Raw genomic sequence first — 124,712 nt, 5'->3', positions numbered from 1 at the left:
GTGTTTAGAAGAGCTATTTTCAGCCCTTCAAGTTCCCCCTTTGACCTTAGTTCACGCTGACCTCGAGGCCTACACTTGCTCAATATAGTTCCCTGCACTTTTTCTATAGGGGAGGACCCAAGGGGAAGATAATGAAGTCCTATATTCAGAGCTTTTGCTAGACATTATCAAAGCTATCTTTAATCTTGGTGTGGTGGTCTTTGACACCCCACCCCCATTTTTCGGTTCAAGGTGGATCATTCTTTGAGTGGTCCAAGACTTACATGAGGGGTCTGTAGTGTAATTTTTGCACAAGAATTGAAATGAAAAAATATGAAATAGAAGCTACTGTTTTTTCTTAACTTGACAGTTGAAAATTTTACATTCAGATCAACATAATCATTTCTTCTGAGCTCTGTCTTTTCTTACTCATTCAATTCACAATTAGCATAATGGTGCTTGTGCCTTAATTTAATGAAAGTTGGCTTCAGATCACACAGGCACCAGCAATTCAAGCTACATTTACCACGTGGGCTTCAACTTTTGGCTAGTCCAGCAAACGTGAAACATTTACATTCTGAAATTCTATGGCACGTTTTTTCTCCTTGTGACAATTGTAAATAGTAATTTGATGAGCTTGCAAACAAATTTTCAAAGAAGACGTCCCCATGGAATTTCCCTTTGAAAATGTGGGAGCTAGGTGGCTGCACAAATTTACAGGTATAGATAAAGGACTTTTATGGTATACATGGATAACATTAAGAAGAACCTAGTGAAACTTGAAGAACATATCCAAAATTTGGCAGCTAGGACTTAATGCAAAGAAATGCAAGGTTATGCATTTGGGCTGCAAGAATCTGAGGGAACGGTACAGTTTAGGGGTGAAAATCTTTTGTAAATGAAAGAGGAGTAAGACTTGGGTGTGATAGTATGTGATGATCTTAAGGTGGCCAACCAGGTTGAAAAGGTGACGACGAAAGCTAGAAGGATGCTAGGTTGCACAGGGAGAGGTATGGCCAATAGGAAAAAGGAGGTATTGATGCCCCTATATAAGACTCTGGTGAGACCTCAATTAGAATATTGTGTACAATTCTGGAGGCCACACCTTCAAAAAGATATAAAAAGGATGGAGTTGGTTTGGAGGAAGGCTACTGAAATGGTCTTCATGATAAGGCGTATGGGGACAGAGTTAAAGACCTCAATTTATATACTTTGGAGGAAAGGCGGGAGAGGGGAGATATGATAGATGTTTAAATACCTACATGATGTAAATGCGCATGGGTCGAGTCTCAGTTGAAAGGAAACTCTGGAGTAAAGGGGCATAGGATGAAGGTGAAAGTGGATAGATTCAGAAGTAACCTTGGAAAGGGTAGTGAATGTTTGGAACAGCCTTCCAGTGGAGACAAAAAGTGTATCTGAATTCAAGAAAGCTTGGGACAAGTACTTAGGATATACCATGCAAAAAAATTCAACCATGTCACTCCCCTTCTAAATGATGCTCATTGGTTTCCAATCCCATTCCGCATCACATTCAAGATTCTACTTCTCACCTATAAAATCAAACAACACCATATCCCAGCCTTTATAGACAAACATTTAATCCCCTACACCGCAACTTGTAATTTACACTTGAATTATCAAGATTTACTTGTCCCCTCCATTTGAGAAATTTTTTATAACACCACTAGAAAGTCCATCTTCTCCATTATGGCGCCCTTGCTCTGGAACACTCTTCCCCTGCACTTAAAACAAGAGTCTTCTCTAACATTATTCAGGTTGAAAATCAAAGGGGCAACCTCTTCTTCCTCATTTAACACAGCTGAAGAGAGTTCGGTAACAGCAGTATCTGATCAGCTCATGGGCTGCTTCTTTCAGAGGTGACAGATCCATGCCAGGGCCCTGGATTCACAGCCAAGTTCTGCATACAAACCCATCTGGAGCTGAGTAAGGCAGAGGCAGGAAAGTCTCTCACATTCACAGCCAGCTAGCCTCAAAGACAGCTGTGGCATGAATTCAGTCTGCATTCCTTGGTATCCTGTTGTATTTGCCAGTGGTGCATAACCCAGGCACAAGGAGGTAGAGATGCTTTGTCAAAGGGCACTGCTTGCCTGGAACCTTTGAACCAAATTGACTAATATTAATCCCGATTAGACTTTTGTGCTGTGCACTGAATTTAGCATAAGTATTTCTGATTTTGCTGTTGTGTTCAGCATTAGTGAAATTGGTTGTCTTCTTAGGTACAGACTTTTATAAATTAAGCAGGTTTTGAGATTTTCCTGATTTAAGAATGGCAAGGCAAATCCAGCACCACTTGGGTGAGGTCTCTAAAAGCTCATCATCCCTCATTTGCAAAGTCATTACCATATTTACATAGGTAACTGTGATAATACTAATTACAGTGACAATAACATGGTAAATGTTTAGTAGAATCCTTTTATCTCATGGTAAATACCACCTTACCAGAGCTTACTACATCAGGGCCTGAGAGGCTGACCTTCAAAAGTCCCACACCTAGATCTGCCAAAAACAGGGGTCATCAAATCCAGGCCTAGAGGTCCACAACACAGCCTAGTTTTCAGGATTTCCACAATGAATACATATGGGATCTGTTTGCATTAACTGCTACTATATTCATTGTGGAAATCCCGAAAACCAGGCTGGGTTATGGACCTTGAGGACCCTGGTCTAAAGTAAACTTTTCTGTAGCTGAGCCCCAAAAGTTAAGTATCTTGTCGTACCAGTTCTAAGTGTATATCCTAAAATGGGATCAGGCTCTGGCTGGAAATACCTGAACTAGTGAGCACTGGTTTCCAATGCTAAGTGCCTAACTTAGGAGCAGCCAAGCCTAGTTTTGAACAGGTAACATAGTAATTGACAGCCGGTAAAGACCCAAATGGTCCATCCAGTCTGCCCAACCTTATTCTCTCTTTAAATTACTGATTTAATTTAAATTTTCCTTTTACTTAGCTATTTATGGGTCTTCTAGATTGGAAAAAGGACAGAATTGGGATAGTTACAATGTATTTTATACAAGCATTGCTGAACATACAGCCTTTTGTGAAATAAATGGCTCTTCAGCTTGGAGAAGAGACAGCTCAGGGGGGATATGATAGAGGTCTATGAGTGGAAAGGGTAGGTGTGAATCACTTGTTTACTGTTTCCAAAAATATTAGGATTAGAGGGCATGAGATGAAGCTACTAAGTAGTGGATTTAAAACAAACTGGAGAAAATATTTCTTCATACTATGTGTAATTAAACCCTGGAATTCATTGCCGGAGAATATGGTAAAATCTGTTAGCTTAGCAGGGTTTAAAAAAGGTTTGGTTCATTTCTTAAAAGAGAAGTTCATAGGCCATTATTGAGATGGCTTGGGGTAATCCACTGCTTATTCCTAGGATAAGCAGCATAGAATCTGTTTTACTTCTTGGGATCTAGCTGGGTACTTGGGACCTGGGTTGGCCACTTTTGGAAACAGGAAGCTGGGCTTGATGGACCTTCAGTCCGTCCCATTATGGCAATTCTTATGTATATTTGCTGACATCTAAACATGTAAGGAGCCAATAAGTCGAGCTACCATAGCTCCATTTTTTTTCCTGTTTGAGGGAGGGGGGGTTGTGCTTAATTCTTTGCAAAACTACCTCGATCACTTCTTCAATCCTGAAATCCAAACAAGCAGGTAGCTGACCATTAAGTGTGCCTTGGAGTAGGTGTAAATATTCGACGGGGACATTTTTGGTGTATTTCAATTGCAAAAGAGGAAACAAACATGTAATTTCAAAGTCCGCCAAGACCACACACAACATATTCCCCTATAATCTGTGCATAAGTTGTCACTTCTAAAATTGCTGCATATATACTTATGATTTTTCCAGGTGGAAATGGTGTTGTATATGAATATCCTGTCTCAAATCACTGCCTAAATTTGCAAACAAGGATTTTAAATAGCAGCTCTAAATTTAAGTGTTTCCTTTCTAGATATCGATGTTCAACCCAAAATGTTGGAAGCTTAACTTTAGGTGCTTAAGGCCCTTTGAATATATATTTTTCAGGTGACAATTGCTTTTATTTCACACTGATCCAAGTTAATTTGAACAAGTGACCTACATATCAAAGTTCCACAATCTTGTACCAATGTCTTTAAGGCATTATCCAATTCTTCTGTTATGACAACACTGAAAAGTAATCCTATGTCTACTCTAGATGAAAAATGACTCAAGATTCGCATATGTCATAGACTTTTTCTGTGTGGTCAACAGTAATAAAAATTAAAAGACAAGTGATGATTAAATGGCTAAGCATCTGGAAATTGTGACAGTTCTTTAACCTAAATACCATTACTCTGTGTGAAAATGATCTATTAGGAGTTACCTAAAATATTCTAGTTAATATTCAAAAGTGTAATTTTTCTTTTAAATGAATGGCCCGTGACTGTGTGAATGGATACAGAGTTAGGTAGATGACCTGAGGCAGAGTTAAAGGTGTGTCCAGGCTTGGGCTAAAAGTTATCCAAATCGCACTAGTTGATATCTTAAAGACTGAACCAGGTTGATATTCAAAGGGAAATAGTTACATAGAAACATGATGGCAGATAAAGGCCATTATCTCTTCCTCTCTCTAAGAGATCCCATGTGACTATCCCAGGCTTTCTTGAAATCAGACACAGTCTCTGTCTCCACCACCTACCAGGAGACTGTTCCACACATCTACCACCCTTTCAGTAAAAATGTATTTCCTTAGATTACACCTCTCAACTTCATAACCCAAGAACAAAACCCAGGCACACCACTTGGTAACATCCCTTTCCTCAGAGCAATCTCTGTTGACCACTACAATCTGTCATCTTCCATTCAACCAGTTCCTAACCCAGCCCGTCACTTTGGGACCCATCCCGAGGGAACTCAGTTTATTAGGCGCCTGTGTGGAACACTGTCAAAGACTTTGCTAAAATCTAAATTCACCACATCTAGTGCACTCCCTCTATCCAATTCTCTGGTCACCCAGTCAAAGAAATTGATTAAATTTGTCTGACAAGACCTACCTCTAGTGAATCCATGTTGCCTTCGGTCATGTAATCCACTAGATTCCAGAAACTTAATTCTCTGTTTTAAAAGCATTTCCATTAATTTGCTTACCACAGAAGTCAGACTTACTGGCCTGTAATTCCCTACTTCTTCCTTCCACTTTTGTGTAGAGGGACCAAATCCGCCCTTCTCCAGTCCTCCGGTACCACTCCCGATTCTAGAGAAGCATTGAAAAGGTCAGTCAGCGGAGCTACCAGAACTTCCCTAAATTCATTCAGCACCCTAGGATGTACACCATCCAGCCCCATTGCTTTGTCCACCTTTATTTTAGCTAGCTCCTCACGAACACAATCCTCTGAAAATCGATCAGGGTCTATTACTCTTCCATCCCTATTCATCACATTTGTCTTCTGCGGTCCTGCTCCCGGTGCTTCAGCCGTGAACATATAATAGAAATATTTGTTAAGCAATTCAGCTTTTTCTTTATCAGCTTCTACATATTTCTCCCCTTCACCTTTGAGTCTCACAGTACCACTTTTGTACTTCTTCCTATCACTGATATAACTAAAAAATGGCTTGTCTCCCCGTTTTACCATGTCAGCTATTTTTTTCTTCCATTTACATCTTTGCTTTCCTGCCTAATCGATCAGCCTCTTAACTTTTCCAGATATTTTTGCCTGTCTTCTTTTTTCTGCGATCTTTTGTAGTTTATGAAAGCTAACCTCTTATTCCTTACCTTCCCCGCTACTACTTTTGAGAACCAAAGCGGCCTTCTTTTCCTCTTTCTTTTACTTACTTGCCCTTACTCCTTTCAGGTACATGGTATCTGCGTAGTAACAGTGGGGAGAGTAAGATCAGCTTCATATTGTAATCTTTTGCTAATGATTTCCTTGCATGTATGTATGTTTGGTTGTTATCCACCTTGGATAAAGGCAGAATATAAGTTAATAAACTATGTTGCATTTGTAATATCAAACCTCGTGTCTTACAATGGTGGTCAGAAGAAAAGCTAGAACCTCTGCTCATCCCGTGATTCGTGACATAGGCATTCCGTTAATCAATGTCAACGCACTGTTGCCTTGGCTTATGGTGTCTCCCTCCCATTATCTTGTTTACAACATTTTAACATCATGTCTATTACTAATGAATTCAAAGTCTTTGCTGAAGCTCAGAGACTCTGCTGGGAGCTACAAGCTTCTCACGTTTTCCAAACACATTTTTTTCTACCATTTCCACCCTAGGTGTGGTTCAGAGAATTATGTACAGATGCCAATTTTTATAGTTCAAATGAGCAAGGTGGAAATGCACAAAACAGAACATTATATATTGTCCTGGGGCACTGAAGCACTTCAGCGTTAATGAGTTGTACTTCCTGATTACTTCTTACCTTTGAAAAAAAAGTGGAGAAGCAGAAAGCTGTAGCTCCAACTTGTTCCTCAGTAAATATTCTGGTTAATTAGAGCTTTTTAATAAGTTCTTTGCATCTGTGCACATGGATAGAAGTGTGACCCTAAACTCCTAACTATCCTTGTTGTCAAGTTGAGAAATTGATTGTCCTTGCATGAATATGTACCGCATACGGGTTGTCCATGATAGACAGAAAAATGGAGGAGGCTAATTTCAAAGTTATCCTAGCTACAGAAGCTGTCAGAAAAGTGTCTGCAGTCAATGTGACTAAAAGTGTTAGAAACAGAGAAAAATGAAGGCGGATAAAGACCATCTGGCCTATCTTGTTTGCCTAACCTTGCCATCTACTATCCCCTCCTCTCCCTTCGAGATCCAACAATCGAAAAAGAGAAAAACGAAGGGGGATAAATACCATATTGCCTATCGAGTCTGCCTAACCATACACCACATGTATTGTCTTATTTTCCTTAGAAACATTCCCCACAGAACAAGCAGGTGCAAAAGTCTACAACTTAGGTATTGCCACACATACCCATTAAGAGATAGATTCAAGAAAGAAAGCCAAAATTTGCTAAGTGCAAATTCTAAAACATAAAAATCGATTTCCAGTTCTATGCAGTTTACAAAAGACTAGAATAAGATGCAACAATTAGGGAATGAAGATGAAAACTAATTGCCTAAGAACCTAGAAAACAAATAGGTTTTCAAGTGTCTCCTAAATTCTAAATAAGAAAATGAAACCGTGAACAACTGCTTAAAATCCGTATCCCAAAAAGCAGCCTGATATGAAATCCTGATATCTTTCAAACTGTTATGGAATATTAGCCTAAGTCTGCAGTTTTGCGTCAAACTTTAGGCGCTGGCACTTACACTGTGCCAATACCTGGTGGAAGTGTTCATGCTAGTCAGGTGCACAACTCCCTGTATTCTAACTCCTAAGCACACCTTTGATCCACTACGGCCTCTCCCACATCCATGCTCCCCCCCCCCCCCTCAATGCCAATTAACAGCCATTCATTAACTTAAGTCATGCACGCAACTGACCTTTTTTTCATAAGATTGTTTTATTGGTGGTATGAAGGAAAACGCATGAAACAGTAATCAAAAGTTACATCAAATCAATATAACAATGAAGCTATGAATGGCCAAAACTTGCAGAACTTAGAATACCTTTGTTAGCCAGAAATGTAAGCATTAAATGTAAGCAAAAACTCAACACAAGAAAACACACTAGTTCAGCCCTTATACAACACAATACACCAATGAGAGAGGTTATGCAACTGACCTTATTCTGTAACCCATCTGCAAAAAATTTGCTTGCTAAGCCTTAAATTTAGGCATGCAAGTTTATGGAATTAGGGAGTAGACGTGTGAATATTTATGCTTAAAAGTCATAAGTATGTATAATTCCATCTAGGCTCTTGTGCAAATATCAACAGAACTTCCACAGCATGTAATTACAAAAGGTAGACAGATGGGCGGAGCTCTAACTCGGACACACTACCATAAACTATGCAGATATGTACAGCACTCACACCAGCTCTGTGGCTGCATAAGTGTTTGTACCTGTTAAGAATGTGTATAGCCAAGTAGGCTGGAAGTTTATAAAGGAAAGTGTGCATCTTATTCCTCCCAGTTAACCTGTTACAGAATTGCCCTGTCTGTACCTACAGCAATTTTCATGGAGAAACAACATTTTTTTCTATTTAGATCATGCCCTTCCAGTTCAGGGTAAGTTATACTCCGATACTACAGGTGTGTGTGTATGTATATATATATATATATATATAAATCAGGTACAAGGTTTGTACTCTTAAATTTTTCATCTAGGTGGAAAGTTTGAAAACCTCCCCCAGAAAAATATCTAGCCATTTGCAATCATAGAAACATAGAAAGGTGACGGCAGAAAAGGGCCACAGCCCATCAAGTCTGCCCACTCTACTGACCCATTGTGAACAGAAATCAACACCTCGAAGGACCCCCCCCCCCCTCACACACATTTTATTTCATCCAGACTTGTTCTGAACTTTACAATGAAATATTCTTCTGTTGATGTTCGAGACTGTGGCCCACTGAACACTAAAACAGCATTTCTCAACTTGGTCCTGGAGTCCCCCCCCCTTGCCAGTCAGGTTTTCAGAATATCCACAATGAATATCTAGCCACACAAGAAGCAAAACTAAACTACTTGCAAATTGTTTAGAAAATAAATAAAAACCATCCTATTCAAGACATCCTTGAAGACAAACTAACACCACAAGACTCATCCCAATTCTCTGAAGCAACTCGCTCTACTCTTCAATTCCTCTGGAAATGGCCAGATAATTTCTTTTGTAATCCGCCTTGAACCACAAGGTATTGGCAGAATAGAAATCACTAATGTAATGTAATATGCATGAAAGAAATTTGCACATAAGAGAGGCAGTGTATTCAAATCAAGTTTATACTTATTCATTGTGGATATCCTGAAAACCTGACTGGCAAGGGGGGAACTCCAGGACCGAGTTGAGAAACTGCACTAAAACACACACCGCGAAGCAAAAAGAAACTTACATTTATCCTTGTTAAAAATGATGCAAGGGAAATATGAAATATTCTTAAGGAGAATTCGCTTTGTTTTATAAATTATTTTCTCAAATAAGTTTTAATCTTCACTTTATCAGTGAGTAAACGTACTAATATGTTGCTTTTTTTTTTTAATAAGAAATTGATGGTAAGAAAATTTACACTAAATTTACTGTCAACATCAAGAAACTAAGTCTTTACAGACAGAAAACAAATATACAGTACAGTCTGACATAAACAGGACTGGTTAGGCATAGGAGCCAACTCTGGATGCTTGAGCACCTCCAATATTGAATAAACTCCTTGACTTAGCATCCACAATAATTTTGAAAAGTTGGCTCCTAATCATTAACAAACTTGGGTTTAAAAAGGGTTTGGACAAGTTCCTAGAGGAAAAGCTCATAGACTGTCATTGAGACAGACATGGGGAAAGCCACTGCTTGCCCTGGATCAGTACCATGGAATGTTGCTCCTCTTTGGGTTTCTGTCAGGTACTTGGGACCTGGATTGGCCACTGTAAAAACAGGATACTGGACTAGATGGACTATTGGTCTGACCTAGGATGGCTGTTCTTATGACCCATTGTCGGATAAGTGAAAAGTCTGTAGTATGGAAAACAATAGTAACCCTCAAACAATACATAAACCAAGGCAGAAAAAGCAGGGTCCCAGGTCAAAACCAATTTGGCTCAGGTTTGAAACTTCCCTCTGTTCTATGCCACAAAAAAGAAGGATGATGTCACCAGGGGGTCTGTTGGATATGCTGGATGGTTTGGATTTCCCCAGATTTCTCCTTTGGAGAACATGTCTGGGGGTCCGGATGGCTTTTCAAAATCCAGCACTTTGTCCGGGTGTTGAAGAGCTTCTGTCGGGACGGCATCTGCAAACGTGTGGATTCAACACGGTGACATCACGCAAAGGCTGCTCTTTTAAATGCATCACCTTCCACCCCTCTTTCTTGTATCCATGGATAAGCAATAATGTCTCGTATAATTGAACCCAATGTCAAAATGAAAAGCAGAGGGGATAATGGGCAGCCCTGCTGGGTTCCTCTATGTATATTAAAGTCCTTTGATATGTCACCATTAACCCCCACTCTGGCTCTTGGAAAAGAGTAAAACGTGTAAACAGTGTCTACAAAATGTCCTTTAAACCCATCATCCGTCATATGTGAAATTCCATTTGACTATCATCAAATGGCATCAAAGCTGATCAATAGAGACGAGAGATGAGTTCGTTCTCTGAGTTCCATGGAGGTCAATATCTCCCTAATGTTTTTGACTCTCTAACTCCACTTGTACAAACCCCACATGAATTGATGAAAGAATACTCGGGTAGCCTACTATGATCACTTTTGCCAACAAATTGTTTTTAAAATTCAACAGTGATATAAGATATAACAGAGCTGTAAGATTCTGGGAGCTCTGTGGAAGGTGGGAACAACACATCTTGAAGTTGGGCAACTTATGGGACAAATGGTCTGGTCTTTAGGTAACTTTGGCATGTTTCTCATGCAGTGGTCAAGGGAATATTTAATTGTTCTTTGTTTTGGTTTTGTATTTGTCTTTTACTGATGTAATATTTTTTTCTCGTAACTTGTTTATATTGTAAACCACTTAATACCTGGTTGTCAATAGTGGTATATCAAATAAATAAATCCAAGCCAAGCCAACATATTTTTATGCAGAGAACAAAAACAGGAGAGAATGCAATCTGGACAAGAGATCAGTGTATTAAACAATAACAATTAAAGTGGATAAGTTAGGATTACCATATGGCTCCAAAAAAGAGGACAGATTGAGACATCCAGGTTTTACTTCCATTGCTTTCAGTGAATTGTTTTGTCAGTGAATTGAGGTTTTTAAAATATTATTGTGGAGATGGGGAGGAAGTTTTTAACGGTGTCCTTTTCTCTTCTCAGGTCTCCCTTCGCTTTCTCACCTAGGATGGATATCCAATGCCTTGAACCTTATTTAAAATAGCATGGTGGGGGAGGGGAACATAGCCCTAATGATTCTCTAGGATCAAAGGACTATTGGACAGGACTTTGAATGAAGAAGCAAATAAATTCCTTATTGTGATATTAAATAGGGAAAACTCTTGGCTAGTCAGGTCTCCTCCCATGAAGGCAACCTTTAAGAATCTAAGCAGGCCATAGAAATGGCATGCATAGAAGGGAAAGATTTATAAAATTCTGCCTGAAAGCCATTTGATCCCAGAGCCTTTAAGACAGAACGCTGTAATATTGCCCATAGGTAAATTTTAAAAATCTTTCCTTGAGTTAATTTGGGTGTTTCCTAAATTCATTTCACCCTGAAGTCCTTCTATGGGTTTATTGTATAGACTGGCATAATATTCTTTCAAGGTTTGACATACGTCCTTGGCAGAATGTTTAACCCTCCCCTCTAAACCCCATTATTTTCCTAGGACTTTCATGGGAGGAGATCAGTCTTTCCCTCCCTTATTATCATATTTGGAGAGCTAATACTTGTAATAAATAAGGGATTTCTTAGATCGTGGAAGCACTAGTTCATTCAAAGCTGTCTGTAAAGTTAACAGATCTTGTCCATATTTTCTAACAGTGTGTAGTATTTGTCCAAAATGCTGTTTAAAAGAAGACAAGACTAGCTTTACTGGGTCAGACCAGTGGTCCATTCAGCCCAGTATCCTGTTTCCACAGTAGCCAATCCAGGTCACTAGTACCTGACAAAAACCCAGAGTAGCAACAGTCCATGCTACTGATCCAGGGCAAGCAGTGGCTTCCCCCATGTCTTTCTATGGTGCCTAATGCCATAAAGTGCCAATGTAGGCATGATTCACGTGAAAGGCAGGCGCCAGAAACGTAGATCTTGAAAACCCTGGCCTAAATTTTCAGCACGTACTGTTGTCAGAGGTGCGATTCTCTAAATGATGCCCTTGCATGACTGACATGTGATTGGTGGCCGCTTTTAAGGTGGTTACCGACAATGGCACCGTTAGAGAATCTGGGCCTTTGTTTATTAGTCTCATTAACGTTGTCCTTCGAACTTGTCTTTCTAGACATATTATTTCCCTGACTCTAGATGTCTTCTTTACTACCTTTTTTCTAAGCATTTTACATCTATGCAGGTCCTCATTTTGTACCTGGGGCAATGAAGGATTAAGTGACTTGCCCAGGGTCACAAGGAACAATGCTAGGATTTGATCCCACAACCTCAGGGTCCTGAGGCAGCAGCTCTACCACTCCTAAGGGTTATTTGTGTAGTTTGAGTTAGCATTGTAATTCTGCCAACATTTTAATATATACATTAAACTTTAAATTTTTGTAGGAAATTTCCTCTTTCCTTTTTTAAATTTTTATTATTTTCCAATATGAGCAGTACAATACAAATGTATACATTTGAAAGATATCAACCATATAAACACACTTTTGAACAACAAATTCTAAAAGATCATCATTATCCCCCCAACCCTTTACAAACCTAAAATATAGACATATTCCAATACATTGCTATGAAATACCCCCCCCTCCCTCCCCGGATGTGTATAGAACCAAACCTAATTTAACTTGAAAAGAGATATAACTTAAATAGATGCAACAAAAGCTGCTAACGAGCCTCACACATTAATATAAATACCTTATTCTTCCCTAATAATTCTGCATTCATCTTTTCACACTTATACATAGAGCATAAACTTGCCCACCAGAAAGGGAAGCTGAGACTGTCCGAACTCTTCCAATTTCTCGTTATCATTTGGATGGCTATCCCTGTCATATCAATAAAAGCCGGCTTTTATAACGATCTTATGGGGGCTTAACGTGCAATAAGGTATCGCATATGATCATTTCATATGTCAGCGGAAATGAAATTTCCTCTTTCCTAACAACCCAATCCATTGCATGATGAGAAATCTCACTGGGCCCATCTGAACTGAAGACGTTCCCTCTGTGAAAGTGAATTAATGACTGCCTTTTCAATAGCCCCTGCCCCCAACAGAACACCACTTCTACTGCCCTCTATGAAAGTAAGAGTAATGACTGCCTTTTCAGCAGCTCACCACCAATGAAAACCTACTGTCACTGCCCTCTATGAAGGTAGAAGAATGTTCAAGGTTTATCTATTAAATAATTGGGAAACCCAATTTCCCCACTGGAAATGTTTTACTGGGAGTATCAGATGCACTAATTATAAATCTATATTAAATTATACATTTATATAAGCCTGAAATAAACTTGGAACTCCACCTAAATATTATCTTTTCAACAGTATAACCACATCAAAACATCTGTCCTCTAACTGAGTAGAAAGAAATCAATGTTACATCATGTACTGAAAGGAGGACGTTCCCTTTCTGCATCTCTCGGTTTACAGAAGGTTTTACTCTGCGTCAACTGCAGGAGTTTGGAAATTGCCCTGAACATATTTCTGTCTTGAAAATTCCTTAGGGTCAAACCACCCACAGGGCTTTCCACTTGCTGTTTCTCTTGTTACTGCCGAGCTGTTCAGTTTGAAACTGCAAAATCATGTGTAGTGTGGCCTCTCCTGAACCTATCTTTAAGCCCAATTATTTTTCCTACAGGGTGGCCTTTTTGCCCAAGTTCACAACTTTTGAAAATTGGGGCTTTGCATAGGTATCGGTGGGGAAAAATTTGAATTATTATTTTTATATAACTGGGAATTTATATAGAAATCAGTGGGGCTTTATAGACATATCAGTAGAAAGATAGAAGTGTGTAGTGCAGTGGTTAGAGCTACAGCCTCAGGTAGAGGGTTCAAATATCACAAGTCATTTAATCCCCCATTGCCCCCGGTCCATTAGATAAGAATGTGAACCTATCAGGACAGATAGGGAAAAACACTTGAGTATCTGAATGTAAACCACTTAGGCTATAAGTGGTATAGAAATGCTAAAAATAAATAAATAATTATTCTTTCTAGGAACCTGAACCTTTCCTATATCTTGTTCAGTGGTAGGAGCCCCTATAAAAGACTTTGCTTCTTTAAAGACCAAGAGGAAATAGGCTAGCAAGAGTCTAATTCCTTTTGATGGCTCTGTGTTATGTAACATTGCTCTGCACATGTTGTAACATGATGGGAAAAGCTGTCCGTGAAACCTGAGCATGGGCCTCAGCCACTGGCACATACTGGGTGTTGCTTCCTACAACAAACTCCACCCAGGGAATGTGTACCTGTTGAAACTAGACAGAGAAGAGACCACAGGGATTAGCTCAGTTTGAATGATGTCAAGAATGTCTTCCTCCTTGTGTCCAAACAGGCCTAAGAGCCTAGGGAAAGCCAGGTTGAGTCCAATCAATGCCCCACATCCCATCTCCTTCAGCGGCCATTCTACTGGGTCACGTGTACCTGACAGCAGTAGAATGTCAAATGCCTACAGATAAAATGGATGAGCACGAAGGACTCGATAAATGGTGCTGTCGAGTACTGTGGCACTTAAAGTGTGATTCTATAAAAGTTAGGTGCACTTTATAGAATCAACGTAGTGGTCACCTATAGGCATTTTCTTGGCCTAAATGAGTGTGTCTTAGTCCACAACAGGGGCCTACTTGATCCACTCCTTAGCCACGCCTACTTTGAGGTAGGTGCCTTGGATTAGGCGCCTAACTCAAAGTGGTAGGCACCCACCATCCAATTAACGTTGGTTGTCAATCATCGGCACCAATTAAGCCTTGTAATTTGAATTAGGTGCCTAGATCAGCTGGGCGTGTCAACTTTAGGTGTCATTTATAGACTCGGAGCCCCATCAGTTGACAAGAACTCAGTTGGTGGCAGTTCAATGGGCTGCTGAGGCCAGAACTTGCATGTACTACTTCAATATTTAGCTTTCTCTAGGCTAGTTCAGCCCTTGATGTAAGTTCACCAACATTTCGGATCCCTGAGGAAGGCGTCTTTTGCCGAAACATGGCCTTCCATCACAAATGTGGATTTTGTATTTTAATAGGATTTGTTAAATAAAATCAGCGTCAAGAACATTGTATTTCCACAGCTTTGTTTGTCATGTGCTAAGTTTTCCATAAGCCCCCCATCATCACCTATGTTGTGGGTGGAAAGGCCTCACATGTTAAACATGCGCTAATTGGTTAGCATGTGGCATTCGTGGATAACACATCCACTCTCTGTCCCCAGTGCTATAAAATAAATGGTATTTTTTAGTGTGTGCATAAATAGAAATGAGCACTCCCCTGTCGGAAAGCATTTTTTGCTGTGATAAACATAAGAACATAAGAATAGCCTTACAGGGTCAGACCAATGATTCATCTAACTCAGTAGCCAGTTCTTACATTGGCCAATCCAGGTCACTAGTACCTGGAAAAAAAACCCAAAAGTAGCAACATTCCATGCAAACGTGGGTTAGTGTTTACCAGAGCGTAGTAAAAGGACCCCGTGTTGTTTTGGAAAGTTGGCTTTCACTTGGAGGTACTGGAGCTTCAGGAGAAGAAGACAGAGAAGGGGAAAGAGATGTGGATAATTCATGGAGAGAGCAGGGAAGGGAGAGAGATGATAAGGGGGAAAAAAGGCAGTAAGTGGAGGAGAAGGGGTGAACTTGGAGATAGGACAAAATGTTGGAGGGGCAGGTAGAAAGAGAAGATATGGAGACAGAACAGAGCTCAGCACACAGAGTCCTTCCTACCCGGAAGAACAATTAAGGGAGCCTGGCACAGTCTACACAGCAGAGAGGCCAGAGGGTAAGGAGGGCCAGCGTGACAACCCATCATCTTAGCATCCTCCTGTGCTGGCCCAGCTGCAGACGGGCTCCCTAATGACAGAGCAAATGTTCCCTCTTCCCTGGATGAGAACACGTGCAGGCAGCAAAGGTGCCAGAGGTACAACCGAGGTCACATTAAGAACGAGGTACCTTCTTGAAATTTTACATTCACATTTAAAGAAACACAGGCTGGATTTTTTTTTTAAGTTGGCCTCCAGAAGCAATATCCAGGAAAATGTATCAAAACACAGAAGAGTTTCACTGAACAAACAGCTTTGGTGTTTAAATCTTAGTACAAAAATCTCCTAAAGTGAGTTCAAGAACAGAAACTGCTTTATCCTGTCAGACAGGTTCCAAATATTAGGGGTTTCAAATCAGTCTTTACTGCTGATACATGATGAAATTCACTGAAGGGGCCTCTCATTCTCTCCAAACTACTCTCATAAGAACATAAGAACTGCCATCTCCGGATCAGACCTACGGTCCATCAAGTCTGGTGATCTGCACACGCGGAGGCCCAGTCAGGTGTACACCTAATGTAGTTTTAGTCACCCATATCCCTCTATGCCTCTCGTAAGGAGATGTGCATCTAATTTGCTTTTGAATCCTAGAACGGTGGATTCCACAATAACTTCCTCTGGGAGCGCATTCCAGGTGTCCATCACTCGCTGCGTGAAGCAGAACTTCCTGACATTTGTTCTGGACTTGTCCCCCCTTAGCTTCAGTCCATGTCCTCTTGTCCGTGTCATGTTGGACATTATAAATAATTTTTTTCCCTGCTCTATTTTGTCGATGCCTTTTAGTATTTTGAAAATCTCAATTGTATCCCCTCGAAATCTCCTCTTCTCAAGGGAGAACAGTCCCAGTTTCTTAAGTCATTCATCATATTCTAAGTTCTCCATACCATTTATTAGCCTTGTTGCTCGTCTCCGCACCCTCTCCAGCAGTTTTATATCCTTCTTTAGGTTGGAAGACCAATGTTGGACACAGTATTCCAAGTGTGGTCTGACCATTGCCCTATAAAGCGGCATTATAACTTTCTCCGATCTACTTGTGATTCCTTTCTTTATCATGCCTAACATTCTATTTGCTTTCTTTGCCGCCGCCACCGCACATTGTGCCGACGGCTTCAGGGTCCTATCTATCAGTACACCCAGGTCCTTTTCTTGTTCACTCTTACCCAGAGTTGCACCTGACATTCTATACTCATATTCCTTGTTCTTACTGCCTAAATGCATCACTTTGCACTTTTCCACATTAAATTTCATTTGCCATTTCTCCGCCCATTTCTCTAACTGACACAAGTCACTCTGGAGTACCTCGCTATCCTTCTGCGATCTGATTGCCCGGCATAGCTTTGTGTCGTCAGCAAACTTGATCTCACTGGATGTTCCTTCTTCTAGGTCATTTATGAAAATATTAAATAAGATGGGCCCAAGTACCGAGCCCTGGGGCACACCGCTAGTCACTTTCTCCCATTTATGCCCACTCTCTGCTTTCTGTTCTCCAGCCATTTGTCTATCCATCTTAGTATATATCCCTTTATTCCATGGCTTTGTAGTTTCCTGAGAAGTCTTTCATGTGGGACTTTGTCGAACGCTTTTTGGAAGTCCAAATATATTATGTCCACTGGTTCTCCATTATCAATTTGATAATCAAATTTGATATCAAAAAATTAAAGTAAATTCATCAAACATATTAAAGTGTTGACTGGCTCCCATCAGGTCGTGTGTGTCCAAGTGCCGGACTAGGTTATCTTTAATCAGTGCTTCAAGCCATCTTTCCAGGTCCACCAGTCACTCCCTAGCGCCACCTGACACTCTCTCTTCAATCCCACCATTCACTCACTCACTCCACACTAGGGTTACCATATTTTTTCTCCAAAAAAAGAGGACGCGTGGCCCTGCCCTGTTCCACCCTGACCCCAGCCTGTTCCGCCCCCCAACCCCACACAAACCTCATCTGTTTGGGGCCGCACATGTGTGTGACATCATCGCATGGCATCCACGTATGCACAGATGACCTCCAGACATGACCCCTGGTTTTGAAAATCTGTCTGGACGCCTGGCCAGTCCTCTAAAAAAAGAGCACATGTCCGGTTAAATCTGGACATCTAGTAACCCCTACTCCACACACAGCACCCCCAGACCCACCACTCTCACCCTCACCTTAATTTATTCTCTCTCTATCCAAAACCCCTGCTCAGCTAGGGTTTTACTGGGAGTATCAGATGCACTAATTATAAATATGGCTCCAGAAAAAGGAGGACGGATGGAGCCTTCTGGATTTTACTTCTATTGAAAGCAATGGAAGTTAGGAGGACAGATAGAGATGGGCTTTATTGCACTGAAAGCAATGGAAGTAAAACCTGGAGCCATATAGTAACCCTATGCTCAGTCACATCACACTCTCTCTCCAAAGCCCCACCACCATTCATTCTCTCTCTCCAACACTCCCCAGCCCCACCTGACACTCGATTGCCAATCCATCAGCCACTCTCTCGCCAACTCACCGCTACCACCATTCATTCTTTCTCCAGCATGCCCTAGCCAGTAGCCACATTAGTCACTCTCACTCTCTCCAATTCCACCACTCACTCTCAATTTCTCCATATCCATCCCCCACCAGTCACTCCAACTCTTTCCATATCCACCATCTCCAGTCACACCACTTTCACTCTCTCTCTGCACCCCCTACCTGAACCTCCATCTCTCATTCTTTCCAAACCCATTAATCACTCTCTCCATATCCAACACCAGCAGACCCACCACTATCACTCCAGGTTTCAGATTTATTTAAAAATTGATAGTATCGCCTATTAACATTTCTAGGCAATGTACATAATAAAAACATCTGTCACCCCAATTCCCTAGCCACACTCCTGTTCTCCAATCCACCACTATCACCCATCACTCTCTTTCCATCTCCATCCCTCGCCAGTCACTCTTTCTTTATACCCCCAATCACTTTTACTCTCTCCAACTCAACAACTTCACCAGTCATCCTCACTCTTTCCAATCCCACCACCATTCCCAAAAGTCACTCCCACTCTCTCCAGTGCACTACTCTTATTCTTTCCAGCCCCCAGTCCCACCAGTCCCTCTCCCTCTCCATACATCTATCCACACCAGAATCTTTCTCCATTCCTACAACCTTCAGCCACGAGTCACTCACACTCTCTAAACCCAGGACCATTAATCCCAGCCGTCCTTTCACTCTCTCCAACCCACCACCAGCTCCCACTCTCTTCAACTCACCACCCCACCTGTCACTCACTCTTTCTAATCCCACCAGTCATTCTCATTCTCTCTAACCTGCTCCTCCCAGTCCCACCAGTCATTCTTTCTTTCTCTAAACACATTCCTCCGGAAGTCATAATTCTATCCCAACCCCATCAGCCCCACCAGTCATATTCACTGTCTCCATACTCATCCTCCACCATTGATGGAATAATGCCTCATTCTGTCAATGCCTGAAAGCCAATTTAATCAGTGATCAATTGTCCCGTACTTTGCTCACTTCTGTTATAGAGATTTCAGTTTCTAGAGATATTTCTTTATCCTTTAGAAAAGGGAGAGTTATCAATGTAGGCTACCATTAAGATGTGTTATTTTGCTGTTAACTCCAGTTCATAGTAATTAGGTCTCATTGCATAAAATGGGACTGGTGGTTAAAAAAAAACAAAAACCCATCTTAACAGTAATCCATGTTGATAACTTCACCTTTAAAAATACAGTGCAAGCAAAATTGATTTAATATGAGTTAATATATAAATTGAGCTGTATAAAGTTAATTAGTGTAGCTTGAAAGTTCTGTGTTAAAAAATTCTGTGTTAACACAAATGTGTAAAACAAACTGAAAATGTTTAGAAATCAGGGAAAAGGAAATTGTTTTTCCTGTGCACTTTCTAGCTTTGGTTTCTAATTTCCCTATCAGTCTAACATATCAACTCTCCCCATTCCTGTTTTCCTCTTCATACTATCACTGGAAATTTATTAACATCTTCTGGAAATAATCTCAACTTTTCCTAATTCTGTATTTCAGGAATCGGGAAGGGAGTGCCAATTCCCCAAACTAGTAAAAAAATTTAAATTAGGTTAGTTCAATATCTTATATACATTTCTACATATATTAGGGTTGCAGGAAGATTAAAAATGTTAATCGCGATTAATAAGATATATTGAAAGAAAATACAAAAAACACAAATAATCTCCACGAATATGCTCACATATAGTACCACGTGTTTCCACAAGTGCAAACACCTCACACTTCCCCATAAACATGAGAATAGCCTTACTGGGTCAGACCAATGGTCCATCAACCCAGTAGCCCATTCTCATGGTGGCCAATCCAGGTCACTAGTACCTGGCCAAAATCCAAGGTGTATCAATATTCCTTGCTACCGATGCAGGGCAAGCAATGGCTTCCCCCATGTCACTCTTTCTCAATAACAGACTATGGACTTTTTCTCCAGGAACTTGTCCAAACCTTTCTTAAAACCAGCTATGCTATTTGCTCTTACCACATCCTCTGGCAACGCGTTCCAGAGCTTAACTATTCTCTGAGTGAAAATTTTTTTCCTCCAATTGGTTTTAAAAGTATTTCCCTCCCTCACACAAAGACACCACCCACTCCAAGACAATGGGACTTATCTTGAAGATAATTACTGCAATTTTCAGCTCATAAAGATCAGCTTCTATGTTGGTTGGACTTTGAAAGTTTAATCTGATACCCTTCCTGTAATCCTGTTAACAGCTGGCAGTTAACTACATTTCACTAGGATTAGAAGCCACCCATAAATGGAGGATCATTTGATTCTTTTCACCTTATAAGAACCTAAGACTAGCCTTACTGGGTCAGACCAATGGTTCATCAAGCCCAGTAGCCCGTTCTCATGGTGGCCAATCCAGGTCACTAGTACCTGGCCAAAAACATTCCATGTTACTGATCCAGGGCAAGTAGTGGCTTTCCCCATGGTCAGGTACTAGTGACCTGGATTGGCCACCGTGAGAACGGGCTTCTGGGCATGATGGACCATTGGTCTGACACAGTAAGGCTAGTCTTAGGTTCTTATAAGGTGAAAAGAATAAAATTATCCTCCATTTATCTAATATTTTAACAGTGTATTTGGTTTTTAAAATGTATATAAACATACACAATAAAACAAATCAAACATAAAAAGTGCATCTAACATAGCTTTCTTTTCCAAACTGTTCTCCAATGTAAACATCATCCTACCATTTTACAAGAAAGCAGCTACAAATCATTGAGTCTTTCACAGTTGTTCGGTTTTTTAAAAATTAGTCTTATCCGCAGACATCTTTATCTGTCATAAAAGGACATTCCACAATTTCATCCCTGCATAAGAAAATGCAACTGTTCTATCTTGGTAACAGTTACAACATTCACACACATTGCATTTTCTGATCTTGTTGATCTCACTGGACAATAAATCATCACTATTTTATTTGGCTTTATATCCCTTTTTCTCCAAAGAGCTCGGAATAGGTTAGTTTTCATTCAAACTAATACAATGGACCATTACATAAGCATGGAGGTACAGCTTATCAGCAAGGGTTACGACTTCACAAAATTACGAGATTACAAAATGACCTAAGGGGTTGTCCTGCATAGGGTATGACTTTAGAATCAAGGGGAAGATACAGTTGAGTGGTAAAAGGACTGTCTAATAATACAGTTTACAAATTTACAAACCTGGCATGCGAGACATATGCTTTGGCCATCTTGTTTCCTGGTGTACTGGCATCGTTTATACATAAATGATCAACATTTTCTAGTATCAGAAACCCTAGTCGTGGTCTGTGGAATATTCTGCAGAGGTAACTGTGGCGAGAAAGGGTTGGGGTGGTTTGAAGTTGAGGAATAAGGCTAGGTAAAGAGGTAGGTTTTTATAGCTTTCCTGAAGTTTGAAGTCCCTCAAGGGATCTGATGTGTGGAGGTAGGTTATTCTGAAGGTTTGGTAGGAAATGGGAGTAGGATCATTTTTGAGCCATTTGGATCTAGAGGGCATGTCCAGAGGTGAGGGTTATGTAGGCATATTTCACCCGGGGAGCATAGTGCTCTCTTTGGAGTGTAGAGATGAAGTTTGTGTTAGAAGTATCCGGGACCAGGTTGTAAAGGGATTTGCATGCTAGCACTAGGCCCTTGAAGATACAGCATTTGGTTACGGGCAACCAGTGGGCTGAGGTCAGTGCAGCGGAGACAGGCTCATAGACTTGTAGGTTTTTCAGAAGAATGAATGCTGCATTTTTAGCTCACTGAAGTCAGATGTTTTTTTGCTGTTAGTCCATTAAATAATGCATTGCAGTAGTCCAAGCATGTGAGGACAAAGGCATAGAATAGTTGGGTGAAGTCTTGTACATAATCAAGAAATCTATTGTAATACATAATCAATAAAATTATTAATACATAATACAAAAATAAATAAAACTGTATTTAATACATAATCAAACTTAAAAATAGACACAGCCAATGTCATGATTTTCCTGAGTGTTCCAAGATTTTCATCCTGTCTCATTTGAGGTGCACTTAAGATGCATTTCTTGAGCTTTAATTTTCCTATTACTCTGTTCTTCTCCAGGTCTCTGAGCTCCTGAGATTTCTTTGCAACTCTTCAGCTGTTGTACCACGCTCCTAAGATTCTCCAGCTGTTGTACCACACTCTTGTGAAACGTATCCAGTTTTTGCAATCTGCCCCGTTTAATCTGGGTTAACGTGGATACTTGCTGTTCATATACTATTACATAATTTTCTGATTCCATCTCATTGTATCTGGACCAGAATTGTCTCGATCTTCCTAAAATACAGTACTCTGCTTGATGTACAATAGTTATCACCTTGTATTGTACTCAAAATATTATTGGCATCCAATGCAACTGCCTCAATGCAGGAGTTATGAGCAGTTTTTAATGCCCGAGTCACTAAATTTGCGGCAGAATTTTGTATTACTTGTAATGCCTGATACCTAGTTTTCGAAATTACAAGGGATTGCAGTAGTCCAATCTAGACAAATCCAAAACTAATATAGGAAGATGTGATTTTAAGGACTAAGGAAAGAGGAATCCTACAGGCACCCCTTCCTCCACCAAGTTAATGGAAAAGTCCCTGTGGCTCTGGAGTAAGAACATAAGAATTGCCATATTGGGACAAACCAAAAGTCCATTAAGCCCAGTATTTTGTTTCCAACAGTGGCCAACCCAGATCCTAAGTGGCAGAGAAACCCAAAGAGTAGCAACATTCCAGAGCTGAGATTGTGATGCCTAAGAGTCAACCTCATCAGTGATGTCACAATGGCTTGATTGTTCTATATGTGGCTCACATGAGAACATAAGAGCTGCCATACTGGGACGGACCAAACGTTCATCAAGCCCAATATCCTGTTTTCAACAGTGGCCAACCCAGGTCCCAAATATCTAGCTAGATCCCAAGTAGTAAAACAGATTTTATCCTAGGAATAAGAAATGGATTTTCCCCAAGAGGCTTCGGAATTCCGCTTACTTTCATGTCATTGATGATGGTCTGGAGGAGTGCCCCCCCTCCCCCAGCACACTGCACTCTTTCCCCAGACCCACCTCAATGCACTAAATATGCAACCCATGCTGATCCTCTCTAGCCAGAGTCTTCCTTCTCTAGTGTCCTGCCTGTAGGAAAGAGATAGTTTTATTAGAGGGGGTAGGGCAAAAGAGGGAGGACTTCAGCTAGAGAGCAGCAGCATGTGTACAGGCAAGTTCAGAGCAACACCTAGGGGAGGAGGAATAACTATATTCCCTCATTCATAGATTGCTGATCACCTATGAATCTCAGCGGTCATTACGTTCTTCTCATCAATATCTTCTTGCAGTTCCTTCTGTCCATCAGTTTTTTACGATACAACACGCAAAACAATTTTTTCAGTAGCCGCACCCACATTGTGCAATGTCCTACCTTTGACCCTGAGACAAGAAAATAACCTCAACAACTTTAAATCTAGCTTTAAAACATTTCTCTTCAAAGATGCCTATAAGATCTATTCCTAGGACCTACCACTCATGATACTCAGACAATTGGCCTAACATTAAGACTCCCTTCCCTCTTTTCTTATTTCATGCAATGTATCCTTCCCATTTACCCGTCTGTACTGTTCATGTAAGTCTGTTTCCTGCTATTTTTATATTGTTTTAAATATTATTTTTAAACCGCTTTTTCTTTAAAAGACCAGATACACTTGAGATAAAGGAGAAAACGGAGCAGGAGAGGAAAGTCTTCCAGAGTGGGTGGGCAACAGGAGAAAAATTTAAAGAAGAGACTGGAGCAGTGGTAGGATAGGAAAATATGCTGGGGGGGGGGGGGGGGGGTGGCACAGAGAAAAATATTGTAATATACTCTTACTTAGTATTTTTCTAGTAGGTAAATTATTGCTGTTTTGTCCTATAAAGCCTATAATGATTATAATTTATACAAATGAGCCTGAAAATCTTCAATACAGCGTCAACAACAATTGTTGATTTTAGAAGCCACCTTTATTATCATTGACTTTATTCAAGCTTGGGAAAAACTCAGAAGAAGAATCCTGGGAAAAACCTGTTCATGAAAATCTCAGACTTCAAAATACAAACAAAGGCTTAGATGTGCACAAAACCAGCTTCTCAGAGGCCTTGTTTCATGGGTAGAGCCAAAGTGTTTGCTGCTGGTTTTCTCCTGACGCAGCGGCTCTGCTCACAAACTAGGCCCTTGTCGAGATCTGAGAAGCTTTCCAGTCACAGTGGATAGAAGCGAGAGATGTGACTGAAATTGCTGCGAAGGTTGAGATATTTTTTTATCACAGGACAATTTCAAAACAGTCATTGCATCGATGATCATTCCATTATTTGATTACTGAAAAACTCTCTATAGAGAGGACGAGAAGGGAAGAGATTGAGGAGATGGTGCCCATGAAGAAGAGTGGAAAGGAAGAGAGAAGATGGTGCTTATAGAGGGGAGGGGAGAGGAAGGGATGAGAGGAAAGAAGAGATGGTGCCAATGAAGGGGAGTCTAGAGAAGATGGTGCCCATGGATAAAGAGGAAGAGAAGGAAACCAGACAGATATGAGGAGGAAGAAAAAAATGGAAGGAAAGTTGAAAGTGAAAGATGTATATAGGGCAAGAAGTGAAGCAGAGAGGAGGAAAGAAAAAAGTGAGTTGAGAGGATGCCCTGAAACAAAGGAGCAGAACTAGAGAGGAGGAACAACATGATTAGAAAAATAAAATCACCAGACAAGAAAGGTAAGAGAAATGATTTTATTTTCAGTTTAGTAACTGAAATATGTGAGTTTTGAGAATTTACATATGTTGTCTATATATGGCACTATACATGTGGAAATGTGAGGGGACACTTTATGCAATGAATTGCGTGATTAAAAATTTTAATTGATCTTCAGCCATGTATGTATAGTAGAAACACCACTAATAAGTACAAGAATTTTTAACAAAGTCTATAATTGCAGTATCTGGGCTGTTGTCCTTGATCTTTGGTCATTGTGAAACCTTCTATCAACTCTTGGATACATACAATTTGGACTCCTGAAGAAGGTACCATAATGGTCCCGAAACACTGGCCATGTTGTCAGTTGTACTTGCCCACTATACAAGGGAACTTCAATTAAATAAGGTGCTATATATATCAGCTTTCATTAATCACCTTGAAATACCACAGTATATACATAATCACTTCAAGACTTTAAATGTGCTTATTAGTGAACGCTCAGACCCACAACTATAACCCTAGTGAAAAATTATGGAGTCAGTTGTGTATGGAGATCATCATCACGTGTTCACTGTCTCTTCCACCAATAACCATAGAACATATGTTCTAACACATTCCAATAAACACTCAATTGGAAACAATGACAAACTTATCTGGTATGTTTGGTGGTAATATTGCCAACACAGCTGCTCCAGGCACTCACTTCCTTAATCACCATAACTGGTACATTTTCACCAACCCCCCCCCCCCAACCTAGGTTTCACCGGTTGGCTTCTTCAGGAGGGGTACTACAAAGACAAAATGATCCTAATCACACCACCACCTATAACCCAAAACGATCACAAAATGCACAATCTCATTAATCTTTACTAACTACTTTCATACTATTTGTTCGACTAACTCCAATTGTTGCCTACGGCTTACCGGGAAGCAAGACTCCTCCATCCAACATACAGGTTGCTACTGGCGTCGCATTACAAACCAGCAGACCTCGCCCCCTTAAAATACTCTCCCTGATGATAGCGTCACGAAGGACGTCACTCCAAACAGGAAACGTAACTGCATCAACTAAGAATTAGATCTAAAACCAGTCGATCTCATTGTTCAGCCCTACCGAGGCCAGGGTATGCCACTGAAATATGAACCTATGTTCTTGATATAATAAATATTGGGACACGTTCCCCATGTCCTTATTTGCATGAAGCAACACCGTATACATAACATCTTCAACCATGTGATTATTTTCCAACCAGTGGCTAACCAGGGGAGCAGTGTCATGCTTGCACCGAATATTACTCAAATGTTTAGCAATTCAAACTTTCACCACCAGCCTAGTGTGCCCTATGCAGTATACCACTACCCGAGACATGCAGTTGGTACCGGTTCTCAGATAAAATCTTTTGCCCCCTGATCTTGGAATACGCACATGGTCAGTATCAAGTACATGCTGGCAATAAACACACTGTCTGCATCCCTTATGGGGTCCCAAGGCATGTTCTCGTACAATTTCTTTATGTTTAAGAATCTCAGCCAGATTACGCCCACGCGTGAAAGCAAACTGTGGGACTTCCCTCATGCCTTCATGTACCTGTAACACTGACTTAATCTGTTTAATATTATAACTCTGGCTAGAAAAAGGCAATACACATACCATGGCCCCTTCACCACTGCGCTCCCGGGGGTAGAACAACCATTCATGCTGCCAATTACGAGCTCTTTTCCACGCTCAATAAACTTCCCATACATTTTTGTGGCCTGCTGGTGAAAATCCACGTCGCCAGAGCAAACCTTCCTCAGCCTCAAAAATTGCTCCACCGGGATACTATCCTGCAGGGGTTTTGGATGGAAGCTACTGTAATGGAGGAGTGTGTTGCGATCGGAGGGTTTCTTGAATAAAGTGGTCTCATACTTCACCACGGACCCCTTATTCTGTTTCATAACCTGAATATCCAGAAAAGATATGCTGACACTATTAATAGCATAAGTTAATTTAATATCGGGGTCCATTTGGTTAAGTTCCTCAAGAAACACTTCCAATTCATCACGCTCCCCATCCCAGACGAAAAAGATATCGTCAATGAACCTCCTCCAGAGGCCAACTTTCTTAAACCACTGTGACTTATATACATGTTGCTCCTCATATTCTGACATATAGAAGCACGCGATCGATGAGGCCACAGTTGCTCCCATCGCCACCCCTTTTGTCTGAATAAAATACTTAATTTCAAACCGAAAATAATTATGATGAATAACAAATTCTGCAAACTCCTTTTCCTGCACTGAAATATCAAGCTTGATCACTGTTCGTCTCGTCTAATAATTGCCAGAGCTGCATTTTGAGGGACATTGGTGTACAGTGCTGAAGCATCAGCTGTTACCAAGAACCTCCATTCTTTACCCTCACATGTTTGTAAAGATTGAAGAACATGAGACGAATCTCGAACATATGATTTAGCTGTAAACACATGCTTCTGTATGAAACTATCTATATACCTAGATAGAGGTTCAAGCACTGACCCAATGCCTGCCACTATGTGGCATCCCAGAGGGCAAGTGAGGGACTTGTGGATTTTAAGGATAAAGTAAATATGGGGTACCTCTGGAAATTCTATACACAAACATTTGTACTCCCTACCAGAGATAACCCCCCACCCCCTTTGGCTTTGTTTAATAGTTTATCAATCAAACTCTTAATGTCCCTTGTTGGATCCTGGGGAATTTCCCTATAAAATTCTAGATCTTGGAATTGTCCCATAGCCTCATCCTGATAATTACAGTAATCCAGTACCACTATCCAACCGCCCTTATCGGCACGGTGGATAATGATAGAAGAATCCTGCTGTAAGGAACGAAGAATGCTGAACTGCTGCATAGACAGATTTGATCTGCTTTTCAAATGTGAGGACTCTAGTTATACTTGCCCAGAACGTTACAAGTAAAAGATCCCAGTGGAAACATCTCTCCATCTCTACTTTCTTTCTTTGGTTTTTAATCACTTGCCATAATTCTCTTAAGTTATGGGAATATCTACTAACACCACAGAAATGATAAATAGTAGCATGGGTAATAATACGCTACTTCTGCTTCCTTGCATTCATCTGGTCTATCGTGGCTTCTAAGTTATTTCAAGCTTTGCTTTTATTGGTATTGCGCATTTATATAATTCTACCCAGGTTTTATATAATCTGTGTCATCAGTTATGTTTGCATATTACGTTTATATGTTATTGCAACCCGCCCTGAGAAGATTTTTTACTTGGGAAGATGCGTAATAAACAAATAAATGAGGATCAGAAGTGAAAACACCCTTCGCTCTCTCCATTTATTTATTTATTCAATTTTCTATACGTTTCTCCCAGGGGAGCTCAGAACGGTTTACATGAATTTGATCAGGCACTCAAACATTTTTCCGGCAGGCTCACAATCTATCTAATGTACCTGGGGTAATGGCGGAATGAAGGTTTCCTTTTACTAAGGTGTGGTAGCTGTTTTAGCATGCACTATACGCTAACGCATCCATAGGATATAATGGATGCGTTAGCGTTTAGCGTGCACTAAAACAGGTACCACACTTTAGTAAAAGGACCCCTAAGAGACTTGCCCAGAGTTACAAGGAGCAGTGTGGGATTGAACTCACAACCTCACGGTGCTGAGGCTGTAGCTTTAACCACAGTGCAGAGGAGAGAAAACAGACATGGTTGGGTTAATATGACACATCAGGTTTTGTTTCATATTTTTCACATTGATTCCTTATGTAGCACATTCCCCAATAAAGATGACTGCCCAAGATACGATCAAATAATAAAACACCAAAACCAATTACTCCCATCCATTCTCATAACACCCCCACCAGAGACATTCTCAAGATTCAGATCCATTTTCCAACTCTCTACAAGCTGGCATAGGCCCTAGACCCAGTTGTCTTTAGCAATCAGTCCTGCAGATAAAACCAATTGGGTCGATATTCAAAGTGATTTAACTGGCCAGAAGTGGCTCCTGGCTGGGTCAATCAGTCATTGTCAGTGGCACTTCACCGGTTAATGATGCTGAAAATGTCCGCTTAGCACCTATGTCAAAACCAGCTATTCTGAAGGTGTTCACCACTTACCTGCTAAGATAACCACATAAATAGGATTGTGTAAAAGTAGGTCCTGTCTTTGTGATAACACATAGACAGATAAATGCTGAATCACACTCAACCAGCGATGCACTAGCCGATTCCACACACCTGGAAATTTTATGCCAAAGCTCAGGCATGATCTGGCATTCAATTTCCAGCCATAACACCAGCAGCAATCAGCAAAATGCTGGGTGCAGTCAGATGAAAATTGACCTTAAGATTTTACCATTTTTCTAAAAGGTCAAATAATCAGCCTTCTTTTGAATCTCGTTCTACCATGGCATAAGCTCTTAACCCAAACTTCACCGTCTGCATTTTTTTGCTCCTGTTAGAACTACTAACAACCAACCCTGGCTTCATCTTAAAGCCCTCTTCACCTAATACTGTACCAGCACACACTTTTTCACAAATATTGTAAAGTTTTTGCTCTCACTGCCCTAAAAATAAAGGTTCTCACTAAGTTTCACCTACTTTTCTACTGACCAGCAGTGAATCCTGTTTAATAATGGAGGTGTGCTCCATCTCCTGGAACACCCACTGATCATAAGAGCTGCTATTTGAATCTATGTAGAATGTTTCTGCATTGCCTTCCTGAACTAAACACGATGTTCAAGGCAGTTTACAAAATAACAAAACATATAACACATCAAAAATTCAAGTCATAAGGCAATACAAAAACCAGAACTCTCGTACAATTCTAGCAATGGGAAGCAACCATCTTAAACCAACAGCTATGAACCAACAGATCAACTAGCAGGTCTCCAACCTGGAGCTTACTTCAAGCTATGGACATCATTACTGAGGATATTGAAGATCTCAAAGTCGCTCTCTCATCTTCTTCACTGTGGGAACCACTCAGATTGCTTGACTGCTTTTCACACTAAGGAGATTTACAAAATTATTAACAGAATGTATGGGGTTCCTGGGAATTAAACATATGGCTGAGGACTGAAGACTTGTTACTGAGCCATTAGGGTTGTCCAGAAAAATCTAAAGTTATGCGAAGTGAAGCTTTTCCCATGAATTTCATTGTGCTTGATCAGAATTTATTTTTCAATTTTTTAAAGTCCATCTTGAGGTCCCTCAAAGCCACTGAGGCCTTGTTGCAAGGATTTGAACAGCATCGCAGGCATTTTCCAACCTTGAGAAGACATTGAATGCTTGAGTGTTTGGAACGCCATTGGTGGATGACTACATCAAAGTGTACATGTTTGGCTATTAGCAAAGTATGTTAAATTTCTGTATTTTCCACAATAAAGTGCAAATATTGAAGGTTCATGTAATAAAATACTGGGGGTTTTTTTTTGCATAAAATGTATTTTTATCATTATTTGTGGACCTGATTCTATAAATGGAGCTTAAAGAATCGCTAGGTGCCCTAATCACAGACAACTAGCAATGCCTAACTACCCCCCACCCTTTTTTTGCGCCAGCTGCAATGGTAACAGCTCTGACGCTCATAGGAATTCTATGATCATTGGAGCTGTTACCGCTGTGACCAGCAATAAAAAAACATTAGCACGGTTTTGTAAAAGGGGTAAATTTTGCGTGCATTTTTTAAAAAAATTGGATTAATTGGCATGGTAATAGACTATTCCATTAAAAACTTAATTAGGCTTGTGTGCAGAATACTGCACTACTCTTAGCAACACCTAAGCTGAGGTATCTATCAGCACCTAATGATGCCTACCTGAAAAATAAGTGTGGTTAGGCTCAGAGAACAAGTGTGGTTGACTTAGGTCTCATTAGGCATCTGTGTTAGGTGCCAGGAAAACCCTGGCCTAATATACCGGTGCCTACCACAAAGATGCTTAAGAAAACCTAGGGACTGCTAAGGGTGATTCTATAAGAGGCGCCTAGAGTTGACTGACAACTACGCCAACCAGTGCCTACAAGCTAGGAGCAATTAGGTGCTGTTTATAGAATCAGGCCCTGTGAGGCTAAGTACCTTGAAAATGAGCCGCTAAGTCTCTCAAAATATTGTCCCCCATTTCCCACTGTAACTTCCTCCAGTACATCCTGTGTCCAGGCAGCTGTTAGGGGCGCTAAATAGGACATTTTCCTTTCCTTTCTTCCAAGCCTATACCAGAGAGATATTATATTCAACGTACAGGATATTTTCACTAAAAACATCCACTGTTTTTAAGATCTAATAATAATGTCTTGCCTGTAGGTACCAGGACATCTGAGAGTTTGCTAGTCCCCCTTCTGGTCTCCTTGGGCCATTCTCACAAACTGACCTAGATAAATATTCCTGCTATGTCCCCACACACAAAAGAGGAACCTTACACCTGCTGGAGATTCCTAGCTCGCCACCAATTGTATGAATGGGGAAGGTGTTTGTGCCCTCCCCAAATTAACTCTCCACCAGCTTCATGCTTTCCTAAAGGAAAATAAGAAGTTTACATAAGAAGAAGAAAAGTTATTTTTGTTGCAGTTCAGGATGAACTTGAGGTAGGTTATAGAAGTGGTCAGAAACCACTTCATAGGTCGCAGACCTGATGGGCCGCCGCGGGAGCGGACCGCTGGGCGAGATGGACCTCGGTCTGACCCAGTGGAGGCAACTTCTTATGTTCTTATATCTAAACTGAGTCAGACCAATGGTCCATCTAGCCCAGTCTCCTGTTTCCAACAATGGCCAATCTAGGTCACAGTACCTGGCAGAAACCCAAATAGCAGCAACGTTCCATGCTACTGATCCCAGGGCAAGCAGTGGCTTCCTCCATGTCTGTCTCAATAGCAGGAACTTGTCCAAACTTATTTTTAAATTCAGATACCCTAACCACTGTTAGCCCATCTTCTGGCAATGAGTTCCAGAGCTTAACTATTTGTTACATAGTAGCATAGTAAATGACGGCAGATAAAGACCTGAACGGTCCATCCAGTCTACTCACAAGTTATACCCATTAAAAAATACATGATTAAATTTAAAAATACATGTCGAATGAAAAAATATTTCTTCCTATTTGTTGTAAAAGTATTTCTATGTAATTTCATTCATTGTTTCCTAGTCTTTGCAGGGTTTAAAAAAGTAATAGATAATTTCCTAAAAGAGAAGTCCATAGGCCATTATTGAAATGACTTGGGGAAAATCCACTTAATCCTAGGATAAGCAGCTTAAAATGTGTTTTACTTCTTGGGATCTAGCTAGGTACTTGGGACTTGAGTTGGCCACTGTTGGAAACAGGATTCTGGGCTTGATGGACCTTCAGTCTGTCCCAGTATGGCAACTCTTATGTTCTTATGTGAGCCAAGTATAGGACAATGAAGCCATTGTGACATCACTGCTGAGGTTGGCTCTTAGGCATTGGTGGAATGAGGCATTATGACATCACAATCTCAGCTCTGGAATGTTGCTACTATTTGGGTTTCTACCTGGTACTTGGGACCTGGGTTGGCCACTGTTGGAAACAGGATTCTGAGCTTGATGGAACTTCTGTTTGTCCCAGTATGGTAATTCTTATGTTGTAATTTTTGAAAGAGTAACACATCGATTCACTTTTACCAGTTTTACACCACTCAGGATTTTGTACATCTCAATCATGTCCACCCACATCCAAAGAGCCTTATTTTGACTAGCCTTTCCTCATACGAGAGGAGATCATCTCCTTTATCATTTCAGTTGCTCTTCTTTGGTGAGGTTGCACCATGGAGCAATACAGAGGCATTATAATATTCTTAGAGGAAGATTCTCAAAACTTACCATGCATTTAACGATGCGCTAAACCATTGTTAAATGCATGTATTTTACTGCCCTATTATCAAAACATCTCACTGTGGTCTTTTCCGTGCTTTCTGGTAGCCTCCGATTGTACTATGCAAATGTAGTACAACAAGGCCATTAATATTAAAACAGTATTATGAGGTCAAGATTATTAAAATGAGCTCCCTGGGTAATTCCCCAAAGGAATCAGGATTGATATTTAACGACATGGTCTGAGCTCTTGTAGTCTTACTTTCCTGTTAGTGCTCAAGCACCGATTGGCTCAGGCATTGATAGGAAAATAAAGCTCAGGCCCACCACCACAAATGGCCCCGATTCCCTCTCTCTCTGCGGTGCCCAAAAACAAGCCTGGTGGTCTAGTTGTCCCCCTGCCATTCCCACTCCTTTCTGATGTCTCCCTCCAATGCCCCAACTCCCCAAACCCCTCCCTCCTGCCATAAGGTTGGGGACCCCTGATTCCCTCACAGCCCCCCACCACGCAAGCCTGGTGGTCTAGTGGGCTATCCCCCTCTGACTCCCCTGTACCTTTTTTCTGAAGACCACCAGGAAGGATGCCTACTCCCTCCTGCCGCAGGATCAGAGACCCCCGATCCCCCTCCCCAAGCCTGGTGGTCTAGTGAGCTGTCCACCCCTCCAACCCCCATACCATTTTTACAAAGACCAGTAGGAGGGATGCTTACTCCTTCCCTCTGGCACGCCCACCTCTTCAAAATAGCAGGCGTTCCCCTTAATGGTGAATCCTGGGGAGGGATTGAAGTCTCTGAATGGCCAGGCACCCCTATGGGAGGGTCCAAGGGGCGCCTAGGCTAATTGGGTACCCTTAGGCTTACCCTTAGTAACTATGTATGTTACTATGTTTAGGCCCCCTTCCTGGTGTACATACAAATTTATTCTTGCTGTTTAATATGCACAAATTTCCTGGTGTATTTTATAAGCATATCTAGGGGCCCTTTTATGAAAGCTTAGCATGTGCTAAATTCTAAGGAGCTGACAGGTATGTAATGGGCTTTTTACCACACAGTGCATGCTAATGTCTGTTAACACACACTAAACTTTATGAAAAGTATGGCCGTAAATGTTAACCCCCTGCCCTGGAATGCCATTGTCTTCCAGAACCTCTATATTAGGTACATAAACACATTTTAAAATTACCTTCTAAGTAACCAGTGACCAAACAGAGCTTCAGACTTTGTTCTTAATTTTTCTCTAATTGAACTGTAAGTCATAACAACTTTTTTTTAAACAGAAACAACTGATCGGTATGAAATATCACAACACTTAAAACAGCAAACCATATAAAGGAATGAGAGCTCATCCTTAGAATTATTCCATCACAGCTTTCTAATCGCCTAAGAACATCTTGCCTCCTACACCACATTGTGTAAAGCACAGGTGGAGTCAATATTTTGAGCATACGGTACAAATCCACTCATATTTCTGAGTCTGAATCACCATGTAGGTCATTTTGTCTCTCAAAACATGACTGTTCCTGTCCTCCCATCCCAGTTTCTGTACTCTGGATATTTATACACTGGTTATATGTGGCATGAACTAAAATATCGCTAGGTCAACACAGCATATAAGTACAGAGCAATACAAATGTTTTAGCCATTTTTGAAACACGTTTATTTTTCCCCAAACTGTCCCAGCGCATTCTCGCTTTTCACTGTGGTTAGGTTCCTGGAAAACTCAGTGAACATGTAAGGCGCAAATATAGAACCATTGACCCTATGGGAAAAAGGGGATAAGGTTCTTGTATGACCCTGTTCACTGTTGCTTCCTAACACTATAAACTCATCATTTTGTGTACTGTTCTTATAATATTGTGCATTTAGTATAGGGTACAATATAATATAGCAAGTATAATCTTTTGATGTAACAACACTCATATCTTCATTCTCATGGGAACACACTGTGCATGGCCATGAATACGCAAAAATGCCCGCGAATAGCGAAAATGGGTTATTCTTTATTTTGCATGAATACGGAACATGCAAAGAGGAAGAACACATGTATCTATCCCTTGCCAGGTTTGCTTTAGGGAGAAGATCAGGGTAGAAAACGGGGCAATTGCAAGAGGGCTTTGGGGCTTCCTCCCCAGGTTCTGCATTGGGCTCCTGCACATCTAACAGGAGCCCTGACAGGTAGGGGGCATCAACTACTGGGGAATGAAGATGGCACTGTCCCCTAATAGCTCCTGTGAAGGCTGCTCAACAGGAGCACGTTTCTGAAATCTAGATGTCCTAGGCAGCAATCTATTAGGATACAAGATGGAATGGGGAATAAATGTTCATTTTTAGGCCTACTCTAGTCCTGCCCGAAACATGCCCATCTTGCCATTTGCATGTTCTTCAGTTTTAGATGTGTAAATCCCAGTTTAAACATCTACAGACTTTGCACAATACTGCTGAATGGTTTTGTTGTAATGCATGTCACTTTGGTCATTGCACTCCCTTCTTGAAGCCACTTCACTGGATCCCTGTTGACTATGGAATTCAATTTAAGATATTATGCCTTTCTCATAAAGGTCTCCACTTACGAGTTTCCTCTTCACTCTCAGCTTCTACCCCAGCTAGATTCCTCTGCTTATTAGATGCTAATTGGTTGTCCTTCCCCCCAGCATTTACTATGAATCTACCCAAAATGCAGTGATTTTTTGTGGCATGGTCTTCCTCAATCGATCAGAGGTTTTACAATGTTCCAAGTTTTTAAAGAAGGCATAAAAAAAAAAAATCATCCTCCCCTTTTACAAAACCATCCAAGAGGTTCTTAGCGCTGGCTGGCTGGCGTGCTGAATGCTATAGGAAATCTGACTGTTGGAGCAACACAAAGCATTCAACACGCCGGCCAGTGCTAAAAACCTCTTGCGCGGTTTTGTAAAAGGGAGGGGTTGGGGCTTTTTTTTTAAATTGGCTTATGTATGACACTTTTTGGGAGTGTTTGTTGGTGGTTATGTCTTTCCTTCCTTATATTAAAGTTCCTGTAAACCAGCGGTCTCAAACACGCGGCCCCCCCAGGGATTATTTTGCAGCCCACGATCTGTCCTCTCCAGTTCACAAGTTTTCTGATTGTGGAGAGGACAATCACATACAGACTACGACTGCTGTAATTGGACTTGCAGAAGTCTCTCTGGAGCGAATGTCGGCAAATGGCTCGCGGCTCACTTAAAGCAGGGGTCCCCAATCTGCTTCCCTTCCCATCTCACTGCCCTCCCAAAAGCCACCGCAATCGGAGAACAAGCCAGCGCCGAGGTCTTAGCTCTCCCTGCTTATCTTCCCCAGCTCGGAGCTGACCAATTCTCACCACCCAACGCCAATTCTAACGTCGGGGAGGAAGTTCCGGGCCAGCCAATGAAGCCGACGGCACAGTGTGCAGCGGCCGCTAAGAGAGCGAATAGAATGCTAAGTATAATCAAGAAGGGTATTACCAACCAGAACAAAAGAAGTTATCCTGCTGTTGTATTGGGCGATGGCACATCTGCATCTGGAGTACTGCGTCCAATATTGGTCGCCGTACCTTAAGAAGGATATGGCGTTACTCGAGAGGGTTCAGAGGAGAGCGACGCGTCTGATAAAAGGGATGGAAAACCTTTCATATGCTGAGAGATTGGAGAAACTGGGTCTCTTTTCCCTGGAGAAGAGGAGACTTAGAGGGGATATGATAGAGACTTATAAGATCATGAAGGGCATAGAGAGAATAGAGAGGGACAGATTCTTCAAACTTTTGAAAAATAAGAGAACAAAAGGGCATTCGGAAAAGTTGAAAGGGGACAGATTCAGAACGAATGCTAGGAAGTTCTTCTTTACCCAACACCTGGAATGCGCTTCCAGAGAGCGTAATAGGGCAGAGTACGGTACTGGGGTTCAAGAAAGGATTGGACAATTTCCTGCTGGAAAGGGGGCTAGAGGAGTATAGATAGAGGATTATTGCACAGGTCCTGGACCTGTTGAACTGCTGGGCACGATGGACCTCAGGTCTGACCCAGTGGAGGCATTGCTTATGTTCTTATGTTCAAAATAAATTTTTCAAATGACCTAATCCATCTCTCAATATATTCCCTCATTTCCAACCCCTCACTGTTTTAATATTATTGCAACATGATAATAAACGAGCTCTATCTTTATGGAGAGGAGGCTTCGTTTAGTTTGCATCTATCCGCCGTGTGTGATAGCTGGTGGAAGAGACACCAAAGAGACCCCAAACGGCCACCTTAAGTGGTGGAGACAGAGCCCGAGCAGCGCGCGCCATCGCATTGCGCCGCCCGAGCCCGCAAGGCAAACAAAGCGCCGCGCGGAACACGTGCTGCGTGGCGGCCGCGTGCCTACGGACACGCCCCCTCCGCTCGCTGAGAAGGAGACGGCGATTGGCGGAGGGCAGGCCCCGCCTCCGAGGGGGGCGCGGCCGTCGCAAAGGCGCTAGTGTGGCGGGCGGCGGCGGCGGCTCTTCAGTCAGTCAGTTGGCGACCGTTGCTGGCGCGCGCGCGCTCTCTCTCTCTCTCTCTTCGGGACAATGACGTCGATGCTGTTCGCGGAGCTGGCCGCCGCCGCCGTCCCCCCTCCCCCTTCCCCCAGCACGGCGCTGCGCCACGACCTGGGCTCCAACATCTACCTGCTGAAGACGCTCAACGTGCGCTTCCGCTGCTTCCTGGCCAAGGTGCACGAGCTGGAGCGCCGCAACCGCCTCCTGGAGAAGCAGCTGCTGAGCCTGCGCCAGTCCTCGCGCCCCAACCGCTTCCGCTCCTACTTCCGCGATCAGGGCGCGCAGACAGAGCCCGAGCCCGGCCCCGCCCCCGCCGGCCTGCCCGGCACCATCTGGAGCTACACGCACGTGCGGCGCACCGGCGACGGCCTCGAGACCGTGCAGGGCCCCGGCGTCTCCTGGACGCACCCGGACGGCGTCGGCGTGCAGATCGACACCATCACGCCCGAGATCCGCGCGCTCTACAACGTGCTGGCCAAGGTGAAGAGGGAGCGCGACGACTACAAGAGGAAGTGAGTGGCTGAGCTAGCCCCAAAGAGGGCGAGGGCGAGGGCTTGGTTTGCATGATTCTCGAATGCAGATGCTTTTCTACATATCCACAATGAATATGCATGAAAGACATTTGCATAGAATGGAGGCATTTATGCAGATTCAGTGTGGCTATCCTGAAAACCTGACTGGCAAAGTGGAGGGGGGAATTGCACTGACAGCCCTAATGAATATGCAGGAGGTGGCTTTAAGCGAGCCCAAAAGAGGGATTGATCTACGTGTGATTTGCATGATTCTCGAATGCAGATGCTTTTCTACATATCCACAATGAATATGCATGAAAGACATTTGCATAGAATTGAGGCATTTATGCAAATTCAGTGTGGCTATCCTGAAAACCTGACTGGCAAAGTGGAGGGGGAAATGTGGCTGGGAATTACACTGACAGCCCTAATGAATATGCAGGAGGTAGCTTTAAGCTATCCCAGAAGACAGACAAATGGGAGGGAGGGGTTGATAGAGTGTTTTGATCTAATGTGATTTGCATTATTCTGTAAGATGTTAAAATTGAATAAAGATTGAACTAAAAAAACATGCAGATCTAAAAATCAGTGTTTCTCAACTTGGTCCTGCAGTAAGTACCCCCTGGCCAATCAGGTTTTCGTATGTGTGAAAGACATTTGCATATAATGGAGGCAGTGTATGTCAATCATCTTTATGCAAATTACATGTGGATACTCCAGGATGACTTGAGAAACACTGACTAAATTACAAAGCTTAGTGAATTCAGGCGGTTTAAGATTGATGGATCGTTCTAATTATTAAAAAGTCCTTGAGGTTCACTCAGAGCAGGCTAACCTCTTTCCCAGCTGACCCACTTTTAACTAGTTAGGTGATGCTGTAGTCAATGTTTCGGAGAGAATAAGTGTTGGAATAGATCAGTGGGAAGACGCCTGTAAAGATTCACAGTCCTAGATCAATTGTAAACTGCCTGGTTCAATTTTGGAAAAGTGATGTATTAAGCATAAAATCCTCATAAACCTTGTAGAAAGAAAAATGTGTATGATGTGGCAATTGCTCTATCAAATACACTAATGCTAAAGAATTTGTGAGGGAGGTGCAGGTCTGGGTCTCTTACTCATGTGTGCAAGAATGCATTGTAGTTGGAATATCTGCATAGGTTCCCAGGCATACTTGTTTAAAATATGTGAGTGCATCATATCTAACAAGGCTGTCCTGAGGGTCTGATTATAAGGGTTGGTCATAACAACATAAGAGTAGTGGATGTTAAAGTCCATCTTAATGCTTATGGACATAGAAATGATCCAAAACTTTTTAAAATTCTGCTAAGCTAACTACTTTCAACATGCTCTCTAGCAACAAATTTTAATTACACACTGAGTCAAGAAATATTTTCAACAGTCTGTTTTAAAATTTATTAGGTAGTAGCTTCTTTGTATGCCCCATAGTTCTGATATTTTTGGAAAGAGTAAGCAAGCAATTCATATCTACCCTTTCCACCAGTCAGTATTTTGGATCTCTGTCATATTTCCTCTAAGCCCCCTCCTCTTTAAACTGAAGTGGCCTAGCCTTTTTAGCCTTTCTTCATAGGGAAGTTGACCCATCATTCTGTACCTTTTCTAATTCCACTATATCTCTTTTGAGATGCAGTGACCAGACTTGCAAACAGTATTCGAGGTATGATCACACCATGGAGTGATACTAAGGCATTATAACATTCTCATTTTGTTTTTGATTCCTTTGCTTTCTTAGCAGTGTATCTATGATGATGCTTAGATCCTTTTCCTGGTGGTGACTCTTAAGTTGGAACCTTGCATTACATAACTATAGTTCTGGTTTACAGAAATAAGAGAAAAATGAAGACAGATAAAGACCATATAGCCCAGTGGTTCCCAACCCTTTCCTGGAGGACCACCAGGCCAGTCGGGTGTTCAGGCTAGCCCTAATGAATATGCATGAGAGGGATTTGCCTATAATGGAAGTGATAGGCATGCAAATCTGCTCCATGCATATTCATTAGGGCTAGCCTGAAAACCCGATTGGCCTGGTGGTCCTCCAGGACAGGGTTGGGAACCACTGATATAGCCTGTCTAGTCTGCCTAACTATTCCATCTACTATCCACTCCTCTTCTTTGGAAATCCAACATACTTGTCCCAAGCTTTCTTGAATTCATTTACACTTTGTCTCCTCCACTGGGGAGGCTGTCCCAAGTATTCACCATTTTTTATGTGAAAAAGTATCTTTTTGAAGGCGTGTTCTCCAGAAATGTACACTATTCTAAGTAAGGTCTCACCCGAGTCTTATACAGAGGCCCCGGTATCTCCTTTTTCCTACTGGCCATACCTCTTCCTATACACCCAAGCATCCTAGCTTTTGCTGTCACCTTTTCTACCTGTTTGGCTACCTTAAGATCATCACATACTATCGCACCCAAGTTGCGCACTTCTTTTGTAAACAAGTTATTCACCCTCTAAACCAGTGGTCTCAAACTCGTGGCCCGGGGGCCACATGTGGCCCGCCAGGTTCTATTTTGAGGCCCTCGGTATGTTTATCTTAATCACAAAAGTAAAATAAAACAGTTTATTGATCATATGTCTCTTTAGCTATAAATTACAATATAATTATTAAGACAGCCAAAAGGAAAGATTTATAAACTATAAAGAGTTTTACCTCATGCAAAATTGTCATTTCTTTAATAAGACATTGACTATTTTTTCTGAGGCCCTCCAAGTACCTACAAACCCAAAATGTGGCCCTGCAAAGGGTTTGAGTTTGAGACCACTGCTCTAAACTGTACCATTCCTTCAGGTTTTTGCAGCCTAAATGCATGACCTTCATTTCTTTGCATTGTTATCCATACCATTAGAGGAATCTACTCTATTGGTATCATCCACAGTGACAAATCTTAACAGACAGCTCTTCAGCAAAAATGTTGATCGGCACAAGAACCGAACCTTGCAGCACACCACTGCTAGCATCCCTTTCCTCAGAGTGATCTCCATTGACTACTACTCTCGGTCACCTTCATTCATTCAGTTCCTGACCCAGGGTACTTACTCAGTTTGGCATCTTTGCTAAAATCTAAATGCACCACATATAGTGCTCCTCCTCTAGCCAACTCTCTGGTTATCCAGTCAAAGAAATTGATCAGATTTGTAGACAAGATCTGCCTCTAGTGAATCTGTTGCCTCGGATCCTGTAATCGATTGGATTCCAGAAAGTTTCTATTCCTCCACTTTTGTAGATAGGGACCCACCTGCCCTTCTCCAGTCCTCTGGTACCAGGAAGCATTGAAAAGGTCAGCCAGCAAAGCTGTCACAACGTAAGTTTGAAATATTTGTTAAGCAATTCAGCCTCATCTTTATCAGCTTCTACATATTCCTCCCCTTCAGCTTTGAGTCTCAGGATGCCAGTTTTGCACTTCAGCTATTGCTAACCTATCTAAAAACCGTTTCTTGGCTGTTTTTCTGGCTACTTGACTAGTCTGTCAACTCTTCCAGATATTTTTGCCCGTCTTCCTCTATGCGATCTTTTGTAGTTTATGAAAGCTAACCTTTTTCCTTACCATCTCATCTGCTACTTTTGAGAGCCAAAGTGACCTTTTCTTACTTTGCTTACAAAACAGTTTGTTGTCCTTCCAATAGCTCCTTTCAGTTTTGCCCTAAATGTTCCATCCAGACAACAATTCCTTGAAGTAATCTGAACAAAGTTAGGTTTTTTTAAAGTCTTAATTTATAACATTTTATTGAAGAAATGCAATAATAATATAATACAGTAAAATAGTCATTACATTTAAATTTACTATATTAACTTCTAATAAATGTTTATCATTCCTTCAAAATAAATTTTTCTAATTACCTATGACAATATATTCCCTCAATTTCCAACCCCCCTTATCCTCTACCCCCTCATTGTTTTAATATTATTATAACATAATAAATGAATTAAACAGAAATACAGTTCAAGTAATTTAACACATATTAAAATCATCCTTCCTATTTCCCCTCTACCTTAGAATGAAAGGTGACATGAAATACCAAGTATATAAAAAATGCAAAGAACAGTTAGTTTTTTATTTTTTAAAGTCTAGATCTAGAACCTTTATTTTTGGATCAGTCATCTCTCCACCTGTCTTAACACTAAACCACACCATGTGGTGATCACCCACTATAACATCAAACACTTTCCCCGTTTGTAAGCATTAAGTCCAGTATGGCTCCATCCCATATGGATTCCATTACTAACTGTAGAGAATCCACGATCTCCCTACTTCCAGAAGACCCCACTGAAACATCTGGCGGATTAAGATCACTTATTAGTAGTGCTTCCCCTTTTATGGCTATATTTTGAATGCTTTTTACTAAATGTCTACTTCCGTCTGTGAAGGAAGCCTGTATATCAATCACACCAGTGTAAACACATTTTCTATTCCCTCTTTCTACATTGACTCTCAGAACCTCTTCTTTACCCTGTTAGTCCTGCAATTGTGTGACTTCCCATATGGAGAAATATCTAAGTGGGTGAGGAATTTTCTAAATAAATAAATGGGTTTCACCTTATATTTGGTATGTTCTGCCTTAAATTTAAGGAAGAATACTCCACAACAAAACTGAAGATTGAAAAGTAAATCAAATGGCTCGCATAAAACTCACATAATGAATGCAACAGTGCAGTATGCTAGTGTTCTCGTTCAAGTTTTATATGAAAATAAAATTTGTGATGTGAGCAAAGGGAGCCTTCAGCGTTACATTACACGTGACTAGTGGACTGTGATTTTGTAAGAGCTTAATATATGCAAATAAATGCAAGTTTTTTAATCATAAGTGCACAGTCTCTTGTGCATTCAATCTGCTCAAAGCATGTTTTTAACAAGGCAGAAGCTTAAATAAATTCTGCTGGAATTTATCTATAGAATGCCAAATGCTGCCTTGATAGCCCTTTTTCAGGGATAGTTACCAGCTCTAATAAAGCAGGAGAAATTTTCTCCAGCCCTGTAGCATTGAATGACCTTATAAAGGGAGTCTATGCTGTGTAGGCCATGTCTTCCTTAGGCTTTTATTTGGTGTCAATTCTTAGTGCTGCTAAGTTTGTGGCCCTGTTTTGCTATCCCCTCCCTGTCTTCCACTTTCTAAGGTTTGTGGCTACCTTATTTAATATTGTAAATGTAGTATTTCTGCCTTAAGAAAGTGTTATATCAGGAAGCTGTTGGATACCATTGGTAACTTCAAAACCCATACTTAAAGCTCTGCAAGATATCACAAGGTGGTAAGAGTAAAATAAAATTGAAGACTTGCACTGAAACACAGATAGTTCTCGCCAGTTCATTCTCCTATAGTGCATCCATTAAAAATGCTTGCAATGACCAATCAGATTTCCAGTACTAATGGTTGCATCCTTCAACATAACCTGCATGCAGTGAAATGGTTGAGAAGAAACCTAGCTAGCAATGTATTCCTTAGTTTAATGCTAAGGGTGTTGAAACAATCTTTTCATTCCAGCTTGTCAGTCTAAAATTAGCAGCGTTGGGTCAGAAATGGCTAATTTAATGGTGCAGTGATTGGCTTATTGTTTGCCGGACAGAGACTGATTGAATGCAGACACTTCCCTCAGAGCTGAAGTATTTCCTCTCGCTCTAACCACAAACCCCTTCCATTTACTTCTCTGAACCTAGTTGCTTTTTGCTTGTTTGCATAAGAATCTTAAAGTGCTACAGCACTTAGAAAATCCAAATGAAGATTCCATGTCAAACATTAACTGATTTGTGTGAATCTCTTCCTAGAAACTAAGCATCTCATAGCTGTATTTTGAGCTATTAAACTTGTTAAATCTGCCACCAGTAGTATTTACAGTAAGAAAATAAGAACAGCCTTACTGGGTCAGACCAATGGTCCATTTAGGGGGGGGGAGGGGGGAGAAGGAGGAGGAATTTTGAGACCAGGAAAACAGTTATCCAGCATCCACCAGTCCCCATGGGTGCCGGATAACTGAGATTCTACTGTATATTCATGTTAACTGTCTGCAAATGTCAATATTTTTATTTAAGGTTACAAAATCTTTGTTTCCAGATAATCTCGTGAGTGTCAATATAACTCTTTGAAATACTTGACTAAACATCTTAGTTATCGAAATTTTTCATCTATTGTCTTAAAAACATTCAAACTACAGCTATAAAATTAATTCAGCCGTAAAAATGGACACTAGTATTTCTGCTCATTTTTGGGTAATACCAACTCTTGCTCTGACATGTCTGATTTATCACTTCTGGTGGAATCCTGCACAAACAAAAATCCAAATTCTGCAAGTTTGACATTTAAACAATATTTTTGCTAATTATCCAGAATTTCTGTATAATTCAATCTTTTCATTAAATTATACTAGAGAAAGTGGAGCCTTCAAGTTTTTCTCTTGGTGACTTTCCTCTAGCAGCCCATCTTAGTTGATTTTGGTTTCATTTTGTTGGAAAACATTTTGAATGCTGATATTTCAATAGAAATTTTTTTAAATCTTTTGTTGTCTTGAGCAGTTTATTTGTCCATTCACTTAGGTCCCAGAGTCCCTTTTTTCTGCTTTTCTTTGTTTTTTCGTAACTCTTCCCAGGAATGTCTGTCCACTTTACATTTTGTCCCTATCTATGCTGTCCAGCATCAGTCCCCCTGTCTCTATCCTGAGATTCTCCCCGTGCTCTTCTCCATTCCCCTGCATCCATCATTGTCCCTATGTCCAGCAGCCCTTCTGTCCCCTGTCTCAATGATCTCTCTATGCCCAGCATGACTTCAGTATCCCTGTCTCTGTGCTCAGGATCTTTTCTCTGTTTCTGTGCCTCTCCGTGTGCAGGCTCTTCCACTCCTGAGGCAGCCTTTCTTCTCTACCCCTTCTAGTCTGCATAGCGCTCTCCTATGGTCCCTTCTGAAGAAAGGATGTGGAAACATGGTAGAGGGAAGCCTGCAAAGCCTGTGATTTGTGATTCTGGCCCAGAGAGGGAGTAATTCAGCACAGAACACATTTTTGCGTGCCTAGGGAATTCTGTGCCAAAAATTTCTAATGTAAACATTAACATCCCTCTTCACTGCATTATAAACTGATGTCAAAGAAGTTGTTACCCTCTATACACCTGCAGCTAAAAATCTCCCAAAACATGCAGCTTCAGGCACAGTGTTGCACATCAGCTTTTAAGACGCTTGAGAACTTGACCTTGAGATATGTTCTGTCTTCTGGTGAGACCAAACTTTTCCTTTCAATGAAAGAATGTTGAATAAGGAAAGTAGGGGGGCTGACTTCTATGGTCTGTTGGAGGCAGATTATCTAAAATGGTCTATAGAGAATAGGGATTATACTTGAAAAATAGCTTAATGGCTTGGGTGCCTACCTTGCATTTTTATGTGCTTGCTTTGCTGGATTACTGCTCTTGCAAAATATGCTGGCAAGCTTCCTTTACCATGCACCAGGAGCAGGTTTTTTTTTTCCATTTCCATGAATTGTAAGACTCTGTAGTTTACACATGTTCAATTTATGCCCTTTCCCATTCATAAGTGAGAGCACAGTACCGGGAACAAGTCTGTGGCTTTTGTGTGACTAAACTTGGATTGAAAAGGCCTGACTCAGTCCCTGATCTTGCTGGAACTACGTACAGGCTCTTGAAGAAAAGAGGATGAGGTCGTTCTCGGCAAAGATCACAGGGCCTGTGGTTGTCTGTGCCTCTGCAGTCAACATTTGTTTTTAAATACAGTATATGGAGATTGGCATTAGTCCATCTCCCTTCGACTTTACCACTCAGCACAGGAATGACTCACTGGTTATATAGCCTATTACAACTTTCTTTTACGTGAAAGTACCTACCTCTTTCGGTTTACTAACTTTATTGGGATAAAATATCTGAACTTCTGCAAGTTTTGATAAGATAATGGGCAAGTGATATCTAGGATGTTATTGTCTTGTGCCAATAGGGTCACGCTATCCTCGTCAGTCTGGCATTTTGAAAGCAGCATCACCTTAACTGCTGCTCCCATACAAATAAGTATTACTTTATTTATTCAGAACTTCTTATGCAATCATCTGGACGGACTTCTAACCAGGGGTTTTTTCCCCCCCTGTGTTAGATTTCGTCCCATTTTTATGAAACCCATTCCCTCATGGTGGATTGTGGCTGTGAGTACATATAAGTCTCTAATCTCTAGAGCTTTGTGGAATGGGAGCATCCACGGGTAGTCTGGAAACTTTGAAAACATGAACTAGGGGAGTCCAAATAAGAATCCTCAAGCCTCTGTTTATTGCTTTTCCCCTGGGGGTGGGGGTGGTATACATGCTAACTTTCAGTCTGGTGCTTTTTGTTGTATTAACCTAAACATAGATTTATAAAAAACAACTTTCAGTCCTAGATGGATGGACTCCTTAATGCTGTAGAAAGATTAGCCTTAAGAATAGCCATCCTTGGTCAGACCAATGGTCCATCTAGCCTATGCTTACGTATGTTCTATCATTTTGTCATTATAATAGTCTTTACCATTTTGCTCAGCACAGACGTCAGACTCGCTGGTCTATAATTTCCTGGATCACCTTTGGAACCCTTTTTAAAAATGGTGTGACATTTTCGACCCTTCAGTTTTCCGATACTATGTTGGTTTTTAAAGAAAAATTACAGATTTCTAACTTTAGTTCTGCAAGTTCATTTTTCAATTCTAACAGCACTCTGGGGTGTATACCATCTGGTCCAGGTGATTTGCTACTGTTCAATTTGTCAAATAGACGCATTACATCTAGGGTTAGAGATTTGTATGCGTTTCTCTGATTCATCAGAATTGAATACAATTTCTGCCACTGTTATAGATATTATAGAAGGGAAGACACACCATCCAGATAATGAGATTGCAATACAGGCTGCAGTAGACCAGGTTTCCATAAATTCAAAGTAGTCTGATTTTAAAGGTTGCAAATTGTAAATAGATAAGACACACTGTTTGAAATGTCTATGCAAATGCCAGAAGCCTAAGAAACAAAATGGGAGTTAGAATATTGCACCAAATGAAAATATAGATATAATAGGCATCTCTGAAACCTGGTGGAAGGAAGATAACCAATGGGACATAGTCATACCAGGGTACGAGTTATATCGTAGTGATAGTGGATTGAATCGGTGGAGATGTAGCGTTATGCTAAGGAGGGCCTTGAATCAAAAACTCAAAATTCTACAGGAGCAGGAACACACCTTGGAATCCCTTTGGGTAGAAATTCCATGTGTACAGGTGATCGAAGCCAGCAGCGTGCCAGATTTTAAGAATAAATGGGGTGCACATGTTGCCAGCTTTTCTAATCTCTGTAAACATTTATTCATTTGTCTTGAAGACTAGCAAAGCTGTGGAACTTGTTGCCTGAGGATGTGGTTGCAGCAATTTGTGTAGCTGGGTTTGAGAGGTGTGGACAAGTTCCTGGAAGAAAAATCCATAGTTTGCTTGGGGGAAGTCAGTGCTTGCCCTGGGATCAGAAGCATGAAATGTTGCTACTTTTTGGGGTTTCTGCCAGGTATAGTGTCCTGACTTGGCCACTGTTGGAAGCTGCTCTGGGTGGACATTAGTCTGACATCAGTTTGGTGTTCATGCGATTTGGTGAACTGTGGACCAGCCATTAAATGGGCTACAATTAGATTTAATGCTTTTTCAAATAAAATTCGAGCATACTCTTCTTTCCCCCCCCCCCCACCCCCCCACTGCATTTCTGATGAAAAACATATAAGACACTGAAGTAAAAAGTCACACTAAAACAAGGTAAAAGGCCTGTAAGGTGAATGAGGGGTCTCGGGACAGAGGGAAAGGGCCAAATCTGAATCACATAGAAACCTGATGGGTCCCAACCCAAGGATTGTCATTTTTGGCATTAGAAGTAAGATTCAACAGCACTATTGGAAGTTAAGGAAAAAACCCAGCTTAGTAGTTTATTGCACCAATAGCGTAATCTTAGCCTACAACCAGAAATTACCACTGCACAAAGTGTAGAACTGTTGTGAAATGAGTGTTAAAAGCCTCAAGTTCTGAAAAGTGTAATTCACAGCTAAAAAGGGTAGTTTTTAAGATCCTGTGCTCATCCAGCTGAATGAGTGAAATCCTATTGCTGGGAGAAGATCTCTAAGAGGGTAGAGTTAAGGGGAGGGGTCATCAGGGTGGGATTTCCAAGAGGACAGTAAGGGGGAGGGTCAATTGAGTGGGCAGACTTGATGGGCTGTGGTCCTTTTCTGTCGTCATTTTCTATGTTTCTATGAGGAAATGTCTAGATTCTGATCAAAGAACCTAAACTGGAGAGTTGTGGTAGTATAAATGACTTTCAATCCTTAGATATGTACCTATGTGCAAACATGAGCCAATAGCGGAGATAAACTGATCTCAAATGGGGGACCTTTGTCTATTCCTAACAAAGGACAACCACATCTCTTCAAGAGATCCTAAAGTAAAGTTGCTTATCTGTAACAGATGTTCAAGAATATCTACACGTATGGCATGCTGTCTTGCCATTCACAGATGAACAATTGGAGAAACTCATGGAAAGCTGATGAAAATCTTAGACTGGTTTGATTTGCATAAATCTCAACTGTTCCATGAAGCCTCTTCAATCTTACAGTAATAGTAAATAGCAGAAAAAGGCCATCTGGCCTATCTAGTGAGCCACGGTGACCCCTGTCCTGGTCAAGGAGATCTTGTACAAAAGAGCATAACATTCCCCCCTTACTTCCTTAAACCCTACTTCATCTCACCAAAAATTTATGAAATTTTAGGGAAGGAAGGCCGATGTGTGGATTAACCCCTGCTAGTCTCAAGATACTTGTTAGTGATAGGATATTTGAATATTATGATGATGATATCGATGCAGTGTCCTGGTCTTGAAAAATGCTCCCATAAAGAGCTGCCCGTCACTCGACCTTCCTCTTCCCCCTACCTTTCAAGCCATTATTAGAATGCTTTAGGACACGTCAACAGTATTGCACCCATTCTGAAGTACAGTAAAGTTCTAGCACACCACATATCAAGTTCAGGGCCAAGTGCAACACCTGCATTAAAGGCCTTAAGCCCTTTGAGAATTTAGCCATCCTGGGTCAGCCTAGCCTAGTGGTCACAAGTACCAGACAGAAACCCAAATAGTAGCAACATTCCAAAGCAAGCAGTGGCTGCCCCCATGTCTATCTCAATAGCAGACTAAGAATTTTTTTTTTTATCAAGGAACTTGTCAAAACCTTTTTTGAACCCACCTTTATTAACAGCTCTTTCCACATCCTCTGGCAATGTGTTCCAGAGCTTAACTATTCTGAGTGAAAAAAATTTCCTCCTATTGATTTTAAAAGTATTTCCCTGTAATTTTATAGACTTCAATCATGTACCCCCTCCTCCCTCAGCTGTCTTTTCCAAGCTGAGCAGCCCTAATCTCTTTAGTCTTTCCTTATACGAGAAGAGTTAATCCCCTTTATCATTCTGATCACTTTTCTTTGAACCTTTTTCTAATTTCACTATCTTTTGCTACTACCATGTTTGTGATTTTGAAACCAGCTACTTGTTAGCTTTTTCTTTTAAATGAATAGTCATACTCTGAAGGACTGAGGTCAAGATGATGGCATCCTTTAATAGATCTTGCAACAAAACATGCTGGGTCTCAAATGTGAAACACTGCAACATAGTCCAGAAAGAAATTTTAGTTTAATTTAATTCTCTGCTTTGTAACCATCAGCAAGACAAGGTGGAAACCAAAATAATATTGTCCAAGATCAATAATCTAGTTATCAACTGTAAAGCCCTTCTGTGGGTATCAAAATAGAGGCAGATGCGGGGTTTACATCAAACTTGGCACTTGTGGTCATACCATTAGATAGCCCAAATGCAACTAGTTGTAGTGTTTGTAAGTAGAAGTTTACACATCAACTAGTGCACTGATCTGCAGCCCAGGACTATATCCACCTACCCCTCTTATAGGTGGTAACCCTACAACTGTAACAGACATAAATGTCCATGTTGAAATAGATGAACGTTAGGTCATTTTATCTGAAAGGGAGATTAAGCTGCTGAGTGGGGCTTAATTACTATATTACATCATTCTAGTTCAGAATTCTAATGCATAAAAGCTATATTGCAGTTGTTTAAAAAGAATAGCCCAAAACCAAGAGAAACAATGTTTAGTCATTTGCTGTGTCTGTCAATATTGAATAGAAATGGCAAGCAACGCTCATTGTTACAAGTTGCTGAAATCAGTTGGGAATAAGTTGGGAAGAGCAATTCTAAAAAAGAAATTGAAGGTAATTACAAAGACCCCTGAGGCAGGCCAAGAGCCGAAACACTGACGTGTTGGGTCTTTAATCTGAACTAAAGAAATTGCCCCAGCTCTGCAGGCGTTTATACTCTTCTTTTGGGTGTCACTATATTGCATGAAGACATGCCCTGTGTTGGTTTCAATTCTCCGGCTAGTCTTGGGTGTGCAGAAGTATGCCAATCGGAACTTGCCAACAAATTAGCACTTAAGAGAAGGCAGTGAACAGTATCAAAATATCCAGGTGGTCTCCAGCAAGCCCTAGCTATCCAGGTGGTCTCCAGCAAGCCCTAGCACTGAGGGTATTTGAATGTACGACATATAACTCACAGCTGATGAGACAGCACGACTGCACAGGCGTAAAGCCAGCGGTTAATCTTTTCTGTTCTATTGATCTCTTCATACTGTTTCTAGAACTTCATAACGCTATAGAAACACACAAGTGCATGGGCAGTCAGTTACGAACCCACTTAAATAAGTGATCTGTAAGAATTAGGACTCTACCATAATAATTATTTAAGGAAAAGCAAGTAGGGGTGCTTGGCACCCAGTATAGTTCATTAAAATTTAATGAATCACCCAGCCTTTGCAGAACACAGATGTTTACGGTATAAAAGAACAGACCTAAATTTCTCATTCCAAAAGAAAAAAATACATGTGGGGGGGATTATATGTGATCTTAAGGTAGCCAAACAGGTGATGGCAAAAACTAGAAGGATGCTTGGGTACATAGGAAGAGGTATGGCCAGTAGGGAAAAGGGGGTATTGATTCCCCTGTATAAGACTCTGGTGAGACCTCATTTAGAATAGTGTACAATTCTGGAGACCACACTTTCAAAAAGATATGAAACGAATGGAGTCTATCCAGAGGAAGGCTACTAAAATGGTGCGTATGGGGACAGACTTAAAGATCTCAATCAGTATACTTTGGAGGAAAGGTGGGAAAGGAGATATGATGGAGACATTTAAATACCTACGTAGTGTAAATGCGCGCGAGTCAAGTCTTTCATTTGAAAGGAAGCTCTGGAATGAGAGGGCATAGGATGAAGTTAAGAGGTGAAAGGCTCAGGGGTAATCTAAGGGAATACTTTTTTACAGAAAGGGGGATAGATGCATTGAACAGTCTCTCGGAAGAGGTGGTGGAGACACTGATTTCAAGAAAGCATGAGACAAAGAGATAATGGTTATTGCGGATGATCAGACTGGATAGGCCAATTAGCTGCCATCATGTTTCTGTGTCGGGACCCATCTCAACATCTTATGAGTTTGAATTTTGCTATGTGCCTACTGATTTATGTCAAGGGTTTGAAGGGAAAGATTGCTTAGGAATAGAGCCAGTCCTCTTGAGAGGTTCCCAGTCTAGAACTTCTAGCTTGAAGAAACAGAGTTAGTTATGGTGTAAATTTTAAGCTATGAATTATGGGCTGTGGAATGAGACTGCTAGATGCTAGTTTTAAAACGAGACATACCAGATGCTCCTTCCTCAAGGACATGGTTACACACTTCTGTCATGGGCCATTTATCATAACTATCATGGATGTCACCCTTATTCAGTGCATGTCTAAAAGCATGACTACACTAGAAAGGTATAATGGACGATCGATGCTAAAGTTCCATTAGAAATAAATCCAGAAGCAAAAGTACCAGCTAGTCTTTTGGAATTTTGCATTTATGTACTTCTCAATGCTCATCCTCTGGTCTTTTTTCTAGGCTACTTTTTATCTTGATTTTATATTTAAAAGTAATTTAAGAAGTGGTATGCATCTTTTACTGTGACCATACCACCTGGTTTAAACCACGAAAAGATGACAGCATATCTCCTCTTAAAGTGAAATTTCATTAGGAATTTTGCGTTTTGATTTGATAGTATTGGAGGAAAAATGGCACAGTATCTTTGCTTTCCTTGTAACATTCTGTATTGGTTTGCAGAATGAAACTGATCTCATTCTGTGCACTACATCACTTACATCCAAAAAGGAACAGGTTGCAGTCTAAACATTTGGCCTAAAGTAGTCCGTGGCTTCATATAACTTGCTGCGGCAAATCCCTCACCTGTATAGCTATCCTTCCATATCTAGCACCAGAATTTTGCTTCAAGGGTAGTAGATTTTAGAAAACATGGATATATTATCTACAAAATTAGCAGTAATGTAACCAAGCAAAAACAAGAGGGGAAAGCTAAGTATGAATTTTTGGGTGTCTGTGGCTCTCATTCTGGGGTTTCTCCAGGAAAGCCTGGATAAAGGTTTAGCCCTAGGTTCACTTAAGAACATAAGAATTTGCCTCCGCTGGGTCAAACCAGAGGTCCATCCCGCCCAGCGGTCCACTCCTGCGGCGGCCCTCCAGGCCCATCACCTGTACAATGGTCCCTGACTATTCCTATAACCTACCTCAACTCCTATCTGTACTCCTCAATCCCCCTATCCAAACCTTCTTTGAAGCCCCGTAATGTGCTCTGGCCTATCACAGCCTCCGGAAGATGCGTCCGAGGTCAGGTGCAACATTCCTCTCTTACTGTACAGCCGGATGTGGTCAGGTTTTTGAAAGGAGTGGGTCGACTCTCTGGCCGGTCTACCCGAACTGGAACCTCAGTTTGGTGCTGCAAGCATTGCAGCAGCCTTCCTTTGAGCTGTTAGTCATCTCTTAAGGATTTAACTTTGAAAACTGTTTTCTTGGTGGCAGTTGCTTTAGCGAGACTAATTTAAGAGTTGCAGGCCTTGTCGTGCCGTGATCCGTTCTTGCGCTTTACAAAAGCATGGTTGTCCCTGCCTTCTTTGCCTTCCCGAGGTGGTTTCAGCCTTTACCTTAATCAGTGGAGCTCCCCTCCTTCTGCAGAGCAGGTTGTGGGAGGCAGTTTGAGAGTCTTTGCCTCCTTGTGAGATATTGGTCCGAAACTCATTGGTGACCTCCAGTATCTCACAAGGAGGCACAGACTCTGTAGACCTCCTTGTCTCTTCCTCTTTCCTTTCTTCCTTCCTCTGTTGTGTTTATTTCATTCCTTCATCTTAGGCTCAGGAATGATCTAAGGAAATACATTTTACAGAAAGGGTGGTAGATGTGTGGAACAGTCTCCTGGTAGAGGTGGTGAAGACATAGATTGTGTCTGAATTCAAAAGGGCCTGGGATAGGCACGTGGGATCTCTTGGAAAGAGAGAGAGATAATGGTTACTGCGGATGGGCAGACTGGCTGGGCCATTTGGCCTTTATCTGCCATCATGTTTCTATCTATGAATGTAGTATAGTACGTATTCCTGATCTCTGCCATTTCGGAGGACAGGCCATTGTCCTTAACATTGCAACTGCTGGATTTGCTGTCAAAGCCCTTTCCAGCTCTGCCTTGCCCTACCGGCCAGTTGCTGTCTAATCAAAACATTAACCTACATGCAGAAATTTTCATTTTTATACCATCCTCGGTATTCATTTAACACATTTTTAAATTCAGTCACTGTTTTTCTCCACCTCACTCGGGGATTGACCACCCTCTGTGTAACAGTATTTCCTGACATTACTCCTAAGTCTAGCACCCCACAACCGCAATTTGTGTTTAGTTTTACAATTTCCCCATCTCTGGGAAAGATCTGTTTAGGGTTCCTACTTGCCTACTGGAAAGCTACATCACTATCTGTACAGCTATTTTTAGCAGCATTCAGAAGTGAATAAGGAAATAGTTTGTCAGTTTCTTAGGTGTTGCCTATACACCCATCTGCTCAGCCCATTGAGCCAAGGGTGGGGCGGGGAGAAAATGCAAGTCCATTGCCAAACTTAGCTTATTCCTTGGGTGTGAACCCCCAAAGTGATTTTGTTTTGTAGCTATTGGTTACCAGCACTTTTGCTTCTCTACTCGCTTGTGACACTCTTAACCTAACGTCTTGCACTGTTAATGCTACTCTGCTGAGATCATCAAGTTTGCAGACAACACAAAGCTATGTCGGGCAATCAGATCGCAGAAGGGTAACAGAGGAACTCCAGAGCGACTTGTGTCAGTTAGAGAAATGGGCAGAGAAATGGCAGATGAAGTTTAATGTGGAAAAGTGCAAAGTAATGCATTTAGGCAGAAAGAACAAGGAACATGAGTATAGAATGTCAGGAGCAACTCTGAGTAAGAGCGAATAAGAAAAGGACCTGGGCGTACTTATAGATAGGACCCTGAAACCTAGTTCAAGTGGCATCAGACTTTCAGTATGTCGAGGTTGAAGAGGAGCACTTTGAACGCATGGATAGCTCTAGAGAAAACCATTATGCTAATGTATTTTCAAAGGTTAAGGGGTCCTGTAGAATGATCTTGAGGGTTGAGGTAGAGCTAGGTGGGACAGAAGATGTGCTAAAAAGCTTTTTAAAAAAGCTTTCCCTTGGTGCTCTATATCAGTTGCCACAGCTGGATTCTGCCCTCCCCCCGTGACATCTGGAACACATCTTGCTCTGGCTTGTACTTCCTTTTGGGGGATGAGGGGTATTCTCACAGTCTAAGTACTGCTGTGTTAAAGACCAATGATATTGATTGAGTGTAATAGAATTGGAATTTAACTAGTAGTCAATTCCTTTTCTAGTAACACTACAGCAATCGGAACCAAATCGCTCGAAATCTTGGTGTTTGGGGTAAGCAGTGGAGATCTTTGGGATTCAACCATCTGTCATCTAGAAGATGTAAACTGAAGTTTTAAGTAAGCAAGTTGTCGAGAGGATATGTGCCACAGTTTAATTTGGAACCCTCTAGCTAAATTTAAGGTGGGCTAAAAACCTTCAGGTACCCTATGGATGGAGGCCTTACTATTCTCCCTTTTCTTTCTTTGTATTGTTGTAAGCTGCCTTGATTCCCAGTAGGGTTAAGCAAATATGAAGAGATGAAACATTATTGTAGTACTTGGCAGGTTGAGTTTTCTTAATCTGCTCTGCAGAAAGCATCCCAGTGAATTTTATAGTAACGTGCCCTTGCTGTAAACAGTCCAAGGCACTAGTTTCACTACTCTTTTTGAGTACATCATGGGAGCTAATTTTGAGCCAAGAAGTAACTATATCGGCAGGGTAGCAGCTGACTGCTGAACATCCTAAATTAGAAATCAGAAATGGTTCTGCTCCAGAACAAACATGGCCGCCGTTTCCTGTGAATGCCTTCTGGTGCAAGTCATTCCTGGATTCAGTTCTTTTCCCTTTGAATGTGTTTAAGGACATATGATTAACTCAGAAATCCTCTAGAAGTGAAAACCAACATAATGTAACCAAAAAGACTAATTGGTCCACCTAGTCTAGATAATCAGTGTGTAGTATGCTTCTTGCCATGTAGAAATACTTATATACTTTTTTCATGAATTGTCTGACGATCAGACTCGAGTACTGCAGGAACTCAATGTTTTTTATTTCTCACACAAAAAATATGGAACTAATTGCTCCCTTTCAATTTACTCTGAACCACTATTGAAGAAATGTAAAAAATTGCTTCTTAGAACATTGTAGTATTAGAAATATTTTAGATGTTCTCATTTTGGAAGTAGTAGTGGTGACACTGTTTTGAGAGTGGAGATCTGTTCTATTAGTTTAATTTTGGAATTGTACACCACATTAGTTTAAGCGGTATATCAAAACATAAACACAGAGCTTATGGTGATTTGAATACCTCCTTTAAAAAGAGATGCAAATGTGTTTCTTCTAGTGAGCAAGTTGGAAGAAGTGCAAGTTAAAAAGTGAGCTGTTGCACTTTTTAAAATGTGGTTTTCTGATTTTAATAATGTCTGTGATTCCTAATGGAGAAGCAGGTGGGAGTGAATTTCTTGCAGGCTTATGCAGATATTTCCATACAAAGCCAAAAGGAATGAGTTTCAGAATGAGCCAGTTTGACAATTGACTGGGACCTGAACTGCAAGAGATTTGTGCTTGTCAGGGTTGTTGGCTCTCCCCATCACTTGCTAGAAAAGTTATTTTCCTTGCCTCTCGAAAGTGCTACAGGAGGATTTTCATGGCTGCTCAAATGTGATGTTGGTTCTGAATTTGCTACTGGATTGGCTTAATGGACCTTTTTTTTTTTTTCTGATCCAGTATGGCATTTCTGTGTGATTAATATCTGCTCTCACTGCATGATTGCAACCAGCCTTATGGGCCCTCTCTCCAAGTGATATGTCGGGAGGGGCAGGTTTCATCAACTTAATGCAGTCTCTGGCTTCGATTCAGGAGTTGGTACTAATCAAACTTCAGCTTCTGACTTTGCAGTAGCAAGACTGCATATTAATCTTCTAGACTCAATACATTAAAACTATTAAGTTCCCAACCTCTTATTAACCTTCAAATCCCCAGTTAACCATTTCTGTTGGTCTCTTCCCCCATGTTGCAATTAGCCCTTTGCCCTCTACCTCCTTTCTCCTCCGTCTCCCACCAATTGGTCTCTCTCCCTCCAGCTAGTTCCCATCAGAGGCTTTTTTCAGATCCTGTACTGCTGGTTTCCGTCTTTGGTGGCTGCCTCTGATCACGCCCCCTGCTCTGAGCATTCTCGCTTTGGCTATTTCTTCCCCTCCTTTCCCCATAAACAAAACACAAGAGCTGCTGCAAATGTCTGTGCATTAGCCTGCATTATAGCAGCATAAAGACTCCCCCCCCCCCCCTACTGCGAGTCTGAAGAACACTTTTATTTTCTGTATAAGTCTTGGAAAAGAGATGCCTGTTTTATTAGGTTCTTCCACTCGGAGGAATAAATCCACGTTGCCTGGGTAGTGTTTGGGATTGAAAATGCATGTTTTGAAATTCAGCAGAATAGTATTAACTCTGGCAGTACTGGATGTCTCTTAGCATTTGGGAAAAAATGCCATCCAGTGGACCAGTGCCAGAGTGAAAGGACTCGTGCTGCAGTAGGAAGAGACCCAAGAGTACGTGTTTCAGCATAGCACTTCCTGTATACTGTATGTGGTAAACAGAATAGCTTTGCAGGAAGCATCAACTAATAGGCATTAGCATCTAGCACAAAAGTATGACCTTTTAAAGTACTCGTTTGATTTTATAGTCAAATTTAAAAAAAGACACAAATGTCAAAGTAAACTAGGCCTAGCAAAAATAGGATGGGTAAGAATTGAGCAAACTAGGAAAAGTTTTAGTGCTTTCATACCCACTCAATCCAGTTGCGCCTTTGGGCATGGGTTATCAGTGGCTTCTTGCATGCTTTACAGGCACCAGGCAAAATCCTGAGTGGTGTAGAATGGGTTACAAGTGGATCAATTTTTTCACTTTGGACAACTTTGTGCATTCGTCTATTACCAACTTGTAGAGAATCCAGGATCTCTCTACTTCTAAAAGACCTTCCTATAGGGATACCCCGATCAACAAAATCACCTATTAGTAATATATTCTGACTGTCTAGTATTAAATGTCTGTGAAGGAGGCTGCAGCAATCATTTCTCTATTCAATCTTGAGATTGAAGCTTTAGATATTATTTTCACCTCTGCAGGCAAAGCCTGTATGACATCCGAAACAGGTTGATTGCAGGATGCTTTTGCAGTATTTGCATGTAAGCATCCAGACAATGCAACTCATCTAGTGATCTTTGGAAACCTTGCAAAACGTAGGCAGCATCTCCTTGCTCTTTCCGTGCACAGAGCAAATTGATACCAAGAAAAGTCTTGCAGACCTGTCAGATTCTTACTTGGCACACAGCAGTAATTTGAAAATGGCTGAAGCCAAAACACACAGGAACAGTTTCAGATTCCTTAACATTATCCAACGGGGTGATAGTGTCTGATCCATTCAAGATTGTCTGATCCATTCAAGATTGTCTTGCTACATCTGCATGAGCCACAACCAGAATGCTGCATGTTCCCTGAATTGAGCAATTCATTCATGAAAATCTACAAATGTCTGAATTAAAGGACTTGGCTAAGATTCCTCTGGAGTGATGTGGGTGGCATTTATATATCACCTGTCAATAGAGGAGGTACTCGAGCATTTTTTTCTCTATCTGTCCCAATAGGCTCTCAATCTACCTAATGTACCTGGACCAATGGAGGAATAAATGACTTGCCCAGGGTTACAAGGAGCAGCACTGGGCTTGAACCCACAACCTTAGGGTACTGAGGCTATAGCTCTAACAACTAGGCCTCAACTGCCTAGACTTGTAATGCAAATTAAGTGGCACAGTGGTGTGTGAAAGTCTGGAACCACTTGTGAATTTTGCATTCTTTTAATTTTTTTGTTGACCCCTCAAAGTAGACCCTAGCAACTAATAACTATGATTTGGATTATTCTTCCCAATATGCATCACTTTGCATTTGTCCACATTAAATCTCATCTGCCATTTGGATGCTAAATGTATTATCCTTTATAATGAGGTACACAGACAAATCTGTTGGGTCAACAGAAATTAAAGGGTCAACAGAAAGTTGAAAGAATGGAAAATTCACAAGTGATTCCAGAGTTTTGCACACCAATGTAGATAAAATCTCGTATTCTATTTCTTCCTAAACTATTTTAGGGTGGATCCCTCAGTCAGAGCTGATGGGGATTCTTCTCCTGTTTTGTATGAGGGCTCAGTTTTTTTAAATTACTCCTTCGGTCAGAGGACACTTAAAGGGTATACTCCCTCCTGAGTGGGGGGGATCACCCCAAGGTATTGCATCTTTTTCTCAACAAGGAGTTGAGCTCTATAATCTCATAAGCTCTTTCTGCCCTACCTTTTGAAGATTCATCTGCACTGTCTTGGCGATGCCTGGGCCTTCTGCTATGCATCTTTCCCTGTACACCCAGTTCCAATATGGGCTTGAAAGTGAGTAGGGCCATGGCTCGGTTGTACCCCTTGAGTCAGAGGACATTGAGAAATTGCTGCAGCCCCAAGTAAATTTCCTGGTGATGGCAGATATGAAGAAAACTATTCTTCTGGTGGAAGGAGGCATTGCTGTCAAGGATCATAGAGGATCAGTGGATTTGAACATTCCTTGAAGCAGTTCTTTGAGGTGGTATCCCTGGGGCTGCAGCTGTCAGTCTGCAGTTATTGTGTCGTATGCATGTCTGAAGTGGCGCTAGCAATCAGTGAAGTAGTGAACACCGCAGTCTGTCCAGTTGGAGGCTGACCTGTCTTATTGAATGGATTTGGCAGTAGTGGCACATCCTTGGCTTGCAGGATGTTGGCCTTAAAGTCCTGTCTGGTAAAACTTCCTTTCAATAACCATATGCCTATCAGAAGTTCCTCAGGTTTGCAGTGTTGGGCCGTCACTTCCAGTTCATGGCCCTTTGATCTTGCTAGATCTCCACAAATGTTTTCCAAGGTCATGGTTGTAGTGGCCCACTTCAGATATCAGGGGACAGGAGTACATCTGTATCTGGACAATTGGCTCATTCATGCCTCCTTCATGGATAGCAACATGGCTGCAGCTACTGTGGCTTGTCTCCAGTCCCTAGGCTGGGTCATCAATTTTGAGAACAACAGTCTGCTTACCTCTAGAGTTTTTGGGGTTCTTGTTTGATACTAGATAGGAGAAAATATTCCTCCCCATTGTTGGATTTTCATGTCAGTCTGTGGATTGACCTTCTGGGAGGAGGGGTGTGGCTCAGTTTGCATCCCTCAAGATGCTGGATATGCGAAGGGCTCTTCTCCAGTATCTGGAGGTTACAAGTGAGTTTTGGTGGTTTCATTATCTTTGTACTCATTGTCTTGCAGAAACAGGGCTTGGCGGCACCTAAGGCCACAATTGCTCGATGAGAGAGAGGCCATTTCTTCAGCCTACATTTTGGCTGGTAAATGGTCTCCATAACTCATTTGACAAGGAGAATGTCTACATCCTGGGCGGAGATATCCTTGCCCTTGATGATGAAGATTTGCAGGGCAGCAACTTTGTTGTCACTGCATCCATTTGCAAAGCATTTGAGGAATCTGTTCAGGCAGCAGCACCAGGATCCCACCTTTAGGGAATGCTTTGGAACATCCCACATGTTCTGGAATAGTGTAGGAGAAATTAGGTCTGATAATTTTCTTCCCATTAGTCCTTACACTATTCCAGAAACATGCCCAGTGCTGCTGTTTCCCACTATCAGTGTTCGATACTTCTGCTGCTGTGCTGCCTGTCTTTACTTCATTATCGGTTTTCTGGCTGGGACTCCTGGACTCTGCTTCCTCACTATCTTTGAATTCTGATGGTTAATTTAAGTTGGTTATGAGTTTTAACTAGTTAGTGGTTTTGAGTCTTGTTCCCTACAGTTCTCATTGCTTATATAGATACTGAAGGGATGAGCTTCCTGGCTGGGATTATATGCTTCAGCTCTTCTCTGTGTCTATAGCTCCACCTGCTGGTTGATGGCCACAAATTCTGGAATGGTGTAAGGACTAATGGAAAGAAAATGATCAGGTAAGACCTGATTTGTCCACAAATATTGGAAGTGTTTCGTTGTAATTATTGCTGCTAAAGATGGCAGTTTAGGTGGTAGTTACCCCTCCCCCCAAACTGTGCGTGTTGGATAATTTTGTTCCATAAATAAATGAAGGAATAACTTAAGGTTTACTTGGTTCCCTTTAACTACGTTTTGTTTAAAGATCAGAAACCATTGAGCATGACCTATAGGGGAAATCACAAGGAGAGATTTCTTGCATATGCTGTTCACCACCTCTCATGCACTTTCAAAGGAGTTCCACAGTGGCCAAAATACTTGGACAAAACCTCAGTCCACTTCTCAACCTCTACCTCTGTTGTAATCTGCTCTGCCACTGGCTTTCCAGGGTAATCACCGTAATCCAGGGAGTACTGGAAACTGGCCACTTTGGAGAAAGTGGATTTGTGAAGGTGTTCTTATACTTTGTGGCCTGGTCCCATCCTCTTCCTTTCTGGATTAGTTCAGTTGGTGTAATTGCACTGCATGAACAGCACATAATAACAACAACATTTCTTATATACCGCAGCTACCTCGTGGTTCTGTGCGGTTAACAAAAATTAAAATACAAGTGTACACTGTACAAGCACAGTTAATTGAAATATTTGCCAAATAGATCAGTCTTCATAGAGTTTCTAAATGCCAGATAAGTAGAGATAGAAAGATACATACTAACTTGTTTATTTATCCTGTAATACTGCCTGATTTTACAGAAGGAAAGTCAAAGATCACATAGACATTTTCTATTGGCAGATTTAAAATGATCCATGAGATAACTGGGTAATAACCCACTGAGAGCCTTGAAACATATACAGCCGAAAAATCAAACGTACAACAGTATTCTGGAGAATCTGCAACCTTTAAAAATTTTTCTTGTCCTATGTACAATCCAGTGAACAAGAGATTGAACCATCAGAGAACAGACTAAGTATATTGAAATACCCAGAGACGACTAATTTTGAATAGTGGAGAAAAAAGACCTGCAAACAGGCAACTTCATGAAACTACTTGGGAGCCTACTTCACTTTGCAAAAAACATTCTACGACAGTCTGGGGCCCAATTGCAAAAATGTATCTTAAAGGTCTCATAGATACAATCCCAATTTGATAAGAAGTGCACAAAACCTTAGTACTTAGCTTAAAAAGCAAAGTCCAGCTGTAATCTTCATTTCACGTTTCCAAAAAATGCCCAACAGCGACCAGCTTTCTCAAGGACTGTCCTCGCATTACGTACTATCTATTGGATTAATTTTGAGTTTTGCAATTATATTATATAGTGAATTTCTTTTGTATTTTAGAACTATTAGCCATTTTAAGAGTATTAAAGTATGTCTAAAGGCCAGAAGAACCAGTAATACAGGGAAACTGATGTAAGAGCAACAATATCTGAAAGAGTTTCTCAGCGGACTCTTGTTCCAGTTAGAGAAATATGGCCAGGAGAGACTGCTACAAGCTTGGCTTGGACCAGCAAATTGTTCCATTTTGTAGTAGTTATCCTGTTTTTATTTTTCACTCCAAGTTTTAACTGTGGTTTAATGCTGTAATATTACCCTTATCTGAGTGTTTTACTAAGTGCACATTTCAGCCATTTGGTAAAGTATTTTGGCAATGCAACCGTAATCATTCTTTTTGGAAGGAGGTTGTGCATTCTGTAACCTTTGTGCAAATGGCTTTTCCAGATGGGAAGAAGAGCTCGGGAAGAGAAGCAAGCTAGAATCCACGGTGGAAACTCTGCAGGAGGTAAGCGGTCCTTGCTTAGAACGAGTTGCCCTTTGGTGGCTGATCATTTGTTTCTCAAGTTCAAATTTGGAGCTTAATAGCTTTATAACATGAAATTGTAAATAGTGACTCCTCCTTTAAAATGTCTTATGTTTGTGTAGCATTAAACACAATTTTTCCACAGATCAAGGGTTTCTTTCCTGGAGAGATGTCTCAGAGCAAGGCAGAAAAAAACAGTGATTTGAAGGGTTTTATTTCCTATTAACATATAACCTGTGGAGAGTGTTTCATGCAGGCCTGGGCTAATCTGCATGGAGCAGCCCTGCTTACAGCCATACTGAGCACAGAATTGGTGCATTGGTTTACTTCAGGGGTGCCCACACTTTTTGGGCTTGCGAGCTACTTTTAAAATGACCAAGTCAAAATGATCTACCAACAATAAAATTAAAAAAAAAACACAAAGCACACTGTACGCTGAGAAAATGTTAATTATCATTCCTATTCTGGGTTTTTTTCAAAGAGGTCTATGCACTGTCACCTCAGTAACAACCATACAAAAATAGACAAATATACCCCCCTCCCTTTTTACTAAACCACAATAGACGTTTTTAGCGCAGGGAGCTGCGCTGAATGCCCAGCGCTGCTCTCGACGCTCATAGGCTCTCTACGCTAAAAACTGCTATTGTGGTTTAATAAAAGGGGTGTCATAGTGTAAAATATAGACAGCAGATATAAATTCAGACACATTTTGATCACTAAATTGAAAATAAAATCATTTTTCCTACCTTTGTTGTCTGGTGATTTCATGAGTCTCTGGTTGTACTATCTTCTTCTGACATCCAATCTTTCTTCCCTTCTTTCAGCCTGTATGCTTCCTCTCCTCCAGACCTCATTCCCTCCCCCAACTTTTTCTTCCTCTCTCCCTGCCCTTTCTTTCTCCCTGCCTCCCTTTCTTTTTTTTCTCTTTTCATGCCCCCTTTCTTTTTTTCTGTTTCCCTTCTTTCCGTCTGTCTCCCTGCCTGCCCCCTTTCTTTCTTTCTCCCTGCCCTCCACCAAGCCACTGCTGCCACCATCGGAGAACAGGCCCCAAAGCCGCCGCCGCCTCCCCAAGCTCTCCCTGCTTCCCTGTGTCGAGCTGACCAGCATTCCTCTCCCTGACGTCAATTCTGCCGTCGGAGAGGAAGTTCCTGCCCAGCCAGGCAGCGATTGGCTGGTCTGAACTTCCTCTCTGACGGCAGAATTGACGTCGGGGAGAGGAAGGCTGATCGGCCCTTTACTAAGCCTGTTTCAGGTGTCTACTGTAACTTTATTGAAGGGCTTTTAAAATTTGCAGTGAACTTTTCAGTAATTAAAAACATTTTTTCTTTCTCTGACTTAGGAGGCACAAGAGGCAGATGCTGTACAGAATGAGTTGAATGAGACCATAGAAAGACTGAAAGCAGAGCTGGTTGTGTTTAAAGGCCTTATGAGTGATGTAAGTACTTTGAGGGAAGGAGAAATGCATCCCTCCCCCCCTCCCAGCCATGCCCCTGAAATGTGCATTCTCCAAGCTAATCCATCATACCAAGGTTGAGATAATCCATGCTGCATTGTAATGCTGCTGCATTGAAGAGCATCTGTGTTTGAAAATGCATCAAAACTGCTTTCTCCTTTGCTTGTTCAGAAGCCTGTTTAAAACAAATTTTCTGCTTTTATAATCAAATCCACTGCATCCCTGCTAAAATTCACACTCCTTGCACCACAGAATGCATCTGAACTCAAGACTTAATTTTGGTTTTATAGTTGTGTGTAGCTGAAAGGATTTTCTTATGCCTTTTTTGCATATGTATGCTAGATGGTAGATTGCAGTACTTTTCTGTAGGATCTATACAGGAGTTTGTATCCATAACCCAAAAGATGTGTGAAGCCTTTAAGATTCCTTATCCTGCAAGACCAGTCCTGATTTAGAGTTATGTCCCCTTTCCAGCAGATGGAAGCAGAGAACTTGAAAATTCTAATGATTACATTATAAGAGGTGTTGCCATGAACCTTTCAGTATTTCTCTGCCTCCAGTAGATGGTGCAGGTGGGCCAGTGCAGCAGGAATTTTATTTCTAGTGGGCTAGACTCCTCAGGCCTCCTGATTGAGGCGTAGTCAGTTCAGAGTCAATTTATAGGACATGGAGCTGAGCTGCTTCAGGGCCTGGTGGCCTAACTGTAGAGGTACTTGACCTGATGAAAGAATTTTGCTCTCTTGGCCTGTAAGAAAATTCTATAGCAGCTTGTTGGGCACAGGGGTGCAGGTTGAGGCAAGACGAGCCTGTCCAACTATCTAGGTTAGTGGCAGACCATTTTAGGCTCCTCTTCCTTGAGAAAGCTATTCATCTCCAGAGACAGGAGAGGTCTTCATGGTTGTCTCAGCTTGTAGTGTAGTGCCAGCCAGTTGACTACCAATATGAAGCTTGCACATGTATCTGAAATCAAGCAAGCTTGGGGCAAGCACTTAGGATCTCTGAGAGAAAAGGATAGATAGCATGGATGAGCAGACTGGACAGGACATATGATCTTTATATGCCTTCACTTTTCTGTTTCAAAGAGTACCACAGCAGATTTGTTTTGCTCAGTATTTGATGGGGGGTTTTGCCACATCTGTGTGATCTAAGTTGCAGCAACTCCCCCTCCTGGTTAGATGTCCAACAGTGAATTTGTGCAGGAGCAGAGGCCATTTTAACCTCAGAACATATTTGACTCAGGCTGAGAGGGGAGCCTCCTCCACCAGTGGGCTTGGATGGGGGTGCCCCTCCACTTGATGTAAATTTGTTGGGGGAATAGAAGAGCTGTCAACTTAAGTGCCTTAAACAGGCCCTGTAGTCTCCAGGGATCCAGGCAGTGGGGTCTAAATGTCTTGAGGAGCCTTGAGGTCCATTCTAAATTTCCTTGTTCCCCTGTAGGGACTGAGGCGCCTAGTCCTTCAAACATTAATTCTCCCTCCTTTATGGAATACTGGAGGGAGTATGTATGTTCATGACAATGAACTGGAAACCTGCAACAAGCACAATGCCAGCTGTGGAAACCCTGAGAGAACATGATGACTTTTTGTCAGGAGGAAATTTCTGGTCTTTGATGAAGTTCTAGCTGTTCTATATTTTCTTGGCAGTTTTCTGCAGAAGTAACCCTATTTTGGAGCGGTAAATGGCCTTGTCCCTGCAGTTAACTGAGGAAACGAGCGCAAAATCTCTGATCGCACGGTCCAGCAAGCCTCCTGCCTCTCATTCGCGGTCTGGGCATCTCCTTCCCTTCCCCTTCGCTGGCTTATTTTAATTTTCTCTTAAGTAGCAGTTGGAGCCTTGAAGTTGCGTGCGGCTGCAGGAAAGTTCTCCTCTGACGCAACTTCCTGTTTCCGGTTGCTGTATTGTGAGCTGGAATATGACAATATTTGCAGATTGACAGCATGGTCACTTCATATCTTTTCAAGGCATTAGTGATGAAATTTCATCAATGCAAGTAGCTTTTGGGGGGCTTTGCTTTTTAGTAGCCATAATTGCTCCCCTCCTAATTTGGAACTGTTTCGATAACTTCCTGCAAATTCTGGACTGATCTTTGAAGATGTTAAGGAAGGAGAAATTAGGCCTTACCTCCTAATTTGGATTCTTTTAATCTCAACAGATCAGTCTAGAAACACCCTTCTTTTATGCTTAGCCAGGATTAAGTGCTTAATATTTCTGTTAAGATTTGAAAAGCTGTTTCAGCTGTTGCTTGAACTTCCAAGTTTATCTAGTTAATGGTTTTATGAAGGAGGAAGGAGAAATTAATTGATGGATCCATTGTTCTACTTTTTACTGTATGTCCTGACTGAGAGAAAGGTGCAGACTTGACCAGATTTTATTTTCCTAACACGGGATTAGAACTGAATATTTACAAGACAAAGATCATGAACATGGAAAATTAAGATTTTGAGCTTGAAGATGACAGAACAGAAGTTGTAAAGGATTTCAATCTCCTGGGCTCTTTGGTAAATAAAAAGCAACTAACAGGGAAGAAATTCTCCGCAGAATAGCACTTGATCACTCTTCAATGAAGGCTCTCACCAAAATATTCAAAGGAAAGGAAATAACATTCCAAACAAAGATCAGACTTGTCCACTGCTTCCCCTGTATCGGTAGCATGGAATGTTGCTACACCTTGGGTTTTGGCCAGGTACTAGTGACCTGGATTGGCCACCATGAGAACGGGCTACTGGGCTTGATGGACCATTGGTCTAACCCAGTAAGGCTATTCTTAAGTTATGAAGTAACCAACCCAAGTGGAACCAGACCGATTGATACATAAATATTTTATTTTTTGTGAAGAGGAAAAAATACCTCATTGGGCAAAGCAGACTAAATGTGTTCTATAGTACTGCTTTAGGTCACCACAATATAATCATAGGCCAAGAAACCTCTTGCTCATCCATACTAATATATATAATTGTGAAGCAAAAATATATAGCACTTACCTATGAAACATGAGTAGGTGGTGGTCAACAGTACTGAAGGCAGCAGATAGATTGGGAAGGATGAGGATAGAGTAGAGGCTATTGGATCTGGCCGACAACAGGTCATTAGAGACTTTAGCAAAGGCAGTTTCTTTGGAATGGAGTGGGTGAAAGCCTGATTGAAGTGGGTCTAGAATAGCTTGAGATGAAAGGAAGTCCAGGCAACTGCAGTGAACAGCATATTCAAGTGGCTTGGATAAGAAGGGGAGAAGGGAAATGGGGTGATAGTTGGAGGGGGATGTGTGGTCTAGTGTGGGTTTTTGAGGAGAGATGTTTGAAGACATCTGAAATAGTTGCAGTGGAGAATGTTAGGAAGGGAGAGAGTACCAAGTAGGCGGGTAGGGATCGGATCGGAGGAGCAGGTAGTGGGTTTGTAGGAGGAGAAAAGATATGCAGGTTCCTCTTCAGTGATCAAGGGAAAGGTAACAGGGTTTGAAGGGAGGTTGGCAGAGTGGACAGCTGGAAGGAACTCAAGGTGAATCTTCTGAACCTTATTGTAGAAGAACTCTGCCATAGTTTGGGGAGAAAGTGAAGGGGAATTGGAGGTTAGGGCACTTTTGGTGTAGAGTTTAGTATGCCAGAGACAGCGAGAGTTCGAGTTCAGTTGAATGGGAAAAGTAAAGCAAGAGGGGCAGATTGGAAGGATGTCAGCAGGAATTTGAAGTGTATGAAGTCAGCATGTGTGCGGGATTTAAGCCAAAGACGTTCAGATCTGGCACAGGAGCATAGGTAGTGAATACTGGGGGTCAGTCAGGGCCACAGAATTTTGAATTGAAAGAGGCAGTATAAATGGAAATAGCTGTTCATAATCTGACTAACCAGTGTCTTAAATCATGCACCCTCTATAATTTTAATTTTTCTGAACTTTTGACTTTCTGTAAATTCTCCCCAATACTAAATGCATATCTGCATGCTTAATTAAACCTGTTATCAGTTATATGATTCTGACTGTAGTAATTTAAATTTTTCCCCTTAATTATTTTAAAGTGTTAATTTTAGCTCTGTAAACCGACCAGATACTTGTTGATGGCCGGTCTATCAAATTACAATAAACGTGGAAACAATCGCACTTTGATGCCTCCTGCTCCTTTGGTCCCTTTATGAGGACATTGAGAGGGCCTTGGAATATATCAGTGCCTATAAGGGCTGATAGAGGCGGCTAAACAGGAGAGGTGGGCAGGTAGACACAGCAGGAAATATTTGTATTGTGTTCAGGATATTGGATTATGCTGAGGGATCGGTTTTCAGGCAGAGAGCACTCGCATTGAAACAGGAACATGTTCACTTGTACTTTTCTACCTCTTTTCCCTCCCCAAAAATGTTTTTAAATGGAAACGGTGCAAAGCAGATAGATTGACATGCACAAATCATATACAATAAAGTATTTAAAAATATCTAAAACATACATTGACCAAATATGCAGCACTTTTATTCTTTAAAACAATCGCATATAATTCAAACATGTACAAACATTTATAGAAACAGAACCAGCATTACTGTATAGTCAAATGACCACCATGTTCAACATCTGAAATGGCAAGAACTTTTCCCCAGTGCTGGAGAGGTCACATATCAGCGAGTGTTGAAGCTCTAGCCGCTAAGCAACTTGCACCAGGCTATTCACTAGAGGCAAATCCGAACAATTTTGACTGTGTGACCAGAGAATTGTATAAAGAGAGTGTGCCGATGTGATCTGTGGAGGAGGGAAGCAGGTATGCTAGGCTAGGCTTTGGATTTCTTATTTGGGCCAGCAAGAGGAGTGCTGGTGAGAAGAAAAAAGCTTTAAATCAAGTTATTACATAAGAGAAGGCCTCCCCACCAAACTCTAGTGAGACCTCATTTAGAATACTGTGTACAATTCTGGAGACCGCACCTTCAAAAAGATATAAACAGGATGGAGTTGGCTACTTAATCTCAATTTGAATACTTGGACGGAAAGACGGGAGAGAGGATATGCGATAGACTATTAAATACCTATGTGGTATAAATGCACAATAGGTAAATCTTTCATTTGAAATGAAGCTCCTCAATGAGAAGGCATAGAATGAAATGAAGAGGTGATAGGCTTAGCAATAGTTTAAAGAAATATTTTACAGAAAAGGTGGTCGATGTGTAGAATAATCTCCTGGTAAAGGTGGTGGAGACAGATCATGTGGGACAGGCATGTGAGATCTCTTAGGGCAGTGTTCTTCAACCTTTTTACACCTAAGGACCAGTAGAAATAAAAGAATTATTTTATGGACCGGCATTGGTCCACAGACCAGCAGTTGAACACTGGGCTAAGTCGTGGGCCAGACCCTACCCCCATAGTCCTAATTGTAACACTATTTTTTCCATTCATTTTTCATATATACACATAATATAATCTTATTAACAATGCATCGATCGTACCGCGGACCGGCAGTTGAAGAACAGTTTTGGGCCTGATGCAGGAAATTTCTGTGGACTGTCACCGGTCCACGGACCGGTGGTTGAAGAACACTGTCTTAGGGAGTGGATGGGCCATTTGGCCTTTATCTGCTATAAGGTTTCTATTGGCTGGAGATGCCACATAATTTGGCCAGAAACCGAATACTTCACACAGGGCCACACACAATCATCTCTTTCTCTTTCTGAGAGATCCCACATGCCTATCCCAGACAGTCTCTGCTTCCACCACCTCTTCCAGGAGACCACCCTTTCCGTAAAAAAGTATTTCCTTGTATTACTCCGGAGTCTATTGCGTCTTAACTTCTTCCTATGCCCTCTCATTGCAGAGTTTCCTTTCAAATGAAAGAGACTCGACTCCTGCGTATTTATATTACATAGGTATTTAAACATCTCTATCATATCTCCCCTCTCCCGCCTTTCATCCAAAGTATACAGATTGAGATCTTTAAATCTGTCCCCAAACTCCTTATCACGAATGTTGCTAGTCTTTGAGTTTTTGCCAGGTATTAGTGACCTGGATTGTCCATTAAGATCGGGCTACTGGGCTTGATGGACCATTGGTCTGACCCAGTAAGGCTATTCTTAGGATGGCTCCCTTTGAGTCACTAGACGTTTTAAATACCTGACCTAGGTCTTATTGGTCACTTGGTTTGTAGGATTAGTGGGCTCTACTCTGTAGTGACCACCCTATAACAGATTTTAACAGGACAGTTCTTTGCATACTTCTGAAGTTCTACAATGATATATTTCCATCTTAAATCATTCTAAGTTCCCTTTGGTTCATACCTACAAAGGTAAAAGCACTTGGCACATGCTGGATGACAATGGAGACAGAGACTGTATCTGAATTCAAAAGGGCCTGGGAGAGGCACGTGGGATCTCTCGAGAGAACGAGATAATGGTTACTGTAGATCTGCCATCATGTTTCTAATGGGTCTTGACCTTCTGCTTTGTTTTTTGACTCCAGTAAGCCTTGGCGTGCCATATTATATGTACCAGTTATCTGGCAGACTGCATTTCCTTCACTTTCCATAAGACAGTCTTCCTTTTGAGGAACCTGGCATAGCTCAGTAGCCAAAGACTTGAGATGCAAAAATAGGTTTGGCTGTTCTGTCTCCATACCTTCTAGGTTCATTTTAACTTGTGTTCAGGCATCTTTTCAAAAAGATAAATGCAAAAGGCTAGTTACTGTCCAATGCAGAAGGCAGCCTGTAGGTAGGGAGAACCAACTGTGAGGATTGCTATTCTGCTTGTCCTTGGAGAAAACCAAGGTATTTGCTCAGAAGGATAAGTCCTCACCTAGCCACCCACTTTTCCAAGGCATTGTCGTCTTATTATAAGAACTGAAGGAGTGATGAGTGTATTTTTAAATTTAATTTATATACCACTTACAGCCTAAGTGGTTTCACATTCAGGTACTTTTATCATATTTCCCTATCTGTCCTGGTGGGCTCAAACTCTTTCTAGTGTACCTGGGGCAATGAGGGGATTAAGTGACTTGCTCAGAGTCACAAGGAGCAGTGAGGGATTTAAACCCACAACTTCGGGGTGTTGAGGCTGTAATGCTAACCACTGTGCCACTGATGTGCATGGAAACTGACTTCTCAAAAACTTCCTGCATCGAGCACCATCAGATGACTGTAACCCATATGTGAGGATTTATATCCTCCTGTCCATGAACACCTGCTACAGGTAAGTACCTTGATTTTCCCAGTTGAGAACTTTGCATCTGTTCTGTCTCAGAGGAAGCAAAGTTTGTTTACCTGGAAAAAGCATCCTTTCAAAACAGGATATCAGACCTCACAGATTCGTCTACCTAGTAATAGCTTTGTGCAGTGACACTGCAGGAAGTCCTGTACATTGCTCTAGAAAGCTCAGCTTTTATCAGATGATGGCATTTATTTGTAGGAAGATCTCAAGAACACGTCAACAGTTAAGTAGCATTATGTAATAGGATAACTTTCAAAAATTCACACTGGTACACTATGGAAAGGTCTCAGCTGGATCTATTAGATGAGACCAAAACTCATGTACTGTTCACTCTTCTGAATGAGCGATACGGTGCCTTTCCACTAGCCAAGGTGTGTTTAGTATACAAGTGGATTTGTGCACAGCTTGTAATTGGGTTTAATCGGGGGTTCTCAACTCTGTCCTAAGGATACCTCCAATGCATGTTCAATTGTGAGTATCCTGAGAACCCCTGATTTGTACAAAGCAGAAGAGCTTACGATGTATCCTATGGTTCTCTTACCTGAAGCTGTGAGTAGAATAAAAGTAAGATTAGATGTTCAGAAATTATAGGGGATCTTTCTGAGCTTTATCATAACAGATAATCCAATACTGTCCCCACCCCCTCCTGCAGCCAATGACAGACCTCGACACAAAGATCCAAGAAAAAGCCATGAAGGTGGATATGGATATCTGCAGGCGAATCGATATCACAGCTAAGCTGTGTGATGTGGCACAGCAGCGCAACTCTGAGGATGTTTCCAAGATATTCCAGGTGACTAGGCTTGACCTTTCTCATGTAGTAATTGAGGGACAGAAGTCATTCATCCTGAATAATTAGTTATATCGTTAGCCTCTGGAATTCCATGTGATTAGTGAGGTCACTTAAGTGGGAAAACCAGGTTTTCAACAACATTCGCGCTCACTTTTGCTACTAGATGAAAGTGGACCAGATAGAAGTTGACATTGCCATTTTTCTGTGATATCCTGTGGTAATAGTGAAGCGGAGAAGGGTGATAGTGTATCTAAGGATGCCCAGTTTATAGTAGACAAATTTCTCTTGCATTTCTTTTTAATGTTCACCCTTTTAGTTGCTAATTAGAGCTATCATCCAGTTAGAAATTGCTTGATACTAGTTTATCACTTCATTTCAGAATGAGAAAAATGTTTGCTCTTGGTTGAGAGCATGACTGAGAAGACACGGAATGCATCACTTCCACAAGTCCCTGGCTGTAAACCTCGTTCCTCAGTTTGCTTGATCTTGCATTGTGCATATGCATGCCTGTATTGCCCACTAATACCTTGTAGAGGGAAATGTGTCCAGTAGATGGCTGGCTGGCAGTGTGCCAAATTTTCATGCCTGTACATTTTTGCCTTTTACTGCTTCATAGCTGTGTCCTTTTGTGATTTTCTTAAATTCTAACATCTATTGATTGCTATCTATTAAGGTGGGATCTGTCTCCAGAAAAAGAGAACGAAAGCTGGCTTCTGATGAAGACATCTCTGAGCAGGATGGAGAAACAAGCAGGTTCTCAGATGATGAGATCAACTGTTCACTGAACATTACTGATGAGATGAAGCGTATGTTTAACCAACTGTGAGTAGAATTTTTATATTCTTCTGCCCTCTATTTCCCCATATAGTAATAACCACTGTTATTACTGTTTGTCCCACCATTCTGTAGTTTTTACTCTGACCTTGAATCAGTATGTATTGCATGGTGATTCACCTGACTGCATGGTCCCACCTGACTGAAGACCAGCTTCTGGAGCATAACTAGCTATTCTTGTTCCATAAACTGTGGTTTATGTTTTGTATGTGTAGGCACTTTCTGTTCCTAGTGGGCTTATAATCTAAGTTTTGTTTTTTGTACTGGAGCAATGGAGGGTACAGTGGGACTCAGACTGGTTCCCCAACCATGGCACCATTGTTTTGCAAAAACACAGGATTCTGTACGGAAGCTGTTCTCCTTTAGTTGCGAACTTTGCAGAAAGATGTCACTCAGATCTTCCAACTCCCCTTCACCAGTGTAGAATAGCTCCCTTTTCAGTTTTTCCTTCTGAAAGTGAACTGAGGTATGTTCTGATCTGCTCTGCTGATTATTTTGGGGTATTTTTGTCCGTCAGTTCTTTTTTCTGCATGGCTTTGGTGCTCAGATGTCCCTTTCTTGGGGTTACTCTTCCAGGGAAAGGATGCAGACTTGCAAGGGCAGGCTACTGCTCATAGGCCAATCTCTTGGAGTATCTGTGGAGCCAGCCAGTTCTGCGATCCTTTGAAAGTTTGGGGTCCATACCTCTGGAAGTTTGCTTGCCGTCTGATTTATCAGAGGCTTGAGTGCAGGCTGTAGGGTCCCTGTATAACACCCCTTTGGGTTTCAGGGAGCCAGCTGCGTATCATCATTGCAGGAGGAAGAGAGGATACCTGCCTGCCTGGTGCAAGAATGAAGGATGTGGCCAGCAGGATCACCAGGATCATAGACAGCGTAGGAGGAGAGGACACTGCTGTGCTTATCCACGTGGGAACCAATGATGTCAGCGGACGAAAGTACGACAGGGAGGAAATGAAGTACCAATTCCGCTCACTCGGAAGGAAACTGAAGGTCAGGGAAGTGAAAGGGGCTTTCTCTGAGATCCTCCCGGTACCAAGAGCGGATGTAAAGAGACAGAATGAACTGAGGGAATTCAACGCCTGGATGAGACGATGGTGCGAAGAAGAGGGTTTCGACTTCGTGCGTAACTGGACGACATTCTGGGGAAGAAGCAGATACTATAGAAATGACGGCCTACACCTCACCAAGCAAGGAGTGAGAGTCTTGGCTGAGAACATGAAGAAGACCATTGAGATGGCTTTAAACTAAGGATCAGGGGAGAGCCGACAGTCAACAACCAGTTGATGGCCCGGACATCGGGAGACCCCAGAGAGGGAACTACAAGCAACTGCTCAAATAAAAGGGAAGACCACGAGGAAACTACAAGAGGCAATGAAAGAGAGCAAATGGATATAAAAAGGGATGTGAAGACTAAAAAGTCCAGGGAAGTAGCACAAAGGGAGCTCAAATGTATGTACACGAATGCCAGAAGCTTAAGAAACAAAATGGGAGAACTGGAAGCACTAGCAAAAAGAGAAGAACTGGATATCATTGGAATAACAAACATGGTGGAATGAAGAAAATAAATGGGACACAGTTCTGCAGGGATACAAACTATACAGAAGAGATAGAATAGAGCAAAAAGGGGGAGGTATTGCCCTGTTTGTCCAAGAAGGAATAGAGTCAACCAGAGAAGGAGAGACAGAAGGAAAAGAAAAACTAGAGTCCCTCTGGATAAAGATTCCTGGACAAAACGAAGCCGACACAAAAATTGGCCTCTATTATCGACCCCCAGGACAGATGGAGGAAACAGACACACACATGATGGAGGAAATCAATCGTGGCTATAAAACAGGAAATGTAACAATCATGGGGGACTTCAACTTTCCATGGATAAACTGGAATTTGGGAACCTCAACCTGCGGCAGGGAAACAAAGTTCCTGGAGATGATAGGAGACTGCTTCCTTGAACAAATGGTGGGAGAACCGACAAGATGGACCGCAACCATGGACTTGGTACTAAATGGCATAACTGGAAGGACAGCAGATGTAGAAGTCACGGCCCCGCTGGGGACAAGCGATCACAGCATGATCAAATTTAAAATTGGCATCGGGAGGGGGAAACAAATCAAGACCAAATCCACAACCTTTAACTTCAAAAAAGGGAATTACGACAGCATGAGAGCCATGGTTAATAAACGGCTCAAGAAAAGGAAAGCCGAAATCCAAACGGTCGATCAAGCATGGTCCCTACTAAAAAACACCATCACCGAAGCACAGAATCTTTACATTCCGCAGATACCCAAAGGAAGGAGAAACAAGAACAAAGGAGAACCAGCTTGGCTATCTAAAGAGGTGAAAGATGTAGTGAGGGAAAAGAGGAACTCATTTAAAAAATAGAAACGTGAAAAAACAACGGAGGCCTTGAACTGTCACAAGGTTGACCAAAAAAAGTGTCATAAGGCGGTAAGAGACGCCAAAAAGGTCTACGAGGAAAAGATAGCACAAGAAGCCAAAAACTTCAAGCCCTTTTTTAGATATATAAAAGGGAAAAAACCAGCAAGAGAGGCAGTAGGCCCTCTCGACGACCAGGGAAGAAAAGGGTGTATCAAAGAAGACAAACAGATTGCAGATAGGCTAAATTCATTCTTTGCCTCTGTATTTACCAATGAGGACACCACAACAATACCAGAAAAAGGAGGGTATTCGAGGGAGACATAGAGGAAAGCCTTACCACAGTGAATGTGGATTTGGACAAAATATACTATCGGATTGACAAGTGAATGAATGAATAAATAAATAAAATTACATTGAAGTCAAAATGAAAATAAAAGAGAGGTAGGAAGGGGAAGGGAGAGAACAAATGGGGGGGGGGGGGCACTTCGTAAAAGCGGCTCTCTTTAACAGTTAAAGATGGAAGGAAAAGGCCTTGATTTCAACTCCACTGTATTCTAAGCATGCACCTTTGCAAACTTATCTCCTGCTGCTTAGATTACTACTAATCATTTCTATAGCACTATCAGATATACGCAGCGCTTGCAATCTAGTCAAGACAGACTGGACAAGAAGTTTGCCAAAGACTCCTCCTGACTACTTTCTTGTTTTAACAGGAAAGACACCTTTGATTGTGATGATGACTGTGATAGTCTTGCATGGGAAGAGAATGAGGACACGCTCTTACTTTGGGAAGATTTTGCTAACTGCAATCCATCTATTGAAACGCAAGGCGAGGTAGGGGTAATGGATGGTATTCTGAATTTTCCATGGCTTATTTCAGTTAAGCTCCTGAATATCTTCTGCTATCTGTCTAGTTTTTCCCAAGTCTTTCTCTTTGCCACCTGGTAGTAAGTTGCTATGAACAGTTGCTTTCTTTTGCCAATACTCAATATAAGGGAAAATTTGCTCACAGCTTGTGTTGCACAGACTTAACACCTCCTTGTGTGTAAACTATTTTTTTAATGGAACCTACTGAAAATGTTAGATGAGACCTTCCACTCTTGTACTGGAGCCTGTAACCTCATATCCCTCCCCCATCCCTAGAATTGCCTTACAACTTGTCTTTAAATGTCTTCTGTTTAGCAGGAAGAAAACTTAGGACATTTGATACATGAAACAGAATCTTTCTTCAAAACAAGAGACAAAGAATATCAAGAAACAATAGATCAGATTGAGGTAAGACATGAGAGCTCTTGAGGGTATTATGCACGGCTGGGGCTGTCCTTCCCTCCCAACATCCCTTCTTTCCCATGCACTTACCACAGTCTAGCTGAGGTGGTGACATGTGCCTTTGACCAAATGTATAATAGTTTCCTCAAATTTGTCACACTTAACTATCTAAACTTCTATTACTTTATGTTAAAAGCATCCTGATATATAAATGGAGAGGCCCAGATGTTTAAATGGCAATTTAGAACGGGGACATTAACAGATGTCAGGAAGCCAGGTGCATCCAGAAAGCAAGGAGAGAAGGAATTCACATCTGCAGTGGGAAATCTTTAACGTTTGAGTCCCAGGATGCCTGCACCCTCTCTGAAGACATAAGTGTCCCCCACCCCCCCACCACCCAAAAAAAAATGTTGGCCTGGGGATGCAAGCTGTCTTACCATCCCCAACAGTCCCTGGAATTTCTAGTGATCCTGGTGTCAAGTGGAGTGGAAGCAATACCCACTTTTACCACCTCATGGCCACCAAGATGTAAAAGGGCTTTGCGGGGTGGGGGGGGGTCAGTTGATGGTTGGTAGAAGGGACTTTAATGGCAGGCATGCTGTGCCGTCGAAAAGACTGTTGGGATAAGGAGCATGTTGATGCTGGATCAGTGACATTTTCAGATTAGACTGGGAAGTACATCCCCCCCCCCCCAAATGTGGAGGGGCACCTATTTTACAAGAGGCTTTACTTTCAGCAGAGCCTGTTCAAATGGATGGACATTCTGCTCGACCACCTCTTTTTTGACCCTTTCTGCCTTGCTGCACCTTATGCGTGGAACAAGCTACCCAAATCCAAGGACCGTTTAAAAGCCCACCTCTTTGAGAGTGCTTTCACTCATCAGATGTTTCATGTGTATTGTGTTAATAGCCTATTATGCTACATGTGCTGTGACTCTTTTGCTTGCTTATGCCATCTTCGGTGAATTAAATGCTAATGAAGAACACGCAATGTTCACAGGATCTCTCAATTTCATGAACATTTTGCAGTTTTTGTGCCCAATTTGGTTCAGACAGGAAAAGGGCAATACCGATGCTGCTTGCAAAGGGGTAAACATTCAGAAGTCATGCACAGAGTTCTACCCCAGTCTACTGCAGTATGTTGGGCTCTTTCAAGCATGCACCATACAGTCAGGGACTAGAAACTTGTGTGTTGCCATTTACATCTGTTAACATTTCATTTGCACAGCTGGAATTGGCCACAGCTAAGAGTGATATGAACCGCCACCTGCATGAATACATGGAGATGTGTAGCATGAAGCGAGGTCTCGATGTGCAGATGGAAACATGTCGGAGGTTAATTAGAGGATCTGCTGGAAGGTAACATTCCGCCTCTTCCTGGTCTCGTAACATGTTATGAGTTAGGGATTCACCCCCAGAATACAAGAGCATCTTGTAAGGCTCCTCAAACCTATCTTAATGATTCCACAGCTAATTTGGGGGTTCAGGTTGTCATAATGGATGTGTAATAAGTTCATACTATGTAATGGCGGTAGCTAGCTTAAAACTCCACTAGTTTTAAAAGCTGACTCAATGTGAAAGCCCTTCTTCCTATTGGGCTTTATCCACCTTGTATGTCAACCACCTGTTAAAAACCCTCAGCACATCAGAGATAAAAACTTGGTTACCTAGAGAATAAAATGACTTTTCAGAATGCCATGTCTTGGGTCTCTTGGAGTTGATTCTGCTCAATGTTCTGCCCTCCTGCTTTTCTTCCCATCGCACCTTTAGTGTATGCAATGCTGGTTCCTCCACAGCCTTCCCTCTATCAATTGCTGTACCTCAAGACTCTGTCCTGGGACCTCTCCTTTTCTCAATCTACACTTGTTCACTTGGAGTGCTGATCTCCTCCCATGGCTTCCAGTATCACCTCTATGCTGACAACTCCCACTTCTACCTCTCTGCTGACCATTTTAGTAGCCTTCCTCTGGACCGACTCCATCCTTTTTATATCTTTTTACACAATATTCTAAATGAGGTCTCACCAGAGCCTTATACAGAGGCATCAATACCTCCTTTTTCCTACTGGCCATACCTCTCCCTATGCAACCTAGCATCCCTCCAGCTTTCAATCTGTTCATCACATACAAGCACACGCAAGTCCTGTTCTTCTGTCGTGCCCATAAGTTCTTCACCCCCTAAACTGTACAGTTCCATTGGGTGTTTGCAGCCCAAATGCATGACCTTCCATTTCTTAGCATTAAATGTTAACTACCATTCCTCATGTTTTCCACACCATTAGGAGTGTCTACTCTGTTGCAGATGTTAGTATCAGTCGCAGAGAGGCAAATCTTACTAGTCAGCCCTTCAGCAATATCATTTACAAAAATGTTAACCCGAACCCACTGGTAACGTCACCTTCCACTCAGTCAGTTCCTGACCCAGTCTGTCACTTTGGGGCCCATATTGAGGGCATTCAGTTTGTTTATTAGATGGCTATATGGATTTTCTAAAATCTAAATACATCACATCTAGCTTCTCCCTTGATCCAATTCTCTGGTCACCCAGTCAAAAAATTGATCAGATTTGTCTGACAAGACCTGCCTCGGGTCCTGTAATCCACTGGATTCTAGAAATGTCACTATTCTGTTTTAAAAGCATTTCTTTTCGCTACTTCCTTCTACTTTTGTGGAGGGAAACCACTAGAGAAGCTGCCAAAACTTCCCTAAGTTCTCTCTGTACTCTTTGCTTTATCCACTTCTGAATCTACCACACCTCTTGTCCTATTTTGATTTTGTCTTCTGCTTGGGAAAGCTTGTGCAGCTTTTCAGTCACTTCACCACTTAACGCCAACCCTAATCGTTTTACAGCTGGCTGGATACACATAGTAATGTCAAGATTTTCTAACTAGTTTCCTCTTTAATATAAGTTTTCAAGCAATACACTGAAATCTACTTGTACAGAAAGCTGAAATACAAAAAAGGGAAAAATTTTACAAACCTTTCTCAACATAAGTCTACCTTGTAGGATGAAAGTGAAAGTGAGTAGTCTAAAGAATATTACATGGCTCTGAGTTTGAAAGTGTGGGAGAGAAAGGGTCAAGTGTATGAATAGGCAGACCCGAGAAGCCATATGGTCTTTATCTGCCATTATTTTCTGTTTCCGTAAGACTTCTGAAACTGGAATTCTTCTTAAGATTAGCAGGCACACTTATTAATGAAGTCCTAGACCGCAGCTTGGGAGAGAACTCTAGATTCTTGAAAGTTACCTGCTAGTGTGGGTGTTGGTGGCTTCCAGGAGAGATTTCACTGGAGGTGACTTTTGCTATCTGGTATGACACTGCCCTAGATCTCTTTTCCTGCCCCCCCACAAATGGCTCGAAAACCTTCTACATTTGTCAATTAGGTTTGAAAACACTCTTTTAGGATATATCTTAGTGCAATTGGTGCTTAAAAGCATGTACAAGGAAAGACCATCTCTTTAACACCTTTAGTTTGACTTGCTTCTATTGAAGTTGTCTACAGTGTCATGGGAAAGCTCCCTTTGAGCCACTTGATTTGTGACCTCAAGTTCTGTCCTAGGTGCTGCCTGATTCAGGAAAAACTATGTAATGGCTCTAGCTAGCTGAGTCATTATGTCAGGCTTCATCTCAAGCAGTATTCAAATGAGGCTGCTTTTAACTCTTAACTCCCACTGATCATAAGATACCTATGTCCATCTTACCATTCTCTCTGTGAGAAACTCCCCAACATGGATTCACTAGACGTAGGTCTTGTCAGACAAATCTGATCAATTTCTTTGACTGGGCGACCAGAGAATTGGATAGAGGATGTGTGCTAGATGTGGTGCATTTAGATTTTAGCAAAGCCATTGACAGTGTTCCACACAGACGTCTAATAAATAAACTGAGTGCCCTCGGGATGGGTCAGGAACTGGTTGAGTGGAAGGCGACAGAGGGTAGTGATCAATGGAGATCGCTCTGAGGAAAGGGATGTTACCAGTGGTGTGCCTCAAGGGCACTGTGTTCTTGGGCCTGTTCTTTTTAACATTTTTATAAATTATATTGCTGAAGGGTTGTCGGGTAAGATTTGCCTCTTTGTGGATGATACCAAAATCTGCAAGAGTAGACATGCCATGTGAATAACATGAAGAAAGACCTGGCGAAGCTTGAAGAATGGTCTGAAATTTGGCAGTTAAAATTTAATGCTAAGAAATGCAAGGCTGCAAAAACCCAAGGGAACGGTACAGATTAGGGAGTGAAGAGCTTATGTGCATGACAGAAGAGCGGGACTTGGATGTGATTTTAAGGTGGCCAAACAGGTTGAAAAGGTGACTGTGAAACTAGAAGGATGCTAGGTTGCATAGAGAGAGGTATGGTCAGTAGAAAGAAAGGAGGTATTGATGCCTCTGTATAAGACTTTGCTGAGACCTCATTTAGAATATTGTGTACAATTCTGGAGGCTAAAAAGGATGGGGAGTCGGTCCAGAAGAAGGCTACTAAAATGGTGTGTGGTCTCTGTCATAAAGCGTATGGGGGCAGACTTTGGAGGAAAGGTGGGGGAGGGGAAATATGATAGACGTTTAAGTACCTACTTAACGTAAAGGCACATGAGTCAAGTCTCTTTAATGTGAAAGGAAACTCTGCAATGAGAGGGTATAGGATGAAGTTAAGAGGTGATAGACTCCAGAGTAATCTAAGCAGAAACTTTTTTACAGAAAGGGTGATATATGCATAGAATAGTCTCCCAGAAGAGGTGGTGAAGACAGAGATTGTGTCTGAATTCAAAAGGGCCTGGGATAGAGAGAGAAAGAGATAATGGTTACTGCGGATGGGCAGACTAGATGGGCCATTTGGCCTTTATCTGCCATCATGTTTCTATGTTTCTGTAACCCCCGATTTGTCCCATTTGTCTAAATTAGATTGTAAGCTCTTCTGGGCAGGGACCATCTATTACATGTTAAATGCACATGTACAGCACTGTGTACACCTTTCAGCACTATAGAAATTATTATTAGTAGTAGTAGTAGTAGTAGTAACCTACCACCTCTCTTAAGGGGTTACATTCTCCATTTTAAAATATATAACCTACTTACAGGCCTGTGAGCTTGACCTCGGTTCCAGGGAAGATGATGGAAGCAATGGTAAAGGACACAATATGCGAATACATAGAAAACCATGGACAACTGAAGGCGAGCCAACATGGCTTCTGCAAGGGAAGGTCATGCCTCACGAACTTGCTGTACTTCTTTGAGGGAATAAACAGCCAGATGGATAAGGGGGAATCCATAGACATCATTTACCTTGACTTCCAAAAAGCCTTCGACAAGGTACCTCATGAACGGCTACTTAAAAAGCTGTGGTACCACGGGGTGCAAGGGGATATCTACCGATGGATCAAACACTGGTTGGCTGGCAGGAAGCAGAGGGTTGGAGTAAAAGGCCAATACTCTGACTGGCAATGGGTCACGAGCGGAGTTCCACAAGGGTCAGTGCTGGGACCTCTACTGTTCAACATATTTATTAATGATCTGGAGGCAGGGACAAAATGTGAGGTTATCAAATTTGCTGATGACACCAAACTCTGCAGCAGGGTTAGAAACACGGAAGACTGTGAAGACCTGCAAAGGGACCTAACGAAACTGGAAGACTGGGCAAAAAAGTGGCAAATGAGTTTTAACGTAGAAAAATGCAAGGTCATGCATGTAGGGAAAAAGAACCCGATGTTCAGCTACAAAATGGGGGGAACACTGCTAGGGGTGAGTAACCTTGAAAGGGACCTGGGGGTGATGGTCGACACATCACTGAAACCATCGGCGCAATGTGCGACAGCCTCAAAGAAAGCAAACAGAATGCTGGGCATCATCAAAAAAGGTATTACAACCAGGACGAAGGAAGTCATCATGCCGCTGTATCGCGCAATGGTGCGCCCGCACCTGGAGTACTGTGTTCAATACTGGTCACCGTACCTCAAGAAGGACATGGCGATACTCGAGGGAGTGCAGAGGAGGGCGACTAAACTAATAAATGGTATGGAAAATTTTTCATACGCTGACAGGTTAAAAATGCTGGGGCTGTTCTCCCTGGAGAAGAGGAGACTCAGAGGGGACATGATAGAAACCTTCAAAATCCTTAAGGGCATAGAGAAAGTGAATAAGGACAGATTTTTCAAACTGTGGGGAGCCACAAGCACTAGGGGTCACTCAGAGAAACTGAAAGGGGACAGGTTTAAAACAAATGCTAGGAAGTTCTTTTTTACCCAGAGGGTGGTGGACACATGGAACGCGCTTCCAGAGAATGTGATAGGCCAGAACTCTGTACAGGGGTTCAAGGAGGGTTTGGATAGGTTCCTGGAGGATAAGGAGATAGAGGGGTACAGATATAACTAGAGGTAGTTTATAGAAATAGGTAGAAACTAGAAGTAGTTTATAGAAATAGGCAGAAACCACTTCACAGGTCACGGACCTGATGGGCCACCGCGGGAGCGGACCGCTGGGCAAGATGGACCTCGGTCTGACCCAGTGGAGGCAACTTCTTATGTTCTTATGTTCTTATGTACAACTAAGTGGTTTACAATAAATAACACACAAATCCAGTAAAAAATACAACAAACCATTATATACTGTCCTAAAAGTGCAGTAAAGCGACTCAGCTTCTAGTACTTTCCACGTTGGCAAAGCTTTCTTGTGTGGGCTCTGACATTGCCCATGCTATAACGACTTGTATCTTGCTGTCCATGGAGAACATCTGCTACAGGTAAGTAAAATTCTCTACAAGCTCCTGTGGTATAAATTCAGTGCTGTATTTTCTTGACATCTTAACATTGATTTAATTTCATGGCTGAACGATGAACAGCCCGGGTGGTCAGTTGACTTGACATTCCTGAATTTTAGGAAGTTGTTCTGGAAAGCACTTGGGAGAGCAATAGCTGTCTAATGCAGATAATAAATACATCAGTAGGGTCTGGTTTCTTAAAGTTTAGCACATGTTAAGTGCCTTGCAGCCTATAAGAACATGGGCCTTATGACACTTACCATGTGCGGTGCTTTAGTAACCTAATATCCATATTTCTGTAGCCTTCACATTCCAAAATTAATTTCCAGTTCATTACAGTAGCTCACTTTTTAATCGTTATATTTAACCCCATAACTATATATCCTGATGGGTGTCCTAACCAGTTCTTCTTAGTCACTTTTTGCTTAACTTATGAAGTGGGTGGTGTTCACAAGCATGTCATATTAACCATTTCTCTACACAGGCTTGCTTAATTTCTGTAGGTTTGAACCTTGCGTTTTTTTCCCCCACAGGAATTCTCCATCAACCAGTTCAGTAGCAAGCAGCGACTCTGGGAACACAGATGACATTCAGGACGAGTCTGAAAAGGACAGTGAGACGGAAGGCTCTATCAGCTGATAGCCATCTTGTTCTGGAAAGAAGATAGGAGCAAAAACTAGGACTTGTACAATTCTAACACAGGGTCCAGTGAACCTTTCCCCAAAATCTCACCCTGGAATTGGTGCTGCAAACTACTATTCATGTAGAAAATGTTGATGGGTGTAAAAATTGTTTAAAATGTGCCTTTTCCCTATGCTGAACTTTGGATGCGTTATTTAACCTTTTTTTTAATGGAAAAGCCACAGGAAACAGCTTTGCATGGTGCTGGCACTGGGGAGATCAGTTCATTACACAAATGCTGAGATGTTCTGCTTTAGGACCCTGAAAATTGACACATCTTGTGTATGTTTTTGTATCATGACTTTTGTAGGGAATTTAGGATAAGAAAAGAGAAAATGTGCTCATATAGCAGTTTGGGGCAAAGGTGGAAAGATGTTAAGCTCTTTTTCTTGTTCTCTGTGTTTGAGGAAAAGTTTTACGAGTGAGATTAGCTAGACACCAGCTGCTTTCTCATCCTTGAATTAAGAGTGCCCCTTTTTTTCTTTGACACCCCCTTTTCAAAGTCTTCTGCCTACTTTTGCATTTGCTCATTACCTCTACAGGCAGCAGAGGAAAGTTTGAAAACTTGAAACCTATATGCTGAAAGAGTAATGATGACTTTAACTGACTTTTTAAAAAAATAACGCTGCTTTAAATAGATGTGAAGTCAACTTTGTGCAGGAGTAAGGCTAGCTTTTTATATAGAATGAGACTCCTTTCATTGTCTCCAATGCCTAACAAACCAACCTACCTTCCCTTTCTTGCACATAGTCTTACCTCAAATGACCGAGACTTCAAACATAGGTAGTTTCAGAATTCATAAGCAATCATTCTTGCATATCTGAAAAATGATGGAGATGTACATTACAAGTTTTTAAATGGTGGAGGTTCTGCTCCCATAGCTGCTAATAAGTAAATACTAATGTTCCGTTTATGTAATCCCCTTAGCACTTTGTCAGTAGTGGAGAGCAGAGAACAGTAAACCTATTTTGTGTTTAAACCTAGCCATTAGTAGAACAGCTGTTGGTGGTCTGAGCAGGAGGACAGGAACCTGGGAAACCTGGGTTCAGTTGCTTCTGCTTCCAGTGCTCCTTGGGACTTTGAGCAAGTCTCTTTACCCTCCATTAGGTATCTCATGAAAACAAGATTGTAAAGTCACTTGGATAGCTGCTTATACTCCGATCCAAAGTAGGCTAACCAGGCAATCCTAAGAGCAGCTGCGGCCAAAATGGATTATTTGAGTTGACTGCTTTTACAGGGTCATTCTGTGAAGGGCTGGACTGAGGTCAATGAAATAGTCTTGTAAGGGGGGTACTAAGAGCCTGAAAGATAAGTGGGAAGGGGGGGAGAAAACTGTAAGCTTGCCTAATGCCCTTGCTCTGCTCTTAGGACAGACAAAGGAATTCAGTGGACTCTCATTGTGGCTTTGAACCCAGATCTTACAACCAAGCAGAGTAGCCAAAAAAAGAAAGAGATGAAGGTATTAATGACACCTTCAGATTTTTGTACCAGCATTAGAGAATGCAGCTAACTGCTCTAATGCACTAAATGATCATATGAGCCAAACATGGATAATTGTGATCCTGGGCATTCGTTGCCCTGAGTCCAAAAAGGGACGGAGGAAGTACCTGCATTTAATAATTAACCTGCTTTGGTTGTACCACAGGTGGTATATTAAATCCATGACCCTTTTCCCTTTATTTGGCCTATGATGCAGTAAAGTTAGAGTAGGACTCTGCAAGGTTCAGTTTCTTCTGCTGCACCTAATGCCTCCTTTTACCTATTGCTCTGTCTAGAACTTCAGCACTATATAAACCACAGAACAAACCAGGTTAATCAGAACTGATCTTTTTCATTCCCTTCCTCCAAAAACAACCCAGAGAATGGGACTTGTATCCTGCCTTTCTGTGGTTTACATATGCAGGTACTTGCCCAGGGTCACAAGGAGCAGCACTGAGATTTGATCCCACAACCTCAGGGTGCCGAGGCAGCAGCAGCTCTACCACTAGGCCCCTCCTCACCTCCAGTGAATATTTAGGGTTTCAGGAGAATCTGTGATTGAGGCCTCATCTGGCGGCTGCCAGCAATCTGGTTTTGTTATGAGACACTTTATAAATGTAATGATGCTGCTGGTTTAGCTGATTCCATTTGTTCAGGCACTTCCATAGCGATTAGACCATCACCTGCTGTCTTTTATAGACTTGTGTATAGACTTGATTTGGAGTCTTAAGACAGTGTCACATTGACACGGATTTATTTTATAACAATCAGGTGGGCTTTCTCCATACTTTGTTTTTTAAAGGTGGTTTAAAGGACTAACTTTTTCTTGCTTGTTAGTATAAATATTTATCAATAATGTGGTTTGTATAGGAACAGAAGTTGATGCTGTCTGGGTTGTTTGCATGTTTTCTAAAAGATCCAAAGACTTGTGAATATGTTTTTTCTCATTATGACTTAGCTAAGTGGAAAGAACTATTTTCACCTTTTGCTTAGTCAAACATTAGGAACTCAGTCTTAGCTTTATTTTGATTTTCAAATGTGAAAATGTTTACCAAGTTGTAAACCAGCTTTCATTTCTATAACTGGGTGACTTGGCATAAACTAAGTGAAATTGGCATCAGGAAGATCAGAAAATGTACCTTTGCACAAAAGAATCCCGTATTGAACAGTTGGACTGTGTCCAAGCGATAACCTGTGTTTAGAGGTATTTGGATCAATGCTATTAGTTTAACAGCATGACAGGGATGGGGATAACATTTGCTGTATTCAGGGCAGATGCAATAGAAATTGTACTACATTTAAGTGAATTATTATGCCAAGGAGTTAACCCTTTTCATTTAACCTTTGCTTTTCATATTGTGCCATATTGCTGACCTTTTTTTTTTTTTTTTTTAATACATGTGATGCCATATTTTCTATTGCTATTATTCTGAGCCATTATTTCAAGAGACTACTGATTTAAAAAAAAAAAATCTTTAAGCAGCTCGTTGTATCATATGGTCTCAGGTGGAGGAAAGCTGTCTAGGAATGAATTGGCATCGGCTTTAAGGTCACAGAGCATCAATTAATTCCTGTAAAACATCCACAAAGTGTAATTTACTGTCTGTTTTTAGGCAAGTTTTGTTGGTTGTGGACCGGGATGTGTACTGAGCTGTGCTGTAACAAATAGCTCTGGATTGTAACACATTTTTCAGTTCTTGTCAAAGGAGAAAGACAAGGTACTGTGGAAGCTCTTAATGTGGGTTTGCATTAGCTATAGGATCAATTCATCCTGCTGTAAACCTGACTGGCTCTTTCATTTAAATGGAGTACTAAAGCCATCTCCGTGAAATTGTTATAAAGCTTAAGAGGTTGTGGTATATATCTGGTTACATTAATAAAATTCTTTAAATACCTCTTTGCTGCTTAGTATTTTAATTATCACAATTGGTGCAACTTAAGTTTTAACCATCTGGGGCAATTCAGAACTTAAAGTTCTGTTCCACTCATAACATACCCTGTTTTGCTTTGGGTTTCCATAATTTGACACATACCAAATATTAAATACTGTGCATTCTTTGTACCAATTTGAGAATTTTGTAACATGTCCTGCTTTTGGGGCTGATTCTACAAACGGGCATCTTGATTGTAGGCAGCAGTAGGCATCCTACCAACATCTGGCAGCCAATCGGGACGCACGCTTTTAGAAAAAAACTCCCCAAGGCAGGACGCCTACACTCTAGGCATTTGTCGCAGGTCTAGGGAGACAGGTAGGGACACCTAAGCTTGCCCAAGGCCAACCCTAGAGCTGCAACAGACGCCTGAAATGTAGGCCAGCAAAATGCTGGCCTACATTTCAAAAGTTAAATATAGCCACAGCTGTATCTCCAATCAGCTGAGCCAGCAGGACTACCTAGCTGATCAGAAGAAAATACCCCTGCTGCAATCAGCTGAGCAAGCAGCAGAGGACCTCCCCCTCCCAACAAGCATTCCTAAAATCAGCAGGAGGGATACCCACTCCTTGCCACCAGCCCCTTCAATCCCCCAACACCCCTAAGCCTACCTTGACACCCCCTGTACCATTCTGAAGTAAGGCTGGCCAGAGGACTGCCTACTCCCTTCAGCAGGCCCATTTCTTCAAAATGGTGGGCCTTCTCCTTCCCGATGCATCCTGGAATGCACTGGGGAAGGGCCTAAGGCCCTGATTGGGCCAGATGCCTCAGGCCCCTCCCATAGGCAGGCCTCCTTCCTGATGCATCATGGGATGCACTGGATGTGGCCTAAGACTCCAATTAGCTCATCTGCTAAAGGAGGCGGGGGGCCTTCCTGAGTTGGATGTGTTTAGGTTTAAAGTTGAATAAAGAAATGTGTAAGACAATGGTCATAACAGCATAGCTGTTGTAGCAAGTGCCTTAAATATAGGATGTTTGGAAGTGTTAGGGATTTGTCATTCTATGGTATGATTTTATTATACGTTTTGAATTTTAAATAAGCAAAACAAAACTTCAAGTACTTATAGAAAATAAAGAAAAGCAATCGAGACTTTTGACACTACTGTATTTCCGTACAGAGTTGTTTCATGTCCATTTCTCCCTCTCCCCATGCACCATCTCTCCTTCCTCTCCACTCTTATGTCCATTTCTTCCTCTTACCATTCTGATCTCTCCTGCAACATATTTTTCTCCCCAACCTCACTCATAAGTATAATTCTCTTTCTTACTTTAGCAGGGCGGTGGCAATTCCTACAGCTGCTTGCCACTAACCCAGAAGCCTCTCCTCTGTCATGTCTCACCTAGGCAGAAACAGGAAGTTCTGACAGAGGGCAGGATGCGGCAAAGGAGAGGCTTCCAGGTTAGCAGGCAGCTGTAGGAATCACTGCCTAACCTGTTGAAGCAAGAGAAGAGCCACAGCCACATGGTGAGAGAGCCGTGGGTTGCTGAACCCCTGGTCTAGGGGATATTTCTGAAGATGTTGAGGTTGGAACTGGAGGCATGGAAAACATCTTCCCAGATAGGAACTGAGTCCAAAAGGCTATAAAAAATGAATTCCCAAGAGGGCTTGTGGTTCCTGGCAATCATTCTCTAAGAGCCATGCTGCTGGTTTCTGGCCATCATACTCTTAAGAGGAGCCCCATGTTGGTGGTTCCTGGCAGACTCTCTAATGGAGGAATTCATTTTGGTGGTTCCTGATCCTGAGGCCTGCTGGATAAGCCCTGCCTGAGCTACTGTCCCTTCAGATATCAGACAGGCCTGAAGAGAGTTGCTAGACCCAGACTACTGCTGTTCCAGTGCTGGGCTTCTAAGTTTATTAAGATCTTACTATTCCGTACCATTGGCAATTCTGGGCAGCTTACAATCTAAAATTCAATAATACAGCCAATAAATTCCAAACAAGACACATAAACATGAGCCTTGAGGTTAAAGGTTGAACTACAGTTTTTATAGTAAAAGAGGAAAGGTAAATACAATTTGGTAAAATTCTGGAAATAAAATATTTTCAGAGAGAAGAGGTATTTTTTTTTTCCTCCTTTTATTAAAGTTATCCTATTTTCTTTTCTTTTTATAAATCTATATTCATTTTCAAAAAATTACAACAAATGTACAACAATCATTCAGAAATACCTTAATTCATCACTTGACATTCTTATTTGTTTTACTCCAAATAAATAATTATATAAGAAGCACACCCCTCCCATCCATATACCAATAAATAACAATTAACAATTATTATCCTTCAGAATCCCACCCCTTATCTTATTCAATATTTTGGTGTTTAAGGTGTCTGATCATTAGAATAAATCGCCAATGGCCCCCAAATCTTTTTAAAATTATTATAATTACCTTGTTGCAGAGCAAATACCCTTTCCATCTTATAAATATGGCACACTGAATTCCACCAAAAAGTATAATTTAATTTAGTATAATCTTTCCAATTCCCTGTAATCTGCTGAATGGCAACTCCTTTAAAATTAATAAAAGTTTATTATTATTATTAGCTGAAATTTGGCTTTTAAATCTCATTGAAGTACCAAAAAATATAGTGTCATATGAAAGGGCAACATGATTTTCTAACAGTGAATTAATTTGGGGCCAAATTAACTTCCAAAAGGCATTTATATAGGGACAGAAAAATATCAAATGATCCAATGTCCCAACTTCTAAACCACAAAGCCAGCATCTATTAGATCTGGAACTATTTAACTTCTGTAAACTAACTGGGGTCCATAAAGCTCTATGCAACAAAAAAACCCCAAGTCTGTCTCATAGATGCTGCCCTTGTAGTTTTTATTCTCCAAGACCAAAAACGTGGCCATTGAGAGGCAGAAATTTGATGCCCAAGCTCAATGCTCCAAATGTCCCTAAGACCAGTTCTTTGTTTTTTATTTAAATATACATATAACAATTTATACCACTGTGCGGCTTGGTGACCCAAGAAATTCGCCTGAAAGCACAGGAATTCCAAACTATACTGAGAATTAAGAACTTTCCATTCAGGGAACCCTTCCTGGATGGCCTGCTTCAACTGCAACCATTTAAAACTTTATGACTTATTAAAACCAAATTTATGTTGTAATTGTGAAAAACTAAGCAATGATCCATTTGTAATCACATCATTTAAAGTCCGTATACCTGCAATAATCCAATGCTTCCAAATGATTTTAAACCTGCCAATTTTGATCTTGGAGTTTACCCAAATTGATTGATTTAAAGACTTTGAAATTGGGTCTGGTGATAAATTACTAACATAACGTAGGGTTTTCCAAGTATCCAACAAAATTCTATTATTTTTATATTTCCTGGGCAAATTTATACTAATAAGATGAGATAAATGTAAGGGAAACAGGAGCCGCCATTCCAAATACAACCAATCTGGTACATTTTCCATGAGATCTGGGAGGATCCAATACATACCCTGTCTTAAAATATAGGCTTGATGGTACCTATAAAAATTTGGAAAATTTACCCCTTCCTCTATAATTGTTTTTTGTAGAGATACTAAAGCAATTCTAGGTCTTTTACCCAACCAAACAAATTTAGTAAGAATACTATTTAACCTTTTGTAAAATGACCCCTGAAAAAAAATTGGTATCATACTCATTTGATAACAAACCACAGGCAACATCATCATTTTGATCATTTGAACTCTTCCCCACCAAGAAAGATGTAAAGGATTCCATTGCTCACACATCTCTGTTATCTTCTTTAATAAAAGTTTTTCATTCTCCTTCACTGTTTCTTCTATTGTGTTTTTAATGGTAATACCTAAGTATTTTAAACCCTCTTCTTTCCATATAAATGAGAAATGATCAAATAAACCTTTGGTACAGTGAACATTAAGCGGGAGAATTTCTGACTTACTCCAATTAATCTTATAACCAGAAAACTTTCCAATCATTTCTATTAATTCAAGTAAACATGGAATGGTAATTTCTGGTTCTCTCAAATAAATCAGAATATCATCTACATAAGCAGAGTTTAAATTCCCAATTCGAATAAGGAATACCTCGTATCCCCTTTGCCTGATTGATGGCTATTAACAAAGGTTCCAGGACAACATCAAAAAGCAAAGGAGATAAAGGACAACCTTGTCTAACTCCCCTTAACAAGTTGAATCTATCTGACATACTATTATTAATATATAACCTTGCACCAGGAGAGTTATACAATGTCTGAATCATTCGAATAAAACCAGAACCTATATCAAACCATTCTAAAGCCTGATACATAAAAGACCATTCAACTCTATCAAAAGCTTTCTCTGCATCCAAAGATATCAGAAAAGTGGGATCCTTCATACTTTTTGTTAAATTTAGAGAATGGAAAGCTAATCTAGTATTATTTGAAGAATGTCTCTTAGCAATGAATCCTGTTTGGTGAGTATCAATAATAAAAGGAAGAGCTTTAGCCAATCTTAGAGCCAATACTTTTGCTATAAGTTTTCCATCCACATTTATTAACGATATAGGCCTGTAGTTTGAAACCAAAGTTGAATCTCTGTTTGGTTTTGGCAAAACAATAATTAAAGAATCAGCCATAGTACCTTTAATACAACCTTTAGTCAGTTGATATTGATATAAATTTAATAGATAAGGTAAAAGAGTACTTTGAAATGATTTATAAAATTCAACAGTATATCCATCCCCACCTGGAGCGGATCCAACTCTAAGAGATTTCAATGCTATTTCTAATTCTTTCAAAGATATAGGATCTTCTAAACTTCTTTTTATATGATCAGGAACCTTCGGTCCATTAATAAAATTTAAAAACTCCAACCCATCCTGTTCTTTATTTTCATAAGATTCAGAAGAATACAAATCCTTATAAAAAGAAAGAAACTGTTTCAAAATATGATCACTTGTAGTGTGTGAACCTCCCTGCATATCCTTAATTGCAATAATTTTGGTTTTCCTTTTTTTGCTTTAAGAAAATTAGCTAATAGTTTTCCTGCTTTGTTTGAGTTTCCATAAAATTTAACTTGCTGAGAAAACAAATCTTTCCTAACAAATTGGAAAGCAATCTCATTATATTTGGCTTTCGCTTTTAATAATTTTTGTAAAGTATATTGTTCCCATTTATTAATTAATTTATTCTCCAATATTTTAATTTCTTTTTCCAAATCAATAAATTGTTTTTTAAGTTGTTTTTTGATGTATGCTGAATACGAAATAATATTCCCCCTTACAGTTGCCTTAAAAGCATCCCACAACGTCTCAATACTAATATCATCAGCAGTATTGATCTGAAAGAATTCACTCATTTTTTACTTCAAATCTTCTACAAATTTTACATCAGCAAGCAAACCATTATCAAATCTCCATATTGGTTTAGGATAATCTTGATCATCAAATTGCAATTCAATCCACACACCATCATGATCAGATAAAATTATAGGATCTATAACTGCTTTCTTCACCTTTTGAACTATATTGTTAGAAACAAAAATATAATCAATTCTCGAAAACGAATTATAGACCTGTGAACAAAATGAAAATTCTCGATCATTAAAATGAAGAATACGCCATATATCAACTAAATCACATGACTGTATTAAATTTTCTAACCCTAATGACTTAATAATTCTACTCGGTCTTTTATCAATAAGTGGATCCATTACAGCATTGAAATCCCCAGCCACCACTAAATTAGTAGTAGCCAGTGGTAGTAGCAACTGTTGAATATTTTTTAAAAACTCCACTTGATTCGAATTCGGAGCATATATATTGAATAAGTTCAGGGCAGTATTTCCCATTATCATTTTAATATGTACCCACCTTCCTAAAGGATCTGCAGAAACTAATTGGAAATTAGCTAAACATTTCCTATTTATTAGAATTGCAACCCCAGCCCTCTTCCCTACTGCTGGATGAGAGAAGAGGTATTGAGTAATTCCTGAGCTCATCTGTGTGTTGGATGTGTGTGAATGATATCTTTGGTGATGTGAGAGTGTAATGGGTAGTGTTGCCCGATTCAGGAAAAAAAGTTTCAATTCAGCCTATTGAATCGATTTTTTTTAAATTCGATTTTCCTGCCCAATTGGGTGTTTGTTTTTCAAACATCCTGATGGTTTTATTTTATAAACTAAACTAAACCTTAGGTTTATATACCGCACCATCTCCATAGTCGTGGAGCTTGGCACAGTTTACAGGAATTGAAATGAGAAAGGAATTCCAAGGAAGGGCTAGATGAAGATCGGAGGAAAGAAGGAAGTTAGAGGGCTAGGATGTTAAATGAGGAGGGAGTGTTAGATTTTTGAGAATAGCCAGGTTTTCAGATGTTTACGGAAGGGTTGGATAGCGCTCAGGTTCCGAAGAGGGGAGGTAAGGTTGTTCCAGAGTTCGGTGAGTCTGAAGGGGAGCCTCTTCACCCCCTTTGCCTTCTCTTAACCACACTGGCACTGGTGTAAACAAACAAAAAAAGACTTTTCCTCTCTCTCTGTTAAATCCTAGCTCACGTTTGCGGTCTAACACCAGCTCTAGCAGGATACAAATTTCAAATCTGACGTACTATAATCACAAAACAGAAAATAAAATTATTTTTTCTACCTTTTGTTGGTCTGGTCATTGTTCAAATCTTGTTGGTCCCAGGCTCTGGTTGTCTTCTGATAACTTGCTTGCCAGGGTCTTCTCCTTTATTCTTTCTCCATTCTAACCATCTATGTTCTATCTCTGTCCTCCCCTTCCATTTCCCTTGCCTCCCCCAGAGGTCTGGCATCTTTCCTTTTTTTCCATCTCCATCCACAGATCCACCTTTTCTCAACTACCCTTTCATCCAGCATCTCTCCCTCCTTCCCCACCACCCAACTACCCTCCTATCCAATATCTCTATCCTCCCTTCCACACTATCCCGTGTGTCCAACAACTTCTCTCCCTAAATCCCATTGTTCATCTCTCTCTTCTGTTTTTAGACCCATTATTTCTTCCCCCCCCCCAAATCTGGCATATGCACATCTCTTTGAACCTCCCTCCCTCTGTGTACTTCTATACTAGGGCCAATCCCCCCCACTGAAGGCCTGTGCCACCACCCCTGAAGGCCTGCAACCCCCTCCTGTGGTTTCTGACCTTTTTTATGTAAAGGGCTACGGTGTGAATGAGAAAGCTCCGAGGGCCAAAGATTTCAAGCTTACATGTACTACTAATCAATGGCATAGTAAGGGAGGTGGACTGCCCTGGGCACCGACACCCCTCTGCCCTCCTGTCCCAACGTTTCTCTTTAAATCTTTGCCAGCATGAGCAACTGTTCTGGTCTGCTGCTTGCACCAGTCTGGCTCCCCTCTGAAATTGCTTCCTCGTCGCAGGGCCAGGAACTGACATCAGAAGGAAAACCAACACTGATGCAAGCAGCAGGCTGGAGAAGTTGCGTGTGCTGGTGAAGATTTAAAGAGCTACAAGGGAAGGTAGGGTGTGCTACGCCACTGCTACTAATTTTAGAAACTGTCTTGATCTGTTTAGTGAGACGGTATTAAACATGAATACTTACTTTGATTTTACAATGCATTTTGGGATTGTCTACACTACAGCAGCAGCTTCCATAAATGACACCTGAGTAATGCACTTTATTGCTTGCAGTTACTACATCAAATGGGCAAGATTGAAATGAAGAGCATTTCAGCTTATGGTTTTAGGGCTGTAATGGAGGATTTTGGGGACTGGGGGGGGGGGGGGGTAATTTCCACTGTTTGTTCCTGGGATAAGCAGGCTCTTAAGGACAATATACCATCACAGAAGTCTACTGTCCTGACCTGAGGAAAGAGGAAGTGGCTTCCAAAAGCTACTCAATGCCCTGTTTAGTTCACTAAAACGGTCTTTTTTTTTCTCGTTAAAGGTTAATAAATAAAAATAAGTCAACTAACATACCTATCACATTACTGCCATATTGGGACAGACCAAAGGTCTGCCTCTTAACATTTCAGTACCAGCACAAGTGAGCCAATAGGTTTCAAAGATGAAGCTGGATTAAGGAGTATCAAATCACAAAACAGCTCCTAACACATCCACAATTAACTATCTGACAACTGTAAATCATGAGGTCAATGCCACTGAAAAAGAGCTGACACTTGCCAGACAATTGTACTGCAACACCTTGAAAACCACACACACAACCTTGAATTTGACTCACATACCAACAGGCAGCCAATGAAGCACTCAGAGTATTAGTATGATATGATTGAATTTTGAAGCATGAACAATAAAGCATGCAGAAGTGTTTTGTACCAACTGCAATGCACACAAGACACATTTAGGCAACCATAAGTAAATGGAATTACAATAGTCAAGTAGAGATATCATCAATGTGATGACTGAAAATGATCATTTGAGAGATAAGCACTTAACCTCTGCAACTTAAAGAACACGCCAGATATCGCTGCCTTAATATGGGCCTTGAAGGACAAAGTGGAATCAAACACCACACCCAAATACCTACATTGCCTGCACACTGGGACAACTTCACCTGGTTGAAACCAGCAGGCTGAAGGGAGTGTAATCTATGAATCCATCGCTGTTCTTTGCGCAAAAGCAATTTGCTGCGATCGCCTCCTCTTCTTGGTAAGCATTGCGTGCCAATAACAAAGCATTTTAGATCAAAATGATGACCCAAATTCAAGCAATGTTCCACGAGTAGCGCTTCCACATGTTCTTTCTTAATGTTGGATCTGTGTTCGTTAAGTCTCACTCTGAACTCCCTTTCAGTCTTGCTGACATAGAACATGTTGCAGAGGCAAGAAACAATATACCACAAACTTGCTGTTACATGAATCATGTTAAAAACATAAGAATAGCCTACTGGTCAAACCCATGGTCCATCCAGCTCAGTATCCCATCTTCACAGAGGCCAATTGAAGTCACAAGTACCTGGCAAAAACCCAAATGTAGCAGTGGCTTCCCCCATATGACTTTGGACTTTTTCTCCAGGAAATTGTCCAAACCCTTCTTAAAACTAGTTACGCTATCCGCTCTTACCACAACCTCTGGCAAAGCGTTCCAGACCTTAACTATTCTGAGTGAAAAAATATTTCCTCCTATTGGTTTTAAAAGTATTCCTCTGTAACATCATGGAGTGGCCCCTAGCCTTTGAAAATCTTGATGCAGTAAACATCGATCCTGTTCTACACCAGTCAATCATATCTCCTCTCAGCCATCTCTTTTCTAAGCGGAAGCGCCCTAACCTCTTTAGTCTTTTCTCATGCGAGAGTAGGGTTACCCGTTCTGCCTCTAGTCCTGTCCCCAGAAAGCTTCCTCTCTTCGTGAGGATCTCAGACTGAGTCTGGAGGGCCTGGAGCATGTGCAGATGGTGTGATGCCCTGCAGATGTAGCTTGTACGGGCTTTCCAAAACCCGGAGAAACACTGGGTTTGGAAAGTCCGTCCGGGAGCCCTGACCGTCCTCTAAAAAGGCCTGAGAGATTGCATCAGGTGTCCAAAGCAGTTGTCCCAAAGAAAGCAGGAAAAAGTGGTGATCTTTTGAAGCAGCTGAATCATTGACAATAACTGCCTAAAAGTGGTGGGACCCTGTGGCGTCCCATGGTCTACCCCAAGTGCCTAGGGTTACCAGATGTCTGGATTTCCCCCATGTCCTCCGTTTGAGGACACGTCTAGGGGTCTGGATGGCTTTGCAAAACCTGCCACTTTGTCCTCTCATGCGCAGATTGCCTTCTGCCCAACCAAAGCTGGCAGTGGGGGCCGGACCTAGGGCGGGTCTGGAGGACTTGGAGCATGTGCAGATGGTGTGATGCCCTGCAGATGTGGCTGTAGCTTGTACATTTTTTTGTCCGTCCGGAAGCCCTGATCGTCCTCTAAAAAGGCCTGAGAGCCTGCATCAGGTGTCCAAAGCAGTTGTCCCAAAGAAAGCAGGAAAAAGCGGTGATCTTTTGAAGCAGCTGAATCATTGACAATAACTGCCTAAAAGTGGTGGGACCCTGTGGCATCCCATGGTCTACCCCAAGTGCCTAGGGTTACCAGATGTCTGGATTTCCCCCATGTCCTCCGTTTGAGGACACGTCTAAGGGTCTGGATGGCTTTGCAAAACCTGCCACTTTGTCCTCTCATGCGCAGATTGCCTTCTGCCCAACCAAAGCTGGCAGTGGGGGCCGGACCTAGGGCGGGTCTGGAGGGCCTGGAGCATGTGCAGATGGTGTGATGCTCTGCAGATGTGGCTGTAGCATGTACATTTTTTCGTCCGTCCGGAAGCCCTGATCGTCCTCTAAAAAGGCCTGAGAGCCTGCATCAGGTGTCCAAAGCAGTTGTCCCAAAGAAAGCAGGAAAAAGCGGTGATCTTTTGAAGCAGCTGAATCATTGACAATAACTGCCTAAAAGTGGTGGGACCCTGTGGCATCCCATGGTCTGCCCCAAGTGCCTAGGCTTACTAGATGTCCTCCTTTTGAGGACACATCTGGGGGTCTGGATGGCTTTGCAAAACCTGGCACTTTGTCTTCTGGCAGTGGTCTGGGTTCAAATCTGGCAACCCTAGGGATGACCTTTGTGGTCTGTGCAGCTGGAGGAGGGAGGGTTGTGGCTGCCAAGCCAAGCTCTGCTTCTGGCACCCTAAGTGCCAAGTGCTTGCTTTATTTCTTCCATTTGCTAGACTGTTCTCCCAGGAATTTTCCCCTGTCTATCTACCTAATGTAGCTGGGGCGAGGAGGGTGGGGCTGTAGCTCGAGCCACTGGGCCCCTGACGCAGCTCTTGCCGCCGAAACAGGGGCAGCGCGCGCTGCCCAGCCGTCTTCCGGGTGTTCTGGGTCCACGCATCTGATTGGACGGGGCTTCCGCTGCTGCTCTGTGAGTGGTTGAGAGAGGCACGCTCCCAGACGCAGAGGGGCGGCTCCGTAATCTCCACAGGCAGAGCCAGCCAATGGGAAGCGAGCGTTCGCCGAGTAAGCGGAGCGCGAGCTGGGGGTCGGGTCACGAGTTGCTGCTGCTGCTCGCGCGGACATGGCGCTGTTGCTGCTCGGGAGGACGCTGCGGCGCTGCAGGAGCGGGTGAGCGGGAGCCTCCTCTCTCAGTCGTAGGGTCCCCGGTGCACGCGCGCGCTCTTAGCGCCCGGGCTTGTACTAAAGGCCTGACGCAGCTCCGTCCCGCCCTGGCTTTTGCACTTGAAACATGGAAATGCTGCTGCTCGTTTTCTGCATTTATTCCCTTCGCCCATTGTAGCTCGAATGACACAAAGGTTTTTGCATTTTGCATCAAACCACGAGCCCTTAGACTTGACGTTGCTTCTGGGTTTCTCTTTCTGGACTTTTAGTCAGCAGATTTTTGGTCACTAATTTCTTTTTCCTTCTCCCTCCAGTATTCATTGGTGGAGACTTCTTGCCTGTGAGGGAGGATGTTCTTAATTAATGACCCTGGTAATTTAGATAATTTTGATAGGCAGTATAGAAATACTTAAAATAAATCTATCTCATGGGCACCCAAATTTCCCTTCTGCTCCAAGGACCTCCAGCCAACCAGAACTGGAGGTCAGTGTGGCGGAGAAGTAGAAAGAGGAATTTTTGGTGTCTAAAAAAGTCCAGTGCCCAGAATTCATGGATACTCAAATGATGGCGGGGTAGAGAATTTGTCCCTGTCCACGCAGGAACTCAGTTTCCTCGCCATCCCTGCCCCATTCCTGCAAGCTCTGCCTTAACTGCAGAAGCTTAAAACACTTATGCTTGCAGGCACAGGAAAAATGAGTTCCCACAGAGATGGGGAAAAATTTGTCCCCATGTCATTCTCTATTCTGACTCAGAGTTTTCTAATCCAATTCACACCCAAAAGTAGTCCAGCAATCATGAATTTTTTTTATTGATGAGATATTATAAAGAAGGCTTGAGAACTCAAATGTCAGGATAATAACTAGTACGGTACAGTACAATCTTGACCATCTGGCATATGCCCCAGTGACGTTAAGTCTCCTTTAAGGCACTATTTGACCCAAGAGCCTGCTTTTCCTGCCAGGGAACCATTTTTCACCTGAGACTGTATTTGCAGCAAGGGAACCATGAGTTTTATGCAATCCTGTAGGTACACCTACCTATTCTAGTTTGTTCGTAATTTAATTTGTAGGTTGATTTTGCCTGTGAGTTTGGAGTGCAAAGAGTTTCGAGCTTCAGTTCTGCTGTCTTGATGTCTGCTTCGTAGTGTTATTGATTGGAGAAGACAAAGCAGTGAGCTTGAGACATGAGACTCCATTCATGCACTTTACAACAGTTTTACATTTTGGAATGTACTGTTCAATTCTGTATTTCTGTTCACATAAGAATAGCCATCCTGGCTCAAACCAATGGTCCATCTAGCCCAGTATCCTGTTTCCAACAGTAGTCAATCTTGGTCACAAGTACCTGGCAAGATCCCAAAGAGTAAAACAGATTTTATGCTGCTTATCCCAGTAGATTTTCCAAAGTCCATCTTAATAATGACTTATGGACTTTTCTTTTAGGAAATTATCCAAACCTTTTATAAACCCTACTAAGCTAACTGATTTCAACACATTCCTTGGCAATGAATTCCAGAATTTAATTACACGTTGAATGAAGAGATATTTTCTTTGGCTTGTTTTAAATATACTGCTTAGTAGCTTCATCAGCTGCCCCCTAGTCCTAGTATTTTTGGAAAGCATAAACAAGCGATTCACATCTACCCCACTCAGTATTTTATAGACCTGTATCGTATCCTCATCTGTCTCTTCTTCCCAAATATTTTAGCCTTTCTGTGACTTCCTGTCGTATCACTTTCTCTCTCCCAAGTACCTCACAGTGAAAACTGACTGATAAGGAAGAGTTCTGGTTTCAGGCTGTGTTTCTTTGCTCTTTACTTATCCTGGGTCCCGTGTTGCACAGCTGGAGCTGAGGCCTAGCTTAGAACCAGCCTTTACACAACATTGAGCAACTAAAGCAAACAGTTATTGAGCAACCTGGCTTTTATGCAGAACAGAGACGCTTGAACCCCCTGAACTTGAAAAGTTGATCGTAACTCCTGAACGAGGGTTATTCTAGCCACGTGAACTGGCTGATGTTAGGCCTAAACTAAACAACAGTGATTTTAATGCCAATAAATACATGTAAAATGATATATAAACTGAACGATTGAAAACAACACAGCCATTAAACAATTTATAAATACTAATCACATTTTGTTAAATACAGTATATAGAAACAACCCAAAAGGGTAATGAGTAGGCAGTCATCATAAATTATCATAAAAATTTATCATAAAAAATTAATTAAAATATAAACTAAACTAAACACAGATGATTAATAATTCCCACTCAGGCTCCTCGGTTCCTTCTTTTGCCTGGAAAGATTTTCCAGCTCCCCTACGTTTTCTACCTGCAGCTTTGAACACTGGAGGATGGAGTGGCAGGAGAAAGCTGAGCTACCCCAGTTTTCTGATAGGTTGGAGGTGGAGTGCATCTAGCTTGGGGATTCGGAGTGGGTGAATATGGGGAAAAAGCAGTGTGTGTGGGGGGGGGGGGGGTAGGGGAGATTGAGTGCATCATTGCAGTCTTAGTGCATTCAGACGAAGGTATAATGTGCTCAACCTACTGTGTTTTTTGTTCTTTCAAAATCATTTTTTGGTGCTCCATTCCTTAATTGGCTCATCTTGTAAGGGTAATGGGATTTCTGTGGTTTACATATATTCTACGCAGGTCCTTTCCCTGTCTCTAGTGGGCTCACAGTGCAATGGAGGGTTAAGTGACTTGACCAGGGACACAAGGAACTGCAGTGCGATTCGAACCCAGTTCCCCAGAATCTCAGTCCACTGCACTAACCTTTAGGCTCATAGATAACTTTCTGCTCTACATATTATAAGGGAAGCTTGTACTTCATAGTATATGACGACAGATAAAGACCAGCATGGTCCATCTAGTTTGTCCAATAAGGTGGCCAGAGATGCAGCTGCCACTCCATGCAAGTTACACTCCGTCAGGACAAACAAGGCACTCTCACAGTCATGGAAGAGGAGTTTTACTGTTTGGTGACAACATTGTAATCTAATCATTTAGTCTCTGAACTAATTTTATTTTTCCTTCTACAATTTCATTGGTAATTTTTTTTTTTTTTTTTTTAATTTTCCCTCTCCTTATTTGTTTCTTTAACTTTTATACAAATTGTAATTCTTATTCATCTCCTCCCTTATGTTTCTAGTTTTGTCAAATTTGTCAATAGTCCTGTTAGTTTTAGTCTTTTTATTTATTTATTGTATTATTCCCCTTACTTTGTAATTTTATCAATATGTACATCGCTTAGAATTTAGATTAAGCGATTAATCAAATTATTATTAAACTTGAAACTTGATTCATTGTCGATTACTTAGTGTATCTCTGTTATCTATTTATCTTAACTCAATCATTGTACTACTAGCTTTCCAAATACGTCTTGTCCATATTTGTCTTGAATATGCTGTTCATGTACTCCTGTAACCCGTTCTGGGCTTTTTTGGGAGGATGGACTAAATGAATGAATGAATAAATAAATAAAATATCTAATTAAACCAGTGATGCCACTGCACCAAGGACATTCACCAAGGTTATAGTGGTCGTGGTGGCAGCTTTGCGCAAGGAGGGAATTCTGGTTCTTGCCTCCCAGGATGACTGGTTGATTCGAGCAAAGTCATTCCAGGAGAGCACCCGGGTCACGGCTCGGGTGGTGGAGTTCCTGCAGTCGCTGGGATGGGTTGTCAATCTATCCAAGAGTCGGTTGGCCCCCTCTCAGCACCTGGAGTATCTTGGGGTTCTGTTTGACATTTCCTTGGAGAAAGTCTTCCTCCCAGAGGGCAACTCCAGTAATTGGGAAGCAAAGCCAGTGCTAGGCAGACTTCTGCGGTCTGTGCCCTGACCATGGCTAGACGGATTTGGATGGGCTTCAGAGGGGATTCGATAACAACTTCAGTAGCCGGGCAGACTTCTACATTCTGTGGCCTGAAAATGACAAGGAGAAACTGAGATCAAGTATGCATATGTGTTTCGTTTCACATCATACCTTGTGCTATGAGTTTGTCTTGTGGGTCAGGCTGAATGGACCGGGTAGGTCTTTATCGTCCATCATCTATGTTACTATAGGGCTGATATTCAGCCAGCAGGAGACAGCCCGCATGTGCCGGGCCATTTCCAGGAACCAGCATTAAATAGGGTTTTTATGGCTGGCACTAACTTAACCAGCTAAGTGAGTATTCAGTGCCACCTGTTAAGTTCATAGCAGGCAAAGATAGTTCTGGTGTTTTTGTGGCCCAGTTTGTCTTCTAGACTTAGCTGGTTAATGCTGAATACAGTTGGTTTGACTTTTGACGCCGATTGTGAATATTCAGGAGATAACCAGCCATCGCGTGATGAATATTTGCAGTTAGGCACTGAAATGCTATTTAACTGGTGATTGACCATTTCTGGCTTATTATTGGGGGTAAGTTTATATCTTGTTTTAATCCATTATACTGTTTTACTTGTCTCTATTTGGATAACATTTGTTTGGCCTGGTAGAATCTGGTTTGACATTTAGCCAAGTAGACTTTGGATACTAGTTAGTATTGCTCAAAAACATCTTTAAAATGTTTGAAATGTAAAGCAGATGGATTTGCCACCAAAACATTTGAATATCTAAAGCAAAACTGACCGTTTCTCAGAGCAAACGGGTTTTCATTGTGCTTTAAACCTTTTCCTGCTTTCCAGGTTGAGAATGCACCATTGTTTGACGGCCAAAGTGACCAATGAGCCCATTTTAGAGTTTAAACCTGGCAGCCAGGAACGAGAAGCTCTTCAAAAGGTAACTATAGCGCTTCATTTATTTAAAGTAGCTGGAAGCACAGAAAATGGCAGTTCCCTTGCTGATAGGCTATAAAGACGGCTTAGGATAGGGGTGTCAAAGTCCCTCCTCGAGGGCCGGAATCCAGTCGGGTTTTCAGGATTTCCCCAATGAATATGCATTGAAAGCAGTGCATGCAAATAGATCTCATGCAGATTCATTGGGGAAATCCTGAAAACCCGACTGGATTCTGGCCCTCGAGGACCGACTTTGACACCTGTGGTTTAGGATATAGTGTTCTAACACATTAATCTCACCATTGAGTGGTAAATATTTCCAAAGAATGAATTAAGCTGTAAAATAAGAGCCTTTGCACCTGGAGGGAGTGTGTCAGGGAGCCGGAATCCTGCCTCCAGGTTTTCCTTTTCATGTGGAGTAGAGAATGACACGTGGACAAATTTTTCACCGTCCTCGCAGGAATCCACCTCGAGTTTGTCCCTGTCCCATTCTTGTAAGCTCGGCCATAACTTCACAAGCCTGGAACACTCATGATTTTAAAGTATTTGTGGCTTGTGCAGATGAGGACAGAGTATGGCAGTTAAATGTGCTGATGAAGTGCTGAAGGTAAGTCACCTCATAGCTTCAGTAAGAGCACAATTCACATCCGCTCGTCCACCTGTGAGTGGCTGCAGAGAACAGTTTGCATTTCAAGCCTTTGTCTGTTTTGGGTGACTGACTTTGAATTACTATTTGTGGAGATGGGTGCATTACCCTGTCCAGATTTTTAAATGATTTAGGGGCACAAAATCTTTCTTGAGAGATCAGGGGCATCAATCCCTTGGAGATTACTGTGTGTGTTGTTTTTTAACTGTTCCAGGCACTGCAGGATTTGAAGGGTAAGACTGAAGACATCCCATGTGTGATAGGGGGCGAAGAAGTGTGGACAAAGGATGTCAGATACCAAGTCTCAGTGAGTTTTGCTAAAGAGAAACTTCACACTGTTGATTAATAAAAAGGTTTAACTTTGATCTCTTACAGAGGACCTGGGAACCAATTTATAAGAGCTGCCCAGAGGCTAGGGGTCCTTGAGAGCCACAACTCAGTTGAGTTTTCAAGATTTCCACACTGAACATGCATGAGGTTTATTTACTTACACCGGAAGCAGTGCCTGCAAATCAATCTCGTTTTCTGCTTCGGTGGAAGTTTTTTTGCCAAGCGTGCTGGTGCACAATTATTCCAGAGTACTATCATTTTATATTGCGGTTTATTTCAAACCTTATAAACCCTGGACCCCTGAGGAAGGCGTGTTTACCGAAACACAGACCGTGTTGGGTTCTTAGGTTTGTCTGAAGGGTGATAACATTGACTGCATCTATATTTGATATAATAAACATAGCCTGCATCTTGTCTGCACTTCTTTTGTTTTTTTGTTTGACCTATTTCCACTGCAGTCTTTGGATTTTTTCTTTCGTTTTCTGTGCAAATTAATCTCATGCGTATTCAGTGTGGAAATCTTAAAAACCAGATTGGGTTGTGGCCCTCGAGGATTGTAATTACCTACCCCTGCTCAAGGCAAAACTTCACCCATGTGCACTCCACCTACAAGATGTTTCATGTTTGTTAAAATTTGATGCAAATGCTTGTAATATTAATTTCAAAGTGGGTTACATATATTAAAATCAGGGTAACAAAAAACACACAATTATACATACAAGGGCAAATTCTGTGGACCAACTTACAAAGGAAAGAGAGTAGAACTACAAAATTCTCGAGAACGGCAACATTGAAGGATGACATAGTAGGTCAGGGAAGAAAAAAAAGAGCAGAGTGTTTAAAGTAAATAAGTAGAAAAGAGGTCTACAGTAATGTTATCATTGAGAAGGATTTTAATTTTCAAAAGCATCTTTGTAAAAAAAAGTTTTCAATGAACTTTTAAATCTGTCAAGTACAGATTCTTCTCTAATGTGTCCAGGGATTGATGACTGAAAAAATCTCTGCCTGTCTCGTGCCGATAATCTTTAGAAATGGTACAGAAATGGTTCAGGCGTCGAGGGCGAAGTCTTGATGCCCGAGGACACCCCCGATGTCGAGGTCTTGGACGTGGAAGGCGTCGACACGGTCGAGGGCAAGGCTTTATCTGCTTGCATAACGGCGAAGAGCTGAAGAAACCGGTCACAGCGGCGGTGAAAAGCTCGAGGCTGAAGGGTCAGACAGCGCACACAATCCTCGGGTCGATGACTGTCACCCAAACAAACCATACACCGACTGTGAGGTTCGGTGATAGAGATCGTCCTGCCGTACTGGTAGCAATGCTTGAACCCGGTCAAGGGCCGGGACATAGAAAATACAAAGTCCGTACCGGAGAGAAAGGAGAATGGGCCTAGGCCCCGAGCCTCCGCACCCGGCGGCAAATGCCGAAAGAAAAATAAAACACAACTTTTTTTTTTAACTAAAAGAAAAGAGAAACGAGCACAGCGACCAACTAATATCCAGCTGCAGTGAAGAGAAGGCACAACGCTGCAGAGCTAGAGGAACAAGTCTTCTCGTCTCCGCGGAAAACGTTGAACCGAGGACCCTCACAGGAGATGCGCCCCCTAGTTTGGGCGGGAAGGCACGCGCGCATGCGCGGTGCAGCACTCGAAAGATCGAGATCTTCAAGCAAGTTTGCTTTCGAGGCTGTCCGCTGTGGGGCTCCGTCGGTGACGTCACCCATGTGTGAGAATATCTGTTTGCTGTCCCTGGATAACAACTGTTATGGTAAGCAACTGTGCTTTTTGATCATTTGACTGCAGGGACCTGGAAAGAGTGTATGGTATTAATAGTCTGTCTAGGAAGGTAGGAAGGCCCTCCTCCCCCCGAGGTGTCCAGCATGTCCCCTTACAATTGATGATTAAAAACACATATACAAAATACGAAAAGCCCATAAATTTAAATGAAAACTAATATAGAACAAAATTACTCCAAAAATTCACTTCTTTCCACTCCCTACTCCTCCCCTTACCTTTATGGTGCTCTCTCTGATGTCACTTCCGGGACCCGCACCTAGGAAATGACATCAGGGAGCAGACACTGACGTGGGCAGCATGCTGCTCACGCTGGAGACGTTTAAAAGGGAAAGGGGCAAACGCAGGGCAGGGGAGGGTGGCGCCACCCACCTTTGCTAAGCCACTAAAGTTCATATTAATCAAAAAGCCTGGTTTATGTCTCCTCCAAAATAAAATGTGACCAGTCTCTGCATAGGATCTGGAGGAGGAGAATTCCAGTTCATTGGTTCTGTGCCAGTCATAGTTTCCCCCATAGTAGAAATGATTTGTACTTCCTTCACTCATGGTATCTGCAGTCTGATTGTGATCTAAGGGGTCCTTTTACTAAACTGTGGTAAAAAGTGGCCTTAGTGAGCCTTTACCCGGTTGTTTTTCTGTCACTAAGTCCGTTTTTTTCCGCAGCAGGAAATAACTTTTTTACAGAAAGCATGGTAGATGCCTGGAATAGTCTTCTGGAAAAGATGGTGGAGACAAAGACTGTGTCTGAATTGAAGAAATCCTGGGACAGGCATATGGGATCTCTTAGGGAGAAGAGGAGAGAAGGGATGCTGTGGATGGGCCTGATCTGCCATCGTGTTTCTGTGTTTTCATGGTAAATGGTAAAACCAGAGGACATCATTTGAGGTTGAGTGGTGATAAATTCAAGAGCAGTGTAAGGAAATTCTTCTTTACGGAGAGGGTGGTGGATGCCTGGAATGCGCTCCCGAGAGAGGTGGTGGAGAGGAAAACGGTGACGGAGTTCAAAGAAGCGTGGGATGAACACAGAGGATTTAGAATCAGAAAATAATAGTAAGTAATGAACTAAGGCCAGTACTGGGCAGACTTGCACGGTCTGTGTGTGTCTGTATATGGCTGTTTGGGAGAGGATGGGCTGGGAAAACCTCTTGCAGTGGCGATTCGCATGCATCCTGGCTTGCAGGGGGTATGGGTGGGGGATCATGAGCATCGCATTGCACTTTTTGCGGACGATATTTTGTTGTATATTAGAGATCCGGAGGGCACTCTTCCCACTTTTTTAGATATTTTCCGAGCCTATGGGGGATTAGCCGGATTTAAAGTTAATAAGGATGGGCTGAGGAGGGCTTCAGTGGCTGGGAGAGTATAGATGGGCTGGAATCAGTTTTGACAGAGATTTTGGCACAGTACCGGGTAGAGCTTTGGATTCTTGCCCAGAAATAGATAAGGAAAAATTTAAAAAATTTAAATTGAATCAAGTTGGTCAGACTGAATGGACCATTCGAGTCTTTATCTGCCGTCATCTACTATGTTAATCTTGAACTAAGCAGTTAGCATGTACTAACTGCTAAGCGAAGGAATGCCCACTTTCTAACCTCTGCCACACCCTCTCCAACAAAAATGAAAAACTATCTTTGATCATCACATGTCCATTTGAAACATGGCAGGACACCTGAGCATATCCTGCTTTAAGCCATTTTCAGGTGTGATAAGCACACGCCAGCTCTTAGCACAACTTCTTAAAAGGCTTCCTAAGAGATCCGACTGGTCTGTACTTAAGTCACAAAAATGCTCAGATTTCAGGACCAACGTTGTATAAAGAATTCTAAAACCAAAAATAAGTAGTGTAAAGGTAATTCAGAAATCTGTCGCAACTAATGTAGAAATAGAAGAGAAAGTGGAATAAGCATCTCTCTTTCCATAACAAATAATTTTTGCTAGCATATTCTGTCTTGTTTGAACCTCCATAACAGCCTTTGGATATTCCCAAGCACCGCAAATGGCAGTCGTCTGACAGAATTACTGCCTGAATTGCCTGCCTCAGATTCCCTTCCTTCACACGTGAGTGACTCTGTCCTAACATAGTAAATGACAGCATTTAAAGACTTGAATGGTCCATCCAGTCTGCCCAATATAAATTCATGATTAAATTAAATTGCCTTTTTTCCTTGGTATTTCTGGGCCATAAACCGTAGAAGACACTCGGAACTGTCCTGTGATTCTAACTGCTGGAGTTGCCGTTGAAGCCTATCCAACCATCTCACATACCATAGAGTCTGGCCATCAACATCCTCATGTTCCAAGTTAGTGGAGTTCCCATTGATGCCCTCGCCAACCCATCCTACACCAAATCGCCATATAAGGGATACGTACCGTTCAAGTCTGCCCAGTACCGGCCTTAGTTCTTTAACCTATACCATTCATTTTCTAATTAGAGATCCTCTGTGTTTATCCTACGCCTTTTTGAATTCCACTTTCCTCGCCACCACCTCCCTCGGGAGGGCTTTCCAGGCATCAAACACCCTCTCCATGAAAAAGAATGTCCTATGCGAAACGTGACTCTCTGTATTGCTAACATTACTGTACACATATAAATTCATCATTTGTTTGTCTCTGCACTGTTTATGTCAACCTTGTTACTGTTCTGAGCTCATTGAAGAGGACATTACTCCCTGCAACCTCAACTTATGCCCTCTAGTTTTACCATTTTCCCTTCTCTGGAAAAGATGCTGCAGCTACTGATACTACAACCAGAAATGGTAGAACCCAAGTGGCCTTCCATAGTCTAAAATGGTGGCTATGTTCCACGGAGAGATTTTAATGTGACGGTCATGCATCGGAAACATGGACACTGCTAGCTGAGGACTTCACCGAAAGTGCTCCAGATGAAATAACTGAGCTCAATTCTTAGCATTTCACTGCTCGATCATATAACGACTTGTACAGTCATCTGTTCTGTCCAACAAGGCAACCAGAGTTGTATCTGTTACTCTGTTCGGGTTCCACTTCTTCACGATAAAACATTGGCCTCATAAACAGCAATTGGCAACTTGTCACTTTATCAACTCCATCTACAGTAGGTAGTTCGTATATGGCAAAATCTTGGAAGGTAATACAATACCATTAATTTTACCCCACTGCTAAATACCATCGTCTATGCACTAATATCAACCTTATGATATCTTCACCTCCCCTGTGAATGTCGCCAAGTTTTGGAAAATACTAAGTCAAGGTGATTTACAGCTCAAAGAAAAAAAAACCATGTAGATAGAAATGAACTCTATCATGGTATAGAGAAGAGTAAAAATCACTGACAAAAGAATAAAAATACGTATACTTAATCCTGATTTGTCACTTCCCAACCATGGAGTAGCTGTCGAAGCCGTCATTCTTTTGTCTTCACAACCTCCATTGGGTGAGGGGGATTCCAGGCCTCCATGAAAAAATCTCATCTCTATGAAAAAATACTTCTTTTTTTAATGCTATTTTATTGAGATTCTGTATTCAAAAAGTGAGTGTATATGAGAAAGTATTTCCTAATGTTCCTGTCTACCACCCTACAACCTCAACTGGTGATGTCTTGTTCTCTTGCTTCCCTGTCTCTGAAAAACATTTGTTTGCATATTAATACCTTTTAGGTATTGAAATGTCTGTAATTGTCAACTCTGTTTTCTATCTTTTATAGCCTTTCAATCACTCTCACAAAGTAGCCAAGTATTGTTATGCTGACAAGGTGAGTACATCCCTAAGCCTCTTCTCGTCTGAGCAGCCCTTAACTCTGCCTCCTGCTCTCTCCTGCCTTCAGATTTGCTAATTCAGCTCCGTCATGAGCCTGTATATGGGAAGAAGCTGGGTCTGTGCTGCTGTTGAATTTTGATTTCTGTTTGAATGAGAGAAAATTCAGAGGAAGGTTTACATAGACCATTATATTGCGAACTGTGTGCCGTGGTGACGTTCCAGGTATGCTGTAAGACGCTGGCGAGGAGGAGAGATGCCGGCTGATTGCTTACAGGATGTGCCTCTCGCAGCGAGAGGCATGTCCTGTGGGCAGTCAGCCAGTGCCTCGCCACACCTCTCCTCCTCCAGCACCCCCTACAGGCGTAGTAATAGCAGGATTTGCGCTTGCGTGTGATGTCATCGCATTTCCGGATGCCCTCCAGCGCGGCTTCAGAAAGTTTGCGGGACACTGACATAGATGATAAGGGACAAAACAAGTCCTAAACAAAGAGAAAGAAAGTTGGTTACTGATTAAATTGCTGACATGCCCAAATTTGCTTATGCAACCGTAGGTGTCATTGATAGAAAATGTCCGTTTAAAATAAACAAATAACGCTGGCTTTTACTAAATGGTGCTAGAGTTTTCCAGCATGGGCTGGTGAGGTAAATGCTCTGATTCTCCTGGGAATTTAGTGAACATCGGTGCATTTACCTCGCTGGCCTGCACTATAAACCTTAGTAAAAGAAGCCCTAAGTCATGTGTTTAAAATTGTATGTATATATTCAACTTAGGGCCAGCTCAAGGAACTGTGGTGCCCTGAGCTAGCTTTTCCGTCTGCATCCCCCCCAATCTGGTATATTGCCCCTCCCCCCCCCACCTGTAATCCTGTATCGTCCCAAGTCTCCCCCTCCTGTTGAACCATTTGAGGCACTGGTTCACAGCACTGATGACAGAGTGCCAAAATCCCAGTCCAGCATCTCTCCCTTGGGAACAGTGTATTGCAAACAGCAGATTCAACATGTGCCCTGATGAGACACTGGTAAAGAGGAGAGGCACCGATGCTTATAGGACATGCCTTTTGTGGCGAGAGGCACGCCTTGCAGGCAGTCAGCTGGCACTAATGACTCTTCTCCTCAATGGTGTCTCTCCGCACCTCCCCACCAAAGTGCTGTTCAGGGTTGCAGCCAGATGGGCCTCTGTGCATGCACGGATGTCGACTTGATGATGTCATCGCATCAACATCTACGTACTTCCGGGTGCCTTCCAGCTGGGGTACTGAGTTTAGTGTGCCTTACTGCTGAAAAGTTTGCGGGACATTACTCTGGGCTGGACTGGGATTTTGGTGTCCTGGGCCAGGGCTTCACCTGGTCCATAGGCTTGAAGCAGCCCTGATTCAAACATTTCAGCCAAATATACACATAACTTTATCCGTTTATAAGGATGCATTTGGCCTCTCTGTATCTCTGACTAGCTTTTGAGAACTGACGCACTTTTTTTTTAGGACTTGCTTAACAAAGCAATTAAGGCAGCTTTGGCAGCGCGAAAAGAGTGGGACTTGAAACCCATTCAGGATCGAGCACAGATTTTACTGAAAGCAGCCGATATCCTCAGTGGCCCCCGAAGAGCTGAAGTGCTGGCCAAAACAATAATTGGACAGGTAATGTACTCATCAAAGTACTTTCAGCCCCCCTCCCTCCACATACCATAGTAAGGGAGATCAGGGTTCAAGACAAGCTCTGCTTCTCAAGCTAAGAGTGCTGAGAGCACTGTAGAAGCAATGATCGTAGTCCCCCTCCCCTGAGGGCAGTCTCAGGTGTAGGTGTAACAGTTAGTGAAAGGAGCCTCAGTCCCTGGAGTTGTACTGAGACTATTTCTGTGATGACTGGGTTTCAGCATGAGGATGGAGTTTAATCCGGGAATGCCTAATCCTTTTAGTCAGGAGTGAAGGTTCTCATTTTTAGATTTTTCTGTCAGAAATGGAACAAGAGTAGTTGGGACCAAGGGTGGGTCTGGGTTTGTCAGAATCAGTCCCACCCAGCACTTCTGTACCCTGGATTGTTCTGACTTGGGAGAAGCAAGCTGAGCTCAGTCCTGCGTCTCCCTCCCTTCTTTCCTTCCCCATATTTTTTTATCAAATGCCGGCAGTGGCAGTGATTTTCAAATGCTGCCTGTGGCTAACCTGGAAGTCTCCCCTCTGCCATGTGCTGCCCTCGTTGACTCCATGTTTTGGGTGGTACATGGCAGAGGGGAGCCTTCTGGGTTAGCTGCGGGCAGCATTTGAGAATCACTGCTGCTACCGGCAATCCTTTGATAGAAAAATATGGGGGGAGGGGGGAGACTGACAGAGGATGCACGGGAGGGAAGGAGAGAGGTGTTGCACATGGGGGAAGTAAGAGAGAGGGTTAATTGATATGGGGTGAGGAGTGAGGGAGAGATGCTGCTTGAGGGAGAATTTTTGACATGGGGTGGGGTGAGAGGGAGAGATGTTGCATGTTGTGTAGGGAGAAAGAGGAAGATTAAGAACATAAGAATTGCTGCTGCTGGGTCAGACCAGTGGTCCATCATGCCCAGGGGTCCATCGTGCCCAGGAGTCCACTCATGTGGTGGCTCCCAGGTCAAAGACCAGTGCTCTAAATGAGTCCAGTCTCACCTGCGTACGTTCCAGTTTAGCAGGAACTTGTCCAACTTTGTCTTAAATCCATGGAGGGTGTTTTCCCCTATAACAGACTCCGGAAGATTGGCCGAACGTGGGATGTAAGCCAGTGTAAGTTTTACCTCTGTAGAGGAGATGTTGAAGGCTGTAGTATGGGACTCTGTTCACTCATGCTCTTATCAGTAAACATTATCAGTAAATATTAGCCTATGGACTTCTCTTTTAGGAAATTATCCAAACCTTTTTTAAACCCTGCTAAGCTAACTGATTTCACCACATTCTTCAGCAAAGAATTCCAGAGTTTAATTATACGTTGTGTGAAGAAACATTTTCTCCAGTTTGTTTTAAATCTACTACTTAGCATTTTTGGAAAGTGTGAACAAGTGATTCACGTCTACCCTTTCCATCTGTGTGACTCGTGCTGACACCAGAAAACACGACCCACTTCATTTGTTCAGGGCTAAAGTTGTGAAATTTCAGAGTCTTGGCAGAACTCAGGAGCAACATTGGAGATCTGCTGCACTTTACTGTTTCATATCTCGTTTAAGGGGAAAACAGTTATCCAGGCTGAAATAGATGCTGCAGCAGAACTCATCGACTTCTTCCGATTTAATGCCAAATATGCCTTGGACCTGGAGCAGGAGACGCTCATTAGTGTACCCAGCAGTACCAATAAGATGGTCTTTCGGGGCCTAGAGGTAAGAACACATGCTACACAAACCAACATGTTGTGACAGGGAAGCAGCCGGTTGATGATGATCTCGGGATTGTGAGTCAGGCTGTAGCACTTGTGCAGGAGACTTTGCATTTATTGTTTTGCCAGGAGAATGCATTGCATTTCTGCAGCCCATGCATAGCAGTCTACAGATAAATATGCGCTTTCCCTTCGTCTGCAACCCATGCATGCACACTCTTCCTGCCACCCGTTTGCAGTTTCCTACTGATGTTGCTGCGGCCCTGGCCTGGACATAACACTTGTTGAAATTTGTTCAGCCAACGTGTTTCTGTAAAAGTTGAACTAGAGAAGGTTTCCGTTGTCTGTGCTTGAAATGCATTCTTTATTCCCTCCCCAGGGTTTTGTGGCTGCCATTTCACCGTTCAACTTCACAGCTATTGGTGGAAATTTAGCAAGTGCACCAGCTCTGATGGTAAGTACTTTTCTAATTTAGTTTAAATTGAAATGGAATCCCACTTCTAAAACATGATTAGCTGAACAACGCCTTACCAAAATGTGTCAGGACTGGCAGACCTGGATACCTAACCCCCCCTGCCGACTGTTATGCTCGCATGTCTGATGTCTGGGTTCTCTCCTCGGTCAGGGTAATGTTGTACTGTGGAAGCCCAGTGACTCTGCCATGCTGTCTAGTTACCTTGTCTACAAAGTACTTGTGGAAGCTGGACTCCCTCCCAACGTCATTCAGTTTGTTCCAGCTGACGGCCCCGTTTTTGGAGACACGGTAACAAACTCTGAGCATCTGTGTGGGATCAATTTCACTGGCAGTGTGCCGTAAGTATTCTGAGATGCTGGTCTTGAGTTTCTGCGTACAGTAACATTTTTAATGAGTATTCTTATCAATTGCTGCTCTGTGTTTTCGGCTCCCTAGAACATTCAAGCGCCTCTGGAAACAGGTTTCCGACCATCTGGATCGTTACCGGAATTTCCCACGTCTGGCTGGAGGTGAGCGTGTAAAATACAAGTATCCATAGAAGTTTGCATTTGCACATTCAGCTTGTAAGGGGCCGATACTGAGAATTATGGTCTGTTGGGGACCTTTCTTTTATGGAAATGTATTGTCAAGTTGCCATCTAGTTGTATCAGGTAATACAACATTGTTGGGGGCAAAAGAGAGAAACTTATTACCATTAGACGTTAGAATGATCAGTAATTATGAGAATTTTAAGCGATTATTAAAAACATAGCTTTTTCAAACATATCTAAAGGCAGTTTATCTGAATGAAGTCCTGGTAGTAATCTAGGGATCTGCTGTAATTAGTTGTTTTCATTAAGACTTGATTCTGATATGTGGTTGTTATATCTGAGTGATAATGTGTATGTGGTGTTGATTTAAGGATGGTTTTCTAAGATGAAAAGGTTTTAAATGACTTGTACAATTGTCATCTGCCTAGAACTGATAAATGTCAGTTTTAAATTAAATTCCTGGTCCAGTTTTGAATGCTTGAGTGCTGTGTTGTAGCATCTTGCAGCTTTTTTACTAGTTGGGATCTAGCCAGGTACTTGGGACCTGGGTTAGCCACTGTTGGAAACAGGAAGCTGGGCTTGATGGACCTTCGGTCTGTCCCAGTAGGGCAGCTCTTATGTTCTTCTGCGAGCCAAGTCTAGGCCAATCAAGCCATTGTGACATCACTGCTGAGGTTGGCTCTGAGGCATTGGTGGAATGAGGCATTATGACATCACAATCTCAGCTCTGGAATGTTGCTACTCTTTGGGTCTCTGCCTGGTACTTTGGAACTGGGTTAGCCACTGTTGGAAACAGGATACTGGGCTTGATGAACCTTTGGTATGTCCCAGTATGGCAGCTCTTATGTTCTTATGTGAGCCACGAATAGGACAGTCAAGCCATTATGACATCACTGGTGAGTTTGGCTCTTAGGCATTGGTGGAACGAGGCACTATGACATCACAATCTCAGCTCTGGAATGTTGCTACTCTTTGGGTTTCCACCAGGTACTTGGGACCTGGATCGGCCACTGTTGGAAACAGGATCCTGGGCTTGATGGTCCTTCAGTCTGTCCCAGTCTATTTTGGTAGTGTGTTTCTTGTGTTTCCAATGTTATTTTTTATCAAAAATATGTATTGTACTGTTTCTAAACACTCTTCAAGGAGGGAAAGTGCTGTAATAAGTGAACCTTGTGCATTTTTCATTGGTTTAGTGAGGTTCGTTGCCAGGACCAAAATGTTCATTCTACCCATACCAATTTGTTTTACCACTGCAGAATGTGGGGGGAAGAACTTCCATTTCGTGCACTGCTCAGCCGACGTGAGCAGCGTGGTGAACGGAACGCTGCGCTCGGCCTTTGAGTACGGTGGTCAGAAGTGCTCGGCCTGCTCTCGCCTTTATGTCCCAGACTCCCTGTGGCCCCAGATCAAAGAGAAGCTGTTGGAAGAGCAGAAGAAGATGAAAGTGGGAAATGTAAGAACAGCTTTCGGGGAATGAAGGGTTCAGGCAGCAGGAGCCTGATGGGATTAGGCGCTCCGGGAGCCAGCTGCTGTGTCCTTTTGTACTGAATTTGTTTCCACCAATTTCTCTGCCACAAAATAAAATTAGATTGTAGAAAATGCAGGAGGAAGGGTTATTGTAAGCAGCAGTTAACCTGCTACATTAATTGAAAAAAGCCAATCTGACTTCTCTCAGCAGGGGATGAGGGAGAGTTTACTGAATCTACATTTTCTGCCCTCTGATCTCTGTCCTCTGTGACTAGGTATTAACAAAATGAAACTGTTTATTCCTTCTTGTCTGCTTTATTTCAGCCTGCTGAGGACTTTGGCTGTTTTCTGTCCGCTGTTATTGATTCAAAGGTATGACTTTTTCTCTCTTGCATCAAATTCTCCCTATCGAAGGACCCGTGGAAATAAATAAAAAGCTTGTATCTACCCAAGCTACAAACATGTGCTGAACTTAAAGATGATAGCAAGCAAAATAATGTACATTATTGTCTCTCTTCCTCTTCAGTCCTTCACTCGGATTAAGAACTGGATCAAACGTGCAGAGTCTTCATCGAGTTTGCAGGTTCTCGCAGGAGGGAAATGTGATGACAGAGTTGGGTATTTTATTGAGCCGTGTATCATAGAGAGCAAAGATCCACATGAGGCCATCATGACAGAGGTAGGAAGCCCCACTGGATGGGTCCTGGATGGATTTACCTTATTCTACTGGCCTTGAAGAGTTGTGAAAAACCATCCCAGGCTAAGCTCCCTCTAAGCGGAGCATGCCAGAAATTGCTCATACATTTTACATGGTCGCTCACAAAAATACCGGCCTTTCAAACAAAATTAAACTAGAACAATTAATTAAACTAAATCAGTTACCATAACATTGGACCTACTAGGCTGAAAATTGTGGTGTGGGTCGTATCAAACGCTAACCGCCCCCCCCCCTTTTAACAAAATCGTAGAGCAGTTTTTAGCACCAGCTCCGGTGGTATTAGCTCCGACACTCATTGACGTCCTATGAGCGTCAGAACTGTTACCGCCTTGGCTGGTGCTAATGTCTGTGCTACAGTTTTGTGAAGGGGGGACTAAGTGTTGAAATGATGGTTTAACCAGAAGCGTTTGGCTGGAATGGAGAGTTCTGGAAGGAGTGTATGGCATTAATAACCTAAACAGAAATAATGGTAACCCAGTGTTTTAGATCCTATGTATTAATGTTAAAATTTGATACGTAATTCAAGGAGTGATTGGCAACAGTTGTTCCTATCTAAGGAAGGGGTAACATGCCGACCAATATTCAAAATGATTTAAGTGGGCAACAGTCTCTCCTAGCCCTGGCTGAATATCAAGTGGGACCCATATAAGCTCCGGCAGCCATTCCCACCACATTTAACCCCCAATATCCTGTGCCCATGCCTGGTTGGCCACCACTGGCTGAATATCGAGGCATTGGTCTCTTTTTCTTGCACCTGAGATTAGCTTTACTGCTGCATTCTGTATCTATTATAACAGCCTTACTAGGTCAGACCAATAGTCCATGTAGCCTTCATGGTGGCCAATCCAGGTCACTAGTCCCTGGCAAGACCTCAAAGAGTAGCAACATTCCAGAATCTCAGAGTAGCAACATTCCAGAGCCCCAAATGGTAGCAACATTCCATGCCACCAAGCCAGGGCAAGCAGTGGTTTCCCTCATGTCTGTCTCATTAGCAGACTATGGACTTTTCCTCCAGGAACTTGTCCAAGCCTTTCTTAAAACCAGCAGGTACTGTTCTCTTGCTCTTGTGGGCTCACAATTTTGTACCAGAGCAGTGGAAGGTTAAGTGACTTGCCCAGGGTCACAAAAGCTGCAGTGGGACTCGAACCCAGTTCCCTAGGTTTTTAGGTTCCAGTCTTCTGATGTCAACCTGATGAATAATCAATATGACTCAGAACAGAACAAGAGCACAGATAAATATACGTAAGGACTTCTGATCAAGGAAGGAGCAACATGATCAAATTTTCCTTAGTTGATAAAATCATTTCTGCATAAGAGATAAGCTGACTTTTCATTCCCATGCTTCATTATCCAGAGTAACACCTAATATCTCTAGTGATGGAACCATTTGAACAATTAGGGAAGTAGGCAGCATGGCCTCTATTATGAGAGAAGAGAAGGAGTTAATCCAGAGGGAATTGGTTGTTCAGCTTTCTTGGAGTCAGAAAATTTCTATTAGAAGAGTCTGATCTGCAAGATTGAAAGTGACACCAAGATCCAGTGAAATCAGGAGACTGCTGGCGAAGGTCTCGGTAGCCAATTTGACGGTGGAGATGGTAGGGACAGGAGCGACTGGGGTTTGCTCCCTGCCCCAGGGTTAAAGGCAGGTGTGGGGAGGTGGGCTCACTGGAGGAAGGAGTGGCCTACCTGAGGTGGTGGGTTCAAGCCTGTGCTGCTTTTTGTGACCTAAACCTCCATTGGCCCAGGTACATTAGATAGATTATGAGCCCACCAAGACAGATTCCTGAAGGTAAACCGCTTGATAGGCAGAAAAATAGTGCTTCTGAATATCCTGCTTAGACCAGGTGTTTTGTGTTTGATAAGGGTTCTTCAGTTCATATCTCCTCACCTGCCTCTTTCTTATGCAGGAAATCTTTGGCCCAGTTTTAACCGTATATGTCTATCCAGAAAAGGAATACAAGGAAGCCCTCCAGCTAGTAGACACAACCTCCCCCTATGGACTGACTGGAGCGGTGTTTGCCCAGGACAGGTATGAGAAAAAATGGTGCCTTTTAATCAGCTTCACAGAGCTAGTAACCCAAAGAAACATTATAGCTAATAACAGCAAGGAAGAGAGAGTCCTGAAACCTCTTCCCCAACTGCCTGAAATAAAACACTAGGGGGTGATACTCAGTTGGCAAAGTCAGCATTTAGCTGACCACTGCTGGCATTATTCCCAGATGTGCAATGCTGGGCCATTCCCAAGCACTGGCATTGAATTTCCAGGTTTCTGTAGCAGCCGGTTAAGTTCAATAGTCAGCTGTTAACCAAGTATGGGCAAGTGCATCAAGACAGGACTGACTTTTATGTGGGCCCATTTGTGTGGTTAACCTGGCTGCTTAAGGACTCAATATTGACACTGAACTGGTCACGTGCTGACTCCGCCCTGGAGGAGTGTGTGGGGAAGTGGTTAGAGCTACAACCTCGGCACCCTGAGGTTGTGCGTTTGAATCCCACACTGCTTCTTGTGACCCTGGTCAAGTCACTTAATCCCCATTGCTCCAGGTACATCAGATAGAGTGGGAGCCCACTGGGACAGAGGGAAAATTGCCTGAGTACCTGAATAATTTGTAATCTGCATAGAATTGTAGGATATGCGGAATATAAATTATTTAAAAAAAAAAAAAAAAAAAAAAACCCCACACCCAAAATTGCCAGTTTGTAGTTTGGTTAACTTGATTCTGCGCCAGACTGCTCTGGCACTAACCAAATTGTGGTGCGCTGTCTGCGCAGAGATTCCAGGACAGCATTCACGTGTGTTCCGCTGAATATCCAGGTTGGACCTGGGTGGCAGGAGTTACCCAAATGGGGGCCACTTTCTCCCTTTGAATACTGACCCCAGAACATTTGGCCAGACATTGAGATGCTGTTGCTTGATTATCAGCATCAATGATTTCTGTGTTTAACTGAAGTTAACCTCATGAATCGCTTGAAATCTTGACCTAATGGCATTTGGTGTCTGAGCCGATGAACCTTAACTTATCGCCTGGACACCGAAGCAAGCAAATGATACCTTTCTGCTGCTGATACGTTCACGTCGGCACTGCGGATTCTGTCGGAAGGAAAGTGACCTAATGACATTTTCATCTCAGGGAAGTCGTGAGTGAAGCCACTCAAGCGCTGAGGTATGCAGCTGGGAATTTCTACATCAATGATAAATCTACCGGTTCAGTGGTGGCACAGCAACCTTTTGGTGGGGCCCGAGGTTCAGGTGAGTCACTTTCTAAGTACCAGGGATCTTCAAAAAGTTTATTAACTATCTCTAAAGCACTACCTGCAAGGTGAGCCGGCTTGCCTGACAGACTAGTCATATGACATTCCACGGAATGTCCTCTTACCACTTTTCCCGCCCAAACCGTTTCCCATGAAAATATAAAAGTGTGGAAACTTTTTGAAACTTTTAGGGAAGGTGGCGAGTGCTCAAGTCTTCCACCGTGGCGAAGTGAGGGTAGGAGGCGCCCAGGGCGGCCCTCCTTTTCGCCCCCTCACCTTCTGCGCCCTCCTTTCCCACCCTCGTACCTCTTTAAATCGCTGCTCATGCTGGCATTGGCTTTCCCTTTCCCACTTCCTGGCCTCATGACCTGGAAGTGATTTCAGGCCAGCGCAAGCAGCAGGCTAGAGTAGTTGCTTGTACTAGTAAACATTTTTTTAAAGAGATATTGGGGGGGAGGGGAAAGGAAGACACAAACTTGGTGTGGGGGGTGGAGAGGTGCCGGCACTACTGCCTGGACTTCAGCTTATGATTCCATTTTTGTTTCCGTTTTCTCACTTGGAAATGAGAGAATGGTGAATCATTAAAAACTTATTTATTTGATAAACAAGAATGCTGATATTTAATATTTCCGATGAGGTTCCTAGTTTTGTTTTTTTTTTAATTCTTCAAGAAAAAATAAGAAAAATCAGTTCTCATTTTAGTATGTTAATACAATCTGTAAGTCACTGGAAATACTGAGGCCCAATATCCAGCCAGAGCCAATCAGCATTTTGCTGACCACAACTGATTATAACTCCTGGCGTCGGTGGAGCTGGAGAAAACCAAGCTGGTGAAGAAGCTGCTACTAGTTATTTCTAAAGCTGTAAGTACGGCTGAACACAGTATATGCAGCTTCTTTCTCTGTCCCTGGTGGCCTCACAAACTAGGTTTTCATACCGGGAGCAATGGCGGGTCACAAGGAGCTTCAGTAGGAATCGAACCCAGTCTGCCAAGATCAAAACCCACTGAATTAACCATTAGGCTATTCCTAGTCCCTTAAGAAGCTTAGTAATGCTCAGATGTAGCGAGAGGGCTGATATCCAGTTCTTTGCATGGAGTGTCATGTGTTGGCAAGAAGATATGTGTGCACTTGATGCAAAGAGCTCTCGGAGAATAAGTCTGTTCTCTTGGAAGAACTCAGGGAGACTGAGAGGCACATAGAAGAGACCTACAAGGAAGTTGTAGAGAAGTCTCAACTCCCGTCTGGCAGCCCCTATGGGAATACTTTTAAAACAACTAGGAGGAAATATCTTTTCATTCTACAAAATTGTTAAGCTCTGGAATTTGTTGCCAGAGTATGTGGTTAGCACAGCTGGGATTAAGAAAGGTTTGGACAAGTCCATAGTCCACTATTGAGACATGGGGAAAGCCACTGCTTGGAAGATTGCTATTATTTGGGACCTGGATTGGCCTCTGTTGGAAGCAGGAAACTGGACTAGATGGACCATTGGTCTGACCCAGAATGGCTCCTCTTCCTCCCCACCACACAGTTCTAGGAAGCAGCTTTTCAGAGCCTGTGTTCTGTGCTCTTTCCTGGAGACGGGAACCCATCACCCATGAGTGTTTTTAACCACTAGGCCAAAGTGCAATATTCAGCATTTAAGTGCCTAAGAAGAACCATAAAAAGATAGGATTGGCTTTTATCCAGTCCTATTTATGCGTTTATCTTAACCAGTTAAGTGCTGGAAAAAAAAAGTGTTTTGAGGCCCATCAGGCAATGATTTAGCCATACTCAAAAATAAAACTCTTGGGAGTTACCATTGATAAAGACCTATCATTTCATGACCATATTAGTTCGGTAGTTAAAACATGTTTCTATAAACTACGCATAATTCGTTCATTGACCTCAATTCTAGAAACCAAATCTATCAAAATTCTTGTCTATTCTTTAATTATCTCTCACCTGGATTACTGTAATTCCATACTCAATGGCCTCCCACAAAAAGAAATTTGTCGTCTTCAACTCATACAAAACTCTGCAATAAAACTAATCTATAACCTAGGTAAATATGATCACGTTACGCCAGCTCTGAAAGATGCTCACTGGCTACCCGTGACACACCGAATCACCTACAAAATCATCCTTTTGTCATTCAAAATAAAATCTTCTCACCTGCCGTTATATCTTCACAAACTTCTCATTCCTTTGTGCTCTACTCGAACTTTGAGATCTTCAAATCAAAACCTCTTATTGATTCCGTCTATAAAAGAGGCTCACTGACGTTCTAAACATAAGTCTGGCCCTTATTTTTCTTTATGAAAAGTACAAATGTCCATGAGGAAATTCAAATTTCATATCTTGCAAAATCTCTTCATCAATGAATTAGCAGCTCAATATTAAAACTATGCAAGGCGAGAGCAGGGGGGCAGGGCAGCCAACCCCAGGCGCCACTGCCTCTCCTCCTCTCTGCCCACTCCTGTGCTCCTCTTGAAATGTTCGCCAGTACAAGCATGCTGCTCCATCTGCCTTGCGCTGGCCGTGGCTCCCTTCTGACATCACGTTCTTGTCATGGGACCAGGGTGTGACATCAGAAGGGAGCTGAGGCTGGTGTGAGAGCAGGTGGAAGATGAGGCAAACATTTCAAGAGGTACATAGGGGGCACATGGTGCAGCGGGGAAGAGCAGAGGGGGCACACGGCATGGCAATGCCAGGCGTCAACCTCCCTAGCTATGCAGCTGGGTGATCGATGGTAATTTTCCAGGAATGTCTAGAGCCAGTTTAAAGTCTCTCACAATCCCAAATGGTTTTGAACAGTCTAACAGAAATGGTACAGTCCACTTTGCAAAAAGTGCAATCCGAGCAAACGGAATTAGAGCAGTTGGTAGCGGGTGACTAGCACAGTGTGAGCAAAGCCTACATCCTTTGCCTTTGAACCCTGCGATGGACAACTTTCCCTTTAAGCTCTGTGGGAGTCCGCCAACCACACTTCTGCTTCACTATTGTGTTTTCAGTTGCTGGGGACCAGGATGAGAGGCGCCCTGGCGGTTGTGCCCCTCCTTCCCTTATTTCCTCCCCTGCCGCACATGCGACCGCCCTTCCCTTCCCCCGCACCTCTAGTTCACCGCCGTGAGCAACAAGAACTTCAAATGTGCGGCACCTGGAAATGACATCAGCAGGAGAGGTGATGCGGTTGCGAGGAGCACGTTGAAGTTATGGTTGGTGGCATTGAACAACTAGAGGTATGAGGGAAGGGAAGGTGTGTGTGTGGCGAGGAGGGGGGGGTGCTGGCCCCTCCACCCCCCCTTAGCTACGCCACACTGTTGAACATGTGATAATGAAATTGCACCCCCTAGTGGCAGCAGTGCTCCGGTACAGCTTAGAGGAAGTGTTGACTGTGGCTAGACTTTGCACCATCACGGTGGCTAGAATTTTTGCTGGAAAAATGTGTCCCAACATTTGAACGTGTCGCCGATTATACAGAATTTTCCTGCCCTGCCCTAAGAGCCCTCCCGGGAACAGCAGCATGAAGCCTTGCATTTTTGGACCAATGCACATTCCCAGAGCCCTAAAAAGGGCGATTACCAAAATTGCTTTTCAGTCATGGATATTACTCTGAAAATTCTGTGACATTTTAAAACAATGAATTTTCTTATGTGAAATTCTAATTCAAATACACTCTTATTCACTTATGTTGACTCGTCATATGAGAGGAGGAATTGGCTTATAGCAGGAATTGCCAAACAGCCTCGCAACTCCTCGGTCTAAAAAACCTCCCCTCCTTTAGTTTAAAGGTTGCCTTTTAAGAGTGGGGGTGAAATTCGCAAGCTTTTTTGGGGCTGTGACTATTTTGAAAGAGAGCGCAGTTCCCTAAAATGATATTACTCTGAAAATTGTGTGGCAGAGAGCACTGGTGTGGGAAGATGTGTTTCTACAAAACATATCGGAACACTTAGTGAGTCTTTAAGGCAAAATAATAAAAAAAATGACAGATTCACTGATGCTTTACTACAGTCTATTTTTTGACAGCCCATAAACTGTTGGATATTAACTTTGGGTTTGTGCAGTACCTTAAAATTGAGTTTCTATTTTGAAAGTCATCTTTGCACATCTCGAGGAGGACGGGCATTGTGCCGTCACTTGTAAGTATGGTCCTACCGGATGCTTTTCTCTTTGAACAGGTACAAATGACAAGCCTGGTGGGCCACATTACATTCTTCGCTGGACTGCTCCTCAAGTTATTAAAGAAACCCACGTTCCCCTGAGTGACTGGAAGTATCCCTACATGCACTGACCGGTGCTGCCTGGGGGATGTAGTGTTACACATTCACCTGGAAATATAGTGTTACAAGCGTGCCTAGGGGATTTTTTGCACCTGGGTCCCCTACAAGTGTACCTAGGGGATGTAAGTGTTACATGTATGTACCCGGGGATGTGGGGTTACAAGTGTGCCTAGGGGATGTAAGTGTTACAAGTATGTACCTGGGGATGTGGGGTTACAAGCGTGCCTAGGGGATTTACATGTATGTACCTAGGGATGTGGGGTTACAAGTGTGCCTAGGGGATGTAAGTGTTACATGTATGTACCTGGGGATGTGGGGTTACAAGCGTGCCTAGGGGATTTACATGTATGTACCTAGGGATGTGGGGTTACAAGCGTGCCTAGGGGATTTACACGTATGTACCTAGGGATGTGGGGTTACAAGCATGTCTAGGGTATGTAAGTGTTACACGTATGTACCTGGGGATGGATTACAAGCGTACCTAGGGGATGTAAGTGTTACACGTATGTACCTGGGGTTGTGGGGTTACAAGCGTGCCTAGGGGATGTAAGTGTTTCACGTATGTACCTAGGGATGTGGGGTTACAAGCGTGCCTAGGGGATTTACATGTATGTACCTGGGGATGTGGGGTTACAAGCGTGCCTAGGGGATTTACATGTATGTACCTGGGGATGTGGGGTTACAAGCGTGCCTAGGGGATATAGTGCAGCTGAATCACCTACAATTCTGCCTGGCGGATCTAGTGTTACACATGTACCTGGTTACATGGTAGGGTTACACTGTTCCCTCTAAGCTGAGCTGGAGTCCTCCAGCTACAGTCCTACCAGTGGGAGGTGCTGTTTTACTATCGCATTTTTCAATAGTGAGGGACAGACAAACTCTGTAGTACCCCAGAGAACCTGCCTGTATCTAGCAATTGAAGGCACAATATTGAAGTACTGCCATTCACTAGCAGTACAGCAGTTGGAGGACTTCTGCTCGGGAACGGGTGATATAGTGCACCTGAACCCCTTCAAGTCTGCCTGGAAGATGTAGTGATAGAAGTGTGCCAGGGGTTATAATGTTACAAGTCCTAACATTTAGATTTTACTTAATTTATAATTTTGAAATAACAAAATTGAATGCACTGTTTTTAAATGAACTATTTTCTTAATAAATGTTCCTGACAGTTCTCACAGGGTTTCGGCTTTCTGATTCTTCACCTTAACAAATTTAACAGGTTCTTTTTAACGTTAACTGAGTGACGTAACCCTTTTTGTAGTAAGTTACCAGAGCTGAAAGTTCCTCTTTGTGAACCCCATTTTCAGGCATTTAGCCCAATATTAGTGACAGATCTGGATAAATTGTCTAAAAATCACTTTCCTTAAATTACTTAGTTAAAATGTCGGAAGGTCTTCGCTGCCTGAACCTAGAACTGGAGGAGAACTGGAAAGCAGAGGAACTCCGATGGAGATGCAAGCTCACAGCACTTACCAAAAAAGGGGCAAGCTAGAAATAAGACCAGGGTCCAGCAGGGAGTGGAACAGGATTAAGGAGTGTGAATGATGGATAGGTTCCAATGAGAGAAGG

General features: G+C 42.1%; 2 protein-coding genes across 4 annotated transcripts; both read left to right on the top strand.

The window, feature by feature from the left end:
• Positions 1–37,183: 37,183 nt before the first annotated feature.
• IFFO2 (intermediate filament family orphan 2) lies at positions 37,184–86,808 on the top strand. Of its 2 annotated transcripts, none has more exons than XM_033921939.1 (9): positions 37,184–37,751; positions 62,039–62,099; positions 63,457–63,552; positions 71,383–71,523; positions 72,197–72,345; positions 75,447–75,567; positions 75,919–76,008; positions 77,230–77,360; positions 83,286–86,808. In XM_033921939.1, exons 1-9 carry the CDS (start codon positions 37,270–37,272, stop codon positions 83,389–83,391), a joined length of 1,377 nt encoding a protein of 458 aa, XP_033777830.1. In that variant the 5' UTR covers positions 37,184–37,269; the 3' UTR covers positions 83,392–86,808. The 2 variants fall into 2 exon arrangements, with proteins under 2 accessions (XP_033777830.1, XP_033777829.1); XM_033921938.1 differs by having other exon boundaries at positions 37,185–37,751; positions 75,916–76,008.
• Positions 86,809–97,711: 10,903 nt separating this feature from the next.
• ALDH4A1 (aldehyde dehydrogenase 4 family member A1) lies at positions 97,712–124,314 on the top strand. 2 transcript variants are annotated; one of them, XM_033921791.1, is made up of 15 exons: positions 97,713–97,861; positions 102,523–102,616; positions 103,473–103,565; positions 109,061–109,108; positions 110,595–110,750; positions 112,295–112,444; positions 112,820–112,894; positions 113,066–113,253; positions 113,351–113,424; positions 114,702–114,898; positions 115,237–115,284; positions 115,439–115,591; positions 117,538–117,659; positions 118,762–118,880; positions 123,042–124,314. In XM_033921791.1, exons 1-15 carry the CDS (start codon positions 97,815–97,817, stop codon positions 123,152–123,154), a joined length of 1,677 nt encoding a protein of 558 aa, XP_033777682.1. In that variant the 5' UTR covers positions 97,713–97,814; the 3' UTR covers positions 123,155–124,314. The 2 variants fall into 2 exon arrangements, with proteins under 2 accessions (XP_033777683.1, XP_033777682.1); XM_033921792.1 differs by lacking the exons at positions 117,538–117,659; positions 118,762–118,880 and having other exon boundaries at positions 97,712–97,861.
• The last annotated feature ends 398 nt before the right edge of the window (positions 124,315–124,712 follow it).

This window comes from Geotrypetes seraphini, chromosome 15, assembly GCF_902459505.1.
Source record: "Geotrypetes seraphini chromosome 15, aGeoSer1.1, whole genome shotgun sequence".
NCBI lineage: Eukaryota > Metazoa > Chordata > Amphibia > Gymnophiona > Dermophiidae > Geotrypetes > Geotrypetes seraphini.
The sequence above is the reverse complement of the archived record's forward strand: the minus strand, read 5'-3'. Positions and strand labels throughout refer to the sequence as shown.

Coding starts and splice junctions, on each gene's coding strand:
- IFFO2 (XM_033921938.1), top strand. CDS start 37,270: ATGACGTCGATGCTGTTCGCGGAGCTGGCCGCCGCCGCCGTCCCCCCT. Junction 63,553..71,382: donor TTAAAGGCCTTATGAGTGAT/GTAAGTACTTTG, acceptor CCCCTCCTGCAG/CCAATGACAGACCTCGACAC. Junction 72,346..75,446: donor AAGCGTATGTTTAACCAACT/GTGAGTAGAATT, acceptor TTGTTTTAACAG/GAAAGACACCTTTGATTGTG.
- ALDH4A1 (XM_033921791.1), top strand. CDS start 97,815: ATGGCGCTGTTGCTGCTCGGGAGGACGCTGCGGCGCTGCAGGAGCGG. Junction 115,592..117,537: donor ATGAGGCCATCATGACAGAG/GTAGGAAGCCCC, acceptor TTTCTTATGCAG/GAAATCTTTGGCCCAGTTTT. Junction 117,660..118,761: donor GCGGTGTTTGCCCAGGACAG/GTATGAGAAAAA, acceptor TTTTCATCTCAG/GGAAGTCGTGAGTGAAGCCA.